We start from the raw sequence: 144,179 nt of genomic DNA, 5'->3' as shown, positions 1-144,179 counted from the left end.
GGAGAACCTCCTGGCACCTGCAGTCAATCATGGCTCAGCCTACTTAAGGCACCTCAGCAATTGCCCTCCTGCCAAATATGCCTGTATACCACCTCATGCGCATCGGACCGTGGGTCAGACCATTAAAACTCATTCATCATCTTGGGGTACCTCACCATAATAGCAGATCCATGACATCCTACAAACACTGCTTTCTACTACAGAGGCCCAGTCTTCAGGGACCAGCCCTACTTCTACCTCACCTGTTCCCAGGAAGGACAGACAGGTGGGCCCCACAGTGTGGCATTTGTGTCAGAATTGTACCTGAACCATCATCCTTAAACCCTATATCACTGGGACTGTCAATTACAGCTCAAAATACTGAGCATCTTCAAAGTACTCTCCAGATGTTTACTATGTTGAATTGAACATCTGTTCAGATCAATAGATTAAATGGTAACAATGTTGTGAGATTTAAATGTTCATGCATGTGCATTGTAAAGTCATGATTGCGTATGTACATTGCGCAATCGTGCATGCACAAAATGGCGCTCCCCGGCTATTTAAGAGTGGACAGTATTACTCGTATTATTCTACTCCTCCTTACGAAGTATTAATATGAAAAGTGCTGTAGATTACAGCACGCAAAAAATGTCATCCTGAACTGGCCACCAATGATCTTGGAATATTCCCCCTTATTGATTGGCCGCTCAGAAAAGGACTCCTGAACAATATTATGGGATACAGATAAGCTCTTATACATTTCTGTTTGTGTGTGCATATTATTTATGTCTATATTAAAGTTGGTGTTTTACTTACTACACTATCTGGTCCTTCATCTTTGTTTGGAGCGATCCAGATTACATGTTTGGAGATTGTTATTGTGTCATACTGGCCTCATGCAGGATTATACAGATAAGCCTCACATACTATTTTATCTGGTACGCACATAAGCTTTGGGATACTTTGCTATTTTAAGGGGCCGAATCAATTCGGCAGCGTTATTGTAGGAATAACGCGGCCTGCGCACTATTACTGTCACTATAGTAAACTATGGTACTGTTAGTACGGTAATTCTAACGCTGAATTTTGCTTGCAGCCCTTGGGGCCTCGAGCAAAAATGTGGGTTAAAATTACCGTACTAACAGTAATACAATTAGCGCTGCGTTATTTCTACACCAACGTGGCCAAACTGAATAGGCCGGTATGTGTCATAGAATATTACACTATCTCTGTTTTTTTCTTTCTCCTTCATCTTTCCTGTGTTCCTATAGTTGGTACCTCATATTGGAGTTGGAGATTCAGCATTGCTGGTGTTGTGGTGACAAGAATTTTGCATATTGGTGTGCCTAGCTCTCTCTTACCCCGGGTACGCAGATCGCCTATTATTATTTATTATTGGTCTTAATTCCAAATAATATCACAGGCGCCCCTTTCTCCACATCTTTTCTTTTCAAATTTTGCGATGACTGGATTTACCACCTGGTTTTTGGAGATAGGCTGCCACCTTGTGAATAAGGGAGTGCGCATTATTCATGGTGTTTATATATCTTTATGATAAAGTATTATTGGGTTGAGCGCCATTGTACTGTTATATATAGAAAAAATGTACTCTCCTATTGCATTTGAAAACCTCCTACTTTCGTGAAGAATGGGAACATGCTTTTTTATGATGTTTAGAGACACATGCATATGTTTGATATGTTGTGCTGAAGAAGGGGGATTTAGAGAGACATTTTTCAAGTCTATATAAAAATACAATTGTTACTTTCCACCTAATTGTGAAATAAGGAAGATTAGAATAAAATGCTTGAAAACTTTGTTAGGAGCGCAACAGTTTATATTTGCAAAACATATTTTGCAGTGCCAAGGAATAATTGATGAAGCCTTTAAGATGGAGAAATATTTAAGTAAGCTTTCCCTGACACTTGAGATGTTTTACTTGATAAATGAAATAATATTGCTGAAATCATGCAAGCAATTAAAGACATGCCTCTCTCTAAACTATAACGAGACGGGTGGACCAAGTGGTGGATGACTTTGACATTGTTAACTGATATAATAGATACTTCGTGTTCATAAGAATGGTATTCCCTAATATGAGTTATAAGAAGGAATTTTTTACTATGATCCCTATGAAAGGAAGAAGCTAGAGGTATAGAAATTTACAGTTTTATTAGGTTTGTTAAGGAAACAAGTCTACCTTGTTGGTAAATGGTGCTGAAACATTGCTACTGATGGGGCCCAAGCCATGGTCTGCAAATGTAACGCCCCCTGCGGGGAAAGACAGGGACAGACGCAACACAAAAGAACTTACCTTGTAAACGATGGTCACCTCCAGTCCGCTTCCGATTTCCCAGCTGCGATCCAATCCCAGCAGATCCGCAGCCGCAGTCACCTCCAATCACGTCCCTCTAAGATAGAGACAGAGATTACGGCCGTGCCTACCAGGTAAGGGCTGTCCGAGACTACGGCAAAGAACAAGGGCACAGTCAGTCCAAGCTCCTCGCCGCCTCCTCGCTTTGTTCTTGCCAAGACGCGGGGGACTACAGGCACTGAAGGCCAAGACTAGTCCGAGGACTAATCCCGCCTCAAGTACCTCACACACCTGCCGGTGAGGGCCTAACCGAAAGGGGGAATCGAGCGTGATACTCACCGGGACACTCCCACTTCCGATCCGGTTCTCCTGCACCTTCCCGACTCCTGCGGATGACAAGAACACACAGCCTCCCTCTACGCTCTCAGTGAGACTAAGATGGCACCCACAAAACTGGACTGGCTACAACAGCGACCCGACCCTAACAACGTTCTAATGGTCGGCAACGCAACTAAGTCAAACACTATGACTAACTAGGTGTGGTGCACTAACGGAACTGCTCACTTACACGCTACGGGGAACACCAGCCGGTGTTCACAGCCTAAACCGGAGGGCGGTTCCTAACCCCCTCACCCAGGTCGTACCAAGAAGCTGCCTTCTTGCTATGGGGTCACCCACGGACCCTAAGGACCGGTTCTTTAAGCCCGGCTGAAGCTCAGTAGAACAGCACACTAACCCGCGGGCCGACTGCCGCACGGAACAGCCGATCGAACTGAACCGCCCGACTGCCTGTACTCGGGTATCTCACACGTGTCCCTACGTCCGGAACCACAGGTCCACCTGCACGGAACCGGCCTTGAGGACCCTTGATCAGAACCACGGCCGCCCCTGGAACTGCCTCAAGGTGTGCTGCACTGCCACCGACTCACTCAGCCACCCCCTCTGGGTACCAGTGTGACCCCGGGGACCTAAGGGACAGGGAAACTACGTGTATTCTCCCCTGACCATGTGTATGCTGGTAACTACACTTGTCCCCACAACACGGGTTAGCACAGGAAACACAGGGAACAAGAGCCTACCTTTAATGGGGGCCTGACGTCTTGCCCCTGGACACAGTTATGTAGCACACCCCAAAATACCGTAATGTAAACTATACTCGCCGCACAGACAGAATAAATACAGTATACAGTACTTTGCACGCTACTTACCAGAGCACACCGCTGTTAGCCAACCAGCAGGTTGCTACAGCACCACAGGAGCCTCCGCTCTACTGTACCTCCTAACCACGTGTGCTCACCTCACACAGGACCGCGCCTACACTCACGAGGCTCCCACGCCTCTACCACACACCACCAGGGCCTTATGCCCTACACACCATGGGTCTCTGCCCAGCTACAAACAGAGCCTTGTGCTCTGCTTAATGGGCCTCAACCCCCTCTCTACCTCAGGGCTCTGAGCCCACTAACTAGGGCCTTGTGCCCTACTACCTAGGGGTCCTAGCCCCTGCCTACCGAGACCTGTGGCCTCCCTAGCTATCTACTAGGGCCTTGTGCCCTTAATAGCCTACGGGCTACTAGCCCCTAACCAGGCCCTCTGGCCTTCCTATGGCCTCTAGGCCCCTAACTACCTAAGGGCCTTGTGCCCTTGTAACTGGGGCTCCCATGCCCCCTGTCTAACTAATAGGGGCTTGTCCCCTTTATCATAGTACTATGGCCTACTGGCCCACTAACTTCGTTGGGGCCTAGTGCCCAGATCCCTGGGCCTTGTGCCCCTAAGATAGTGCCAACGGGCCTTGTGCCCGACTGTGGCCCCGGGCCTAGTGCCCGAATTAACGCTGAGTCACTTACCTGCTCTGCGCAGGAATCTCAGCTTGCCACGCCGTCTTCTTCCGCCTTCTCCGGGTCTTCCAGACCCTCCAACCGGCGGCGCCTCTTCTCCGGTTCGGCGCTGTTGAGAGCTGCTTGGCGGGGGCGCTCTCAGCCCTTACAAGGGCTCCCCGCCGGCGATCACTGCTCCGGCGGCTTGATTGTAGTCTTCTGGCGGCAGGGTAGCTCACGGCCCTTACAAAGGCCCCCTGCCGCCGCTGCCGCTGGTCCTGGTCCTGGACGCCGTGAAGAGACGTCCTTCCTCTTCTCCGCCGACGGACTTCTGGCAAAATGGCGCCACCCGGCGACTTATATAGTCGCCGGTGTGACGTCATCAGCCGGCGCGAGCGCTGATTGGCTCGCGTCGGCGCCAATCTTTTGAATGGCCGGGCGCGAGCCGCGATTGGCTCGCGCATCCGGCCGCTGATTGGCCAGCGGGGAAAGATGAGCCCTGATTGGCTCATCCTTCCCCCGCGCACGGGACCTGCAGGAAGAAAGGCATACTCACCGCCGCTGGATCGATGGACGGGTAAGTTCTTCTCCTCTTCTTTCTTCACCCACTTGCAGGGCTCAGCTACCAGGAGACTCTTCACCCCCTTCACGGGCGCCAGGAACGTCTTCTGTCCCTCCAGGGACACAGCGATGGCGGGTACCTTCGCCCGCTTCTCGGGCACCATCTCCACACAACAACATTAAAACTACCTGCATAATATTGTGTAGTTCCTCCTTGTTACGCCAAAATAGCTCTGACCCGTGGAGGCATGGAATCCAAAAGCAGGGCCATCTTAACAACATGATGGGCCCCCAGGCAAAGCAGTGCACTTGGGCACCTACCTACACAACCACTCACAGGAATTAAAATGTAAATTATAAAAAAAATTAAGTTTATATTTATTGGTACCTGCAACAAAAATCAGTGTTTAAACATTAAAAAACATGCAGTAAAGCTGTGCCTTGATACATAAGTGAATAGATTTTTTTTCCTATTGTGCCCTGCCTATGGGGCCCCTATGTTTGTGGGGCCCCATAGGCAGGGCCATAGGCTTGTGGAAAGACAGCCCTGTACATTACCGAGAAAAATCCCCCAGCACACTGCTATAACCAGCAAAGGAGTTGCTATTTCTGTTTGTACATAAAAATGCAGAAATCTCGCTTGCACGCATTCGCAAATGTATGGAAAGCCACCCGCCCGATCAAGGCACTTCTGCTAATAGGGTGGTCCTAACTCTAAACAATGAGAGTCCCTATTTTTGGGCCATACATGTATGTGTTTTTAAATTGAGGGCTAGCTTACCAGGTGGTACCCCAAAATTTTCCAAATTGCAATATGGCGCCAGCACTCCCCATCAGCTACTGACACCATAGCATGCCTCTCAAACAAACAATACAGAAGTGGAAGTGGAAGTTGCTCAATCAATTTATAGGTTCATAGCAGGTGCTTGAAATGATGGGGTTATCCAGGAAGGAACAAATACAGAGAAAAAAAAAACCAACACACTGCTATAACCAGTAAAAGAGTTGTTATTTCTATTTGTACATAAAAATGCAGAAATCTCAGTTGCACACATTTGCAAATGTATGGAAAGCCACACGCCACTTCATGGCGATGCTGCTAATAGGGTGGTCCTAACTCTAAACAGTGAAAGACCCTATTTTTGGGCCATACATATATGTGTTTTTAAATTGAGCGCTAACTTACCAAGAGGTACCCATCAGACATTACTAAGACATTACCAGCAGATCCTTTAAGTCCTTAAAGATGCATGGTGGGGCATCTATGGCTCAAACTTGTTTTTTGAGCACATCCCACAGATGCTCTATCCAATAAGGAACTGGAGAATTTGGTGGCCAAGTTTACACCTTGAAATCTTTGTCATGTTCCTCAAACCATTCATGAACTATTTTTGCAGTAGGGAAGAGCGCATTATCCTGCTGAAAGAGGCCACTTCCATCAAAGAACAATGTTGCCATGAAGGGGTATCCTCGGTCTTCAATGTTTAGGTAGCTGGTGCGTGTCAAACTAAAGTCCACATAATCGCCAGGATCCAAGGTTTCCCAGCAGAACATTGCCCAGAGTATCACACTACCTCTGCCGGCTTGCCTTCTTCCCATAGTACATTCTGATGCCATCTGGTTGTCCACATGATGTAAAAGAAAACGTAATTCATCAGACCAAGCCACCACTTCTGTGGATTTGGACCAGGCAGGCTAGCCTCAACTCCCCATGCTCATCAATGAGCCTTGTTTTTCCAGCAGAACATTGACCTTGTCGCCGGTCCACCGGTTGTCTTTCCATGGACCACTTTTGGTAGGTACTAACCACTGCATACCGGGAGCACCTCACAAGACCTTCAGTTTTGGAGATGCTCTGGCCCAGTTGTTTAGACATCAAAATTTGACCCTTGTCAAAGTCGCTAAGATGCTTGCTCATTTTTCCTCCTTTAAACACTTAAACTTTGAGAACTGACTGTTCACTTCCCGTTCCATTGTATCAAAATAATCAATGTTATTTACTTCAATTATAAGTGGTTTTAATGTTGTGGCTGTTCGGTGTGCATCAGAATGAACCGGGTGCTGAAGATGTTATGGACATTAATACCATGATAGTTAACTGAACTAGAGGAAAATAAGGCAGAGTATGAAGACCTGGGGGTAAATTGATTATGCTGTACTTTCTGCAACTCCCGGATATTCGCAACTTTGACAGCTAAAGTTAAAATAGCACTGTTTGTAAGGACAAAACATGCTCTTAAAGACATTGCCAATTAGAATTTGTCCTCAAAGTCACTGAATATCATTGAGTAGCAGAAAGTGCAGCATAATACATTTACCCCCTGCTGTTGTACAATGATGTCAGGTGCCTGACTTGGGGGCAGTTGATTAAATAAAGTAGACAAATAAATAAAGTAGACAATCTTAGGCAAGAACTAGAGAGGCAATTTCAGGATACTGAATCAATCTTAGTTTTCCTGTCTGCAACTATCTCTTTTATGTTCAATATGAATGCGTCAGATTTAGAGAAAGATTTTTTGAAGCTGCAATATGAAATTCCCCTAAAAATAAGAGATTCTGATAAAAAAAATCCGTAATCTTTCCATGACACACAATTCTCAGGTTTGAGATCAATAGCTCTTCGTTCTACATCATTTTTTGGATCAATCTTCCTTTGCAAAGCAACCTTCTCCCATTTATATATAATTAAATGATGATACAGAAACCATCTGATCAATGAACATTTCAAATACTGCCTTCACTTGTAATTAAGTAATCACAAGATATACAGTGTCATATATTAACTTTACAATAGGAAGGTGAGTGAAAAACAACTTTTAAATATGGTAAATTGATTTATGTTATTTTACATTTCATTGCATAGTTGACCTAATAAAAATGACATTATGTAGTATAGTAAATCACAGAATTTTCATGCTTTAGAATGGATCACTGAGTCCAAAAGTCTGGCCATCCTTGGTCTAGAGGAAGAGGCAATGCTGAGACAATAGGAACTAGTGGGACTCAAAGTGGTGATTGGGACAGTAGTTGGTATAACACTAAAAGGAATTTGTGTCAGTTTGGGTGAGCTATGCAATCATGAAGAAGTCAGTTTTGATCGCTTAAAAGATTGAGGCTGAGGGATAGTCTGAACTAGCCAGGTTGGAAGGGCCATAAGTGTGAAGCAGCACAAGATAAGTCTGGGAGGGGGAAGTGAGACTTGGTTATCAGAGAGATGGAAAGTCACAGGTCAAATCTTAGATGGCGAGAGAGAGAATATATCACGATGGGGACAGAGTTAAGGGGGAAGTGTTGGTGAGGACTTTGAAGATGAAGGTGAGTAGCTAGAATTAGATTTTGGAGATAATGTAGTTTCAGTGTACTGATTTAAAGAGTGATGTAGAGGATGTGGAGCAACAAAAGAGGAAGATGGGAGATAATGAGAGAATGTATAAGGATTATTGTCATGTCCAGAGAGAGAAAGGGACATATTGTGGCAATGATTCAAAGAAGGAGACAACTTGACAGCACAAGGGAATGGATATGTAGAGTAAAGTGGAGCTTTAAGTAAAGCATGACACCATGGCAGTGAGCATGGGGAACTGGATAGAGAATATTTGGTCCACTGTGATGGAGACTAGAGGGTTGGTAATGACATTGATAGAATGATTTGCTCCATTGTAAACATGATGAGCATTGGGACATCAAAGTGGAGATGATGGAAAGATAGAGTAGAGGTAGATGTGTGTTGTCTGTATAGAGGTTTAGTGGATGCCAAAAGAGCATATTAGTTCACTTAGAGAAGAGGTATAAAGAGAGAACAGAGCCTTGGGGGACCCGAAAAGTGTGAGGTGCTGGATCTGACGACAGACCATTTATTGATGGTTGATGTTGATTTTGCCCTTGATGCATGTGGTGAAGTCATAAGTGGCAATGGGGGAAAAATGAGGGCATTGGGGACTGACACAAAAGAAAGTTGAAGGTGAATGTGTTTAATGAATTTGGTAGATATTAAAGACTTAAAGTAGATTTACTTGTTGATGGAAGGCACTATAGCAAGAAAACAGGATAAATTTGTAATGAACGAAGTCAGTTTTGGAGCGAGTTTTTCTTCACTGCTGCTCAGCAGTTAGGAAGCACTTATGCAAATGGTGGGTCTGTTTGGAGTGCCAGGGTTGAGGTTTGGATCGTCAGAGACCATGTGTGGTAGCTGGAGCTCCCTTGTCTAGGGCTATGGTGAGTGTAGTGGGCATGAGAGAGTAGTAAAAGGAGAGAAGAGTGTTAAAAGTGAAACTAAGAATAAGATCAGGTCAATTGTGTTTAGATATCATTGCTTATGAACGATTCGAGTGCAAGAGGGGTGTGGGAGGCAAGGTGAGGCAGAGAAAAAGGAGAATATGGTTGAAGAAGCTGGATATCATGCAGAGATGGGAGAATATGAGATCCGGGAAGGCTCAATCACGATGGGTGGGAGATGATGTCTACTGGGAGAGACCAACAGAGGAAATAAGTATGAGGAGTTTAGAGGTGGCAGTGCCAGTACAAATGTTGATGAAGACATTTAAATCCACTAGAATGGAAATAGGTATAGGAAGTAAGATAGCCTGATGGCAACATTATCAAGGGAATGTGATGCTGGGCCTGGGCTGCTGTGGCATGGTGGAGATATGCCACATGTGAGGAAGAGGTTAAGTTCTCATGGATTCGAATAACTCAGCCCTTTCCTCAGATAACTGGACAGCATGATTTCCATTATAAGGCAGGCAGCCTGAAATTGCTCAGTCAGGAGGAAAGAGTGTTCCTGTCTTGAAGCTCTGTGAAACTTCTGCCAGGCCAAGTGATGCAGAGGATGTGGAGCAACAAAAGAGGAAGACTCATTTCATCACCTAAGGTTTTGTTTGCTGTGCTCCTTCTTATTTGCACCTGTTTGCTGTGTTATACTGATTACTATGCACATGCTAAAGTATATGATCTACTTTCAAAGCTGAATAAAAAAGTCACAAGCTTGCCCTCTTTGTACAGTGCTGTCAGGTAAATCTCTGCACAGTATACATAGACCTCGCGTTTGTTCTTTCATTCAGTGTCGCGTGTTCCTCCATAGAGGAACAAAGTGGGTTTGTTCCTTATGGTTTTTTTTGTTGCCAAGCCTGTTCCTGTGAAATTTGGACATTTGTAATATCATTTATTTTGGGGTTTAATTTTTTTGACAGCAACAGGACCTTGGCTTACACATCTACAAATGGTCTGCACAGCAAGCGCATGCTCTTTCTAATTATCCTTATGTGGCCCGTCAGCCAATTTTACAATATATACAGTATATTCATTTTAAATGGCAAAGGATATACAGTATATTGGATATGATGCCCCCTATTTTTTTAAAGAGACAACACATACTTTACTGAGAAGCATCTAACTGCTTTATCAGAAGCCTGTCAAGAGATTGAATTACTTTGGACTTATTCAGATAAGCTTTTTAATTTACTAAAAGCTTTGCTGCACTGGTGGCCATAACACCCACTAAAGAACACAATCTTTTTTGGCCTCTATACAATACAGATTCCATGCCTTGTTGACTACTGTGTAACGCAGCCCCCACTTAGATGGTAATAAAGACCCAAGCAACTGGTAGTTATTTTGCAATTCAGACCCAGTCTGGTTGTTTGGGTTCTGCTCTCTGCTTTCACCTGCAAGGGAAGTGTTGGTCAGCTGTTATAATCAACAGAGAGCTCTCAGCACTTCAATTGTTAAATAGCACCAGGCAGCTACTGGTACATAGTCTTATAGTGACTGCTAAAGTCCATAATACAAGCAACCGCAAGCGACATTCACCCATTACAGTACCTAGAGTATGAAACCCTGGGTATGTTGCTCAAATTTATGATTTAAGTTCTAATTTGCTAATTAGTTTGTAAATATCTGAAATTCGGCTGAATTTACAAATCGATTCGCCCATCTCTAGCCTGGTGATGTGATTGTCATAACAGCTTCCACTACATTTGAGCAGAGAGCGGCTGCATCAGGCAAGAGAGTAGATGAAAGGTACATATCTCTGCTCTACCACTGTGTATTTCTTCTTTACTGGCATTTCTCTAGCGGTGGTAGGAGAAATTTTACTTTCATCTTAAGAAATTAAGGAGATCAGCAATCAAAGCACATTATTCTGGGAAATGGGATCAATTTTGTGTGACTCTCAGACAACCAGCGACTTGACAGGCTTGCAGTGTTCATGTAACATTGCAGTACTTAATTATTCAGTTATAATCCACTTACATTCAATACTGTAGTATAAGATATACAGACGTGTACTTTTTGTGAATTTACTAACTAACATCAATGCTAACTGTGGCAGCAATTCTTCCAAATCTATATGACGCAAAGAACAGACTATCATGAAAGGATACAAAGGATTTCTTGCTGAGCCATGACATGGAGAATTGCCAGCTGTGCAGCTAAAGCCAAACCATTATCACCAAGGGAAAAGAAAGAATGAGGATGAGGTTAAAGTTTCACTTTACTTTTTGTAAATAATCACTTCCTATAATGTGTTTCACTCTTCCGCTCTTGTTTTCTTCTATACCACTATACTCCATGCTCTTTCATGACCTCATGTGTGTATTTCTCTCATAATCGTATGCATCATTCCTAAATCCTAATAAAGATATCCAAAAATGTAAGTAAATGAGCTGCCCACTATTTGACATATTTCCATGTGACTGCTCTATTATTGCTACTTTATAGCCCAATGTACAGAATATTTGCAGTAATGTAACTAATATTTACACCAGCATGTATTTAGTGGATAACTTTCTCTGCTAAGAATGTAAAAAACATCAACAAAAAAAAACATAAGTGCATTAATATTGGATGGAAACATAGCAAATATGTCATGTAAATGTATAATGTATAAATTTGTAAATCCAGCAAGTCTCACATATTTCCTGTACAAGAAATGGAGTGTTGGGAGAGGAGTTTTGAGAGAAAAAAATGAATCACAGCAACATATAATATAGAGTTATTTATAGAGTTATCCTGTGAATGTCATATAAATAGGGCAGGTATGTTCTCTTAAATGGAGTGAGGAGGTGGGCTTTATGCAGTTAATGTGCTAGACTAATCTACATAGGTCCATTGGAGAGGAACATCATGCATTGTCTCTTCTCTCCTCTAAACTTCCAGTTGTATGGTCAGTGTCATTAGACAATGAAATGCGGATGGGTATACTTTCTTCTCTTTAGTAAAATCCATGATTAAGGGAGAGGTCCACCCTGCTACCCCTTGATTGTCTTCTGTCCCATGATAACTGTATCCATTGTACAATGGTCAGTTCCTAAACGAGGGATCACTTAATTTTCAAACAAATAACAGACATTCAAGTGAAGCTTATATCATTGTATCCTTTATTTTTGTTATAAATCTACCTGTCTCTCTCTCTCTCAGTCTCCGTCTTGAGGGATTTCTGCATATCAGATGTAATTATTATCATCTGTTTTTATCTTCTAGGCTTTATAAGTCCATATTTATTGAAATGAGCATAAAGAATTAATACAAGTGCATTATAATCAAGGTCAGTACATATATCAGCATGGACTTGTATTCTACAGTCCAACGAGATAGTATCGCGTGTGAAGACATTAGATGCCTGGCTCAGCAGTAAAGCGTCCATGGTACCTATTTTAAACTGTTGGAAACTATGCATGCACTGCACTTCCTTTTTCTCCTTTATTCTATTTTGTTTACCTTACAAAACACATGACTCTTCATCCTACAACATACCCCTCATAACACAGTTTCCCTTTGAGACAAATTATCTCCATTTGTTGCAATACACTCTAGGGGTCCAACAATTTATTCCTCCTGAAGGAAAATTATCCTCTTTGCTGCAATAAGCTTCAATGGCCACAGTTCATATGCAGGTCTCAGGTCCAATTATCCTCCATTTATAATACCACCTTTTGCTGTATAACGTTTGAGACTGTTTAAGTCCTCTCCCTATAGCTACAATAAATTTTTCTTGTAAATGTGTATTATTTCTTATAAATGCAAAGGAAAACAACTTGTGGCTCTCCATGTACAGTGAAACAAATGCTCTGCTGGTACTTGTAGTTCCAAACAGCGGAACAGCGATAGGATACCCAATTCACTATCCATTATATTTGGACCACTACTGTATTACCCTCTCCACTAGCTATTGTGCCAGTCGTACTGTGTAAAGTGTACATGTCATATCAACGTCAAAACTCCTACCACTTAAGAACCACACCATTCATACAATTACTCCTAAAATACTATTTAGTTTAGTCTCATTTACTGTGTAAATTTATCATAGTGAAACAACATGGCTGTTTTATTACTTGTCAGTTTTGTGTGTGTGAAGTTTTCTATAACATTGCATAGCAATGAACTTTAATGCCACAATATTAAAAGTGTAATCTAACAATGCAAAAGAAAAATCACATTCTCACTGCCAAGCAAAGCTAGGTACATTAGTATGTCTTCTCCATACACTGCAAGGTACTCCCTCACTCAGCTTAGCTTACATCTGTCTTTAATCTTCACTCTAATTCCACTTGTATCAGCTGTGCTCTCTTCCAATTAGAAAGTAAGCTCTCTCATAAGCAGGGCCCTACCTCCCTTTAGTTTTCATATCTGAATTTATTTTGACTAGCTTGTATGTCCCTGTTCTATGCATGTCCTGTTTTCCCCAATGTCCGCCACTGAGGAACATTGTGGCACCTTACAAATCAAAGATAATAATAATAATAATAATAATATTAATGTATTTGAGCTTTTGCACATCAACATGATTGCATTGTGAAAATTAATTAATATTTTATATTCTAACAATGTATATACATTATATTATATAATTATATGTATTACAAAATTATACTTAACCCCTTCATATACAGCGTATTTTTACCACTTCATGACCAGACCAATGTTTATGGTTTGGTGATCTGTCAATTTCATCAGGATGAACATTTTTGCTTGTTAGTCCTATATAGTAATGCCCACCTCTGAATCCTCTTAAGTTCTCCAATGTCCTACATAAAAGATAGGATAGGGACCAATACTGATCCCTGTGTTGCTCCAGTAATACCTTTAGCCCTATCTCAATATTCTCTGTTTATAACTGTTTTAGGTCATCTATCTTTCAACTAATTCTCATACTTTTCCCCTAGGCCTAGTATTCCCATATTATCTACCAGAATGCTATGTGGAACAGTATAGAACCCTGGCCCTGATCCTATATTTATCAAATTGCTCTCTGCAATATACAATATTGCAAAATAACATCCCTCAGAATGCCTTCAAATAACTTACCCACCAACAAAAGCAGTCATAACATTTAATGCTGTACATATGCTATTGCTACACAATCAATTTCCTGTAATTTTTCACCTTTGTGATATTTAAAAGTTTTCTCTTTATTTTCTACAATTACATTTTCATGTTTATCATTTGGTGGACCAATTATCAAATTTATTTTTATTTTTGGTGTATGTGAAAGATGTATTTGGGATGAAAAGGATCAACAAACTAAATGAAGTTCATACAACTTAGTAAATTAGACACTATATCACACTATACTCATCCACACTAATTAACAGTTTTACAGAACAAATGATGAATCTAGAAGCTGTGGTCGAAGTGGAAATTTAGAAGTGTTGGCTTGTAAAATATAATGGGAATGTAAGTGAATGGAAATTCATAGTTTTACTATAAAAGCAGTAGAAGAAGTGATGTATACCACTGTATTCCAGTCCTCTTTAACTACTGTCTAGAAGGCTTAAATAGGAAGAATAAAATGGAAGGACTCCCCCTTCCCTAAGGATATAGCAGCCACATGCCAAAGCACTAGCTATTCCCACACCCATTTAATAGTTAATAATCAAAGAGATATAGTAAAATTTTAACATGGTACACAACTGATCCCAGCATGCCATGGGCGCCTTAAAGAGTTTGGGTATGCTGGCACTTGTAGTACTTGTGTTAGCATTCCCTGGCATCTATGGCCCTCTGGGGCCTGTAATGCACCTTGGGAAAATGGCAAAAGATAACGACAGACACTATGATAAAAAAAAAATGATTATAAATTAATGCCCCCACACACACAACCATCTTTATCCATTTTGTTTTTCACCTTACTCCTGGGTTACAGGGGATCCTCTCTTTGGGATCCACCAGGCAGTCTAGGGGTTAATAAAAAAAACAACCTCATATGATGACGAGGGACATGTTATTGAGCCACACCAAGAATGGCCTATGCAATGCATTGCATTCATATTTATAGAATGGGAATGTGCCATGTCCTGACCCCAGGTCATGGGAAATTCCCTGTCACTTGTTTTGGGTGTGCATATCTGTCTGTTTCCCCTGATACATCTGTCCACAAATGTTCTTCCAGACACATATATTCTTACAGACATATTTTCCCAGGCAGATGTGTCACTAGAGCAGTGATGGGCCACCCTCTAATCTTCAAAAGGGGTGGACACTCTTAATCTCAGTGATAAGTTAAAACAATACATTTAATGAAGAAAGATACACCTATCTGTAATAACATCAGAGGCATTTTAATAAAACATAAACAAGTGTTAAAAGCGATTAAGAACAAATCTGACATCAAAGCAGGAAGGAGCTTCTGGCCCAAGTGAAGGCCCATAGGGCCTCCTGTTGCTCATCACTGCCCTAGAGACATATTATTTCAGTCACATCTGTCCTTACAGACATATTAACTCAGACATATATGTCCATACAGACAGATTCATCCAGACACATCTCTCTGACCACACACATCTGTCTTTACAAACACATTTGTCCATATCCACACACATCCATCATAGTAATCTATCTGTACAATTCTTTTGTGCTCTAAGATTTTGAGGCAAGAAATGGAACATGGCAATCAGCCTCAGATTTGTTCATAAAAATAAGATAAATGTACATAATGAAGACAGTGAGGTAGAGAATAGCAGACCAATCTTATCAATGTTTGTCTTTTAATACAGCTGAGAGTTTGTTTTACCTAGTGTGAATCAGTGCAAAGGAATGGAATAAAACACTGCATTGATTTAATGTCAAATTGAAAAGGGAGCTAATAGCCTAGTATGAGCTAACCATGGCCAGGGCTTTAACTATGGCTGTGTGAGTAGGGAACCACCCAGGGTGCAAAGCTGAAGGGGAGCAAGCAAAGGGGTGTCCCTTTTTGTCCTAGGCACTACAATTTCTGATGGAAGCCTTCACTTGGATTCAAGCTACCCTTTTCAACTCATCATGAGTAATGGACGGAGGAAATGGGAGACTTTCCTTCAAGTACTCCATTGCAATCCTCCACTTTTTTAGGGACACATCCTATACAGTCGTTTGGTAATGTATTATCACAGGACATTTTCCTTTGCATAGACTCCACATAGGTACTGTAAAAAAACTTGAAAATATAACTAACTAAAAAATGCTAGAATTGAACAGCATAAAACACTTCTACTAGGGGCTTACTTAGGGTTGTCCTTTGGCTTTATGGGGATAGGCTCCTGATCCATTATGTGCAGTCAATTCTTCTCTGCAGTTAGAATTATTGATTGTAGACTTGCGTCTACAGCTCCAAACTAGGTGAAGCATGTAGTTGGATAGTTGGATTGTGAGCAATGTCGGAACCAGGCAAGTTAACTGTCCCGACTTTGCCGCTTTAAATTTTAATTCAGTAAGGTCGCACTGACTTCAGACAGTGGTATCGGAGAGCTGGACAGTCGGAAGGAAGTCCTGTCATTCTTCTGCCTCCATCGGATATCTGCAGAGTCGTTTTGGAGGTAAGTCTGTCAATATTCATGTAGTTTTTTCATGAAATCGTTCTTTTCCTGCAGGTCTTCTCGCTGTCGGATTTTCCATTATTGTGCAGCCGGACCCAACCCGTAAGAAAGCACCTTCAAAGATGGTTACCTATGAAGCCATAGGAAGGAGCATTATCACAGGAAGTCTAAACAAGCTGCAAAAGACTGAATATTTGTTATGCGCTATAGAGAAACACTATGAACAGGATTAATTTGCTGTGACTTCCACGGGTCCAAGAAAACAAGCAGAGCATTTGTTCCATAGCAGACAGAAAAATGTCTTTGTGAAGGGATCGGGATGACACACATACAGAATCACTGATTAAAGAGATCTACTGTGATTTATAGTTAATAGCAGGATACTGTTCATGCAAATCACTGAGAATGCATGATCAAATGCAACATATATCAGGAAGAATACATAAAAACAGTTGTTTGAGTGTTGCGTAGAAGAAATTAGAGTGTGCACTTATGAACATCTTCTTGCTTTTTTACTTTGCTTTATTGTCAGTATACACTTTCTACCTCCACACACTTTCTTGTGACCATACTGCTATATAGACAGAGACCAACTCCTTAGGTACCGGTCAATTACTAGCATCAGTCACACTGTAGCAAAAAAAGACAGGTTTAATAGTTTATACTCCTCCCACAGCACTAACATGAACAGATGACACTCCCACCTTGCCTTTAAAAAGGAGTTCTCTGCAGGTGTTCTGTTTAATTACTCTCACTGCAGACACAACCTGTCAGATTGCTGTTAGTGATCCTCTAAACCTCTACAAAATATGTAAATTAAATGACAGAATTTACTATTATTTTGTCACACACCGGTATCTCTTTAACCTAGGTGCACTACTCTACAAATGTGTAACTCTGTTTGCAGCCTTGCTCTGCTGACATTCAGCTAACTACCTAATTCCTCTCTTAAAGGCCTGTGGAAAAACACTCTTTGTCACAACATATTATGCAGCACTTTAGAGAAAATGTACATAATTTATGTATACAAAAACAAAGACAAGAAGACTTCATTGCATTTGAAAATGTTCTTGATTCTTGTTTTAAAGATGCATCTGGATCTTCCAAGTTTAAAGGTGCATGTCAAAATTCTGGTCTAGCTAGTCATCAGACAAATGAAAAATTACAATTTAGACTTGCTAAACTGTGTCTGAATTGGTATAGTTGGCTGTCCCCTGATAATAGCAAAGCAGTTAGATGTACGGTGGCTAAGTGGTTAGCACTTCTGCCTTACACCACTGGGGTCATGAGTTCAATTCCCGACCATGGCCTTATCTGTGTGGAGTTTGTATGTTCTCCCCAAGTTTGCGTGGGTTTCCTCCGGGTGCTCCGGTTTCCTCCCACACTCCAAAAACATACTAGTAGGTTAATTGACTGATATGAAATTGACCCTAGTCTCTCTCTCCCTCTGTGTGTGTGTGTGTGTGTGTGTGTGTGTGTGTGTGTATGTTAGGGAATTTAGACTGTAAGCTCCAATGGGGCAGGGATTGATGTGAATGAGTTTTCTGTACAGCGCTGCAGAATTAGTGGCGCTATATAAATAAATGGTGATGACGATGATGCCGAGATTAGATTAAGAGATCAAACACACAACAGGATGCTCTTGCTTTTACCACACATTATACTTGACAATGTCTCAGACTTCTTCAGTTCAGTACACACAATTCTATCAACAACATCAAGAAAGTGGTATCTAAGCAGATGTAGAGGCAAAATAGAAGGGTATGTATGAAATCGGGTGGGTGGAAAGAAGTGAAATCTTGATTTATTTTCTTGACCGAATAAAAAAAAAAGTTCAGGTACTCAAGTATATATCTATGTAATTCAAAATTAAGACTTTGCTTAGTAACATACAAAATGTTTCCAGTGGCATTGCACACCCAACTGTATGTATTTGTATTGAGTCTAGTGCTTAGCTGGTTGTTAACTGAAACTGCTACCCTTGTCACCAGCCTCCTGCCATTTTTGAATAATTAGTATGCAAATTAAAGAATTGAAGAATTTTCCACCACATTTTTTAAATCTTCTGTGGTTTTGCCAGTTAGATGTTACAAAAGATCAACTCTGAATAGAAGAAATGGAAAAGTACTATAGAAGATCAATTTACATACCTTTTTAAGATCCAGTGATATGTTATTTGCAAACCAGAGTTTCTGTTGAAACTTTGTCATCTTGTGAACTCGCTTGCTGCCAAGAAATGTCATGCATTTGTAAGTAAAGGCAGGATATTTGGTGAGCTGATAAGTGCTAACCCTGGGATTGAATCTGCACTGCCAGAAAAGGTTCAGTTCTGAAAATAAAAGTGAGTCCATGGCAAATTCAGTGTCCGTAGATGAAGTTCTGCAGAATTGTGATCAGGACATTTATTCATTGTTAGTGAAGATTTCTTCTAACATTCGTGATCAGTATCAAATCAGACAAAAAAGGCTTTAGTTAATTATGTTCTTTAAAAACATGGTTGAGAAATCAAATGGGTCAGGAAAGGTTGACCAGTTTAGCACATACCCTCTCTGCCACTGACTTTACCTCCTTTTTCTCCTCTAAAATTGAGGCTATCAGACTGGACATCTCCTCCTCGTCTCACACTCCAGCCACTGTCATCGTTCCATCTTCCTCCAATAACTAACTCTGGTGCTTCTTCCGCCCCACATTGGGTGATGAGGTCCACTCTCTCATTCTTTCTTCTCTCCCATCTACCTGCCAACTGGATCTCATCTCTTCTCACCTCCTTTGCTCCCTCTCCCCCCACTGTCTGATCCCACCTTGCACACCTCTTGAATCTGTCACTCTCCACTGGCATTGTCTCCTCCTCCTTCAAACACATCCTTATCTCCCCCATTATTAACAAACCCAACCTTGACCCCACCTCTCTCGCTAACGACCACCACATATCACATCTCCCCTTTGCCTCCAAGTTACTTGAGTGGATTGTCTGCAACTGCCTCTCCAAGTCACATCTCTGCTAACTCCCTCTTTGACCTCCTCCAAATGGATTCCGCTCCCTCCACTCCACTGATATTGCCCTTGCCAAAGTTACTAATGACCTCCTCTCGTTCAAATCCAGGGGTGACTTCTCCCTGCTCATTCTCTTGGACCTCTCTGCGGCCTTTGACACCATGGACCACCCCCTCCTTCTGCAGACCCTTCTTTCTTTCAGCCTCTGTGGCACTGTCCTCACTTGGTTCACCTCTTACCTTGCCAACTGCTTATTCTCTGTTTCTACTCCTGACTCATCCTCACCCCCCTCCACCCTACACGTTGGAGTCCCTCATGGCTCTGTTCTCAGCCCTTTTCTTTTCTCACTACCTACCTGGGAGATCTCATCGCTTCCTTTAGTCTCCAGTACCACCTCTCCACAGATGACATTCAACTCTACATCTCTTCTCCTGACCTTCCCCTCCTCCTTTCTCGTGTTTCCGATTGTCTTTCTGCCATCTTCTCCTGGATGTCTAAATGTTTTCTAAAAATCAACATTGCTAAAACGAAACTCATTGTTTTCCCTCCTTCTAAATCTTCACCCCACCATGATTTATCCATCACTGTTAATAACACCACCATCTCTGGTGTTCCCCAACTCCGCTAGGTGGGTGTCACCCTTGAATCCCCCCTCTCTGCTGCCCACCAAATTCAATCTCTTGCCCAATCCTGTTGCTTCCAACTATGGAATATTGCCCGCATCCGGCCCTTCCTCTCTCAAGATGCCACCAAACCTATCATCCACGCTGTCATCATTTCCCATCTCAATTACTGTAACCTTTTCCTCACCAGCCTCCCCCTCCCGTCTCACCCCCATTTGCTCTATTCTTGCGGCTGCAAGACTTATCTTTCTTTCAAGCCACTATTACTCTACCTTCCCTCTCTGCCTTGCCTTACACTGGCTTCCTTTCCCTTACAGAATCCTCTTTAAACTTCTCACTATCACTTACAAGATCCTCTCCTATTCTACTGCCACTTATATCTCTAACCCCCACTCCATCCACACTTCCGCTCATTCCCTGCGTTCCTCCCCACTGATCACCTCATCCCACACCAGAATTCAAGACTTTTCTCGTGCTTCCTCCCTCCACTGTAACGAGCTCCCTCCATCTATCTGTCCCCAATCTTAGCACCTTCAAACGGGCTCTCAAAGCCCATCTGTCTCTCAAGGCCTACAAGCTATCTACATAACCTTCTCCTTCCTTGTTCTCCTCACCTCCCACTACCCTGTCTCCTCTTGCGATTAATCCCCTCTACTGACTCTTTTCATGCCTGCTGTCTGTTTCCCCTCCCATTAGTATGGAAGCTTTTATGAGCAGGGCCCTCTTCCCTTCTGTCTCAATACCATTGCATCTTCTCCTACAACACTGTACTTGCTATGCTGGAGATATTGAAGGCTTAGTTTTACTCTGTACTGTTATACTCTGGTATACTTTATGTACTGTATGTTTGTATTTTGTATGACGCTGCACCATATAGATAATAATATAAATAATAATAATAATAATAATAATAATAGTTATCGGGAAATTGCACTAGAACGGGGCAAGATGATTGATTGCTTTGCGAAAAATGCAATTCGATTGGATTTTGTGTTCTAAATAGTTTCAAGTTGCATTTTGTAATGTGTGTGTCTTCTGTATTGATATTGTTCTCATTATTGGTAATGTGTTCCTATTCTTGTTATTTAATACTGAATACTTTTTTTATTTATTTTGCTATTTATTGTTCTTACTGTTAAACTTTCAATTTTAGTTCATTATGAGAACTATTTGCTGCTCTCACTATTGTGATTACTATATACATTAAGACATTAAATATATGTTCAGTTTTATTTTATTATAACCCATAACAAACTTGCATAATTTATTTGCCTTGTGACATGTATCTTAAAATGCATTAAGTTGTGTGATACATAAAATTAGTTATTTTCAAAATTTATGTTGATAGAATAAATAAACTTTGCTAGGAACACCCTCCCCTCAGCTTGTGCAAACGTCTGCTACTTCGCAAATGCCTACTACTTGCTTTCATACCCAGTAGTCTTCTCCTAGCACTCTGATTGGTAGATGGTGCTGGCCTTTCCCCAATTATTGTGGTGGGAGGTCTCCACACACTCACTGGATATTGGTTAAAATCATGTAGTAATCAGAGAGCAGAAAGCTGTCAAACTCCTTCTTGATGTATCGAGAGACAGAGCAGGAACTCAGAAGGGGAACATAATTAATTTGTGATGCCACCAGAGATATGGGGCTTGCATTTTATTACTAATAGAGAATAGGGTGAGGGCTGCATTATACAGCCAACACAGGTTTGGGTTCTGTAAAGTTACCATGTGTCTGTTGTGTATTGTACAGTCATTAGAGATTTTGGGTGTTCTGTATTGTAAAACCACCAGATACTTGGGGGATTTGCATTTTGTAGTGGCCTCCAGAACAGGGTTGGCATTGAATAGCATATTGGCAGAACCTTTGGTGTTTGTAAGGTGTCAGTAGTGTTGGATAGGGATGTCAGTCCACACACGTTTATACTTACACTGGTTCGCGCATGTGCAGTAGCGTCATGCGGACGGCTGCTAGATTGCCCCACTTCCTGTCTCACTAGACCACTGGAGATACAGGAGACGGAGCGCATGTGCTCCTTACCAGCATAGTAGTCATCATTATTATTATTATTATTATTATTAATTTTTATTTATAGGGCGCCACTAGGTGTCCGTAGCGCCGTACAGGGACAAACGAAATTACAATATGAGGTGAGACAGCACAGTACAGTAAACAATAAGCACAGTAACTCAGTGAGCTCAAAGCACAGCTAGGGGGGCGGGGGAGGGGAGAGGGGAAGATCCTCCTAAGACAGAGTCCAAGAGGGAGGGCCCAGGTGACAGGGAGACCCCCAGAGGGGACAAGGGGAAGAGGGTTCTCAAGGAGGAGGGCGAGGTAGCTGGAGAGCAGAGTTAAAAGTGGTGAAGACAGGAGGAGAGAAGACCCTGCTCAAAGGAGCGTACAATCTAAGGGTTGGGGTAGACAGACAGAGAGACATGGGGAGAGAGGGAGGAATGGAGGATAAGGGAAGGGGAAAGAGGCAGCAGAAAAGGTAGGAAGTTAAGTGGGAGTGGGAGACTGGAAGGCTTTAAGAAAAAGGTGGGTTTTTAAAGTCCGTTTGAAACTGGACAGATTAGGGGAGGTTCTGATGGAGGGAGGGAGCTTGTTCCAGTGGAGGGGGGCAGCGCGGGTGAAGTCTTGGATACGCTCATGGGACGAGGTGATCAGGGGGGAAGAGAGGCGACGGTCATTGGCAGAACGGAGAGGGCGGGATGGAGCATTAATAGAGAGGAGGGTGGAAATGTAGGGTGCAGTGGCATTGGCGAGGGGCTTGTATGTAAGAGTAAGGAGCTTGAACAGGATTCTGTAGGGGAATGGGAGCCAGTGAAGGGATAGGTAGAGGGGGGAGATGGAAGAGGAGCGGCGAGAAAGGAAGATAAGCCTAGCGGCTGCGGTAAGTACAGATCGAAGGGGAGTGAGATGAGAGAGGGGGAGGCCAGTAAGGAAGAGGTTGCAGTAGTCCAAGCGGGAGATGATCAGAGAGTGAATAAGACATTTGGTTGCATCTTGGGAGAGGAAAGGCCGGATGCGAGCGATGTTCCGCAGCTGGAAGCAGCAGGATTTAGCAAGAGAGAGAATGTGGGGACCAAAGGAGAGAGAGGAGTCGAGGATGACACCGAGGCAGCGAAGTTGGGGGACAGGGGAGATAGAGGTGTTGTTGACAGTGATAGAGAGGTCAGAAGGGGGCGAGGCATGAGGGGGAGGAAAGACTATGAGTTCAGTTTTGGCGAGGTTAAGTTTGAGGAATCGAGAGGACATCCAGGAGGTGATGGCAGACGGACACCCTAGAGAGGAGGGAGGGAGAGAGATCAGAAGAGGAGATGTAAGGTTGAGTGTCGTCAGCGTAGAGGTGGTAGTTGAGCTGATGAGTTCACCCAGGGAAGAGGTGTATAGAGAGAAGAGTAAGGGTCCCAAAACAGAGCCCTGAGGGACCCCGACTGGAAGGGTGGACGGGGGGGAGAGAGACCCAGAGGCGGAGACGGAGAAGGATCGGTCAGCAAGGTAAGACGTGAACCAGGACAGGACTGGGCCGGAGAGGCCAAAGGACTGGAGGGTGTGGAGGAGGAGTGGGTGGTCAACGGTGTCGAAGGCTGCTGAGAGATCAAGGAGGATGAGAAGGAAGAAATGGCCCCTGGCTTTAGCGGAGAGGAGATCATTGGTGACTTTAGCCAGGGCAGTTTCAGTGGAGTGAAGGGGATGGAAACCAGACTGTAGAGAATCAAGGAGGGAGTATTCAGAAAGGTAGGAGGAGAGACGGCTGCAGACGAGCCTCTCGAGAATTTTAGAGGCAAAGGGAAGAAGAGATATGGGGCGATAGTTAGAGGGAGAAGTGGGGTCAAGATTAGGTTTCTTAAGGATGGGGGATACGAGAGCATGTTTGAAGGAGGAGGGGAAGATGCCAGTGGAGAGGGAAAGATTAAAGAGGTGAGCGAGGTGGGAGCAGGTGGTGGGGGAAATGGAGCGAAGAAGGTAGGAGGGGATGGGATCCAGGGGACAGGTAGAGGGGGGGGAGGATGAGATGAGAGAGTGGACTTCCTCGCCCGTGGTGGGGCGGAAGGAATGGAGGGGAAGGTGGCTAGAGGGGGGGATGGAAGACATTAGTATGCATTGTGCTTTGACTCGTTGTCACACATTGGTCTCTGTATTTTATGGAGATCACTAGAATGTCCTCAGTATTTTGTAGAGATCCCTAGAATGCTCTTTGCAATGTATAGAGGTCACTATCATTAAGATATTCTGCATTATATATCGGCAACTGGGTGTTCTCCTCTTCTTCTTCCAGCACACCCCAGCACTTGCCTGTTGTACTTGGTAGATGGTAAAAAAATGGTATAGAAAAATAACAAAAAAATAATAATTATCAAATATATTTTTAATTTACACCTTTCCTAGGGTAAGGACTGCATGTGATCATTTGTCATACTACAATATGCTGCATCTTTTTATATTTATGTTTGCTTTGTATTTTTAGTACCGTATGTGTAACAAAAAAAATAATTATTATATAATTTTGGAATCCATACATGTTTATGATAATTTGTATGGTTTTAATCATTATATGAATTAGTTTGGTCAAAAAATGGCAAAAGAACATCCACGATTTACCGTACTTTTACAATGCATGCTTTACTATGAAAGAGCTACCATAAAGAGATATCTCTGATTATCTATTGATATGTCACATATGAACAGGTAAAAGGAAAAAAATACAATTCAGTTCAAAGCTTCCCACAACATATTTGAATTGTGCTTTATATTTTGGCTTAATGCATATACTATGAACTTGGATAACAACACAAACATTAAAATAACAATATAAGACGATACACAAGTTCTAAAAGAGCAATTTTCTAAGATAGAAGAAAATAGAGCAAATTGAGATTGTCATCTGCACAACAGTAATGACTACATGCAGTGGAATAAAAACAACCTTTATGTATCAGTTTGAACCAAGACAGGAATTGGTGCAGAAAGCAATTATTCAAACTCACAAAATGATCTCCATTGAGCCCCATAATGTATGAACTGGATAAACACTTGTCTAAAATAAGCGAGAGCAGTGAGGCATCTAATGAAAAGAAATATAGTCAATGATGTGAACTTTTGTGGAAAAAAAAGTAAAATAATAGGAGTCTATAACCCACTGTGCACTGTACATGGTAAGTGGTCACGATGAGAAGGAAGTGCAGAGTCTGTGGAGAGATTACATTGCTCATGAGAATTAATGGATCAGGAAGTACATTGCCATTCATTTTCTGTTAGATCATTCAGACGTTGTATATGGGCAATCTCAGGATGTGGTAAAAATTGATATATTCCTGTGGAAATGCAAGGTGGTTGAATTGGAGCAAAGTTTTAGCTCTAATTTATTGAGAAAGGAATAAGACTTTAACCAGTTAGACAGAATGAAGGAGAGAGGGGCAGATCTTAAAAGCTGTACTGCATTGGGCTCTATATTTGACTCCAGTATGAGCACACCATGGAGTTTATCTAATAATATAGTGCAATGTGCACAGATGTGCTATAACCCATAACAGCCAATGTTCTTACAGTTGTCATATTTCTAGAACAAGTTAGTTTGCTAAGTGAACAGGAAAATGAACACATGCTTATCACAGAAACATAACTGAATGACTGAGATCATCTTCGTCACCAGAATCATCAAGGATAATCCTAAATATTGATTCTGAAAAGTCTACAAGTATCGAGATATACTATTTAGCAGGAACAGCTTTTGCTTTTGTCACTCCATATATCAGTGACAAGAGCCCTTGTTATAGAGGTCCCTTTATCCATAACCGATCTTGGAAGTTCCTGAGAAATTGTTTGGATCCTAAACAGTGACTATTTCCAAAATAACTTATTTGGATATTACCTTGGTTTGCATATGTTTTTATATTTGTGAATCCATACAACTGAAAACTTTAAGGGGCATATTCAATTCCGATCCCGATCCGCGGGATCGCGCCGAAACGGCAGCGAACCTAATCCGCGGTACCGCAATAACGTGGATTTTCGTTCGCAGCCCATAGGGTATTGCGCATTTTCCGCGGTAACGCGCGTTATCGCGGAACGGATCGGAATTGAATATGCCCCTAAGTATGAAATTCTGCTCCAGTTGGATTAGATCTGGCCCAACATGGCGCATCATGGGAAGCCAAACAAACATTCTGATCCGATTAAATAGGAAATGTGGTTATTAATATCAGACCCTGAAGTAAGTCTGTCTAATTTGGCTGCCCTCATGTTTGGCCACAGTTTAGTAATATGCAGATGTATCTGAAAGCTACAGCTCTGGCAGATCTAGATAGTAATAAAAAAGGTAGCACTTTCTTATATATATTGCTATTCAGAGCATCTTACACTTAATTTTAATGCAGACTCTCCATGTTCAGATGGCCAATCGTTTGCAGTCCTATGTCAGTCACTCCCAATTCTCAATGTAATATCATATGGCCAACATTAGAGGTTTAAACAGAGTAGCACGAAAAGCAATGCATGATACTCAGTTTAAGGGGTCTATTTATGACCCATCAAATTAATTAGAAATTATATAACATGCCTATTTATTAACATGGTTTAACTGGGACAGCAGCTCCAATAAGAGCCTGTTCCCGTGAACACTTCATAGTAAAATAGTTGCAATTGCTATCACATTACTTATAGGTTCTAATGTCCTGTGCAGAATGTGCGATGGGGAGGAGTATGAAGCCTGCCGGGGTGGGATGAGAAGATTCCTTCTCCTGAGATGCTCTTCCCATAGGATAGAACGGCTAATGTCATCAACCGATGGTGTTAGCTGTCAGGGTCAAGATCCCAATTTCGTCTCTTGATAAATAGTGCATAATCCATAAACTTGATTTGCAAATGATGAGGCTGCGCAGCAGATATTAGAGATATTTGCTGCGATCCTATAATAATTAATGGCCTTGTCACTAAATAATGTGGTAATCCTGCAGTTTCAGGGGCTTTTAACATCTTCATAGGTTGATGAAAAGGGCCCCTATTCCCGATAACATTTGTAATGCACTGAAGGGTGGCCAGGTGACTTCTAAAGATGAAGAGTATATATCAACAGTAAGTGCTACTTACACTACTAAGGTCTACTTTGCACATTTAACACAGAGAGAAGACCTATTGCTAGAGACAGTGTGGGATCCACACGACCGGCGGATCATGGGTGCAGGTAAATGAACTTTTCCTATTTAAATTATCTCACTTAATTTAACGTGAAATTAAGTTTTGTGTGTAAGCCATTATATGGATGTACCTGAGTGATGTGGAAACTCCTCTGGGACATAGTAGGTGTACTGTTGTGTTGAGTTTTTAAACATCTACTCCAGTGCCAGGGAAAAAACTTTGACTACAGTTTAAACTCCCTATATCAGGCTTTTACTTTCCTTTCAGTGAGAGGGTCCTTGAAGTCCTCTTTGTTATGGACGGTGGGCGCAAATGCAATCCACCGTGCTCCCGCTGTTATTCTCGTGGTTGCCCGGTTACCAAGTCAAGAAACACTGCAGGGGGTGGACAAGACATGGAGGAAGATGAGAGATAGCAGACAGCAAATGAGAAAGAGAGAAAAAGAGGAGAGCAAAAGAGATTAGAAAAACAAAATTAGGAGAACTAAAGCACAAACCTGTTGCTGGACTGTGTTCCTCTCTCCTACCTGTTATTGCACAACATGGTGGTTTCTTGACTGGATCCTGGAATATTGGGGCCTGTTTTTAAAAATATATATGAACATGAAATATAGAAAGCTGAGCAATAAGTGAACACAGAGAATACAGTGAGTACACAGAGCATCCTAGTGACTACTACACAATACAGAGTGCAACCAATAAAAGGGACCACCCGTGCGACTGCTACACAATACAGAGGGCAACCTTGTGACCACTACTCAAAGATCCAGAGCAAAAAGGTTAACAACAAAAAAATGTACATTTAGAGCAAGGAAGTTCAAGTACTTTTATCCACTATTTGCCTTAAAACAGATCCAGATAAAATTGCAGCAATTGATCACCAGAAAACAATCGTTCATTTTGTATAGAAAGCCTCTGACTCTCAAATGGGATCTCAGCAGAATGAGGCATTGGAGGATTTTTTTGTTTGTTTGCTTGTTTGTGTTTAACTGGACCGTTTGAAAAACAAAGTGGCCTCTATTGCACTTGTTAAACTAAAAGCAATATATTTTAGGCATTGTATTCCAAAGGTGTATCAGACAATCATCCTCAGTATTCTTGTCCAATGGACAGATTGAGAAAAACTTTAAGATCACTTCAGAGCCATACTGGAACACAGAAATACAAGTGATCATACTCTATTTGAAAGTTTATATCATACTTTCCTCCCCCCCCTTCCCTTCTATGCTCCCAACTATACATATTAAGAACTTTTAGTCTTTCTGGGTAAGTTTTGTGCTGTAGGTTATGCACCATTTTAGTTGTCCTCCTTTGTATAGTCTCTAATGTATTTATATACTTCTGGAGATATTGCCTCCAGAACTGAACACAGTATTCTAGATGAGGCCGTACCAATGACCTATACAGTGGAACTTTTACGTCTTTCTGCTACTGATTCCTCTCCCTATGCAACCAAGCATCCGACTTGCCTTTCTCATTGCTTTGTTACAGTGCTTTCCTGCCTTTAAGTAATCTGAAATAGTGACTCCTAGTTCCCTTTCCTCCTCAGTAGTTTCCATTATAGTGCCATTAATACTATATTTAGCCTTAGGGTTTTTGAGACTCAAGTGCATGATTTTGCATTTTTAAACTATAGTTGCCACACTCTTGATCATTCATCTAGTCTACCTAGATCATTAATCACTTGTTTTACCCCTCCTGGTGTCTACCTTGTTGCATATCTCTGTGTCATCTGCAAAAAGGCATATTTTCCCTTCAATACCATTTGCAATGTCATCAATAAAGTTATTAAAAAGCACTGGTTCAAGTATGGATCTCTGTGGTACTACACTGGTAACCTTTTCCTCTTGTGAATGCACTATATTTATTACAACTTGCTGTTTTCTATTCTGCAACCAAGACCTTATCCATTCAAACATCTTAGAATCCAATCCCAAGCTTTCAAGTTTATTTAACATTCTGTGATGTGGGACAGTGTCTAATGCCTTACTAAAGTCTAGATAAGTTACATCTACGCCCCCCCCTTGATCTATTACTTCAGTCACCCATTGAAAAATGTCAATAAGATTTGTTTGACATGATCTCCCCCCAGTAAATCCATGCTGTTTCGGATCCTAGTAAAGAACTATGTGAAGAGGATAAACAGCATAAATCTTATAATTACTGCCATAATTTATCCCATAATGAAAGGATAGCCCTAAAAGAACTCTGCAGTGATCCTACTATAATTATTAAAGCAGCTGACAAAGGCAGAGGTGTGGTAGTTCAATATGTGGAGGATTTATCTGAAAGAAGCCCACTGCCAACTGTCTGATTCATTATTTTACAAAACACTAACGACAGATCCCACTGGGTCATTCCAGTTGGACCTCTCAAAACTGCTAAATAAAGCCTTTGATGATACTAACATTACCAAAGAGATTAGGGACTTTTTGTAACTTTCACATCATATCATCCTTACCTATTATCATCTCCCAAAAATACATAAGTCTTTAGAAAATCGGCCAGGTCGCCCCATCATCTCTGGGGTTGAATCTTTAACATCTAACCTTTTGGCTTATGTGGATTCCTATTTACAACCTCTGGCCACCTCATTACGCTCTCATTTACGGGACACTACCCATTTTATGAGTCTCATTGGTCAACTGAAATGGGACCCCAGTTTTAACTTTATCAAATGCATAGCTCAATCGCTCTAAACGAATATCCCTCACGACCTTGGCCTTAAAGCGGTTGCTTATTTTCTAGACCATCAAAGTACAATATCTTTTGCACATTAACAATTCATTCTGTAATCCATATTATTCATACTATCCCATAATTATTTTGTATTTGACAAACGTTTTTACTTACAAATCCATGGCACAGCAATGGAGATCAGGTTCACCCCGAACTTCGCCAATCTCTACATGGGCTTTTTTGAAGATGAGTACATTTGGAGCGGCGAGCTTGCTGCGAACCTGGTCCTCTATATGAGATACATAGATAACCTCTTTTTTGCATGGAAGTGGGGATTCATCAACAGTTTCTGATCTCATTACTCATTTAAATAGAAAGTGAGGGCAGTTTCAGTTGAGTGAAGGGGACGGAAGCGAGATTGGAGAGGGTCAAGAAGAGAGTGGGAAGAGAAAAAGTTATTCAGACAATTGAAGACAAGTCGTTCGGGAATTTTAGAAGCAAAGGGAAGCAGAGATATGGGCGATAGTTTGAAAGAGAAGATGGGTCAAGGTAAGGTTTCTTGAGAATACGAGAGATGGAGGCCGAGGGGAAGATACCAGTGGAGAGAGAGACAGGTTAAAGAGGTGAGCAAGGTGACAACAGGCATTGGAAGAGAGGGAGGGTAGGAACTTGGAGGGGACAGGATCGAGAGAACAGGTTGTAGAAGAAGAGTAGGAGAGAAAAGAGGATCTCAGGCACAGTAACAGGTGGGTAGGAGCCAAGGGTGGCAGAGTGAGTGATAGAGAGGACAGGTGGGGAGAGGCAAGTCTAATTTTGTCTTTGAAGTAGGTGGCAAAGTCAAGAAGGGTGATGGACGAGGGGGAGAGGAGGTGGGGGAGGATACAGTAGAGAATTAATGGTAGCAAATAGGCGTCAGGGTTTATTGGACAGGGAGGAGATGAGTGATGTGAAATAGGTTTGTTTGGCAAGAGAGAGGGCAGCATAGTAGGAGAAGAGGAATGAATATATAGTGGGCGAAGTCAGCAATGGAACGGGATTTCCTCCATTGCCATTCAGAGGAGCGGGAACATTTTTGGAGGAGACAAGTAAGAGAGGAGTGCCAAGGTTGGGGTTTAGATTGGTGGGGATAAAAGGGGGAGGCAGGGGCTGCAATATCAAGGGCAACAGAGAGTGTTGTGTTGTAAAGAGAGACAACAGTGTTTGGACGTGATAGGAAGGAATGGGGGCAAGTAAGGGGTCTAGGGAGGACGCAAAAATAATGGGGTCAATGCTGTTGATGGGACGCCGCACGTAAGTGACTTAGGTTGTTTTAAATGTGGTGCTACTAAATGTACTACCTGTAAAATTTTGATTGTATAAACTCATTTGAATCTTTATCCACTAAAGAGAGGTTTTTTATAAAATCATATATCAGTTGCAACATGGATTATATGATATATATATATATATATATATATATATGCTCTATTGCCATTGTGGATACCAATATATTGGTCGAACCACTTGCTAATTAAAAATACGATACTTAGAACATAGACGCAATATAAGGATGCAAAAAGCAGATCATAGTGTCTCTCTGCATTTTAGTGATTTCCATAATGGTAACCCAATGGGACTTACTTTGAGAGGAGGTGATAGATTCAGACGCCTGTGTCTAAGAGAAACATATTGGATTCATTGTCTAAACACACTAAGACCAGAGGGTCTAAATGAATGCATAGATATAGATTTTAGTTAACTTTTTTGGTTTCTCATCCCACATATTTATATTTAGTTTTGATATGTTAATATTATTATTGTTAATATTATTATTATTTTTGATTCGTTTTTCCATCGATTTAATTTATTCATAAATCATCATCACCATTTATTTATATAGCGCCACTAATTCCGCAGCACTGTACAGAGAACTCATTCACATCAGTCCCTGCCCCATTGGAGCTTACAGTCTAAAATTCCTAACACACGCTCAGACAGAGAGAGACTAGGGCCAATTTGATAGCAGGCAATTAACCTACTAGTATGTTTTTGGAGTGTGGGAGGAAACCGGAGCAAACCCACGCAAACACAGGGAGAACATACAAATTACACACAGATAAGGCCAAGGTTGGGAATTGAACTCATGACCCCAGTGCTGTGAGGCAGAAATGCTAATCACTTAGCCAACCATGCTGTCATAAACTGGGAATGTTGTACATATAGTGAAGTGATTCATATGTTTAACTAAAAATCATTTAATACTTGCAAATGAGGACCTGGACTACCCGTGATTGGTATTGGTCATTGGTATGCTGGAATGATACCTTACCGTCCGAGCCATACAACAAACAGATCTCAATAGTGAATTTCTTATATTTATAGCTGTTTCAGCTACATATCATTGAAATAGATTATTGCCATATTATATGTGAAATATTTGTCTTTGGATTCTGCAGTCTGCTTCTGAATTACTTCCTCTTCAGTACCGCAAATTCTGGGATGTATTCTCTAAAAAAGTGGCTGACACTCTGCCTTCACATCAGGATTTTGATTGTGCCATCAAATTAATTCCAGGTGCTAAATTACCAAAAGGAAGACTGTTTTCACTCTCTGGTCCTGAAACCAAGGCCATGCAAGAGTAAGTTGAAGAAAATTTATTAGGTTTATTAGGCCTTCAAAATCTCTGGTGGGAGCTGCTTCTTTGTCTCCAAGAAGAATGGTGGACTACGTCCTTGTATTGATTTCAGAGGTCTTAACAAAATTACTATTAAAAACAACTACCCACTTCCTCTCATCTCGGTCCTGTTTGATCCCCTTAGAGGTGCTACCATCTTCTCCAAAATTGACCTTCGCGGGGCATACAATCTCATCCGCATCAGAGAAGTAGATGAGTGGAAAACGGCTTTCAATACCCATTCCGGCCACTACGAGTATTTGGTTTTGCCGTTCGGTATTTGTAACGCACCAGCTGTCTTTCAAGATCTATTTAATGAAGTTCTCCGGAAGTTCCTTGATCAGTTTGTGGTTGTGTTCTTGGATGACATATTAATATATTCCCACTGTCTGTCTAAGGACCAGCTCCATGTTCAGCAAGTTCTCCATAAATTAGGGAACCATAATCTTTTTGCCAAGCTTGAAAAATGCGAGTTTGAAGTTCGGAGTGTATCATTCCTAGGATATATAATATCCTCTACCGGTTTCTCTATGGACACAAGTAAAGTTCAAGCTATTCTGGATTGGGTGCAGCCCGTTAATCTGAAAGCTGTACAAAGGTTTCTGGGTTTCACCAATTACTACCGAATATTTATTCAAGGTTTTTCCGATTTGGTGGCTCCCATTGTTGCCTTTACCCGAAAGGGGGCAGATCCTGGTAATTGGTCCTCAGAAGCTATCAATTCTTTTGAGGTTCTAAAAAAAGCATTTATCTCTGCCCTTGTCTTGAGACATCCCAATCCTGAGCTGTCTTTCTTTCTGGAGGTTGATGCCTCTGACATTGGTGCGGGCGCTGTTCTCTCTCAAAAAGATCCTGGTAATCACTGACTGTTTCCTTGCGCCTTTTTCTCCCGCAAGTTCTCTGCTGCAGAAACCAACTATGATGTTGGTAATTGGGAGCTCTTAGCCATCAAATGGGCTTTTGAAGAATGGCGTCACTGGCTGGAAGGAGCCATCCATGTCATCACTGACCATAAGAACCTCCAATACATTGAATCTGCAAAACGGCTGAATCCTAGGCAAGCCCGTTGGTGATTGTTCTTTACCCACTTCTGTTTTATTATCAGTTATAGACCAGAAGCTTTCACTCTCATCATGCACCCTTTCCGAAACCGCTGCCAATAATACCACCTTCAATTATTCACGCAGGTTTAGCCCAGGACTTGGGAATAACCCTTTGCAGATTTCAAAAACTGGCTCTCTCTGAGACACTTGCAAACCGCTTAGTTGTGCCAGTTCATCTTTGAAAGGGTGTCCTCATTGTAACCCACAAAAGTAAGACTGCTGACATCCCAGTATCTTTAAGACCATGGGAAGACTCTCTCGTTCTGTTTGGTGGCCCTCCATGTCTTCAGACGTTCGAGACTTTGTTATGTCCTGTGAAATTTGTGCCAAAAACAAAATTTCTAGGAACCGCCCTTCGGGTCAGCTTGTGCCATTATCTGTTCTTACAAGACCTTGGACACATTTCTCTATGGATTTTATTGTGGAACTTCCATTTTCAGCAGGCCACAATACTATTTGTATTGGTTGGTAGTGGTTGACTGCTTCAGTAAAATGTCCCACTTCATACCGTTAACCAGACTTCCTAGTGCACAGAGTTTAGCGTCACTTTTTGTCCAGCACATTTTTCGGCTCCATGGCCTACCTTAGACATTGTCTCTGATCGCGGCTCTCAATTTATTTCCCAGTTCTGGAAGTCTTTTTGTGCACTCCTTGGAACAAACATCAGCCTCTCTTCAGCATACCATTCACAATCCAATGGACAAACTGAAAGGGTTAATCAATCCCTGGAGCAATTTCTACGCTTGTACACTTCTGAATTGCACAACAACTGGTCAGCCCTGTTACCATGGGCAGAGTCCGCATACAACTCCTGCCATTCCTACACGTGTATCTCTCCGTTCTATTGCAATCTTGGTTACCATCCTAGATCTAACTCATTGGCTTCTCTTAACCCTTCTGGTCGCCCCATGGCTCATAGTCTTAAGAATATCTGGAAGTAAGTTCACTCTGCCTTAAAGCGAGCCTCGTTTCAGTCCAAAAAAATTGGGGATGAACAACGGAGAAGCTGCTCTTTCAAAGTGTGTCAGAAGGTCTGGCTCTCCACCCGTAATATCAGGCTCAGACAACCCTGTTAAAAACTCGGACATAGATTCATTAGCCCCTTTTCCATCATCAAGCAAGTTCATTCTGTGGCCTCGCTCTCTGAAAATTCCCAACACTTTTCATTGCTCTTTGCTCAAGCCTGTCATTTTTTCTACTAAATTTAAATGTTTTCAGTTTTGGAGGCCGCACTCAGTTAATGTGGAAAGACATCAGGAATTTGTGATAGAAAAAATACTTGAATCAAAGAGAGTCCAGGGGCAGATTTACTTTTTGGTCCTGTGGAAAGGCTGTGGTTTGGAAGAGCGTGCCTGGTTCCCCCGGAAGCGTCTTTATGCTGATAGACTTATTAAAGAGTTCTTCAAACAATTCCCCAGGAAGTCAGGGTGTCGGGGTTTCCTAACCCCTCCTCAAGGGGGTGTACTGTTACGAGCCGCGCGGCGGTGTCCATAGCCGCCGCGGCTCGCCCTCCTCTGTGCCGGGAGTCCCGGCCATCTCCTTTACGACCGGGATGTCACTTCCGGTTTCCAGCCCGACCGTTGCTAAGGCAAAGGCCTGACGCCTATGTTCAGAACACCGCGTCCCGGCAATATAGGGCAGCCGGGCACGTGTGCTTTAATTAGTTAGGCCTGAGGGCTAATTCGGGTTTATTAGTTTATTTAATTAGCATCTGGGGGGCCTAATCATGTGATCCTCCTCCTTGGTCCTGATTGGCTACATTTATTATTTTAAGTGGGGGGGCTTAGCCTCCCTGCCGGTTATAACGTTTCCAGTCTTGTGCTATGCTGACCTGCTGTTGGATTCCTGTTTACCTGATCCACTGTTGTGACCCTTGACTGTGACCTTGCACCTTGCCTGATTGCCTGTTGCCCTGACCTTTTGGCTTGTATTCTGGACTTCACTGTTTCACCTGTGACCCTGACCTCTGCTTGGATATCGATTTACCTGTTTGCTTCGGACCCCTGACCTCGGCCTGCCACCGACTACCCGCTCCAGTCTGGGCTAGCGCCCCCGGTTCCATCTACGCTAAGGCCATCTTTGATGAGCTTTAACTACTCTGAGCTTAAGACCTGGGGGCATCTGAGTACCTGTGAGCACATTAAGCTCTATAGGAAAGGAGGCTGCTAAAGGTGAAGATCTCTACCTTAATTGTTCTAAAAGCTCATCTTGGTGGTTGTGGGCCCTAACATTTATAAAACAGATTGTAGGGGAACTGTTATTATCAAATGTTTTAAATAAAAAATCCTTATATATATAATATGTATCCTTGGTCAACAACAGAAATCCTTCTTTTGTGTGTTTGTTTGTCTTTCTCCTCCCTAATAGATATTAGAAGGAGAAAAAGGGGATGTGTTGATAAGTTGTGATGATAAGAAGATGCTAAAATCTGTGATTTTTGGATAAATGACAAGACTCAACCTTACCTCACCAGATTGACTTCATAATGTCACAACAAAGATATAGCTTAATTAGGAGTTGTTTAAGTCTGTGTTTCACTATCCAGAGGTTAGCCTGGTGTGAGAAGCAAAATAAGGCACAAGTTATTGTTTTATCTCTGCATAGTGGAATGGGATTGAAAACATTTGTCTCTTCTCCTATAGTCAAAGATTATGATAAATTGTAAAAATGTATCTGTATTGTCAGAACAGATGTAAATATAGTATTACATATATAACTTTTGAAATAGCAATAGTCAACAAAATGGACACGGACACATTCTACACAATCCATATTTGCATTAGAAATGATGGAGTCGACATCTGACTGCACTTTTGTCACTTGTGATATTGACATGCGCAGAATTTCTCGTCATTTATGTAGGGTGTGGGATTTGTGAGAATCTATGTGTATAGTACAGTGGATTTTCTAGTATAGTGGTATATACATAAAGAAAATTATTAATTATCTAGATCTGATAAGGAAAATGTTTTGCTGTATAATAGATCTTAAGAAAATGTTGTTACAAGTAGGTTGTCATATTTTACAATGCTCTCTTATAATTTAGTTTAGAAGGTTATCATTATGATAGATTATTTCTGGATTTATACTGGTCATTATATAATATAGTAGTGGAGATATATATATTGTGAACAGTTGTAAATCAGTGGAAGGGATAGAAGATTGTTTAGAAGGGTTAAAATTAGTTTGTTGCTTTATTACCTTAAGAAACGTTTATTGATTTTATTGTTTTAAGAAAGATAACATGCATCTTAGTTTAATGAAGAACAAAGAAATTATGATGAATTATTGATTATATAATAGGTGCTGCTGCTAGAATTGAACAAATGAATGACTGAGCTAAGCTTGGTGTAGCTTGGTGTAGCCAGAGGGTATCTTTAGGTTTTTGCAAAGCATCAGAATCATCTTCAGACCTTTTTTGTAACCTTTCATTTGTTTTGAAACATTTTTGGGGGGGAAACAACCACCTGTAATGACATCTGAACTGTAACAATGAAGTGACTTTCAAATATTTGATCAGCATAACTCAAAAAACTGAAAGGACAACAAAAGAGTTTAAAGATTCTATCCAGACTTGTTAAACACTGACTGTTACAAGTATACTTTTATTGCGTTCTGGTCGTGTAATAAAGCAATGGGAAGGATATTACCAGGTGTTGAAGACCACTACCACATTACTGAAGGTTGTGAAAAAAGACACTTGGATCCATTCTACCATTTGTAAGAAGAACACCAAGCAGAAGAGGGAGAAATGCTTCCACAGCTTGAGAATGTGTTACAGGAAGTGAAAGATTGATTTAGTTTAGGCATGTTTACTTTAGAAAAGAGGCGAGATATGATTTCTATGTACAAATACATTAAGGGTCAATACAGAGAACTTTCATGGGAACTTTTCACCCCAAGGACTATACACAGGACACGCGGTCACCCCCTAAGGTTAGAGGAGAGGAAATTTCACAACCAGCAAAGGAAGGGGTTCTTTACAGTAAGGGCAGTCAAGATATGGAATTCATTGCCAGGGAAGGTTGTGATGGCAGATTCATTAGATATGTTTAAGACAGGGTTAGACAAATTTTTAGCGGAAAAGTATATCCAGGGATACGACCGTTAATTAGAATGAAGGATAGTAGTGGATATAGGGTAAAAATAGAACTGCAATATTGTGTCTGGGGGAATTTTCAAAATTGGCGGTTGCTTACTCTGGATCAATTTCAAATATAAGTGCAGGATTGCAGGAGATCAGTCCATCAAGTTGAACTTGATGGACTGGGGTCTTTTTTAAACCTCATCAACTATGATTGGTGCAAGAGAGGCGAATCAGCAAAGAAGAATGAGCCATTCCTGGTGGCCACCACGTGTTTGTTTTATCCTCATGATTTCCAGCATTATCTATTCTTAACTACAGAAGGGGTTTTGAAAAGTGATACAAAAAAAATGTAAAAGTTTAAAAACGTAACAGGTGCACAATGTGCAAGTCCAGCACATTTCTTTGTTCAATCCATAAATTTTGAAGAAATTTACTAGTTTAGATATTCGGTTTGGGATAATATATTGTACATGTCTCACTAATTGAACAGATGAACAAGATAAAAAATTGATCGAAGAGAAAATAAATGTCTGCATCGGTTAGACTTTTATTATTGGTTCTAACTGATCTGTACGTGGTATATGTATAGTTATATGTAATAGAATGTTTAATAGTAAGTAAAATCTACTTATCTATCTGTCTGTCTGTCTGTCTGTCTGTCTATCTATCTATCTATCTATCTATCTATCTATCTATCTGTCTGTCTGTCTGTCTGTCTGTCTGTCTGTCTGTCTGTCTATCTATCTATCTGTCTGTCTGTCTGTCTGTCTATCCATCCATCCATCCATCCATCTATCTAAGGCTAAGATTGCTCCTCACCTTTATAAATATAAACACAAAACACACAAACAAATGTTGTGCACTTGACTATTCCTACTGACTAGATTTTTCTCATTTCTTGGGCTTATTTTGTTTGGTTTATTTCGTTTTTCTATGTGTCAGTTACCATTTAAAACAACCTTTTCTATTCCAAATTGACTCAATCTTTTATCCATTCGTTTTATCTCCACTTAGTGTTAAATTAATAGGAATATACTAATTAATTTAAGCAACAAAATGTAACTGCAATGTCACCTAAAAGGCAAACGTCTGCTGCGGTAGTAACTGCACAGCAAAAAGCAGCAAAAAGATGAGGGGCGGAGCGGGATAAAGCCCGACGACAAACTATGACTGATGACCAATAAGAACGCAAAACGTGATCGTCATCGCCATGTAAATCTGAATTGCCTGTCACAGAGAAAACAATCAAAGAGCGAACAGGACAGAGGTAATATCACGTCAATGCTTATAAAGTCAGCTAAACAATGAAACAAAATTTAAACCTGCTTAGTGCACAGGCCTGTGCCAGAGTATTAGGCTCCAAACCTTTACTCTAGCGTTCCAGTACTTCTTACAACTAATCCCTGTGAATACTGACCTAGACTGTTCCTGACCTCTCTTCTGTCTTTCATTTGGTACTGTTTATGCTCCTGTTTGTTGCTGGCCCAGCTTGTTCTGACACTCCTTCCATTTGCTGGTTTGGAGACCTGAAGTCCGTTTGTGTACCAATTATGGCTACATTGACCAGTCTTTTGTTACAGTTTGATGCCAGCTCGACATGCCTGGAGGCAGTGCAGAGGGCCGCGACCATGCCAGGAGGCGGTGCAGAGGGCCGCGACCAGTGAACTTACCTGCAGCAAAGCCCAAACCTCCTTGCGAGGCTCCCTGGCGAAAACCGGGGGGTTTGTTAGATTCCGCACTTCTTTACTGACAGCGTTAATCCAGGTTGGTGAAAGTGAATCTACGTTATCTGATAGATTCGTGACTTGATGCAAATGGACATACTTCTCACACGAAAACAGGACCATTGTATTTTTAATCTGTTATACTAGATTGGTAATACTTCATAAACATGTTTCATAAATAAAATAATATACTGTACCATAAAAAAATGTATATGTACTAGTAAGATTTTAATGATATTATATCTGTTTACATTTCAGGTTATTGTGATAACCATCTCAGTGGGTGCTACAAAACTATAGCTGTGGGCAATGACTTATGTGACGTTCTCCCAGTTTGGGTCTTCTCACTGTCCCAATCAAAATGTAATATTTGTCAGCTCATCAGCTCTATTTGCCTTCCTAAAGTCTCACACATTCCCTGTATGGCAAAATAGCAGGCATTGTAAAGAAACCAATCAGCAAGCATCAACAAATACAATATTTTTGCAAAAATGTCTATGGATGCTGTTTATGAATCGCGATGTGAGCTGTGACCATCAGCTGACTGTCCTCTGACTATTCTTCACATCTGTGCACACTGAGGATGTCATTTACAAGGTTGAAGTGCAGCATGAGATCAGTTTTCCACAATGGTGCATGGGCTTGCAGAGCAAGATGGTACATTTGCAAGTGAGAAGTAGTTTGGGCAAAACAAGGGCAGGAATTGGCTATACCTACTATTGCAGAAAAATCAAAACACATTTTAGGGGCATTGAAGTGATGTGGCCATTTACACTCAGCAAAAGGGCTTGCTGTTTACACCAGTTAAATGCTGGTAAGGTGTTGCCCTGTAATAAAGGCAACCCCTATAGTATATGACTCCCATGATTAATGCAAGCTATAAATGCAGCTAAGTAAGCAGTATTTTAGGAGAAATACAAAAGCAATGTTCTAAAGAGGAAGGAGGCTGGACCTTAGCACACTGCATCTCTTTCCTTCTCTCCGTACATCTAGGTGCACTTCTAGTTTATGGAGGTGTCATTTGAGAGCAGGGGTTAGGTTTGTACAGGGATTACCAGTGGTCGAAGTGGACATTTAGAAGACGCAATATGGGAAATGTAAGTTAAATTTTAGGCCCCTGGAAGCTTCAGGTAATTTGATGGTGAATTAATTTTAGATGCTTTTTAACACTATATACAGTAACACACAAAGACATAATAAATAATATAAGGCTATCCCATCTGCTCCCACTTGCTCTCTCCCTTTCACCTTTTCCCTTGTCCCTCCAACTATTCCTGATGTCTCCCTGTGTCCCTTCATCTCTCCCATGTCCTTACATATCTCTCACATATCTCCCTCGTTACTCTTACTGCTGGCCCTGACTCAGGATGACATGGAAGTGCTATTACTTGTTGGCAGTCACAGTTATATCAAATACCGCAACTCCTTCCAATATACAACTTAAACTGAATAAAACTATAAGGCAGGAATACATTTGACCCATGTAGGGGGCAGAGGCAAGTGGTCTTTCTTTACCTTTAAATTTGAACAGTTTCTCGTAGAGTCAAAATAGAACACTGACAGCGACCAGGAGCATTCACATCGCTAAGGGTTTCACTGTGCAATGCTTAATGCTTCCTGGTAAGGAAGTTTGAATGTGTAAACCTTATTGTCCTGATTACCGCTGCTGAGTGTAAAGTCATTGGGGATATGAAGGAAGAGATACTAAGACAGCTTTGTGCACGGATGTCACTTTGGATGCAAGAAGAAGCCAGTACGAACCCTCATTGTCTGGCCAAAACAAAAGCAGTGGTGAGAAGTGGTGGTATGGTATACCACCGTATACCGGCCCCCTTTTGACCACTGGGGTGGACAATATAGGAATACCTGTTCAAAAGCAAAACATTTTGTACTGCACATGGAGTAAGCTTCATAAATGATGCATACTCTAACTACTGATGTTTAGCCAATATCTGAAAGATCTTCAAAGACGCTAACATAAGAAACCAGAAATAAACATGGATTATATTAAAAATGTTGCAGGTTTTGTAATATGTAACAAACATATGTAAAAATAAAATTACTTAATGTGCTCATTTTCCTTTGAACATTGATAACAAATCATAATTTATTTCCCTATTGTGGGAAACACACTATTTACCAAACATTTTAATGCTTTAATTGATTTTCTTGAACAAATGTAATCATGTTCAAAGCAAACATCTGTCTGTTTTGGTGTTTGAGTAATAGAGATTTTCTTTTCAGCAAGCTCGTTAAGTAGGGAATGTTTCTCTAAATTTAGAGCAGGCTGTACCTCCACTCAGTAAAGGATGAGCAGCAGATCTATGGCAAGTGACAGATGTTGTCTGCACAACTCATATTGAACATACAAGTCTAGATAAAAATATAAGCTTACTGTACAGATATATTTTTATAGAAAATATATATTTTCTGACTATAGAAATTGTAAATTTGAACTTGTAAATGATCCATGTACAGTGTCAAAATGGAATAAAACCTAAAATTATAATGTACTTTCAACATGCCAATATTTTTAAAAGTCACTCACCCTTTTGCAAATATTAAACCATGTCAGTTGTAGAGAATTATCTAAGTTAAATGTTGCTTACCTTCCTCTTATATAATGTCACAGTAAGATTGAATCTCTAACCAGAGTGGAAGTGCGGGTAAAGCAATTTATGGGCATGCTCAGAACACACCTCTCTGTGATCTTTGATGGAGTGCTCTGACCAATCAAATCATGGCCTTTCTTTAAAGGTGGCCCAGTGACCCAGCCCAAGATAGCCCCCTACCGGACCGGCCCCTCAAACTGCTAAGCCTTTCAAGTCCTGCAAAATTGGAACTGTCACGAGAAAAACAAGTCTAGTTCATGGTATACATTATTCAGTATAAAAAACTACAATGTGAGTGTTATTTACTATTGCACCTGATCTGACTGATCTGCAGATGTGTTCAGTAAAAAAAATTGCTTTACATATACAGTGAAAGAAAGTATCATCACTTTGCTGAGAGGTTCTTTACTTATGTAAAACACAGTGTGTTTGATTCATTAAGGAAAGGAAAGCAAAAAAAAAAAAAGTAACTTTGCACCTTGGCAAAACCATATTGCATTAGAAGGAGACAGATTTATAGTTGGGGTAAGGCATGTCCTAGATCAACTTTAAATTTCAGTGTAAACATAAAGCTATCAAGTATTTGTGGGCTACATGAAAAAACAACCAGTATTTAACTTATGTGCAAAATAATAAACTAATATGCACTCTTTGCGTTGCAACATGGTTTTGTCCAGGAGAAAACGTACTCATTTTTTTACTTACTTTCCTTAATAAATCAGGCCCAGTATTTTATAAATGTGGTGCAGACACAGTACATATGGCACAAAAGTCTTTGCACTGGTTTTCATAAATGGCCTCCTAAATGTGAGGCAGTTGTGCAATACAGCCCAGTGAAGACACAGGAGGAGGAATTACAACCAGGACTGTGTAAAAAGTACTACCTACAATATAAGGGACACAGACATGGTGGCTCACACAACATGGGTTGGGTCACGGGGCTACCGGCAATTTCTTCCTTTAAAATGTTGCTACCAGGCTGCTGAGCCGAGTCTCGCTCCTGGGGCTAAAATTTGCCAGCCAGCCCCTGATGGTAAGTAATGGTGGTACAACATTCCTTGGATCACAATACCATTACCCTGCATAGACATATTAATTTCATCAAAACTAAACAAAACAACATTTCTGTTCTACTTTAAGCCAAGAAACCATTACAAACACAATAAATTAAGATTAATATGAAGCACAGATGCAAGCCTTTGAAAGTGATAAATTGCTAATATATGTTGATTAATTTTCCCTACAATTTCAACGTTTTAGCTAATATGATGATATTCGTAAAAGTGGAAGGACAACAAAATTGCATTTGTATAAAAATCTAAAAACAAGTCCTCAACATGAAAATGTACATTGGGGCAGTCAGGACCACTGTACATGAGATGCCTTGGTGGGCGCAGTAACTTATACCCAAACTATACTGTTTTCAGATGTGAATCACCAAATCTTATACAAATGCTTTATTTTTACTGTGGGCCTAGGGGAATTATCTAACCAGCCCTCTAATCTGCTTCCAATGCCCAATATAACATTACTAGTCTTGCTACAAAAGTAATATATCTTTTTTCTACTTTTAGGAAATATGCCCTCAACCCTACAATTCTTATAACTGGCCAGTATTTATTCTTCAGAGAATAAATATAACAGAGGTGCCCAATTGTGAATTAGGTAAACTGAATACAGCAAATGCATGTACCAAAATAAGAACCTGACAATAACCGATCAAGATGCAGGTTGTTGATAGTCTGCTAGCTATTGTCATCTGTGTGTGTGTGTACTCTGACACAATTGCTGTCTATCGTTTTTACAGGGTCACTACGATATACTCCATTGTATCCATTTGTTTATTGCGCGCTACACACTGTTTAAACAGTGCCAACACATCCGTGTACCTACCTGCACACTACGTGCTGATCAAACTTTGCCAACACACCCATGTACCTCATAACACTCTACGTGCTGTTCAAACAATGCCAATATATTTTATTGCCCGCTATGTGCTGTACAAACAGTGGCAACACATCCATGTACCTTATTATACGCTACGTGCTGGGCAAAAAGTGCCAGCACATCCATGTCTTTTATTGTACCTTGCGCATTGTTCAGTTCCAACATCTCCATGTTCAATTCAAAAAGTTTTTAATATTGTATTTCAACTTATTTTCATGGTCCATACATTACTTACAGTTACAATTCTCATATTTACATAGACTACAGTGACCATATTTGAAAAATCATTAGGCTTTTTGGAACGTAACTAATTCTTATTTGCTTTTATGTTATTTTTCAGACAGCTGTGATCTAATAAATCTTTTAAAGTTTTCGTTTTTTTGAAGATCAAACAGGGTCTCACTGGAATTTCAATGCTGAAATAAAGACTGCATAACAAGATATTCCAGTGTTTACTGACAATGTCTTATGTCTGTTTCACATGAGAGTTAAGTTTCCTAAGAAAAGAGACATTTTCTGAGGAATGTTTAATTACATTATATTTAAATAAAGATTCTTTTTTTAGTTGTTGTGTGTGTATAAAGGTTTTTTTTTATTTGAGATTAAGGGTATTTGCTTTCTCTGAATATTTTTCTATGTTTTGAAATTTGTTGATTGAAATCTCTTGACTACGATTGCTTCTAGTAAAATGCGACAAAGGGCATTTTATTCTTGTATTAGAAAATGTAGGTACCTGTTGGAGTCTATTGATTTCATGTAGTTTTTGGTAACAATCCCATTGGGTTGGTTAGAATTGCCTTTCTGGAGTATCAGCTGTAAAGATTAATTTTTTTCTTGGAGGCAAACTTCAGGTTAAAATTATTGATATGAATAAAAACTATAGAACCTTCCAAATATTTAGTACTGCCTGGCCTTATTTTTAGAGTGTCTTCAGTGTATTTTTTGGAGAATTTGGTGCATGATGAAAAAAGTTTTTTATTTAAAATGCATTGAGTCTCCCACACTCTCATATACAGAATAGCGTAGCTAGGGGCAAATACAGTCCCTGTGGCTGTTCCTCATGTTTCAGGGTAAAATGTAAAATAATTATGCATGAGAATAAATGTATTAGAGCATATATAAGATCAGCATTGGTTTTAATGATCTCTACTCTGATCTCTCATCATTCTTTTTTTGAAGCTTGAATACATTTGTAGTGTACAATCAAAGTGTATAGAGATTAACTCCTTTGCCACTAAGGCATTTCTCACCCCTGTGCTAAGCTTATTTTGGCAATTTTTGGGCTGGTCACATTCCAACATCAATATCAGTAATATGGTTATGCAGTACCCACACAGATTATAGCTTGGTTTTTTTTCAGAAGGTTTTGAATTTTCAGGACTTTCCATTAGTTTGCTCATAAAAACAGAGGCAACAGCGCTAAAAAACAGTCCAGGGTCAATAGTACAAAAAAAGTCAAAAACCAAGGCAGAAATAAAATACCTATATTTATTGTACATACATATAATTATAATATGGATCCAATATAAAAAAACAGGGAGATAATACTCCTAGATATCATATAAAAAGGACTCCTAATTCAGAGTAGAACCAGTCATATAAGCAAGTACAGCAACATGAAACACTAGTCTTGATAACGAAATCAAGGGCTGCCATGGGGTCTTTCGAGGAAAGGGAAATATCAGTTAACATAATTTGCTCTTTTCCTCTTCAGTTCTACCATAACTCTGGGATGTACCAAAACGATACTGTAGTCACACACGAAAAACTAAACTAGCCATTTATGCTGCAGATCAATAATTTATTTAGTGGTTGAACTGAGAATGTGTCCCCCAAACTCAGAATCCAAGGTAGATAAGATATCTAGCAGGTAATGAATAGCAAAAGTATGAATAGTGGACCATCCAGCTACTTTTCAAAGCTCCACTGAGGAAGCCTGAGCCTTGCTTGCCCATAAAGTTGCCATTGCTTGCGTTGAGTGGTCACTCCAGTGAATGCTCTTTCTTTCATTTATCTTCATCCTCTGGCTTTGTGAACAAACAGATGTCATTACAACCTCCAGAATAATGTGGAACATGAACACTGTTTTAGGTAGAAATTGTGGATTGGCTCTAAGCACCACTTTATCCTTATAGACATTGAGAAAATGATGCTTACACCTAAGTTTCTGCAAGTCTGTGAGCAGATGTATTTGCTACCAGGAAAATCATCTTCCGTGTCATCCATCTCAAATAAACTGTTTTTGCAGTGACTCCCAAGGGTCAGAGATCACATGTTAATAATTAAATTAAGGTCCCAAAGATCTGATGTAGGGATAAATCTTCACTGCTTGGAGGAAGCAAATAATCAAATCTCCTGAGGCTAACTTGGTATCGAAGAATACACTCAATGTGGACACTTGTACATTAAATGTAGACAAAGCAAGACCTTTGCTGAAATCATCCTGTAGGAAGTCAAGGATCTGTGGAATGGTTACTGCTGGACTGAATTTGGCTACCATGGACAACGAGACCAAAATGAAAGAATTGCGTTCACTTCTGCCCTTTCCTTTCAGATATTTTTTTCTTTTTTTTTAAGCCTGTGTAGGTTGAGTGAAAACAAAGAGAAGACATACCCCAGGTGAAATGCCCATTGAACCATCTGTCATCTATTTCTGACTCTGAAAACCTGTGTCAAGAGAAGAACATGGAACACTTGCATTTCTGTTTGTTGCCATGATGTCCATTTGAGGAAGCCTAAATCGGCTTATCAACAGCTGAAATATCTCCTGATAAATTTCAAAGCAAAAAGACCAAAATAGAGAGCTAAACTTAAAACCAAATAATAGCACTTTAATAAAATCATTTGTTAGATCTAAACATAAAATAAAAATAAAAAAGCAAATATGTGTTGGTGGAAAATATCGACTTGTATCACGATGTTACATATCAACACAGTCCTCTGATGAAACTGCTGGAATGGAGCCGAGAAACGTGTCAGGCTATTAATAAATCTGTTTGGTGGGAATTGATGTCACTAAAACCCCTGGATTATTCTACTTAACAGCAGCTTCAGGTGTTTCAAGTCACCCGCTATCTGACAAACTAAGGGACAGATGTTTAATACACCTCACCTCACAATGTCAGGACCCCGTAGGTTAAGTGTTTAAACACTTAACCCAACATTGCTGCTTTAAATGAACATTCATACAGGTCGTGATGACATCACATTGTAGTGCCGGTGAGCTGTCCCGTCGGAATAAGTTGCGGTCAGCATCCTGGTCCCATCGGTGATCTGCAGCGTCGGTTTTCAGGTAAGTCTGTTTATATTTAAATCAAATTTTCCTGTATTCGGATTTTATTTGTAGGGCTCCTCAGTATCGGATTTGTGGTAATCATTTTAACAATTACCATCATCCTGAAGGTCTGTGGATGGGATAAATTCCTCTTTTCCAATGGCCGTGAGGATATAATTCACTGGTTCCATGTGGAAATGTCTTGTACAAATAGACTTGTTTTGTCTCCTCAAATCCAGAATTGTTCAAATAGCCCCTGATGACTTTCTGACAATGAAGAGTCTGAAATAGAAGCCTGTACCTTCTTGACCTGCAGGAACAAGAAAAATTCCATGAGCCTTATTAACAATTGCAGACTGTTTTGCAAGGATACCAATTCTACTCTGTTTGACAGAGCTCTAGGTTGAACAAAGTAGTTCCCTTTCGGAAAGTAATGAAAGTATATTTTTACAAATTTTTGATAATGTGCAACACACATTGATCTATTCTTGAGTGGGCCCATATCTCTGCATGCTGTGCAATCCTGCACCCTACAGGTGTAATGGGGGTTGATTCCTCACAATAGTCATTGTGGAGTCTTCTGACTGTTTGAATGAAGTATGCATATTTTGTCAGCCATATTGTATGTCTGACTTAAAACATCTCACATCTCTGAAGCGCTGACGAGTCAAGGAAGAATACTTAGGATTTCTATCTTGTGGCAAGCCGTTAGATTTACCCCCAGAGGACTTCTGCATAGCAATGCCCACTTTGCTTTCCACATAGCAGGGATGTTCAAATGGGAGATTGTTTAGACTTTTTTTGACTGAGCACCCGAAGCCCAAGGGCGCAACCAGTAGGCTTTCCTAGTCACCGCTGCCATTGTTCTTGCTGAAAAAACAACTGTATCTAAAGACACTTCACACCAAAAACTCTATGCCTTACTGCAAAACTTTACTGCTTTTCAACTTGTATCTGCCTGTGGCTAAATGGTTAGCCTCACAACACAACACAACACTGGGGTCATGAGTTCAATTCCCGACCATGCCCTTATCTGTGTAGAGTTTGTATGTTCTCCCCATGTTTGCGTGGGTTTCCTCCTACACTCCAAAAACATACTGGTAGGTTAATTGGCTGCTATCAAAATTGACCCTTGTCTCTCTCTGTATGTGTGTGTGTGTTAGGGCATTTAGATTGTAAGCTCCATTGGGGCAGGGACTGATGTGAGTGAGTTCACTGTACAGCGCTGTGGAATCAGTGGTGCTATATAAATAAATGGTGATGATGATGATGATGATGTTACCTTTTACTTGGACATCTGTATAAAGTGTCTGTCCCCATAACCTAAGTGCTCTTGCCACTGAAGTCATAGAGATTTCAAAGTGGTTCTATATAAAATTTGATGTTTTATAAATAACTTTCCATCTTTCTATGAATGGGATCTCTGAGGGAAGCTCCATCTTCTATAGAAATAGTATTTTTGAATGATATTAGCCACATGTGCATCCACTTTTGGGACCATGTTCCACTTCTGAGCCTCCTCATCCCTAAATGGGCACATACATTTTAACCTCTTCAAATTAGATGACACTTACCCACTTGAGCCAAATCTTAATAATCAGCTCCTCACCACCTAATGTGCAGAGTAAACAGAATTTCCACATTGCCCAAATTAAAGATCTTTAGATGACTCATTAATCTTTCTGGTTTGTTCACTGGAGAAAACATTCAAATCAACTAGGGAATCACATACTGAGTCTGAGACCTTGCTCACTTTAACCCCTGATTGGCACATACATTTCCTCTAGTCACAAAAGACTTCCTTACACTGCTCAGGGAGCTAAGTTTTACTCTTGGGCTCAGAAATGCATGTTATGCAAAAGAGTCCTTCAACTTATCATAGGCTTCACAAAATGTATGCAGCTTATTGTTCATCTTTTGCACAGAATCTACCAGAATACTGAAGAGACGAAATACACTCATTTACTTACCCCTTTGCTGTCTTTCTAAGCTGTCCCTGCGGTCCACAGGCTCTGATGGGATTTCTCTGCAGGCTGCTGCTCAGTCTGTCTCCACTCCAGAAATCCCTCTAAAACCAGAGCATGGGTGCTGCCATCTTGGATTTAGTCACCTGCTTCCTCTCAGCCAGTCAAAATGCTGCTCCAGCTCAGCTGACCGCAGCTTCCAATCAGGGGAGAGCAGTCTGTATAGTACTGGGAGGGCGCAAAAAGACCAAGCGGAATATATATATATATATATATATATATATATATATATATATATGTCATAAATAACTAATATCAATAAGACTGTAAATGTAAAATGTTAGTTACCAAGTAAAAAACAAAAAGTATAGGCAGCAAAAAAATTAACATAGACTCGAACCATAGACACAATGTTTATAGCTCTCTCATGAAAAAAGTAGTGTTGTTCCTAGCAAATGGATTGCAAACACACACAGGAGAAAGAGGACATGAATCTTTTACCCTAGGAATCCCTATTTCAAAAGTCCCAAGTTCAGCTTCTTCTATTTGCCTGCAGCAGCATCCACGCTTGGTGTAGTCGATACTTCGCCACCGCCGTACCGCAGACTTTCCCATGACAGTGTTCCATATCTTTTCCAATCTTTCTCCTCTGATTGGATAAAATACTTTATTAATTAATAAATGGTTAAAACAGTGATATTCAACTTCTTTATAAATAGCAATCTTATTTGATGCATAAAACAAGGTGCGATTAAAATTATAGTTAAAAACAATCAATTAAAGTGCCAGTGCTAAAAAAAAGGGAGTACTTTGTTGGATAGCTGCCTGAATTAGTATAAAACCATAAATGATAAACCTCTCCAACTATTTCAAAGTATACAGTTCTAAAATGATGTGTTGATTTCATACTGTTAAACAGGGGCCAAGATTGAAATCAATGTTAAGTTCATGTTGCATTAAAGTTTTTATCAAATAAATCCATCTGGCTTCTGCCCATGAAATGCTCTCCAGAAAATTCCCACCTCTCCAAAATTTCTCGATCCATTGAATTCCCATAAATTTTAATCCTTTTGGGTCACAGATGTGTACATTCAAATAATGATTTGAGACACTATGGGTCATTCTATATGTTATTAATATGCTCAGCGATCCTAATTCTTAGTTTATGTTTAGTTCTGCCATTATATTGTAGTCCACAGGCACATTCTAACATATATACCACTCCTTCTGTGTTGCAATTGATACCTTCCTCTATCTTAAATTCCCTTCTATTGGAGTTTGATTTCAAATTCTTTATAGGCCTTGTTGTGGACATATTACTATTTTAACAGGCCTTACAGTTTAGACAATAATGGAATTCTGTTGATGTCCCCATATTCTTCTTTCTTTACCTAAATGGACACAATACCTCTTCAAATTAGATGGCACTTATCCACTTGAGCCAAATCTTAATAATCAGCTCCGAAGATTCCGAAGATTGTTTGCTTTTTTGTAAATAATTCTGGGTGTCACTCACCGGACCGTGAGAGCCTCTACGCTGGTGCGTGGCTCCCTAGCCTTCCTGCCGGCACCTATCATGAACCGCGGCCGTCCACCATCCTGATGGTCTGCGCATGCGCAGCCCCCAAGAACTCTTGTGACCTTTGCTTTTATCTAATTGGTTGATCAGGCAACTCTTCCTATTTAAGGCACCTGTGCTCATTACCTCATTGCCTGATCTTGAGTCTCATTCCCTGTGAGTCTCTGAAGGTGTCTCCTGTGTTCTACTTGTGTCTTCAGTTTCCTGCTGATTCCTGTTCTACTCATCGCTGGTCTCCATACCTGCTATTGTCTCCTGTGTACTACTAGTGTCTTCAGTTCCTGTGGATTCCCTGTGCTACTCATCACTGGTTTCCATACCTGCTACAGTCTCCTGTTTCCTGCCTGTGTCCTCAGCTGGACTCTGATTACCGGATCTACTCACCTGTGGTCCCTACACTCGTCTCTGCCGTTCAGCGTCGATGCAGTCCCTGCATCTTCCTGTGGACAGACTGTTCTACTGGATAGCGGTATGCCTATCTGTTATTGACTTTCTACGTTTACTCGGCATATCCGCTAGGACAAGTTTCCACTCTCAGCAGCGGTATCCATACCCGCTATAGACTGTTATTGTTACGCTGCATATCTGTAATTAACCGTACTACTCAGTCGTTATATGCATAATTGTGATTGACTATCCTTTATTGGCCTGCATATCTGTGCTGAGCAAGTCTCTACCAAGCAGCGCCACACATACTGTTATAGACTTTGCTGGATACGCTGCATATCTATTGGGATCAAGTTCCTCTGTGCTCTCAGTGTCTGCATCCTATTATCCTTTGTATGCCTCCACTCATCGACACCTGTACACATCCTCACCTACTAAGCAGTGGTACAACTTGCTGTACGCAGACCACTGACTTCCCCGCTACCTACCTGCACCTGGACAAGTCTTCTCACCATAAGCCATGGTACAACTTGCTGTACGCAGACCACTGACTTTCCTGCTACCTCCCTGCATCTGCTCACGTCCATCCTGATCTCCGTGTTCAAAACTGCCTTTCCACAATATCAGCTAGTCGCTGACTCAAAGACCAAGATTGCTGCAAGTCACTGACTTTCCTATTCTTTATTGGCATTCTCTCTCCATCTGCTGTGATATATGTTCCGCTAGTCACCCTGCTACCAGAGGACCGTTGTGTTAACTTCACCACTCTGGTAAGCCCAGTCATCTGGTGAATTCCTGGGCAAGACTCCTAGTGCCCGTGACAGTAAGATCAGGCCATGACAGACCCAGGATCGGAACCAACAGCTAAAGAGATGCTGCAGTATCTGGTCACCCGAATCGAACAACAAGATGTTCACCAACAACAGTTGTTGCAATATTGTCAGGCTTTAGCCTCCCAAGGAACCCCTGTGCAAAATGTAGCAGCTACCGTTGATCTACCAGTATCTCCATCTCCTTCCCCAGTGCCATCCCAGGTGTCCATCGCTTTCACGCTACACCTGCCTACTCCTTCTAAATATGATGGAGATCCCAAAACTTGTAGGGGCTTTCTTAACCAATGCTCCGTTCATTTTGAACTTCAACCTCATAACTTCTCTACTCATCGTTCCAAAGTGGCCTACCTCATCTCTTTGTTTTCTTGACAGGCTCTCGCATGGGCCTCCCCTCTGTGGAAAAATGACTCTTTATTGCAAGATAGTGCCATGTTTATTTCTACGTTTCGAAGTATTTTTGACAAACCTGGTCGTGTTATCTCTGCAGCTTCCAGTATCCTCCGACTATGCCAAGGATCTCGGACTGTAGCTCAGTATGTCATTCAATTTCGGATACTTGCCTCTGAACTTCAGTGGAACACTGAGGCATTGATCGCCGCCTTCTGGCAGGGGCTTTCCGATAAAATTAAAGACGCACTGACCTCTCAAGAATTACCCTCCTCCTTGGATGATTTGATTTCCCTTTGCCATCGTGTAGACATGAGATTTCGTGAGAGAGATTCCGATAGAATAACTTCCTGCAAAACGCCTCTTCGCTCAGTATCTCAAGTTTGTCATTCTCCACCTCCAGTAGAACCTATGGAGGTAGGTCGCTCTAAACTAACATCAGAGGAGAGAGAACGAAGAGTGAAAAATAGACTCTGTATCTACTGCGCTGACTCTACTCACATGCTGAACTCATGTCCTAGGAAGTCGGGAAATGCCAGGCCCTAACCAGTTCTGGAGAGGTAAGGTTAGGGTCCCTGGAGTCCTCTCCGTGTTCTACGAATGTGAAAGTTTGTGCTGCTGATGTCACCGTTTCCTTTGCTACCAAATCCTTTGTCTCTCAAGCACTTATAGATTCTGGAGCTGCCGGAAATTTTATCTCTAGTGAATCAATGGTCTCTACCAGTGATTTCCTTAAAGGTACCCATTGCTGTTACTGCTATTGATGGATCACGTATAATTAATGGTCTTATTACTCAAAGTACGTCTCCAATGACTCTTCAAATTGGAGCCTTACACTAATAAAAAAATTCTTTACTGATCCTTCCGGTTACTACCAGTCCCATCGTACTAGGCCTTCCATGGCTCTAACTTCATTCCCCTCAGATTGACTAGAACACTCCTCAAGTCACTTCCTGGGGTCCCGAATGTCGTCATCGTTGTCTCTCTCAAGTTGTTCCGCTCAAAATACAGCAATCTTCCATTTCACCGTGTCCACCAGGCCTCCCTCCACAGTATGCTTCCTTTGCGGATATGTTCGATAAAGTTCAGTCAGAACGCCTTCCTCCTCATCGGGCATGGGATTGTCCGATTGACTTACAACCTGGCAAGAGTCCTCTTAGGGGCCGTGTGTATCCACTTTCATTACCTGAGATTCAAGCAACATCTGAGTATATTAAGGAGAACCTCCAGCGAGGATTTATTCGACCTTCTACCTCTCCCGCTGGAGCGGAGTTCTTTTTCGTAAAGAAGAAAGATGGATCATTACGTCCCTGTATAGATTTTCGTGGACTCAATGCCATTACCATCAAAAATCGGTATCCTATTTCGTTAATTACCGAGCTCTTCGATCGCATTAAGGGAGCCCGGATCTTTACCAAGTTGGATCTTCGAGGTGCCTATAATTTAATCCGGATCAAGTCCGGAGACGAATGGAAGACAGCTTTTAACACCAGGGATGGCCATTATGAATATCTAGTTATGCCCTTCAGGTTGTGTTACGCCCCCGCTGTCTTCCAGGGTTTCGTGAATGAGATCTTCCGGGACTTGCTGTATGTCTGTGTCGTCGTCTATCTGAACGACATATTATTTTTTCCCAGGATCTGCCCACTCATCATCAACATGTGGCAGAGGTCCTTTCCAGACTCCGAAGAAATTCTTTATTTTGCAAATTAGAGAAATGTTCATTCGAGTTATCCCAGATTCCATTCCTGGGATATATTGTGTCCGGAGTCGGTCTTAAGATGGATCCAGAAAAGGTGAACGCTGTATTACGTTGGCCCCAGCCAACTACTCTCCGAGCAATCCAACGTTTTTAAGGTTTTGCGAATTATTACAGACGCTTCATTCAAGGTTTTTCGTCCATTGCCTCTCCTATAGTGCCCCTGACCCACAAGGGGGCTAACTTTAAACAATGGTCCTCCGAGGCTCTTCAAGCTTTCCAGTCTCTCAAAGAGTCCTTCTCTTCCGCTCCTGTTCTTCGACAGCCTGATGTGACTCTTCCGTTCTTCCTAGAGGTAGACGCCTCTAATGTTGGCTTAGGGGCCATATTATCCCAAAAATCGGAGCAACAAAAATTCCATCCTTGTGCTTTTTATTCCCAAGGTCTTCTACCCGCGGAGAGGAATTATACCATCAGGGACAAGGAGTTGTTGGCCATAAAAGCAGCATTAGAGGAGTGGAGATATCTACTGGAGGGAGCTCGTCATCCTGTAACCATTTTTACGGATCACAAAAACCTGTCATATCTACAGTCAGCTCAATGTTTGAATCCCCGTCAAACAAGATGGTCTCTTTTCTTTTCCCGTTTTGAACTTATTATAACCTTCAAACCGGCTTCCAAAAATAAAAAAGCAGACGCCCTGTCTTGGGCATTCGTGACGTCCTCAGACGTTGAAGATGGTCCTAACCATTCTATATTAGACCCCAAGTGTGTGTCTTTGGCCACTTCGTCCACCAAGGTGCTACCATTTGGGAGAACCCTCGTGCCTCCATCTCTTAGGAGGAAAATTCTGTCTTGGTTTCATTATTCACGTTTTTCTGGACATTCGGGTGAACGCAAGACCTTAGAAATCCTTTCTCGAAGCTACTGGTGGCCCTCTATGAGGAAAGACGTCAAAGACTTTGTGGCCGCTTGTGAGCTGTGTTCCCAGTTTAAAACTCCCCACAGAACACCAGCGGGATTACTGCAACCACTACCCATTCCTTCCAAACCTTGAACCCATATTAGTATGGACTTTGTCACCGATCTTCCTCCAAGTAAAAAGTGTAATGCCATCTGGGTAGCGGTGGATCGATTTTCGAAAATGGCACATTTCGTTCCTTTGACCGGTTTACCTTCTTCATCTACTCTGGCTGATCATTTCATCAAAGAGATTTTCCGAATTCATGGATGTCCTTCTGAGATTGTTTCGGATAGGGGAGTGCAATTCGTTTCCAGATTCTGGCGAGCCCTTTGTAAGACCTTGGGTATTCGATTATCACTCTCATCTTCCTACCATCCTCAATCAAACGGACAGACCGAGAGAGTCAATCAAGATCTTGAAACTTTCATTAGGATGTTCTCTTCAGCCAACCAAGACAAATGGGTAGATTTACTCCCATGGGCTGAATTCGCCCATAACAACATGTATCACGAGTCTTTCCCGGAATTTCCTACCCTCCCTCACACCCAAGTTCCTGCTGTGGAGACTGTTTGTCAGACCTTCAAATATATCTGGTCTCAGGTTAAGACCTGTTTAAAGAAGACATCTGCCAGATACAAGTCCTTTGCGGATAAAAAGAGGCGGGCTTTTCCACCACTTAAGATTGGAGATCGTGTATGGCTTTCTACCTAAAATATTCGCTTGAAGGTTCCATCTATGAAGTTCGCTCCTCGTTTCATTGGTCCATATAGGATCACTCAAGTGATAAATCCAGTCTGCTTCAAACTTCTACTACCTAAGAACCTTTGTATCTCCAACGCCTTCCATGTGTCATTACTCAAGCCTCTTATCATCAACCGTTTCTCTATTCCTCCTTCAGCACCTCGGCCAGTTCAAGTTCATCAAGAGGAGGAGTTTGAGATCACTCATATATTAGATGCAAAAATTTTTGCGAGGAGTTCTTCGTTTCCTTGTACATTGGAAGGGCTTTGGTCCAGAGGAGCGTTCATGGATCCGAGCAGATGATCTCAACGCCCCAGCTCTTCTAAAAAAATTCTATACCAAGAATCCGGGCAAACCCGGCTCCATGTGTTCTTTGCCCACCTTTAAAAGGGGGGGTACTGTCACTCACCGGACCGTGAGTGCCTCTACGCTGGTGCGTGGCTCCCTTGCCTTCCTGCCAGCACCTATCTTGAACCGCGGCCGTCTGCCATCCTGATGGTCTGCGTATGCGCAGCCCCCAAGAACTCTTGTGACCTTTGCTTTTATCTAATTGGTTGATCAGGCAACTCTTCCTATTTAAGGCACCTGTGCTCATTACCTCATTGCCTGATCTTGAGTCTCATTCCCTGTGAGTCTCTGAAGGTGTCTCCTGTGTTCTACTAGTGTCTTCAGTTTCCTGCTGATTCCTGTTCTACTCATCGCTGGTCTCCATACCTGCTATTGTCTCCTGTGTACTACTAGTGTCTTCAGTTCCTGTGGATTCCCTGTGCTACTCATCGCTGGTTTCCATACCTGCTACAGTCTCCTGTTTCCTGCCTGTGTCCTCAGCTGGACTCTGATTACTGGATCTACTCACCTGTGGTCCCTACACTCGTCTCTGCCGTTCAGTGTCGCTGCAGTCCCTGCATCTTCCTGTGGACAGACTGTTCTACTGAATAGCGGTATGCCTATCTGTTATTGACTTTCTACGTTTACTCGGCATATCCGCTAGGACAAGTTTCCACTCTCAGCAGCGGTATCCATACCCGCTATAGACTGTTATTGTTACACTGCATATCTGTTTGGAATTAACCGTACTACTCAGTCGTTATATGCATAATTATGATTGACTATCCTTTATTGGCCTGCATATCTGTGCTGAGCAAGTCTCTACCAAGCAGCGCCACACATACTGTTATAGACTTTGCTGGATACGCTGCATATCTATTGGGATCAAGTTCCTCTGTGCTCTCAGTGTCTGCATCCTATTATCCTTTGTATGCCTCCACTCATCGACACCTGTACACATCCTCACCTATTAAGCAGTGGTACAACTTGCTGTACGCAGACCACTGACTTCCCCACTACCTACCTGCACCTGGACAAGTCTTATCACCATAAGCAGTGGTACAACTTGCTGTACGCAGACCACTGACTTCCCTGCTACCTACCTGCACCTGGACCAGTCTTCTCACCATAAGCAGTGGTAAAACTTGCTGTACGCAGACCACTGACTTCCCTGCTACCTCCCTGCATCTGCTCACGTCCATCCTGATCTCCGTGTTCAAAACTGCCTTTCCACAATATCAGCTAGTCGCTGACTCAAAGACCAAGATCCCTGCAAGTCAATGACTTTCCTATTCTTTATTGGCATTCTCTCTCCATCTGCTGTGATATATGTTCCGCTAGTCACCCTGCTACCAGAGGACTGTTGTGTTAACTTCACCACTCTGGTAAGCCCAGTCATCTGGTGAATTCCTGGGCAAGACTCCTAGTGCCCGTGACACTGGGTCTCTTTGGGAGAAATTGATTTAGTTCCTCATCTACATTCAGAACATATATATACATATATATATATATATATATATATATATATATATATATATATTGTAAGCTCCAAAAAATTTACTTGGATCGGACTTGTTTTGGCTGTAAATTCAAGATTAACTGAATCGTCATTGATATTATTTAGGAATTTCTGGAGTTCCTCCTTCCCAAATAAAGAACACATTGTCTATGTAATGCCTCCAACATCTCAATTTGTTTTTGAAGGAGTTTTTCCTGCTCAGACATTCTGTTCCATCCAGTTCAGTATTACGGTTCCAGTCTGGTCTCCTTTGCTAAATCGGACCACCGTCTTGCTATTTTTCACTACTTGCCAGTCACCACTGCCATTCATATTCTCCAGTTTCCGGAACTCACAGCAACCACTATCTGTAACGGTCCTTTCTCTTTCATGCAAAGGAACCTAATAAAGCCACCCACCTTTTTGCACATAGTCACCAGTTCTGCTCCAGAGACACAACCAAGCCTGAATACAGACAGATACTCATGACAGGGGTTTACCTACTGTGGGTACCCTTCAGCTGTTTGGGGTCTGGTTCCATTCCGTTGCCCAGAGTGGCAGACTCATTCAGTATAAATGCAAAATGTTTTCCAGAGCCAGGGATGCTCAGAACAGCTGCATGCCTGCTATCAGACCTATGAAATTGTGCGCAAACATGCATAAGCCACTGAGGTCCGGGAAATTGTGCCAAATTAAAATTTCCTACTCCAGGGGATAAATGTATTAGAGGCCGATTCTAGCAAATTGACGATATTCGGCGACTTTGCCAGCAAAATTTAAAACAGCAATAAGTTTAAAGACAAAACTTGCCTTTAAATAAATTGTCGTTTTAAATTTGGCCCAGCAAAATTGGCAAATATTGGCAAATTGCTAGATTCAGCAGTTAATACATTTACCCCCAGATCTGCTTCTGGAGGTAGCAGACAAGTGTCCCAGTGCAGTCCTCATCTTACAGCACAGACTGGTGCATATAGAAGGTAAGTCCATACACTACAGAAAAATGAAAACTACTTGTCTCTATTCTAGAGACAGGGAAAGACATACGGGATCGGAGACGCTACCTTAAATACCACCTGGGGCTGTTTTCTAACCTGTCTCTAACTTAACCGGAGAGGGAATTTAGCCAGAGTTATGGCTGTCATTGAGGAATGTAAAGCTATACCTTACTTTCCTACTTTCTTGCATTAAACTGTACACTTCTCAGGACAAATACAGTTTTCAGACATTTCCAGGAAAAAAAAAGCTCAGAAACGGTGCTCGGTTTTGAACTTTCAGTTAGATAGAAATATACAAAGCAATATTCAAGTGAATTGAGGACACGCACAGAGGTAAAACATTCATTGTCTCTATCCAAATGATATTAAATAGGTCAGAACACATTTTAGATACACCTATAAACATGAAAATCATACCTAAATAATTAATGGACATAGGTGACACTTATCTTATATTGTAAACCCTGTGGGCCTAATGCTGACTAGAAGCATACTGGACGCAATTTATGCTAAAAATAAATGGATATAAAAATAACGTATTTTCATCTCTAGAAGCATCTGGCTCTGCATTAGTGGTAAATGCACCAGATTTTCTCCAAGTGTATAAATATTTATATCCATATGCTGAGCTCAAAAGATGTGTTAGGCGCTCTACCAGTATCATATGCACCATGTTTATAGCAGGTGCACTTCAGACATACTTAGACCTAAATCCACCCTGAACGTGCAGGTGCATGTATCGTAAAGTACGGTCATTTGTGACTGTATTGTGCAGTGAATGCCGTATTTCTGAATTAATACAGGTCACAATTAATAAAGGATCCCTTATAACATATTCTCCATGAATATTACATTAACACTGCCACATCCCTATTAGGAACTGTGTGGCTTTATTTGGAACATTATCATAACTACCTTACTTACTATCTTATTATGTACTGTATGTATTGATTGGCTATGTATTGCCCATTTACAATGTTATGGGACTACCCAATTTGTAAGCAATAAATAAGCAATAAATAATAACTTTTGCACCTTCGCTATTAACACCTTATTAGGTGCAGGTATGCCATGTAGGGTCATGCCTTTGTGTTGAAGGAGGGATTTCATCATCATCAGCATCTGTATATGACAAAATATTAGTGTTGCAATAATCATTAATTTTCACTAATTAAACATTTCCTAATTACACAGTACATACATCATTTTTTTGTGTGGGGTTGTTTTTTCTTAGATTGTCTTCTATTTTTGGGGGGACTATATCATTTTGTATCATGAAATTGTCAATTATAGGCTTATGTAGTAAAACAACAACTATACATAGCTCTACTTTATAGGATAGGAGGTATCAAGTCTGTTCTCACGCCCAGAATATGTGAAAAACTCCATAAATCACTGTTGGACAGACACTATGCAAACATTTACATTTCTCCAAGATTTGCTTTTGTAAGTAAATACAGGTTGTTTTATTTTTTAGGCAAACAGGTGAAAACATAAGATAAAAAGTTCAATCAATACAAACACCTACACATTCGTTGAAGATGTATGTATGCTAACCTGGTTTTCAAATTGGATATAAGGCTACATTTATTTCCCTTTATCCAGGTTTACCCTCTATGGTCCAGCCACCTGCGTGACAATTGCCTCCTGTGCTGGTCCTTCTACCTCCAAACCCACCTCTTTTTCACCTCCTCCACCACTCCCTCCTTCGACACCTTACCCCTCCTTCTCTGGCACCTCCTCCTCCAAGGCCTGGTTTACCTGGGCGGCTTGCTGTCTTTGTCGTGACACTCGGAATCAGACAAGGAAAATAGGTTTTTTTTGTTTTTTAATCAATAATGACAACAGACTTGCTAACATTTGAAGAATTACTTCAGGGACATTATGCAAATCAATTCTTGATACGGCGTATTTGGACGCCTAAGGGGGCATGTCCCACTCCACCAAAGGGGTGTGGCAACAATGTAAAATTACTTACTTGTAATATAAGCCTTGTGCAGACTGTTCTTCCTGTTCCCTGATAAATGCACATACTGACTAGTTTGAAAAGGATCTTCATGCCCCTCGCCTCCAGGCTGAATTCAGGAAGAGTTTGTCTGCCAGCCACCGCTCGTCAAAAGGGAGGTGGGGGGGAGTACTGTCAGGCACCGTCTCCGCACTTCGCTTCCTGCTCGGGGACAGCCGGATGTCTCTTCCGACCGGGAGAGTCTCATTGCTTAGCAACGAGATGCAGCTTCTCCGGCCGACTTCTCTTCTGGGGCGCATGCGCTTGATGGTCCCCTCGCGTCTCCATTGCTAGGCAGTGGAGAACGCTCCGGAACAGCTGTTGGTGGTAAGTGACGTCACTGACTGCTGGGGGATATCCAATCAGTCTCTGCCTGCCACTATTTAAACTTGCTCTGGCACCATTAGGTCGATTGGGCCAACCTCTGATAATAATAATACAACATTGCAACATTAACTCAACCAAGTCCGTTTGAGATAGAGATGACATCACTATGGTTAAAAATGTTCACAACAATTACACAGTTTATGGAAAAGAGTTTACTACCACATTAATCTAGCACAGAAAAAATATAAGTTTCATGCAGACCAGCCTTTTATTATCTTGGCCAGACCTTCTATTTCTATTGTTGAACTTCAATTATCAATGCGTAAAGTTCATCCAGTTATTCATATCTCACAAGTTAAACCTGCAATATCCTTTCCGTCCCGAATGCCTGTTCATAAAGGTTCTTGGACACAATGAAAATATACTAGAGAAAATGTTAAACTCTCACATTTTTCATGATCAAATCAAACGAAAAGGTTATAGCTTGGAAGAACGTTCATGGAACCAGTATAAAATGTACATGCTTCCAAATTAGTGCAAACTTTTTTCCTACAACATCTCACCAAGCCAGACTTGCCCTCCTCTATTGGTCTTCAGTCTTCGCTCGGCTGGCTGGGGCCTTTGATGGAAGTGATATGTCAGCATTCTGGGTTCGGGCAACCAGTCCCATCGGTTCTGCACATGTGCAGACTTCCAGACACAGTCTCTGAACTTTTGTTGATTTCTTCTTTTTTAAAACATCATCAATGTCTTTCCTACATATAGTAGGCCGCATTTGCATTCCAAGATATACACCATATTTTTGGTACTATATGTGATAAATTGATTGATCTTATAAGTAGTCCCATTGTGGGTAAACTCTTGAATTTTTGAAAGTTCTACAGCCTGTGCAATTTCCACATCTAAGAAATCCTTTAGTTTTAATATACTCGTTCTCGGGATTTTCTTTTTTTCTCTTCACTAATTTATCTCTTAAAGCCCGTCTGTATCTGAATGATGGTTTAGTGGTTAATAATTGGTTTAATGTTGGGTCTTTGTGTAAAAGATCCCAATGTTTAATGATGTTTTTTCTCATTTTTTTATGGTGATGATTATATTGATATATAAATGCATATTCAGAATTTTTCTTTTCATCATCTTTTATAGATCTTTTCTCTTTTGGGACCAGTAAATTCGATCTGTCCACTTTTAATACTTTACGTTTAGCACATTCAAGTTCTTCTTCAGTAAAACTTTTTCACCAAAAGACACATTTCATCTCATACAATAGTATAGTTTTATTTGTACATGAATAAATTTGCATAGCTTGAGGCAAACCTGGTGCCCATTGCTGTTCCTGTCCCTTGAAGATAATACCTATTTTTTAAAACAAAAGTAGCTATTGTCTAATATAAATTGAATACCTTCTTTTAGAAAGTTCTTCAATTTATTTGAATAATCCATTTGTTTAAAAAAAACCTCTATTGCTGCTATACCCTTTTTGTGTTGTATAATGGTATACAGTGTGGTGACATCTGCTGTGATTAGAGTGAAACTTTCCTGCCATGTTATATTAGCTAATTTATTCAGAATGCCACAAGTGTCTTTAAGGTATGCTGGAGTTTTCAATACCAAAGGTTGTAGATAGAAAACAATGAACGATGATAAGGTTGTTCTAATTCTATCTATACCCGAAATAATTGGTCTTCCTGGCAGGTCCGAAATACTTATATGTATTTTTGTTAAAATGTAGATAGGTGGTGTAACAGGTTGATCTCCATGTAAATTTCATCTTTAGCTAGAATATTTTTTCCTTCATATTTTTTTAAAAAAACTAATTTTTTTAGGGTGGGATCTTGCTTCAATTTCATATATGTAATAGTACCACTTAATTGTCTCTTTATTTCACAAATGTATTTCTCCCGATCTAAAATCACCCCTCCACCACCATTATCTCCAGGTTCTATAGTAATTGTGTTATTTTTCTAAAATATTTTTAATATTATCTGATACAAGTTTATTGAAACTTTCCAAGTATGGTCCTTTTACACGAGTAGGATAAAATGATGACTCTGTTTTAAACTTGTTTTGATCATCTCCACAGTCCACCTTTCCTTCCCTTGTGTCTACAGTTGAATCCCTTTTGTTCTTTTAAATAAAATATATTTTATTTTAACGTAAGTTTACGTATATATTTTTGAATGTCTATGTATATCTTAAATGGGTCAGGAGTATCAGATGGAGAAAATTTCAATCCTTTCAAGAGGAGAGATGTTTAGCTTTCAGTGAGTGATTGGGAGCTAAGATTATAAATTTTATCAGTTTCAATTGGAGAAGCCGGTTTAACACTTACGGTTTCGGTTTAATGTGATAAAGCTATCTAAGTCATAAAAAATAAGGTGTTTTTCACATCCTGTTGTTTAATTACCTCAGAATGTACGTGTAAGCATTGAGATATTTCAGCCGAACCTCAAGACATGAACGGGTTACCATGGCAACCAGGGAATTTTTTACACAAAAATTTCCAAAAAAAGTTATGCAATTCTTGGAATAAGGCGTACATTATCTATTGCAAGAAGATGATTTCTATGTATATGTTGAATAACGGTAAAGGAATATATTTTGTGGCAGCAAACAGACTGGTAAAGAATGTTACACTTTGACCTATGTAATTGTAGTTGGCTCACAGTAGTATATAAAAAAGACCTTTCCTTAATAAAGACCCAATGAAAGGGGTCAAAACCCGTCGGATGATAAAGGGTATCTTTCCTCAATTCTACGAAGAAACATCTCTACCAATAACGGAATATTGAGTGGGTGAACATTGCAGTAGCCTTGGGGACATTTCTTATATTTACATCACGAACGCTTCATTCTATATCTGATAGGGAATTCCTACAATCGTTGTTTAAACTAACTGTTTTTATGAATTTCTATGAAAAGTAAGCAGCAGTTTATATTAAAGGATATATTTTTAAATAAGACATTATTGCACTAGATTTTCTCAGTTATGTGTTTTCAATTTCACACTATCGAATATTGAGTACACCTGGGAAGAAATATAAGGGAGCATAAGAAATAATTGAAAAGAGATATCAACAAGAATTTGACCCAACGCTTGGCTGAAAGATTAGCGTTAGTAAGTGCAATTATAATTGGTGACCTCACATTGGGTAGAGAAGGATACCAGGTATCACATGAAAAAGCACTTATATGGATGGACACAAAATAAAGCTGATATGAATAAATGCGTCTAGTATGTTCCCATTAGGGAACACCAACTGGGAAAATGAATACACCAATATTAGAGTTGGAAATTAATGTTTGGTAAAACAATATCATGCTATGTTTAGTTTTTATGTTTTTCAATATATGTTACAAACACCTGAAAGTTTGAACAAATAACACTATTCAGAGCATTGGAGGAAGAAAACGCACATTTTCCATTTTAAGTATTTTTCCATTTTAATTTTACACATTCTGTAAGAGCAATACCAAAAGTGCTTGAAACTCTACTTCTACTTTCAGTATATTACATAGTTCTAGAATTTATGTGTGATTCTTATTCAGTGGGAAGCAGTGTTTGGTAAGAGCGATGTCTACTGCCTATTACATCACATTTTCTGGTTTACAATAAATATAGAAGTTGAAGTGGCTCATCTAGAGTTGGACACATGTCTGCCTTTTAAGCATAAGATATGCATTTCTGTAATGTGCATGCACACCAAAGATGTGCATACTTACGTTTATATAGAGTTTTTTGGATATGGTTGACATGTGCCACCTTTTACCTGGAAAAGGCAAGCAAGTGTAGGCCTAGAATAGTTAGGGCTTGTTCACATAAATGCAACTCTATTAGATGTGGGCGCATATGCATATACACATACCTCTTGTGGGTGCTGGAGCAAATATATGCAATAATGATGCAGCACTATTTAGATGATTCATTAGAGTCTTGGCTATATTCTATGAAGTGGTGGCTTTTCTTAATTGACATTTCTAATAAGTCTACTGCAGAAAAGAAGATTACCATTGGATTTTTAAAGGGGAAAACAAAAGATGTTTGTTAATTAAACTTAATTTTTTTTATTTGCATTTAATTGGTATTTGTGTTTGTATTTAATAAAATTTTATATGGAAATGTGACTTATATTAATAACTGTGAAGACACTTCACTCTCTTATGCATATGACACTGTACAAAATAGTATAGTGACTTTAGTATTTACTACTACAACTGTCAAGCTACATCTCTCTGCTTTCTCTGAGCTATCATGGGGCATAACTATACACTTGTTAGATCTCTTGAGATGCATCTTTCAGACCATATGCTCAATAATAGTTTTTTTTATGTCCGTCTATTCCTACGTACGTGAAAAGCAAATGCTACGAACTCTAAATGAGCCCCAAGATATACAAACTGCAGTATGTGCCAAACAGATTATATAAACACTTATAAATTATATGAATCAGCCATAGATTAGTTAGTACAGTGATAGAAAACCCGATATACTTCAGGGGCCGCATGAGTCGTCCCTCTAACCTTCAGAATGATCGCACATCACCCTTAATATCAGTGGCAAGGTAAAACAATACATCTAAATAAATAAAGCAAGACTGATCTGTAATAACATATCATAAGGCATTTTATTCTAAGATAAACAATTGTTACAAGCTAGCACAAACAAATCTCACATCAAAGCACAAAGCTGTCGGTGAAGGCCCAAAGGGCCGCATTACTGGATTAATACATTGAATAAGTCCCTATTTAGACTATTATATTTATGAGACTTCACAAAATTGATCATAGCAGTGTAACTTACACTGTCAAATATCCACTTAAATATTTATTGTATCTAGCATTGCACTGTGTTGATTACTCCAGTTGACAGATCCCACCTCTCTGCTATTGGCTACAGCTCAGGCACAATCACATAACAACAGGTAGAAGGAACAGCTAGGCATGCTTGAAAATCAAACCTCCCAACAGTATAGAAAACATAATAGGGACACAAAATAAGCCCCTCTCCTGATACATATAAACTATGCATACATCTTGTAAAATGTAGTTTTTGTTTTATTAATTAAACCTAAAGTCACAGGTAAGGTGAAAAATCCCCTTACTCAGGATGCCCCTCACCAGCTCCTTGGAGTTACTTCATGCAGTTAGCTTCTTGGTTCATGTTACAGTCCCAGACGGAAAGCAGGACTGTGTGATGCTGTGGAGGTGGAGAGTGAGCAGGAGGACCAATCAGAATCCACAATCATGAAGATTGTGGCTTCTAATTGGGCCTCCTGCTCCCTCTTCCCACTCTGCAGCCATTTTAAAGTAGCAAACTTGTTTTGTGTTACAACGTCAGATGGAAAGTGGGACTGTGTAACGCTGCAGAGGCAGAATTTGTGCAGGGGGACCAATCAGAAATAATAGAGATTGTGGCTCCTATTTGTAAGGATACTTACCTGCCCACGATCCAGCACTGTCAGCCGCACTTCCGGGTTCTCGGCGAGAGGATCACTTGACTCCCCGCCTGAGGCATCATGTGACCTCGCGGCGGGGAATTCAAATAAAAGGGAGGATCTGATGTGCATCTGTGTCAGATCAACAGATTAGTCCTCCTGACTGTGCAAGTGTGTTCTTGTGTCCCGCTCCTGGCTGTCTGACCTGTGTACCGAACTCAGCTTGTGATCTGACCACTCTCCTGCTCAGCCCTGTGTACCGAACTCGGCTTGTGACCTGACTACTCTCCTGCTCAGTCCTGTGTACCGTCTGCCATCTGACCTGTGTACCGAACCGGCTTGTATCCTGAATCCTCTCGTGGACTTATTCCCTGCAAGGCTAGCTGTATCCTGTAGTTCTGCACTGCACCCCTCAAGGTACTATCTGATTACTATTCACATTGTGTTGTCATATTCACCTATCCCTCTCACGTCTAGGGGCCAAACCAAGGGCCGCGACCTGCAGTCCCTTTGCAGCCAAACCCATCCCACCTCGCAGTGGTTCTTGGTGAAGACCAGGGGGCTGTTAGACTCCACGCCTTGCTAAGCCTGTGTAAATCTAGACTGAGTGAACCTCCGAGTGTAACAGTTTGATTTGACCCACCTTAGATATGGATAAATCTGGCAAACCCTCAGCACGAGATCTTTTGGTGCAATTGGTAGGTCAGGTAAAGGAGCAAGAGAAAAACCAGGCACAACTTCTTCAGTTCCTGAGAGGACTTTCTACCTGCATGGATACTCTGCAAAGTACTTTGGCTACCCATGTCAATCCCCCTCCTCTGAACCCTCCGGTTCAAGGGGCTGTTGCTCCCTCTGTTAATTCCCTGGCTGGTCTCTCCCAGCTGCGGATTTCCAATATCCCCAAGTTTGACGGTGATCCCAAGGCATGGAGGGGTTTTATTAATCAATATGCTATTCAATTTGAACTTCAGCCTGGAAATTTCAGCACTGACAGAACTAAAGTGACATATATTATTTCCCTCCTGTCTGGCCAGGCCCTGGCATGGGCCTCTCCCCTTTGGGAGCGCAATGACCCCCTTCTTCAAGTATACAATACATTCCTAGAATCCTTCAAGAGAGTCTTTGACGAGCCTGGTAGAGTCTCCAGCGCAGCATCTAGTCTTCTCTGTTTACGCCCAGGCTCACTACCATTGGGACAGTATGCCATTCGCTTTCGTACTCTAGCCTCTGAGCTACGGCAGAACGAGGAGGCATTTACTGACACCCAGGCGCGGGCTGGGAGAGGGAAGCCCGGGGGGCACACAGGCGGCCACATCACATGACAGGGGATGCGGCCGCGGAAGAAAGTGTTGAATTTTGCATCCGGGGGGCGGCCGGCCGGCCTACCCTCCCGGCCCGAGTAGCTGCCTCCCTGCCCCCTGGGCCAGCCTGCCCCTGCTGACACTTTTTGGCAAGGACTTTCAGAGAGAATTAAAGATGAGTTGGCTGTTAGGGAGCTTCCCTCTTCCATTGATGCCCTAATTTCCCTTTGGAACCAGATAGATATTCACTTCCAGGAGAGAAATCAGGAGAGAGAACTTTCCTGTCGCGTACCCACTCGGTTGGCACCTAGATTTCAGTTTCCTGTCACTCCTGTTGAGGAACCAATGCAATTAGGGCGAGCACATCTCACTGCAGAGGAAAGAGAGAGACAGTTCAAAAATAATCTTTGACTTTTTTTTGGAGAGCCAGAACATCTTCTGTGAAAATGCCCAATATGGCTGGGAAACGGGAAGGTCTAACTGGCTCTGGCAAGGTTAGGTTAGGCATCTCATGGACTTCTCCTGGTGACTCTAATTTCTCTATTGAAGTATCCCTTTGCTATTCTAATCACCAACTTTCCTTATTAGCTCTTATGCTCTTATCGACTCTGGAGCAGCAGGGAATTTTATTTCTGCAGCAGCTGCTGCCCAGCGATCTGTGCCCACCATAGCCCTTGCTCATCCCATCGCCATTACCGCAATTGATGGCAGTAGAATTGAGAGTTTATTAGGAAATCCTCTTCTCCAGCAAGAGCTGGGTCTTTCTTTGTCAAAAAAAAAAGATGGAGGCTTGCGTCCATGTATCGGCTATTACTATTAAAAATAGATATACTCTACCGTTAATCTCAGAGCTTTTTGACATGTTTATAGGACCATAAGTCTTTTCCAAACTGGATTTGTGGGGCACCTACAACTTGATCCGGATCAAAGAAGGGGATGAATGGAAAACAGCATTTAATACTCATGATGGTCATTTTAAATATTTAGTGATGCCCTTCGGGTTATGTAACGCCCTTGCTGATTTCCAACATTGAGATTTTCCAGGACATGATGTACCGTTTTCTTATCCTTTACATCGACGATATTCTCATTTACTCTTCAGACCTAAAGTTTCAGCACTATCTCGTCTTGGGCAATATCAATTATTTTGCAAACTTCCGAAATGTGGTTTTGAAAAGGAAAGCCTCCTCTTTCTAGGGTTTATTATATCTGGCTCTGGTCTTCATGTGGACCCTGCAAAACTCCAAGCTATCCTGGTTTGGCCTCAACCTGTCAGTCTTAAAACTATTCAACGATTCTTGGGATTTGCTAATTTCTACAGGCAATTCATTTAATGGTTCTCTTCCCTGCTGACACCTATCACTGCCGTAACTAGACGCTCTGCTAAATCTAAAACTTGGCCACCAGAAGCTATTAGAGCCTTCACTCTTCTTAAGGAGGCCTTTACCACAGCTCCAATGTTACAACAACCCGATTCCTCTCATCCCTTCCAGCTTGAGGTAGTTGCCTCCTCTGTCGGAGTTGGAACGATTCTTTCCCAGTGGTCCTCTGTGGGGAAAATCCTACCATGCGGATTATTCTCTCGAATGTTGACTCCTGCAGAGAAGAACTATTGGGGACCACAAACTACTTGCCATCAAATTAGCATTGGAGGAATGGAGAAACCTTCTGGATGGGGCTTCATTCCCTATAGTCATCTATACTGACAATAAGAATTTATTGTATTTACAGTCTGCTACATGTTTGAACTCTCGACATGCCAGGTGGTCTTTATTCTTTTCACGATTTAATATCTGTATAACCTTCAAACCCGGTTCTAAGAACAAGAAGGCTGATGCGCTCTCTCGTTCTTTCGACTCTGCTGACCTGGGGAACCAAACAAGCTAAAACCTATCCCGGATCCCAAATGTATTTTGGCCACTTCTCCCACTAACTTAGCGGTTCCTAGAGGGAAGACGTTTATACCAGCACACCTCTGTGGAGAACTTCTCAAACGGGCTCACGCTTCTTACTTTGCCTGTCACGCTGGAGTCAAAAAGACCAAACGCTTAATCACACTAAGTTACTGGTGGCCATCTCTATTCTCTAATATTTATCAATTTGTCTCTACCTGCAATATCTGCACACAAAATAAAATTCCCAGACAACACCCTTATGGTTATCTTCATCCTTTGGCAGTTCAAGAACGTCCCTGGAGTCACCTTTCTATGGACTTCATCACGGATCTCCCATTAACCAAATGGTACTCGGTAGTCTTGGTGGTTACTGACCGTCTCTCTCGAGTGGTCCACTTTATTCCTTTGAAAGACTTACCCTCCGCTTCCGTTCTGGCTCAACTCTTTATAAGAGAGATCTTCTGTTTACATGGATGTCCAGATGAGATTGTTTCTGATTGAGGTACTCAGTTTGTAGAGAGATTCTGGAGGGCCTTTTGTCATCTTTGCGGAATTAAATTAAAGTTTTCCTCCGCTTATCATCCTCAAACTAACGGTCTCACAGAGAAAACCAATCAGGAGCTTGAGAAATTCCTCAAATGCTACATTTCTCCTACTCATGACAACTGAATTGACCTATTGCCGTGGGCTGAGTTAGCTCACAATAATCTATCCCATGAGTCCACCTCTGCGTCTTCCTTTCACATCCTACAAGGATTTAATCCTAAACTTCCTTTGTTCTCTGATCTCTCTCCCTCCAGAGTTCCGGCAGTTGATTCCCTTCTACAGGATTTTTCCTCCCGCTGGTCTTTCGCTAAATCAAAATTAACCCAAGCCTCCCTTTCCAGTTAAAAAGTTTTGACAGGAAGAGACGTCCTACCCCCTCTCTCAGTCCTGGAGATAGGGTCTGGTTGTCTACTCATAACCTCCGGCTCCAAGTCCCTTCCAGGAAGTTTTCTCCACGGTTTATAGGCCCCTTCAGAATCCTGGAAATCATTAATCCCATAGCCTTCAGATTATAACTTCCCTCCACTCTGAAGATTCCTAATGTTTTCCATATATCTCTGCTCAAACTGGTAGTCATTAATAAATTTTCTGTTTACAACAAAAATCTCCCTGCCACTTCTGTACAAGATCAAGAATTTGAGGTCAGAGAGATTATCAATTCTCGTATTTCTTGAGGAACTCTTCAATTTCTGGTCGATTGGAAGGGCTACGACCCGAAGGAACACTATAAGGGTTCTTATCTGCCCGCGATCCAGCGATGTCAGTCGCACTTCCGGGTTCACGGCGAGAAGATTACGTGACTCCCCTCCGGAAGCATCACGTGACCTCGCGGTGGTATCGTTAACGATTTTACCAACGACTGAAAGTTCCAATCACCATCCCAATTCATGTGAACACACTACACAGGTTTTATATGATTTACTTTCAGATCTGTGCTCTTCATCTGTCATAACCATCAGCAGAAAAGACCGTGACTCTTTAGGGCCGATTCAATCCTGCCACGAATAACGCGGTGTTAGCAGTATTACTGTTAATATGGTAAAACTGTGCATATTTACCCTTAATACGGTAATTTCAACTCTGGAATTTTACTCTCGACTCCCTAAGCCGTGAGAAGAAATCCAGGTTAAAATTACTATATTAATGGTAATACTGTTAACGCTGCGTTATTTGCGGCAGAATTGAATCGGCCCTTTTAACTCTATAGAGATCAGTCTACACTGCTGGTCGTGAGTGCATACACACGTCTGAATTTGCCTGACATCATTCCTGTTAGGGCTGACAGAAAATATCATAAACTTGTAGAACAGGAGGAGAGGTCTTCACCTATAGCAGCCGCCTTTCCCGTAGAGCTGTATGCACTCACAGGTACTCAGATGACCCCAGGTCTTAACTCAGACTAGTACAAATTTATAATATTACAGCAGCGCAGGCGAGGGCCTGATAGTAGACGGTAGCGGAATCCATAAACAGGCCGAGATCAGAGGGGCAACAGCAGGCAGCAGAGTGATGTCCAGGCAAGGGTCAGAGCCGGCAGAAAGCAACGTATCTGGAAAACAGGCAGAAGTCAGGGTCACAGGCAGTCCAACAAAGTCCAGAAGCAAGCCAGGGGTTATACACAAAGAATCAATCCAAAATAGCACAGGACTAGGAGAAAGGAGCAGGTCAGCAACCAGAAGCAGAGAGTTATAACCGGCAGTGAGGCTCAGTCCTCACTGCCTTAAATAGTGATGTGGCCTAATGAACCTGCAGAGTGCATAGCTGAACCCATTCCCCAATCAGCCATAAGGCTGCGCTCACACACACCTGTACGCCCGCCCAGCTGTTAGACAGCTGGCCGGGTGCGGCGGCAGGGAAAACTAAGCGTCCCGGTTGTTGCCTAGGCAAATGGGAAGAAGCAGGAGGAAGTGATGTCCCGGTTGTCATGGTGATGGCCGGGATGCCACAGGCAGAAAGAAGCCAGCCACGGCAGCCAGTTGTGGAGCCGCGGCTCGTGACAGTTCCATCATTTAAGGAGATTTTTAGTCCGGTTATGAAATCAAATTTAATGTTACGCTGTGCTTTGGTATGATAAAACATGATCGTGGGAGTGTACATAATACTACAATAACAGACCTAATGGTCGTTTATTGTGTGGTTGGCATGATAATCAGGTTAAAAATCTGTAGTGTGTACCCAGTTTAAAGCCCTTGTGCTTTGGCTTGATACCCTCTTGTGAACTTTGTATGTTCACATAGGCTTCATTCGAGTCCTCAAGTTTTCTCCCAGGGACTGATGTGCAAGAGTAAAGTTCTTGGATAGTACAGCTCTGTGGAATTTGTTGTCACTAAACAAATGAATGATAATAAAATAAATATTATTTATTTAAATGTATTTATAAATTAGCAACATATACCATAGTGGTGTACATAAGGGAATTTACAATCAATTATATGAAATGCTTCCATAAACATAAAGAGGTATTAGGTGAGCACAGTGGCTTAGTGGTTAGCACTTCTGCTAAGGTTCTGCTCTAGTGGCTGGCTGTGTCCAGATGGGTATTTTTCCATTTATTTTTTAGAGCAAATGCATTTAGGGTTTATTTCATGTTAACAACCCACTCGGCCTCAAAAAACTGTTCATAGGTGTTTATAAACATTTTTTTTAGAAACCCATTTATGTCTACCTGTATTCTGAAACTTGGGGTCAGTCCACAAAGCAGATTTTGAACCACGATCACACACGTGAGCACTTGAAAGGATTGCAGAATACGCTTACATGTAGTCACACATCTTAATTCAGGTCTTTACTTATGCAATTGTGCATACAAACTGTTCAAGCTAAATAAAAAAACATTGCATCCCATTTGGATACAAAGTAATATAGGTCAGTAGAGAAAAATATCTGCAGAGAACACATTTCAAATGTAAACAAAAATTATTACAATGTTAGTTTATTTCTTAATTTAATTCATAACACATTCTATACACAGTAAAAGTGATTGTGTACAGCACAAACTGTTAGTGTTTATTAGTATTGCATATCTCTGGGGGTTTGAAATACCGTTTATGTTATGTACAATAAGGAATTCATTTAACCTGTAAAAGTAACACTTATCATGTAGCTGCAGTTTAGATTGTTTATGTAAAGTGTGCTACTTATTAGGTTCTACATAGTCACAAAACGGTGTTTCCCTCCTTTCCCCTCCCTTTTTTTGCTCTGTTTTGGCAGGAGATCAAAGTGCTCCCCCCTGTGGCAGCAGTGACCCAGAAATGAGTTTGATTCACTGAGTCCTTCCTCCATAACAAGTAAATAACGTCAGTCATAGAGTGCATGTGTGTGTGAGGAGACACAATCTGCTCCCCCCTAGCACAAGAAGCCGCTGGGCTGGACCTTGTGAGCAGATCACCCATCTGAGAGCGGTGTGGGGGGACACGGATCATAACTCCAGAGAAGGTAGCCAGGATTACCCGGGCAGGTACAGTCACCCATGTTTCTCCTCTCTGTAGGGAACGGTCGGCTGTGTGTGGGGGAGTGTTCTCATGTTTGCAGGCTTGTTGCATGTCTCGATTCATACTAGAAGCTGTTCTTTTGCTTTTTAAACAGGAGTTGGGGGGAGCCCGAGTGATCTGAGCGCTGCCAAGGTCGCTGCCTAGTGGAAAAATAATCTAGTACGTCATTAATATGGCGCCAAAAGATTTGGTTCTTGATAATGCAACAGCCACTCGCTTTTCTCACTATCCCATCACCGAGTGAGAGATGTTAGTGGGTAGAAGGATGACTCGGGGGGGGACGGGTGCATAGTATGTTGTGTTGGGAGGGGTGCTGCAGAGTTGTACATGTGCTGACATGTAGCACCCTTTGAAAGCCGTGAGATATTGAGCATGATGGTCAATATTATATTATGAAGGAGGCTGAAGTTTATTGCTATATGTGACCTTTTGGCCTATTGATTATAAAGTGATTCGATCTTGTGTAACAGTTTGTACTCCTCAGTTTAGAGGGGGGGAGAGGTCATGGAATGATTAGTAGGTTTGTTCTTGGCTATGGTCCCACTTTTTTGGTCCCTGCCTTTCCTCACCGAAAGGCGGTCCCTTGGGAGGGTGAATGACGGTTGTTTGTGTTTTCCTGTTGGGGTGCGGGGTATACACGTGCTATTTGCCGTCCTGCGACGGATGGAACGTTACGGTTTTGTGAACGTTCTTATTTAGAACGTTACCCCGGATTGGAACACTGTGTTCGTGGGAGGGGGGGTTGCGAGCGCCACATGAGACAAGGAGGGGCGTGGCGGGGCAGGTGCATGGGCTGCAACTCGTGTCAATGGTGCCAGGGCAATGCTTTTCGCATTCAAATCTTCCTGCAGATGGGGAACGCTGAAGGGTTAACGACTCACTCTAGGATGGGGCTCCGTGTAGCGGATTGCACACGCCGCTTAGAAAGCAAATAAACCAATCAGCTTCTCGTATCATCTCGTAGTTTTGAATTGCGTGGTGCACGGTCATTGGGAAAACCTTCCAGTGTTTATTTAGCTGTCGCCTTGTTTGCGATTGGTGCTGGGGACCAGTGTTAATGCAACACGTGGCTACTGAAAGTTCACACCCGTGCACTTACAGGGAGAGTCGTGTGTTGCGTTGACTATAACGGTTCTTTATTATGGAGAACACAAGAGAGGTGAGATGTGTTGCAAGTTCCCTGGCACCGATTGCTTCCAAACAGCTGTGGCCTAGACACGAGTATTGCTCAATTGTTCTTTGTTTTTGTTTTGTTTGTTCTTATTTTAATTAGGACTTGAGGCTAATTGAGGTGATCTCCCAAGACTGCACGGTGTAATAAATAAAGGTTACATTGTCATTAAGAGTTATCACTAATCATGTCTTAATGTTGGTTGATGTAAAATAAAACGTAAGTCGGGTCCTCCTTCTGCTGTAAATGTAATTGCACCTTTGGACTGTGCAAACCAATTATATAAGTCAGACGAATAATCCTGGACCACCGTGTTTGACATTATTGTGCAGAGTCAGGAGAGATGTGGTTTCCAGAACTGTCTACATAAGTGGGCGGGGAGGAAAACTTAAATACTCAGCCTTTCTAGCATTCCCTGCAGCACACTTGTAAGATGTCATGAACAACTGCTCATTCACTCCTCCCTTCATCCATAAGGAGGAAACACCTGGTGTGATCAGCTGTGGAGAAACCTCCCATTGATTTCTGCATCAGAGAACTGGTCTCTCTCAGCTGATTCCATGTAAACATAGTAACAGTGCTGGGTGGACAACATTGTCAGTGCACAATCACGTTCTACTTTAGAGTACAAGAAGTAACCAATGAAAGCGATCTTAAATGCTTGCTTGACATTTGTCCTGATGAACTTCCTGTACACATCTCTAGTTGAAGGTCCAACATGTGATCTGGACTGTAAAATTAGCTCACAATGTTTGTTTCATTTTTAGTCTATGTAATGTAGCATAATTTCCAGGACTGCTGTAAATCTGATTTTCCTTTATGGTATATTTTGAATTGTTTGGCGACATTAAATTGCACCTTGATTGTTTTGCAGCTTTTATGTTTATGGATAATTCAAACTGTAAAACCCAACATAATTAAATGCTAACATTTTGACAATGTCATGGTGAGCTGTTTTGTTTTTGTTAATGTTCAGAACAGTTTTTTATGTTGTGTAAAACTGAATGCTGCAACTTGCTGGGGATGTGCGTTTGTGTCATATATATATATATATTATTGTATTACACTTAATCTTTTTGTGAATGGAAGTTTAACATCTCTACAGGGTACAAACATCATATTTCTGCACTTGATAATGCACAATTACTAATTATTTGCTGAGTTTAACAGTTTGAAAACGGTAAATACGGCATGTGCAAAAGTCTGAGCGCCTTTCCAGTTGATTCATTAATACTTTTTTTATTTTTTTAAAGGCCTCAAAGCTTGATTGACTCGATAGGCCTTAAATGAAACCAGATGAAGACCATTCTAGAGTTGAATAAATGCTCTGACCCTTCTTACCTCTCAGAAAGGTGCATCTACTCTCAACACCCATGGTCTCCTCTAAGTAGCTGACTAAGGACTTGAAACAAATCTAGTTGCCTATTACAAAGAAGGGAAGGCTATAAAAAAAAAAACACATTTCTAAATGCTTCGAGCTTGGAACTTCCAGTATCAGAAACATCATTAACAAATGGAAGCTAAATGGGATTTGTGGAAGCCAAAGGAAGACCCAGAAAAATTTGATACAAGTGCTGGTCATATATGGGAAGCTGAACCCACAAATATCATTGCAAAGGATCTTCAGCAAAGCTTTAGCTGACAGCGGATAGTGACGCTTACACAAAAGTAAGTTGCCAGAAGAATTGTTTTTCCTACGACCTCAACAGAAAAGCCAAATTGGATTAAATTGTACTTTTTAGCCATTAACACAAAAAATACATTTGAAGAAAAGAAGGTGAAACAGTTTGAAGAAAAGGCAGCTTTGCCAGCCGTGAGGCATGTGGGTGGATCTATTATGATATGACATTTTGTGGCAGTTGATGGACAGTAAATATCTGGAAGGAAGAATGGGCTCAAATATAAAAAGAGCAAAGAAACCAATGTCCCACAGTTAGTGAAGTAATTGAAGCTCAAAAGTAGATGACTGTTTCAGCAAGATAATAATCCAAAACCTGCCTCCAAATAAACATGAATGAGGGATTAAGGTTTTGGAATGGTCTCTGTGCTGCCAGACTTGAATATTATTAAGTAAATCTGTGAAGAGATCTTGGGTAATATATTCAGGAAGCTCTAATAATATTTTGAGCTAAAAGAGTTCTCGGGTGATTGGGAGAAATTCTTAAAGAAAAAATAGAAAGACACTTGTTGGCTATAAGAAACATTTGGAAGCGGCAAAAGAATTGTCACTAATTACTGTCACAGTTCCCAAACTTTTGCACTTGCCTTATTTTATTATTTTTTATATCTTTTATTTTGATCTGTTTAATTCATAAAATAAGAATTAAATTGTGCAGAAATATCATGTTTAAGTTTGTACCCTGCAGAGATTCTGTGAATCGTGCAATTTGACCAGAGGTGCTAAAATAAATTTGCATACTGTATGATATCATAGCCTTGGAAGCCTGAAGTTATTTGTGTTCCAGATTGGAGACCTATATATAGCTAGAGATGTTATTACATGTGTATTTATATTTTGTGTGTTATATTTATATAATCGGACTCTGTCAGCATGATTAAACTTCCCATTTATTGTTATTTTTAGAAGATTAGTTATTTACATGTTTTAAATGAAGAAGTTCAGGAACACTTCATTTTGTAGGGGGTTGGAGGTAACGGTGGTAGTCATTTTCGCGAACGATTAAATCCCGACACCAGTTAGAACGACATGTTAATCATAATTTCCAACAACGTATTGAAAAACTGACATACAACTATTCCAATAAAGAAACATACCGGCAGTGACACTTACGCCGCTTCTAAGTGTGACCGTTACATTACTGCTATTAAGGGGTGTCAATACAAGGACCTGCCGGCTGTATGTGTTTTAGGAAGGGCTGTACATTATACAACTGGTAGGTCCTCGCATTGCCCCCTTAATAGCAGTAATGTAACCGTCTCCCTTACAAGTCATGTAAATGTCACTGTCGGAATGTTTCTTTATCGGAATAGTTGTATGTCAGTTTTTCAAAACGTCTGATATCTTCCATGTTGGAAATTACATCAGTTGTGAATAACATGTCGTTCTAACTGGTGTCGGGATTAAGTGTTCATACACTCGTACCCCACCTAGAGGTAAAATTTCCATATTTTTATTGCTTGATAAACTGATCAGTGCTATCACATTTAAATATTAAACCTAATATTAACTACCAATTGTTTAATTTGTAGTGTAAAATATTGAATGCTGTCAAATTACTAAAACAAATGCACTCTTATAATGCTGTCTTAAGAACTGGTTTTGGCTCTGAGTAAGAGCTCCATATAACAGTTATAGGAGATTTTGTTTCTGAGATATTCACTATTGGATTTATCAGAAATGATATTGTGTTTTCTGGTGGTTCTTTTTATTTATTTTTTCTTGTATAGCTGTGAGTTTTCTTGGTATAAATAATGCAAATTGTATAAAAATGCATACAGCAGCAGCAGGTAATGTTCAATGACCATTTCCCAATTAGCACCTTCCATTTCCAGGTCTGACCTGGGGGTAAATGTATCAAGCGGAGAGTTTTTCGGCGAGTTTGAAAAGTGGATATGTTGCCTATAGAAACCAATCAGATTCTAGCTATCATTTTGTAGAATGTACTAAATAAATGATAGCTAGAATCTGATTGGCTTTTCAAACCCGCCGAAAACGTGTCAGCTGGATACATTTACCCCCTGGTGTATAACAAGTAAGCTAACGTGAAAAGCTGTGAACCCTATTCGGTCCCGTCATGTCACTTATGGGGCCCTGGTACAGCAGCTTTTTTGGAGCCCCCTTCTATAGCCTCCAATGGGGGCGTGGCCACACCAGGTTGAGGACTCCTCCCACTATACACAGGCCCTGGTACTTTTTATCTACTCCCCCTTGACCCCCCCCCCCCCCGCCCTTCCTGACTCTGCTTAATAGATATTGTGCTCTGCTGTGACCGATTTATTGCAAATTCCTCTCTTCTCCACTTTCATGAAAATGTGCAGAAAAGAGGCAACCAGCAGTTAATTAACTGCAATAGTGAATCATGCCTGTGATTTTTAAATACAGTTTATAGGAGTTGGTGATTGAAAAGCGCATTAAAAACAGATAGATGAGAACATGCCCTGAATGTCTGAACAGTTGTTTGTTGCCGGTCCCATACATTTTAAATGGAAAAAAATGGAAAGACTAATGTGACCTTGAAGTATTGCGCACTCATTACAATCCAGCACATAAATTTTCTTGAATGCAAAAAAGGTAAAACGCTTTATGAAGTTGTTTTTGTTTTGTTTTTTACTATCGTGGTCTTTTTTTTTTTTTTTCGTGTATCAGGCGTTTGGATTATGGTAAAATAAGGATCGTGTGTTAGAAACTTATTGGAATGTCTCGTAAACTGTGTTTAATCAAAGGAAAAAATTCATTCAGAAGTTGCTGCCCTTTTAATGTTAAAGTCCTCTCCACAATCCTAGTCACTAGTTTGGATTTTGGGTGGTTTATAAGGTGTGTACTGCATTTTAAATAATGAAATACTCCCTGTATTAAAAATCTGATTGTTGTACAGTATTTAACATGATTGGTTGGGAGACTTCAGTTTTAGGTCACTGGGTCATTCTGGGCCCAATAGAGTGGTAAGCAGAAACATGCTTTATGTTCTCCATTTCAGCTAAGTGCCACTATATTCAGCTTGGAATACCCGGCTTCTTTATATATGTGACACTTTTTTATTTTTTTTGGGTGGTTGATTGTGTTTAATACTTGCCATTTTAACGCAGTGGTTGGGTGGTCTAACATTTTTAAAAGTGTTTGTTCTGCTTTACAAAGCAAAAATGTATAGTTAATTGTGGAAGACACTAGAAGATAACGAAGCTCCACACCTTTTTGTAAATTTCCTTCCAACCAGCTATATAGATATAGAGCGCTGCTAAGCACAATTATTGTGAAATTATTTTACGAAGCAATTTCAGGATAGTCCTAAATGTACCTTGGTTGTGTACACAGGACAAATAATTTGCTAAAAAAGTTTTAATAAAGCAGTGAGCTATTTGTGTGTTGCGCCCCCCCCCCCCCACCTTAATATTAAATTTTACAGCAGTGATGCCTTTGAGGAGGGTGGCAGCTCTTCTTTGATCAGTATCCTTAGATGATCTGTGAGACCTAAGGGATTGTATGGAGATAGGATACCAGATGGCTTATGATTCTCACAAACCGTTTCACTCCCTCCTAGTAGTTCATTTGTCTGAAAATTGGTGAAAGCTGAAATAGATGTACTGTATATTCTGAACATGTAATTGTGAGCAGAAAAGCTAAAGACACTGAGGACTCCTTCACACGCTTGCGCTTCTTTTGTGCTTTTCAGATGTCAATAAATGCATGGAAAAAGCATTAAAAAAAGGACCATTATCAGTCAGTGGCTGCGCCGTTTACATTTTAGAACATGGCAGGCCCTAATGGTCATGTTTAATGCACGCTAGCATTACCACGCAAAGCATGAAAGCATAAAACTTATGTGTGAGCAAACCCTAAAATGGTATTGTAAGAAAAAAAGGAAACTACCAAAAACTAAGTAGCCGTTCAGATCATCCGAGCGAGTCACCTGAGATAAAGTTATAAAAACTTCTTTTTACAGATTATTGTAGCAAAATATCATCCTTTTCCTTGTTTTCAAATTATTATTCCAGTTACTTATTTATGTTTGACTGGTAAACCACAAATTGGCATGATATGGAAATCTGCATGATCAACTCCCAGCTGTGCAAATAGCTTCACATTAACTCTTTTATAGATCAAGTACGTGCCATCTGTGAACATCGACTCCTGGACTTACTGAAGGAGTTGTCTTGTTAGTGGTGTTACGTATTGCTAATTTTCCTGCAATTGTAGAAACACTGTATAGATAATTAGAAGGCACTTAACTTATGACCATATTTACCACCTTGCTGGGAGTTCCTTGCATGTACAGGTGATGTCTGGTGCATTTCTAAAGAAGTTCTTCACAATCTGTTGGTCATGAAAAGCTGATTTATTTTTATAACCACCTAAAATACAAATTGAACACCTATTTCAGTAGCCAGGCATAAACGCACATTTTCACAGTGATTTCATTTTGTAGAACCTACTCCAGGGATGTTTTGTTCACACAAGTACAAGGGAGTCTTCAGTTAAGCATGAAGTCAAAATTTGCTCCTGCTTGGTCCAAATGAATGCGATGTAAGCAAACACCTTTGAACCATACATCCCAACTTTCCCGATTTGTGACAGGACATCTCACTTTGTGGGCTGCAAAAGGATTGGGGCTGAAACAAGTGGGTGGGGTTTTTACCGAACCTTGGCATGTTTGGGCAGAATGGTGGCTGGCCTTAATTTGTCCCGATTTTAGGATTCTAAATGTTGGGAGGTTTGATTGAACATTGTGAAGGCGTCTGGATGCATGATCCTGGTGCCTGCATATCTCTAATGTTTAGATCAGTGGTCAGTGAATGGGTAAATTACCCCAAGTGGGGTAAAATGAAATTCCTGGGGGTAGTGCTGCTGATTCACATGCTGTCAGTTGGATTGTAGACCCCTTTAAAAGTGAAATTGCTGTTTTACCAGAAGAGCCTCAAGGGTTGGCAGAGGCACTTCTTGAGCTTCGATGCAATAATGAAGCAGGTATTGCATTTGAAAACAAAGCAGATCTGTCATATTTTTGGATGTCAACAGCTGCAACAACCTACCTTTGCAAACAAGGATTTTCCACTCTAATGAACATAAAGGCGGAGAAATTGATAGGACGCTGAAGACTGTATCCAAATTGCTCTATCAAAACGCCCCAATATTGATGCTCTTGTATAAAAAATGAAACAACATCATTTCTCCAAAACCTGCAGTTTTGAAGTGGAAGCTTTCAAAGAAATTTTGAATAGATTCAATAAAATTTTGAATTCCATTAATTAATATATGATTTCCTTCCTTTCAAATCAAGGGGGTAATGTCGGCGTATCTAAATATATTTGGGGGTAGAAAGTAAAAAATTTCCCTGACCCCTGGTTTAGATGGACAGCAGCAGAAACTGGTTCAACCCCTCCAGTTTTTTAGTGTTTGAGGCTGTCCCACAATTCACATGATTTGCTTTTCTGAATTTGAGAGGCATGCAGACATTGGGATCAATGTATTACATAGATTTTTACCTGTTTATTTTTATAATGACCATATTATAATGTGGATTGTATTGGGTACCTCTCATATCCCCTCTACCTTACACAGATGTTAGGTGAAGATGACATCTGTAGAGATCACAAGGGGATGGTTCTTAAATACTAGTAAAATTGGTAAACTTAAATGCAGCAAGTTCGGTTGTATAGATGCTTAACTGTATTTAGACTGACACTGCACGTGTGTGTGTCTTATCTCGCACACATAATTACTGCCGCAGAGAATCTGCTAAACGTTTATTGTTCTGCTCCCTTAGGACTGAAAATAGCAAAGTTTTGATGTTTAAGTGGAATATAAAATCAGGAGAAATGAATGTAAAACAAATACAGGTAGAAGTAATACAATGTTGGTGTGTAATACCCAGTAAATAAATATATGAACAGATAAGTGATAGGCCCCTGGAACCTGCATATGAAAAGACATAGTGATGGGAGCTGTTGAAAGCACATCTGTCATAACATTTCCTCCCCAGTCTGCATCTGCTCAGTGTTATCGCTTGCTGAGTGCTGATGCTGCTTTTCAGCCTGTGGTTCTGCTCCTAGAGAGCAATCCTTTTCAAGTGTGAAGTGTAGCTGTGTCATCAATCTATTTCAGCTTGTCCTACGTGCACCTTGTAATGCAAGTCCTTTTAATTTAGGTTGGTTAAATAATGTCTTGGCCACGAAGATTGTTTTTAGCCTTTAGGATATCTCACTTGAAGATGTGTACACTGACTTCCTAGCCTGGGGGCAGTGGGGGGGGCTCTCCATTGTTACAATGAACCTGCCTGTATCATTTCATGTGTTATATACTACTGCTAATTTAATATATGCAATCAAGCTCTATAACAGCTTATTTCTGTGATTTGACTGTATGATAAAAAGTATTGTTTGGTCCTATGTCTACTGCTTTGTCTGCTATAGTTTTTTTTTTTTTTTTTTTTTTTTTTTTCATTGAAATCCCCTATTTGCGAATCATTGTTGGGATGTTTTCCTTTTTAAATGTTCTGTTTTATCACCAATACCAATGTAAAATGAAGCCATTAAAATTTTTGGGTTCTTAAAACCTTTTTGCTTTTTTATTTTTTTTTACTTTTGTGAGCAATATTTCAGACCCATGGTGCAATTTTTAGTTAATGTATCCCTTCATCATCATCATCCTCTGTTTATAAAGCGCCAATATATTCCGTAGTGCTTTATAATTGGGGACAAATACAGTAATAAACAAACTGGGTAAAACAGACAAAGAGGTGAGAAGGCCCTGCTCGCAAGCTTACAATCTATGGGACAATGGGAGTTTGATACATAAGGTTAAATCTACATTTTGCATTTCAGTCCAGCAAGACTGCAAAGGTAAAAGTGATTCGTAATCTAAATAATCCCATCACACAACAATGTTGGTCAGGGGGGTAGTTGTCTTGTGTGAAATTGTGTAACTGATGGTAATAGGGTAATGTAGTGAGGTTAAGAGGGTGGTTGAGGAATATTATAAGCTTGTCTGAAGAGGTGGGTTTTCAGAGAACGCTTGAAAGTTTGTAGACCAAAGGAAAGTATTATTGTCTGAGGGAGTGAATTCCATAGAGTGGGTGCCTCCTGAAAAAAGTCCTGTAACCGGGAATGGGAGAATTATCTGGAACTGGAGGGACTGCTTATTACTGTGAGAAATGAGAGTTTATGCCCATGTATTATACAATATTTCTAAATATATAACATGTTTTTGTCTATGCCTTTCACTTTACAAAGCAAGAAAATGTTAATGGTGGGGGATGGTCTGTCATATATGTATGGTTTCCCTTCCACACAAACTGAACTAGTTTTTTTGGGGCGGAGGGGAGATTTAAATGGCTCACAGAGAGAAATAGAAGCTGTCTATTTGCATAACAAGGCAAGTTACTTGAGATTGCTTATGTTTTGTCACCTGTCAGACTAATGTGAGTAATTTTGATTGTTATTTGCTAGTTGTCTGGCTCTCGGGGATTATCATTGAGGTATGTTATTTCCAGTCTTTATCTTAAACTTTTAGATGGTCTAAAAAGTAAGGTGACCGTACTTGTAGGTGAGTGTACACAAAGCACTAAAGTAACTTACTACAGAAAAAAGCAGTTAGTAGAAAAATGGCATATAATGGTCACCATTGAAAACTGTAAGATTTTCTGGAGATCAGACGAGGAATGAGTGTTGGTAGTATAACAAGACTAAGTGGTCTATAAGCTCCACTGGTGTTCGTAATTACATAGGACAGCAACTGAGCAGGCCCAATATGGCTCCCTCACCCTCTGCAAAAATGTGAAGTACTTTGAGCCCTATTGGGAGAACAGCATTAGAATGTTAGCTATGTGGCAGCATCCTGTACCCTATGTCTCGTATCTGTCCAGTCTCTGTCTTCCTTGTTTGTCCTTGTCATATCGGAATTGTTTCTGCATGCCATGCAGTTTGTGCTATATGCCTCCTTGCATTAATTATTCTGCTCTGTAACCATGTACATGTTCTGTCTACTGTTGATATATGTCATATTTGTACTACTATGTTAGGCATTGCAGGAGCTGTGGCGCCATACAAATAAATGATATATAAATAGCGATTACATTTATTTTATTATGTGCTTTGTGAAAGGGCATCTCAGAGGGGATTTGGGTAAAACAAGTGTTTGTGTATACTTTTTATACCTTGATAGTGTACAAGATCTTAACAAATGTGTCAACTCTGATTAGAAACATCTGTTCTTTGAATTAATTCCTTCATTCCTGTTCATATCCCTCTCATCAGCTCACACGCAAGGATCCATTTGACATAATAAAACCACATCAAATATAAATGATATACTAAAATAAGATAAAAACAATGTACATATTTTCATGCTAAAATAAATTGACTTTATCCCAAAAAATATCTTTGACAGTTTCCACTGTGACTAGAAGAAATATATTATCGCCACCAGCGTAATGTTTTCAGTGGGGAAAAACCCAAATTGGCTTCTATAGGGAGGTGGAGATGGCAGAGTGACTAAATAGATTGCAGTAGTTTATAAACTGACCACTGATTTTCGAGTTTAGAAGTAAATTTTATAAAAAGTTTGATAAATTCTAGTAGAAGGTGAGCAGTAATATTGGTGTTTGCTCAGAAAACCCTGTAGTTTCCTTACTGCATGCTCCTAGATTTCTGTCTCCAGTTTGTGTGTACTGTTGGAAGCAATTGTTGCTACACTAAATATTTTTGTGTGACCTTCTCTACCTCTTTACATATAAAAGTAACTTTGTAATTATTTGTAAACAATTGGAGCAAAACATTTGTTATCCTATAAATGTTTTTTTCCTTCACTGGAAGAAAATAATTTTGTCATGGACAGTCCTTTGTTACGTTTTTGCATTTCTAGCTCTCTGTCGTAGATCTAATGTGTGTTTTCACTTTGTTTAGTTAGTAACATTAACAAAATATTTGCCTTTTAGTAATGATCCAATATATGCACATTTGTGTTTATTACAAACTCACAAGATTCCTGGATACAAATGAACAATAATTGTGGACATTTCATGTTGCAGTCTTAGAATTCGGAGTGTCTTAGTACATTGTTGGTTTTTGCTGCTTTGCTTTCATACCTACTTTACATGGAATATTAGATATGCAAATACCCCTTCAGGCAAAACATGCCACTGTAAGTGTTGTTTGATAGGTGTTGGCAACCTGAAAATAAACAACCTGAAACTAAGCACGCTTTTCTTGTAAATATAGAAATACAGGTATATGTATATTTTGTGTGTGTGTGTGTGTATATATATATATAATATATATATATATATATATATATATATATATATATATATATATATATATAATTTATTTATACAAGTTAACCTGTGCATGATACTCATGCATTCTAGTCAAATCAAGCTACTTAAGGTGTTCTTGTCATACATTTGGGCCTAGCCCAGGCCTCCTCAGGGGAAGAGCGTTACTTCCCGACGCAAGCGCCCTTTTTTAATGTGGTTTTGTCCACATGTCACCACCTCATCATTTTTCTCCATCACCTCATCCTTCATCTTCATCGCCATATCCTTCATCAATCTACTTAAGGTGTTAAAAACTCCCCACTGTCACCCCCGGCATTCACCAACCACTCCCAACTGTCACTTCTCCTTCAAGAAATATATAGGTCAGTGTATAACTCTGCCCAGCAGGTGGCGCTGCAGCTTGGTTTTGTTTTTTTCACACACGCCACTAGGCATTTATATAGTAGAGAGATATATATATATATATATATATATATATATATATCTCTTGTACACCATATGATTTAACATTCCTCAACATCTATCAACCTCCCCCTGCCCTTCATGTGCTTGGACATTTTTAAAATAGTCTTCAGCGTCTTTTTACTTGCTGAATCTTCTATACTTTGGTAATGTACGCCGATGAAAGGAGATTGGCCTTAAAGTACATAAGTTGATATAAATCTTGATTTGCAAAAGAATAAATTCCTTCCCCCCCCCCCCCCCCCCCTCATATTGCAAACTGTACAAGTATACAGATAGATTACATGCAGTGTAGGTGGTCAATATGTGGACTGGACCAAAAGCCTATCAAACATTATGGAGGCACTCGCACAATAATGCCACTCATTTCTATTGAATCGACAGGCTTACAAAATGTCCATTTACATTGTGTACAGGCATCAAGTGAACGCTAAATTAAATGTTCTAGTAATTAACTATGAATCTGTTTCTACCTGGTGGGCATAACCACACGAGCATTAGGTTAGGCAAGTTGCCCTGACTCTTCATAACACCAGCACCATAGAAGTCCACGGGGGAATATACTAACAGTCAATGTACATTGACTATAGAAATCAATTGTTTTAATTTTTTTACACTGATGTACACCTTGATTTGCTATTCGCCAAATCTATTATTTGCCTTAAACGCCAGTTTTCCAGATCTCCCTAAAATCGCTGGACATGGCAAAATCACTGCAATCATCAATTTGTAAAAAAAAAAACGTGTAGCACACACTCCTGAAACTCTGCTTATGTGAATAGACCATTGACATGATTAAGAAATGTACTGCCTCCCCAAATCCTGAACCAACTCCAGTGGCGGACAGCCTGGTCTGGCTTCTACTGAAACAGAGAGCAGTCAGTGTGTTCTCCTCCCAGGTACTACCAGCCTTGTGCTGAAAAATGCCGGGGCTTTACCTAATGCTCCGAGCTCTAGGGGCCACGGTAATAAACAAGAGTGGAACCCCTGGAGTGGCAACTATCCCAGTACTTCCAATATGTACCAGGATCTTTAAGGCCGCTGCCCATTATTCCAAAATAGTACGAAAAAAAGACAACCATGACTTTAAAATAAACTTTAATTGTTTAAAAGACTCCTTAAACACTCGTTCACCACTTTATTAAACATTACCATAGTTTATATCCTCATCTTTTCCTTTGTTCTTGATCTGTCATAGTGGGGAGTAGGGGGAGGCAGTGTGCATTTGGTCACTAGTACTGCCCACCACTAAATGATCAAAGCATAGTGTTCCCGGAACTCCCCATCACAAGTGATTTGTCATATTTTCTAATTTTGATTGGTTAGAGGTGAAGTGTTCTGTGAATGCCATGCTTTGATACCATGAATAGAGAATGAATAAATCTAATGTTGTGGGTGGAATAAAACCATTAACAATGCTGTAGCGCTCCGATCACTTCAGTGGAGTTTCCACATGTAGTGCATACACTCAAATCCCTATTGAAATAAATAGGAAACCCTCAGAAATTTTTATAACATCGCTGGTAAATCATGTTTTTTGATTTGATCGGAAAGCTCCATTTAGAGTTAGTGAAGCAAATAAAGAAGAACATTTGTGCCTTCAAAAAAACCGTGTTGCATTGCAGGGGGCGGGAGCAAATTTAAAATGTGCAGACAAATTTTGGAGTGTCCTTGCTCAAATGTAAATTAAGGTGTAAAAATAAAGCTGTCCAGCATTTGAACATGCAAAAAATAGATGCAAAATATATAAATAAATGCACTTGCATGCAACTGGGTTTGTCCAGGTTCAGTTTTGCTCCTTTTTTTCCCTTTGTTCGTAATACTAAATGAGCTTCGATAGAAACTGCTTCTTGGCAGATTAGAGCATTTTGACTATAAATCCACTTTTTGTTTTTTTGGTTGCGATTTTATGGAGATTTTGACTGATTTGAAAACTAGTGGGGGAAAAAAAACAACGCTAAGTAGGTTCCTCTTCCATTCTAACTCACATAGAGGCATTTATTTTTAATCGGGTAATTTTTATTTAAAATGTTTTGCACAAACATATCATTAAGATTTCCTTAGTTAAAAATAACAAAGCAAATGTCATTGCAGACAGAAAATACAGAAATGTGTTAACGAGCAGCTAATTAAGCATCCAGTAGAGGAGCTATGCTATGTGAGCAAAGTAGGCAAAATGCGTTGCTGCAAACGCAACGACTCACATATTGTTCATTAAGTGGACTCCTATAATGTCTGTAGATAACTGTTCTTCATACAGTTATCAAACCATCAGCCATGGTTTTGTTTTCTTCCAGGCATTGACCAAACTGCACCTATTACTGTTAATATGGTCCTGGTCACACAGGTGAGTAAATGACCAAACGAAAAATATGCCAACTGTAAATGAGAGTATAGATTATTTATTAACATTCATTTACATGGCACAAGCATATTCCACAGGACTTTATAATTAGTAAATTTAGGGGTTTGATATACAATGTTTTTAGGTTAATGCTAGTTGTAAAAATACATTTTTGTTAAATACAATTTAATGTATGTCTCTGTACTTCTGCTGACATAACCTCAATAATCCAGTTTTGCATGTCGGTCAACAGTTACCAAGGACAACATTGTGTCTGTAAAATTCAGTGAAGGCTACATTAGTTTTAAAGAAGGTTGCACTATAAATGTATAGAATACTATATAATTCACCACTAATGTTTTGATCATAAGCGTTTTAGTTTGTCCTTGTTCCACTTTATGCAGTGTGGATCAGTGTGATAACTCCTACCTGCTGTCACTGATATGACAACCCCCATATGGAGTGGAAGGAAATTAGCTGCAAGAGTTTTGTGTAATACCTGAATTGTACAATGTTCGATGTATTTCAGAACACACAGGGGCACATTTATCAACACTCGCAAAATATGAAAAATAGTTTTCAATCCTTATCACATTGATAAGAATTGAACTATTTCTCATATTTATTAAAAAAGCAACACAGGAACAGCAGTTCCTAAAAACTGCTGTTCCTGTGAAGTGGAAAACATGCTTACCACTGCCTCTTCGTTCCCGAAGCAGCATGCGGTCAACGGGGCTCCTCTTCTGACTCCAGTGCGCGTGCGCCGAGTGAAACCCTCGGGCATGCGCACAAACATCTCTGCTCTCTCTCGGCAATGCAGAGAGAGAGCGGTGAGTGACAGGGAGGGATCATGCTCTTCAGAGCAGAGCTGACAGCACTGAAACTTTTCATTTATGATAATGTACACCAGCTTGAGCTGGCGTACATGAACATGTTTGAAAAGTTAATTTCATTTATTGTTAAATAGCGTTACTGAGCACTCCCCATACACTGTTATGGGGAGTGCTCAGTAAAATGATAGGAGATGCAAAGCCGCAAATATCTATATATCTGCTGCAATGCTACAATCCTAAATAGCAATTTAGTGTTTAATTTAATTTAGTGTTGTTTTCGGGGATTTTACAGGGGGGAAACCTTTGATAAATAGGCCCCACAGAGTGTATGTAAGACAACTGTAGGAAGTTTTCTTCTTTATTTTACATATATAATGCAATTATTCACAAGAATGGACATATCCTTTTTAAGTGTGGTCACATTTGGTTGAAAGCCAAAAAGGAGGTATAGGTCTAAAAATTATTAGGGTCAAAGGGTCAATATGCATCATCCAAAATCCTCTTGCTTGCTGTGGAGTTGTATGTAAACTATTTATTTAGGAGTCAGTTAAGGGGTAGAGAAACTCAAATTTCTTGCTTATGGAAATCCGTTTAAATAACGAGCACCCGCAGCCTATATCACATGGCAATCCTTGGTACGTAGGTGTGAAAGTGACTCTGCAGTATGGATTCATTGAAACTGTTGAATGTAAATAAAAGTATACTTTACAGCTTCTTTATGGCTGTCATGTAATATCTTATTTTATCTTTGATAAGCCGACATTACGACATCTCCCACTCCAACCCCATTTCTTATATCGCCATATCGTTTCTAAATAAGGGTTATGAAGAAATGCGTATCTCAAAATACCCCGCTCCTTTCCTTCTGAGACTATAGGGGACGACCAGTGTGAGCTTAATGTGAATAGAAGGATTGCCTTCTTAAGCTGGGTACACACTACACAGTTTTCATCCAATAATCAGCTAAATCAGCCGACATACGACCGCTCGTTCAAAAGTCAGGTCAGTGTGTGCAGTGACACGATGGTCGAAAGTCTGCCCATATGGACGATTGTCGCCTCATTTGGTTGGTCCTACCATTAAATATTTTCGTTACAATCTTGTTTCCGTTGTGTAGTGTGTATAAACTTCCGACCGATCCACAACAGTGAGTACGAAATTAGTCACTGCTCACGACAACATGGCTGTAAAAAGTCGCTAGAGGGACGTCCACTCTTCCCTTTATTGTCCTAAACAAGGCTAGTGTGTATGCAGTCCATGGACCGAGCGATTGAAACATCGATCGCATGTAAAATCGCTCGGCATAAAAAGTTGGTGGAAATTTCTGTAGTGTGTACCCAGCTTTATTCTATTCTTCCGCAGACATTTGGGGAAAACAAACAGGACTTTCACATGTCCTAACCTTTGTAAAACACAATTAGGTGGGGGAAACGCGTTAGGGTGCTCGGAAGAATGTATGCAGCTACTGTATTGAGTAAAATATACCAATATGCAGAGTTGGACATATCTCAAGTAACCAGGGCTTCTCCAAATACTGTGCTTATGCCTAATATTTAAATGCTTCTAAGGACCTTATTGAAGTACTCTTTGGGAGATACCACTGCCTAATTTTTAACCACATAAGGGATAGCCATTGAAAGTGCCACTAAATCATAAAATATGAGTTGGTATCAAATGGCATCCTGTAGCATTCACAAATCTACATGTAAAAGTTTCAATACATTGCCAGAACTTGTGATTTACGCTGTCTGCTTTTATTGCCGTGTCAGTACATGCAGTATCGTTGGGCTTATTAGCAGTATGTTCGATGTGCATTGGCATAACTATTTCAACTATTAAAACCAATAATTAGTACATAGTTATTAAACTTTTAATTGTGGCTCTTTTGTTAAAAGCAATGTCTCGCGTTAGCGGACTATTTATCTGTGATAAAGATGACTTTTATTTATTTTCCTTTATCTCGCAGGTTGCCTGTTGTATCCCTGCGCAAGTCATGAAACGTGGACGATTACCCAGCAGCAGTGAAGAGTCTGATGACAATGCCAGTAAGTTCTCTCTCTACACCTCTTACTAGTGAAATCTATTTCACCAGAGGACATGTACAGTATGCATTAAAGAGGTTTATGGGTAACCAAGGTGAGCGAGTCTAAAGCAGAGGAAAATAATTCTCTTTATTGCACGCGTAAGCAATATGATTGTCTGTTAACAATTGTGTATGTAATATGAAAATATATACATGTGTTGTAAATAGTGCTGTTATACAAGGCAGCTTGTTTTTTCGGATAAAATGATACTTTAAGCTACCTGAAAGTATCTTACAGCATTATAGTTGTAACATGTCTCCTATAATGTGTTTGTTATGTTGTACCCCTAAGGTGACGCATATCAGGAATGATATTTGTCTATGGCAGCCCTCAGAGGTCTATATAAAGCATTGGAACTTGCCTGTCACCACCAAGTGCAGAAAGAATGTTTGGACTGCAGTCACCTTTCAGTTTTAGATATGTTTTGAATATTTAATTTTGATGTTTCCTAGTGTAACTAGGAGAATACACTTACTCTACAACAACTTAGATTTCTGCCCCTAGTACCCATCATACCTAGATGTGTTACTAAAAAAAAGCAGCAGTTATTAGCATTTGTGGTACACAGTTGATGGTGATTTATACACATGTAACAACCTTTTGAACTCTGCACCTATCCCAAACCAGACTGATCCAGCCTGGATCCCCTTGGACTTATTTTAATGTGTTCTGTATTTAGACTAGAGTCGTATGGGCTCAGGCTGTTTGCTTTGAATGTACAACACTTTTGGACAACCACTTCGCAAAAGAAAGATACATGCTGGTGCTCCTGGTGGAATTAGTCAGTCCATAGTTCATAAGAGACAGTAGAGCTATGTACAGCTTGCAATGTACTTGTAAAATCTGCATCATTAGTTTACTTTGGGGAGATGGGGTGCGGTGTTTTTTTGAGAAAGGACTGGTAAAGTGAACAATCTCTTTAAATTACACAGGGCTTTTTCTTTTCTTTTTTTTTCCCCCCTCTTTCCCCCTCCTTTTTCTTTACCATGAGATAGTAAACTTTGTTAAACATTTGATGTATTGTTTTGTGTCAAAAGTAAGCATAAGGGGGAGGTGGATAAAAGGCTTTTATTTTTTCAAACAAAAAGAAAGTTGTCAGCGCTTATCCTTTAAACTGCATATCTGTGTGTGTCTAGCAAAATGAAAAGATGAGGTATTGGTTCATATTTTTATCAAAAGACTTAAGCCTGCATCCCAACGTCAAGGGTACCTCCATTATATGCATATTTATTTTTTAAAATCTGTTTATTTTCATCAACAACAAATACAGGGATTATAAATCAAAGACAGCGGGTAACAAATTGGCAATACAATGACTTACGTAATGTAACATATTAGGTATAGTGTTAAAATAATGCAATTAAGTGAGAGCCAAAGTGGTCTAGTCTAAATGCTTGCAATGGAAATATGCTACTGACTGTTGTCTATTTCGCAGTAGCGAGTCCTGGAAAAGATCCCAGGATTGAAACCAAGGGAGATGCAATGTTGTTGGATTTTACTTTTATAAAGGGGAGAAGGGAATCATTGGGGAAGGGGGGGATACAGACAGGAATGGGGGAGAAGGAACAAATTATTGAGAGAAAAGAGGGAGGGAAAGAGTGGTGACAGTAGAAGTGAGAAAACATCCGGAACGGGGTGACCTGCATGTCTGCTGCCCTAGAACAGGGGAGGGGAGAAGAGTTGGAGGACCCCCCCAAGGAGATCTAAAGTTAACAGGAAGGTAGAAGAAGGGTATCGGTTCACTGGGTGCCAGGCATCGATGTTTGGTGGTAGGTGTACTGTTGGTCCCATATATTGTGGAAATTGGACAGTTTGTCCCGGAGAAAGCTTGTGATGTATTCCATTGATACTGTATACCATACCCATGAGACAACCGTCTGGACGCATGGGGGGGGGGGGGCAGGAGGATCTCCAGTCTGTGGCAATCTGCAGTGAAGGCTTTTCTTTAACGACCTATTTGTATATTAAAAAGTGGCTAGATAGGGAGCAATGTTATACATTCCACTGGTGAATGCACCTAAAAATAGGAATTAAAAATATGCCAACTTTTGTTAATGATACGATCAGCAAACAGGTGATGGAATGCTGCAAGCAACGTTCATAGGCCGTCATTCTTATACAAGTGTATGCCAAATCTGTAACTCAAAACAATCAAAAGATCCATATTTTTAGGTGTGTTCACTATGCTATTCAATGCACTATGAACCGAGTGTGCATGAGAAGTGCTGTCTGTGCACAGCATTTTGTTACACAGTGCTTTTGGGGAATTTCATCTGCGGCCACATTGTTCAAATGCATGTGTGATGTTTAAAAAGACAATTAACCAAGAAAAAAAAATAGATATGTTTTTTGTATTTTCTTTATTTGGCTACAGGGCTGATAGCATGTAGAAGGAGCATGTGTAATTACCACTGTGACAATAGTAGATATGTCAGTGTTCTTTTTTTTTTTTTTTTTTTTTTTTTTTTTTTTCTTTTCTAGTTTAAATATTTAACCTTGTCTTAGTATACACACTCAAACAACGTAAGTATGTACAAGCTCTATAATGACATCTGCTATTTGTAGCAACAGGTAGTGACTACTTAGAAACAAGAACAGCATTGAATGTAAGTGACAGAACCTTGTATTTACGGGGATTTTAGCTGTCATACAGATTAACGCCCATTTTCTTTCAAAGAATTAATGGTAAATTAGTGTCTTGTGTATTTGTTCACGAGATGACATGATCGTGTGTAAAGGGAACACGGTTGTTAAGCAAGAAATATGTGCAGTTTAGTTGTACCTGAATTACTGTATAACTATATAAACACACATTGCTTTGCACTTACAGGTATATTAATAGTTTAATTAGGCTTGCTGTGTGGTGGAAAAAGTCATGGTCCATTTTAATATATTTGTTTACAATATTATTAATGCAATTTTCCGATCTTGCACTGTGATATTTAGTTGCCTCTAGTGTAATGCTGATTGTAGTTTTTAACCCAGGAGCGTAACTAGAAATGGCAGAGCTCCGCAGCAAAGGATGTAAGCTGCGCCCACGCGCTGCTATCTGCAATGTATTTCACTCCCAATTTATGTTGTGTGACACCGTAATGTAACAGTGATCAGTCAGGTCAGGAAGATTATAGGCTGTAGATACACATTTTAAATATCCCGTACAAAACCGGCACACCAGCTCTAACTAGGGGGGAAAAAAAAATCTGTATAGCTGGAATTACTTGTATACTGTTTTATTCTGTAATTACAGATGTGTACAGTGCTCTTAGCTTTTATAAAAAAAAAACAAAAGACAAATAAAACACAATAATTGCATTACAATAATTCTACTAAGTATTTATTACAAACCCCAGTATGGGGATTGGCAGGACTGTGACAAATATGAAAAGCCGCATAGAGTATTGTTTAAATAGGATTTTAACCACAGGAAATAAAATTTCAATTTGAGCATTCACTCTAGGTATAATGCACTAACCGACCTATGCATACTTTTATTTATCTGCTGACTGTTGCGAACAAGTTGAACTTTCTCACACTAGGACAAACTTTCTTAGTTTGAGGCACGCTTAGGGTCTCCATAATTTTTTCAAGGCACCCATAAGCCAAAATAATTACCAAGTAGTCACCCTCCTTGCTTACCACCAGCCCTGGCCACGGCACCCCAGGGAGATCTCTCGCGCACCCCAAGGAGCCACGGCACCCAGTTTGGGAATCACTGCACTAGGATCTAGGATCTTTCTAGACAATTTGAGCCAGGGATGCTTATAATGTACAGCCCTCCATAGAATTTATTCTCATCATAAGACTAATATATTTCTGACCTGCGCTTCACCCTCAAAGTGTATAACGTTGTTTGCTTAAACTTAAACCGGTGTTTAATTTTTCTACTGTTGCCTGACTCATTGTTGACTCCCTTCTTCTGTGAACATATGATTCATGTGTACGTGAAGTTGGTGGGAGAGGTCTTCAACAACCCAGGTGTTAGTTTGAGAGAGAACTGCCTGAGCATTAGAGCTGATCTCCTTCACTGAATCAGGGCATAGTCTTCCACCAAAAACATTTTTTGGGATGAAATTGGGCTTCATTTCTGACCATTCAATCTGGCACCATAATGATGTGTGTATGTATATGTACATGGCCAAAAATATTGGCACCCTTGCAGTGTTTAGCTCCATTCCATTTCCTTCAGAAAAATGTTGAAATTAAAAAATATTTTAGTATCCAAATATGTGAAAGTTGTCTCCTTTTTCAGGAGCATATAACAATTCTGTTATCACTGTGTGTTGGTCTCTAAGCTATTCTCTCTCTACACCACCTCTCTCGATGAAATCATTCCATCATTTGGCTTCCAATATGACCTCTATACTGATGACATGCAAATCTATCTTTCTTCCCTTGTCCTCTTTCCTGCATTCCTAACCCAAATAACCAGCTGTCTCTTGACTAACTACCTGGATGTCACAGCACTTCCTCAAACTCAACATTTCCAAATCCGAGCTCATCATCTTTCATCCTGCCAATGTTACTGTCCCTCCCAGTATCTCCCTCTTGGTTGACAACATAAATCTCTCTCCTGTCACCCAAGCCCCGCTGCCTTGAAGTCACTTTTGACTCAGCCCTCAGTTTTACCCCTCATATTCAGTCCCTCACCAAATCCTGCCACTTCCTCCTCCGTAAAATCACGAAAATCTGTCCCTTTCTCTCTCAGGAAAGAACCAAAATCCTGGTCCATTCATTCATCATTTCTCATGACTATTGCAACCTCCTTCTCATTGGCCTTCCTGACTCTTGTTTTTCTGAACTTCAAACCATACAAAATGCTGCTTCTAGGCTCCTCTTCCTCTCCCATCACTCCTCTTCTGCTACTTTTCTGCATAAATCCCTTCATTGGCTCCCAGAATTCAGTTCAAGTTCCTTTCTCTTACTTACAAGCCCTTACCAACAATTCTCCCCCTTACATCTCCGACCTTGTCTTGAGGTACATTCTACCTCTGACCTTCGCCTCAGTTCACCTTTAATTACCTCCTCTCATGCTCGCCTCCAAGACTTCTGCCATGCTACCTCCATTCTTTTGAACTCCCTACCCTGCCTCACTGCACTGTCCCCCAACCTTCAGTCCTTCAAAAGCTCACTCAAAACTCACCTTTTCAAGCTCGCCTATTCTACCACCTCCTGACCATCTCCATTGCATCCTCTTCCATCGCCTGCTATCTCCATTTTCTCCCAACTAGTCCTACTGACTCTCACCACTGCTCTAGTATGTAAGCTCTCACTAGGGTTCTCTTTACCTATTGTCCCATGTCTGTCTGTCTGACTCCCTTGTATGTCCTGTCATGTATATTGCTTCACTCTGTGTGAGTCCCCATAGCATTACTCACATTCATCTGTGTTCTATGTATTTCCTAATTTATTTGTTAATTGCTTCTGTATCCGGCGCTACGGAATCTGTGGTGTCTTATAAATAAATAAATAATAATGGACAGCTAGAATACACACAAACACCTAAAAGGATGGTTTCTAGCCAATTTCCTTATTATAGATATATGCGGTAGTGCCCACAAATATTGACATGCTTTCAGTTTTTTGTTTGTTTTTGGTTTTTTCTTTTCTTTTTCTTTTGTTTTGTTTTTTTAAGAATACACCATTTTGTCCAGACAATTGCTGAAATTAAAAAATATTTTGGTATCCACATGTGTTTATTTGGTTTGCTGTGGAAAGTAACAGAAAAGTTAGTAGATTATTCCACACACAAATCATTAAATGGGCTGGACAAAATTACCTATTTGAAAGTAGTTAGAAATAATTTAGATTTCAAGTAGGTGATTCTACTTCACTTTGGAACTGAACTCGCCTGTGGTGAGTAGCAGGTTGCTACAATCTAAAAATCATTTATTAAACTAGTTTGAATAGACACGATGATTTAATATCATGTTTAGTGCCACTGTGTGTACTGCAGTACACAATCTCAAGTCAACAAATCAGTCTAGAGAGAGACATTAATGTTTCCACCATGTTATTGGGAATTTTAAGGCCTGTTGCACTGTAGTCAACCTCCCTGGAAAGAGAACTTGATTGCAGAGCAGAATTGTTAGAATGGTGGAGAAAGCGCCTCTATCTATTACCAAACAGATTGAAGCTTGGCTTCAGACACAAGGTACAACCGTTTAATCTCGCACAATCTATTGCCAATTCAATGAAAGGGGTTTATATGGTTGGAGTCCCAGGAGGACCCCAATGCTAGGAGAGACGCACAAGAAAGCCCAACTGAAGTTTGCCCAAACACATCTGAACAAGCCAAATTCCTTTTGGGAGCACGTCGTCCTGTGGACAGATGAGAATTTTAGTATTTTGGTAATGCACATCCTCCTTATGTCTACAGAAAGCAAAACGAAGAATCTTCCTTACCATCACACATGGAAGAAGTTAAGTGATGTTTTGGGGTTGCTCATGGCCAGCAATGAGTCCAGATCTAAATCACATAGAACACCTGTGGAGAGATCTGAAAACAGCAGTTTGGAGAAGGCACCTTCATATCTGGGAGAACTGGAGCATTCTGCACAAGAAGAGTGAACCAAATTGCCAGTAGAGGTGCAGGAAGCTCATCCCTGGCTATAGGAAGCAGATGACTGCAGTTAGTTTGAGCAAAGGCTGCGTTAACAAATATAAGTCTGGAGAGTCTATAATTCTATAGATCATGCACACACCATGCCAGTTTAATATTGTAAGCTGTTGTTTGCTTGTGGAGAGCAAGAAAATGTCCTATCTTCATGTACAGTTATCAGTACTCTCAAAGTAGGTCTTCCTGTCCTGCAACATAAAGTATGGTGGGTGCAGGAAAACGCTTCCATCTGGTGTCAGTTTATCAAAATTTTGTCAACTCTGAAATCTTTTAGAAACCTTTAGACACATTGGTGATTAATGTACTCATAAGTAAATTGTATTTTAGGGTTAGTGGTTAATCAAAACATTTTCCAAAGAATAATGATCGAGTACAGAAGTGCAAAATCTATAGGTTGTAACCACAAATCTGTTCCGAGAATCTGCTTTTGGCATCCCTTGATTTTCCTGTATACATACAGTTGTATGCAAATGTTTGAGCACCCATACTCAAAGTACATATTTAAATCTAATTGAAAAGAAGTTGACAACCTCTGCAAGATAAATACTTGAGCTTGACAGGTTTCTGGCAATTTTAATGCACAAATACTATTTTTGTTGAATTGGAGAGATTGGGAAAAATAAATAAATGGGGAACGTGGCATGTGCTAAAGGTGTGTTTTTTTTGTATATTAATGTAGCTAAGAGTAGTTTATATTCTTGCCACTACCCCCCTCCTCCCTCTTCCTTGCATAACTCTTGTAGCCCAGAAATATTCTTAGGTCTTCGTGCTGCCTGGGTAAGATTTCCTCAGACAGCCATTCCAAGACCTTAATATTTTGTCACTGTAAGTACTTCATGGTTGACTTTGAGGTATTTTGGACCATTGACTTGCTGAAATAGGAAACTTCTTTTGGATTAAATTTCATCTCTGTATATTTTTTTGTTTAACTTGTCCATATCACTTTTTTGTTCCAAAAAGTTTCTGGCTTGCTTAAGTATTGTTTGATATACTTCAGACTTTGAGTTTTACGATGAGATCATAGGAAAGGTTTCCTTCTAACAACTCCTCTATGTAGATAATTGTGTAAGCTGTACCGTGGACCACTACTTCACTGATTGCTAATTTTTCTGCAGGTCCTTTGTTTATTTGATATTTGTGTTCGGCTTTGCATATAGGGCCAGTTTAGAAGCACTTATATCAGATTTTTCTTTTATCTTCCAGATCATTCTTTGACTCCTTCAGTTCCCATAATGTCTTTCTTAACAATGTTTCTGACTGTGGACATTCCAAGCTGGAAGCATTTAGGAATCTTTTTATAGCCTTCCCTTACATTGCAACAGCCAATTATCTTTGGTTTGAAGTTCTGTCAGCTGCTTAGAGGACCATATGGGTGTTGAGAGTAGGCACAACACCCTGAGAGGGTCAGAGCATTTATTCAACTATGGAATTTCTTCACCTGGCTTATTTAAGGCCTAATGAGTTAATCAATCAAGTTTTATGGCTTAAAAATAAATTGAAATGTTTTTAATTAAGTGAAAGGGAGCCCAAGCTTTTTGCACTTTCATTGTTTTAATTTGTTAGACACTAGTTGTGCATTACAAGGTGTTGGAATGTTAAGTTTAAGGTTGTATCATGTGTTAATGTTGACCAAGGAGTTCCCATACGTTTGCATACAACTGTGTCATACTTTGTTTATTTTTATTTTGTTTTGGCTGACATTAATGAAAGGGGTGTTCCGTTAGTAAACGGTCAAAGTGTCCAGTCTACCACTATTTCCACAATGGGCATTTTTAGGTGGATCTGTAAAGCGTAAGTGGGTGTATTGAAGCGCATGTATGAAATGAAGGACGTCTGACAACTATACTCGCTAAAGAAGCAATGTGGGTTTGTTTTTTGTGGTAATAAAACTGCCTTATTAAAACCAGGGTCGAAGCTGAAAAAATGTTGAGCATCACTGTTATAGTAAATCTTGTGAATAATGTCCATGCTTGCTGTGTGTCCGTGGCACAGTCCTCTCTCATGTACAGCATTCTTCAAGCTGCCTGATGAAATTTGGTACAAATGAGCAGCTCCAATCTTCCACAAAGAGAACTGCTTACTTTGATGACAACATGACCTTACTTTCTTCTTTTTTTTTTTTTTTTGGGTCATTAGTTGAGAATGTCAGATTAGATCCTTTTTTAGTTCTTATTTGAGATTTGTTTATATTTTTCTTTTATTTATTTTTTGGAAACCTGGGTCACTTTACCAATTTGAATTTACAAATTTATTGTACAAAGTTAGCAAAACTCCTCCGAGTGGGTTATGCTATAAGAAATATTGAAAATGGCTGCTGAAATCTATTTCAATATGTAATTTTTTATTTATGAAAAAAAAAGAAACATTTTACAATATCATTTTACAATATCAAATGATTGAACAAGTTGTCCATGGCATAGAAAATAAATAACCTATCGCAACCAGTTTATTGTAAGATTCTATAGGATAGAGGGTGGAAGAGCATAAGGAGAGTGGAAGGGAGGGAGGGTTCTCACCAGAGCTGCATTGCAATTATGAGTTTATAATGTGTAACCGTACCTGTAACTTGCTTGCTTGTGAAAGTGATTAATGATACCCCATTTACAAGAGAGCACTTATAATATATTATTGGATATTTGTGGACGTTCAAGATATTGTCATAAAATATATATATATATTTTTATTGTTTTTATTTGTGCTTACTGAATCTTTTCCAACCAGTGGAACCAATTGGCTTTGACTTGTATCTTGCTGCAAAGGAAGTAATATCTTCCATTAACATGTAGAATTCGATCTGCGTAAACCAGTCTAAAACGTTTGGGGCATTTAGATTTGATAGAACTGACTGCCTTAGCACCTTTCCTCAGGTGTTTTAATAATGACTTTCTTATATTTCGAGACTGGTGTATGCATAAGACTCTGTAACCAAAATTCTGGAGTAATTAAAGTGATTCATCTGTAATTTCCTCTGAAATGTGCTTAATTTGAAACCAAAACTCTAGAAACTTTGTGCTTTGTCACTAAATGTGAATGGGAGGAACACAGGCTCAATGACATCTCCAGAATTGGTCTGAAAGACCAGGAAACTTTTTATTGCTGATATATCTGTATCAGCACTAACGCATTTTAACCTGTGTTTCTCCCACTATTTGAGCATCCATGTGTGAATGTAAAGATACACCATTGCTCATCTTCTAGAAACTTTCCTAACTCTCTGCTCCATGCCTTAGTCTACTTGGGAAGGGATCCTGAAATTCTGTTTTAAGTCTTTCACAGCCACATGTTATGTATCCCCAGATGGATCTGGTCGCGTCTAATAGATAGCATGTTGGCCCAGTGGTTAGCATTGCTTCCTCACAACACTGGGGATGCGAGTTCAGTTCCAATAAGGCCTCTCCATGTGGGGGATTTTGTATGTTCGCCCCATGTTTGGGAGTAAACTGGACGAATCCAAACGAAGTCCAATAACATATTCGTAGGTTCAGTACCTGCTGACAATGGACCCTAGTGTGTTTATGTGGTAGGAATTTAGACTGTACGCTCCAATGGGCCAGGGCCTGAGGTGAATGATTAAATATTCTCTGTACAGCACTGAGTAAAACGGTGGCTCTATATAAATAACTGATAATGAATGGACTTATTCTTCCAATAACATGACACTACATAGGGCACACCTAAAGTAGTACATGTAGTCCCTGCACAACCAATACCTCAATGCACCTGGTGGGGAGAAGGGAGGTAGACCTCACAGTTGGGGTAATCTCACCTTATTCTCAACTTCTCAAACACATCGCCTTCACCTGTCGTATTCTCTCCTCGTGGTGTAACCTTGAGAAGGTCCACCAGACGTTTTATTTGGGAAAGCCGTTCCCTCCAAGTAACTTGTGACAACTCGCTCACATATTGTCCAGGAAAAGGGAATACACCATTTATCAGGCCTTTAAGTTACGCAGTCTCTTACTACCCTGATAAGTAGTATATATAAGCGGACAGTGAATGTGCTGATATCAGATGATGATTCTATTAAAGAACAATGGTAACAGTAGTGAATTAGTTCACAGAAATAATACGTTGCCTACTATTTCACTTGGGGCTGCCAACAGGAAATTGGGGTGCTGGTACAATAATTTGGGCCTCCCCTCCATAAGAGAGTAGGAAGTGTCCACCGAGCCACATCATGTTTGTGTGTATGTATATAATACATACATTGTAATAAAACATTACATACATCACAACATCCCCCAGCCCACTGTACTTACTATGCTGTGCTTGTCCCTAGACAGTGTGTGATGTCACTGTCCAGGGACTGGGAGCAGCTGTCGGCTACCTCTTAACACCCATCACCCTTTTGTGGATACACGCTACAGTGAAGGCCCAGGACTGCATTTTGTACTTTTATCCTAGAGCTTTTGTTATTGTTAGGTGAGTGGTGTTCTTCTGGCTTTTTGTTTTGTGGTAGTATTTTCCTCTGTGAAACCCAGATAAACATTTCACAGTATTTTATCACTACTTCCGAGTGGCTGAAAAAATGCATTTGTTTAATTGTGTATTGCCCTACAGATTCTTTTATCTTTTTAAGTGTAAACCCCTCCCCCCCACTGCTAAATATACCTGCCTGACACTAGCTTTAAACATAATTCCATTTAACACAGGCTGCTGCAGTGGGATTATGAGCTACACAGCATTTTGTACTGGGTGAAAGGAGTCCTGATAGAGAGGGTCCTAGTGTGACATTTAAGATCTTCAGCGTGGGAGTATGATCTTGCACAGAAAATGATTGGTTCAGCGCTCTGGGCTGGTCATTGGCCCTTTTTAAATTATCACTAAATGATCTTAAATTGACTGAACTTGTTTTTGTATTTTTTTTTTTGTTGCTGTATAAAGGTTGCTCAGTAAAATTGGTCTTTTACATTTATTTGCTCTATATACTACATACAGTAGAACAAGCTAGATATAAAACAATCCCACAGGCTTGGGATGGAGGTTCTGAATCTGTGGCATACCTGTAGTGTTTTCTGCTTGCAGCAAAGATTTATAAGCTCAGTAGAACCTGATTGATAGAGGTGATGTGGTCACTGTGGGTAGAGGCAAGTTGAACTTCTGTGGTACATTACACATTATTCACAGCAATGTAGCTGTCAGCTGCAGTCTTGCAGACTTGTTTACTGCAATATTCCCTCTTCTCTGGATGTTTTGTCTGCTCTTTGTAACAAACTGTCAAGTAAAGTCATTGAAACCAGATGAGTCAGATCATTTTTCTCAAGAGGCCGCTTTAAAAAGTACAGCATGTCATGAGCTCGGTCGGGTACTACCTCTGCTAGACGTACATTATTGTTCTGTGTGTATGGAGGGCTCTCCTATGTGTTTTATGGGGGACTTGCCTACATGACAGAAGAACATGCTAAACAGACTCCATGACAAGTCACGACACAGTAATCACCAATACCATGACTCATGTTGCTAGCTGAGTGTTCCAAAACATTGTTAGGACATGCGTTTTTGTGGCAGTTTTATTGTTGGACATTTCATTTAATGGGAGTAAAGAAGAGGAAGACTTTCCAAATGAGAGTGTGAAATTCTCTCCTCATACTTCATTTAACCATGACATTCAGTTCAGCAGCAGAATCTGACCCAAGTGCAGCCCTACACCAACCACACTACACAGAAGAATGAGGTGACCACTATAGTCCCAGCTCTATTCAAGTTGCAGAAGCTGAATTTACAAATACTGTGCAGCTATAATATATAATCCAAGGACCATATTCATACATTCCATTCTATAATAAAATAAATGGGATGCGTAAAGTCCCAAAGACCCTACAGACTTTGGCCTAGGTTTTGGTTTATTTTTTTGTGTGTTGTCTATTAATATTTATTATTTGCGCTTGTTAATCTTTGGATATCTCTGTGCCTTTTTTACCTCTTGCATTAACAAAGTATGGGTGTGTACTGGGCAGAAAAAATAAAAATGTTACATTTAGGTAGGTTACTAACTGCTAATCTTATCAATAGCAGATACTGGCAATATCAAAAGACCGGTCTCTATCCCTGTTCAGTCGCAGGGGGAAGGGGGGGGGGACTTTCAAATAAAAGAAATTGGAGACCCCTGAATGTTTCACAACCCATTGTAACAAATGTATAATTTGTCCACTGCAGTTTTTAAAAGGATACACCAGTTTAGTTGTTATGGCAAACTGCACCTTTTTTTGCATGTACTTCTGCACCATTTTTTTTTATGCCGTTCTCGTGACAAATTTTACTTTTATTAGTCTCTGTTCTGCTGTTGTTGAATCTTCAAACCCATAAAATAGAATGTTTACTATGCAGAACAGTCATTGGCTGTAGAACTGATCAGTTCATCTAAAAGTGTAAGAATGTATCTTGAGTTTTTCTGTTAGCTCAGTAAGGAAGAAGTGCTAAGAAAAATGCCAGAAATAAAGCAAAGTATTATCCGTATTTCATGGAGCATGTTTACAGCGGTGATTAGTTACACAAAGAATGTCTTGAAAGTGCCCGCAGATGTCTGGAGAACCAGGAATGTTGCTCAGCACTAACATGAATAGTGGTTTACCAGAAGTCATCGGCAAGTTTAAATTCCACTTTGTTAAAGCAGATCTCATAGGAGTTCTGTATGGCTTGTTGAAACGAGAGGTCAGTAAAATATCTTGCCTTAGAAGCCACCATGCCTCAACCAATATAATATTAATATAAAATAGTAGTACTATTTTAATCCCTGTTTTATTAGTCTCTTAAAATAATCTGCAGACTATTCCTACTGCCAGAGTAAGGGCAGCATATCCACTTTCAGATTTGGTGTTGGGTTCGTACAATTATTTATTTGAGCTGTAATCACTTTTTTTTTTATTTATTTATTTTGTTTTAATAAAGTGATTTTTTTACATGGTCCATTTTTATTACTCTCACTGAGTCCAATGGAAGGAGAACGATAGCCTGCAGCTTCTGTATTGTCCTTGTCAGCCCTTACCCAAAGTTGAGCCTAAATGTTCAGTTTATGGCATTATGTTGTGCAAGGTGGCTTGCTGTGCTCCTCTGTAAGCCTCCCATGAAAGGCAGTTTGTAATACTACATTCATAGGAATGCCCCATACTTGTTTTGTTTGTGATACCTGGGGTCTGGAGGAATTTGTATGGGTTCCAGGGGCATCTCCTGAGAGGTAGGAGCCTGCACACATCTTCATCATTCTTTATTTGGCACCACAGAATTTGTCAGGCACTACATAATAAATCTACCAATATGCAGTATGTAGCTTAACCTCATGTATCGCACTCCCATTGACCTATAGATTATAAGCTTGCTAGCAGGGCCCTCTTACCTCTGTCTGTTTTACCCATTGTTGTTTATTACAGTGTTTGTTCCCAATTGTAAAGCACTACGGAATTTGCCTGCTCTGTATGACTAAAAGGTGCTGATGGTAATCATACGACACACATGAAAATAGTATACGTAACAAATTGTGTATCCTACAGACAAATCGGCATAAGACATGACTGGGACAAACGAGTTATAGGTACAGACAATAGGAGCGATGGGAACATTAAGCTTAGCACCGGGAATGTGCGACCATCCTCTGTGGACAGCTGGAAGCGTGGAGGTGTGATACATGTGTCTGCTAGTCATCAATGGTGCAGAGGGCTGAGTGCAGATTATTGTAATGTTCTAGTAACCAGTAACACAGCAGCCACAAATTGTTCACTGTCACACTTCTATCCTTACCTTACACGCTCCTGTGAACTGGCACAAGAGGTGTGCTAGGGAATGTTTGTGAATTACTGGGGATGGGGGGTAAAACAGGGGGTCAGCGCACATTGAAGTGTTGAGGCGTGTATAATTTTGAAGTGGAAAATCTGGCACTTGTTCATAAAACCACATACTTCATTTTAGGTACCAAATAAGGTAAAACTATTATGAATTTATTTCCACATATCCTGCTAATTTGGGTTCATCAGCCGGTTATATAATGGGGAAAATACATATTATGAGTCTATAGGTGCAATAAAATGGGACACATGAAAGTCCTGTAAGTAATGTCACCTTGTCAGTGTTTTATGTCCCAAATTTTTGTCCTATACACGTGGGTAGGGTCTGCTTCCATATATAAACATGCTCATGAGTTTCTAATGTGGATGTTTCTTGAGATCTAAAACTACAAGTATGCAGAACACAACTTTTATGATGATCTGGGCCTCATCCTTTCTTTAACTTGTCCTCCACTCCTGTCTGTTGTTTTTACTTTATAGCTGATAACACAAAGTACATTAATGCAAAAGTCCAACTGGAGGGATATGTAGAATCATGTCTGTATCTCCACTAACACCGGCCACCACACTAGCCACATCTGATTAGTCAAAAGTTATTACCAGGTGAAACCATTGCCTACTTTTGGCAAGTTGTATCCGGGAGGGGGGCGTGTCTAGAGGGCGGGACGTGGTCAAACGCGTCATTTTGGCCCCGTCCCCGCGACAAATATACTGTTTTGTCGCTGGGGGAGGTCCATTCGCGGTGAATCGTGTCATTTTTGTCGCGCAATGGCAGGATGCGGGAGACTTGCCAGCTCTCCCGGGAGTCTGTGAGACTGACCCGAATTTCAGGAGTCTCCTGGACATTCCGGGAGAGTTGGCAAGTATGGGTGAAACTGGCCAGGAATAGAAACATGAATTATACTTATCTGGTCTTATCCACTGTAGAAAATGCATGACTGCCTGCATGCAACGCTGGGGGCTGCTTTTATACTTTAAAGGAATTGTGTTCTTAACAATAGTAAACCGATACTGAAACAACTTTTTGGTTACAACAGTACATGTAATGCCCCCTGAATTGGAGAATCAACAAGTTTTCTCAATTGTAAATCCTTATCGTGGCTCCTATTTTAAAGAAGTACATTTGTTGTTTTGCTTCACAAGTCCACATCCTTTCTGTGCTTTGTACATAGCACATCAGACTTGTATTTCTGCTTATTATCAAAATCAGTTGTAGTCTGGAAAATGCATCTAGGAGATAAAATCCTTTTGTACAGTAGAATTTGGATATTGAATTGCTGCAGTTTTATTTTGATTCATAGAGGTAACAAGCAGCAGGACAGGATGAAGATTAGTGTATTGATGGTACCATTGTAGCATCTTGTAGTGAATTCTCTCAGGCACTGCAGACCATGTTACTAGACACCTGCCGTTTCCTGTAATTGCTGTATTCAGTGGGGTGTTGGTAGCTGTAATTCTCTCTCTAGTTCTCATAAGACTTCAGTTTTTTGGAGAGACCAGGATATACTTGTCTGCAGTGACTACAAAAGAAATGTTTTCCCAAAGCCTATAGCTGATTGACCTTGAGTATATTATAATGACCTGGTTACTTAATCCATAGCGTTTAATTGGCCAAATCAAAGTTAACCGGAATTGTACAGGGGTTGAAGAATAAAATAACCTGAAAAACAAATTTTATACTTTTCAACAACAAGCAATCAGAAAAGCCAGGACAATTCTGATGGGGGGAGTAACTGGCATGAAGCAGGGATGTTCCTACCAGCCGATAATGTTAAGCTGGAAACTTATGCTGTGGCCCCGAGCTTGCATGGCAACACTCTCTCTATTGTGTAATCTAGGTGTTTACAACGACATCCATACTATATAAAGTAAGGAATGGTGGATTACTTCTTTTTATCTTGTCATATTTTGCAATGGATGTTGTAACCGTTTGCATGCATTCCTTAAATCATGCTATAACATGGCATTATATTGTTTTGACAAGGCACCCGATGGTGTCTGTACAGTTGTATGACATGTTATGAAATTAATTTGCAATGAATGATATTAAGTTAATAATCTCCTCCAGGTTCAGACAGCTGTGCTGATGTCCACATTGGTATCACCACCCCACAACTGTTCAGCAGGATCCCATACTGAGTACTGACTTCTCTTGGTCCCCACTGTTACTGTGTATTCATTGCTGCTGACAAATAACAAAACTCCTAGCGCTAAGGGAGCCATATCCCCCTTCTTAGCATTTGATGAGATTTGCATCCTTGACATATTTCGGTAAAATAAGAGTCTGTTATATATGTCAGTATATAGTTCATTGCTGCATTGTCCTGGACCAGTTATGTGTCCCTATCCTCATCATCGCCATTTATTTATATAGCTCCACTGATTCCGCAGCGCTGTACAGAGAACTCACTCACATCAGTCCCTGCCCCATCGGAGCTTACAGTCTAAATTCCCAGACAGACAGACAGACAGACAGACTAGGGTCAATTTTTGATAGCAGCCAATTAACCTACAAGTATATTTTTGGAGTGTGGGAGGAAACTGGAGCACCCGGAGGAAACCCACGCAAACACGGGGAGAACATACAAACTCCACACAGATAAGGCCATGGTCGGAAATTGAACTCATGACCCCAGTGCTGTGAGGCAGAAGTGCTAACCACTTCGCCACCATGCTGCCCTATCCATATGCATTGTGTGCTCACGTTCCTTTCCATTGACCGACCTCCAGATGGTGACAAAGAATAAGATCGTTGTCTAATAATCTTGTATGTCCAATATGTTCCCTATTGTGCCTCCTGTCCGTTTGCCGTCTTTTTAGGATGTAAGCTCTCAGGAGCAGGGCCCTCTTCCCTCCTGCCTCTACCTATTCTTCTGCTTCATCTTCAATATGTAAGCTGTGTTTGGAGCTTTGAAGTCCTGGTATTTTTCGTTTATTGTTCTGTATGTTTTACCCTGTATGGTCCACGGTCTGTAATTTGTATGGCGCTGTGGAATCCTTGTGGCGCCTTAAAAATAAAGGTTAATAATATTTGACCCCATTTAGGGTAAGTAAACTGCGGCTGTTCTACAGTGACATTTCCTATGATGCTCTGCCAGTTAGAGATGTGTTTGACACCACAATGGTCCTGCATAGATTTGACGTGAACCTTCCATCTCACTTGTGCTGTTTGGGGGACCCTGCCCCTTCCACCATCTTTCAGTCTGTGACTTCCTGACACTTCTCCTAGTCAAACGCACCTTAGGAAGTTAACATCTGACCATTGGGTAGGATAAGGTTCAACAATGGCTTGGGTGTATCTGTTTTTTTCTTTTTGAATTATTTCCTACATATCATATTTCTTTTTACAAGATGCTGTATTGAAATCTAATGAATTTTGGGGGGGAAAAAACTGAATACAGTAAAATCTGCTATTGTGAGACTAATTTTCTTGAAATGCAGAAAAAAAGCGAAACAAATGAAATTAGAAGCAAAGCGTTCCCAGAGGTGGCTCCTTGCGCCTTCACTGTTGTAACGTCTTGTTTGTCTCACCAGGTCTGTCTACATCGTGGTCTCAGCATTCAAGGTCTCGACATAGCAGGAGCTCAAGACATGAAGATCAGAAGCCCTCTGAGGTATTGTGGGGTGGTCAGTACATCTGCGTCTTCTATAGCAGAATTATTAGTGTCTCTGCTCACACATGTAATTTGTGGACAGTTGTGTCACATCAGCAACAAGGCACTGCTTTGAAATGTAAAATAAATGACTTTTCTTGCTGAACATTTCAGTTGATTACATTTGCTGGATCATGTATTATAAAATAGTGTAGGAGCAAAAGACTTTAATAAAGGAGACCAAGTGAAAATGTGTTTATTGAAGGTGGCAGATTGCTATGATGTGTGTTCAGTCAGGTGACTCTCACTTTCCATTCCCTGTTCTCATTCGTCAGCACCTGAGCTTCCGGGGGAAGGGGGATGCTCTGGCTTCTGTTTTAAGAGTTGGTTTTAAAGTTAAGTCCCAGTGGATAAATCTTTGCAATCTTTAAAGTTACTCAATTGCTACACATGCAACAATATTGCTAGTGATAATAACAAATGGACCGATATTGCAGTATCTGTGAACCAAATAATGACTGTCTTTTTGGTCGACTGCACCAATAGGACCGGTCATTCAGTCTAAATGGTGAACAGTCTGTTCAATTTAGCCACCAGTTTGTAGGACTACATAGAAAACGTATCCTGATGTGTAGTGCACAGGTCAGACTGCAGGATTGGATAGTGTGTGATGGGCCAGTGTATTGAATCATATGTGTTCAGGTTTTCCCGGGACAGCCTTATTCCCCACCCCCACCCCCGACACTGTAACTGGCAAAGTTTATTTTTCCATTCATATTTCTGATCCAGCCAAAATAATGGTATAAGTGGAAATAGGGTTATATAACCTTATTACTATTACTGTTCTAGCATATGGCCCCTTTGTCTAGCATACCTGGCTTCCACTGCTGAATCAAGTAGCTATGGCAGTGGATTCCAAACTTTCTCAGTTCAATGCACCCTTAGGGGGGTCTCCATAATTTGTTCAAGGCACACCTAAGCCAAAATAATTGACAAGCAGTCCTCCACCTTGCTTACCACCGCCCATGCCGGGGCACCCATCTGAGATCGCCGTGGCGCACAGTTTGGGAATTGCTACGTTATGTCATTCTCCATTTTAGTACGGTCATTACTGAAGACAGTAGATACTGATATTATGTTGTCATATTCATGCCATTTTTTCTAACATCCCCCCCCCACCCCTGCCCCCCCACCGCATGCACAATTAAGAGTAACCAGTTTTTGCTTTAAACATATTAAGAACATGTTAATTATGAATGGGTGCATATTCACTGACTCAGGGGTAAAATTATTCTATTACTGATGTTTTTGTGTATGGTGGTATACGGAGATGTGTATTGCTCTGTGTGCGTTATTATCTCTTTAGTTTTATTTCCGTGGCATTTTCTCCAATTCTATTAGTTTGGTTGATAGGATGAGTCATATTTTGGTTCAATTGAACAAGTACTTGGCGTGGTGTGATAGGCATTTCCAGTTAATGTGTCCACCCTGTTGATCATCGTGGTTCGTTTAGCATAATGGAATGTATTCAAATTGTAATCTCTGTGTTGTCATGCAGGTGTTCCGAACAGACCTGATCACTGCCATGAAGCTACATGACTCCTACCAGCTGAACCCAGAGGACTACTATGTGTTGGCTGATTCGTGGCGGCAGGAGTGGGAGAAGGGGGTACAAGTGCCTGTGAACCCACAGTTTATCCCTGATCCTGTTGCCAGGTAGGAAAATGGCTTTATTGCACCAGGCGCGACAGCAGATTATGTACACAAGAAATCACAAAATGCTTCAGCTTTTTATTTTGCATGGTGAAGCGGAAACTCATAAATCCTGTTGCTCATTGATCCTCTATAAATGTTGACTGTAGGCTGCTGTAATTGCAAGGTCCTCTCTCTTTTTTTTCTGGCCTGTACAACGGAGCTGTAATTGTTGTGTTCTCTGTTGGATAACGTAAAGCCTTTTGAGCTGATACAGTGAGCCCTGCTTTAATACAGCAGGCCAAGGGAATTATACAATTTAATGCATGCAAGAAGAGATAAAGGAACTAGTAAATTTATGTTTAATATTTCATTAGAAATTTATGTGTGTGAGCATAAAAGGCATTACTGGAAATATCTTGAATATACAGCTTGTTGTATATCTTTTTTTTTTTTTTGTTATCCCATAATGGCCGAGGACCTAAATACTTAATGGTACATCTAGGGCAGAAACCTGTAATTACCTTTTTGTAGCTAACCTTTTATTACCAGGGGTGTTCCTCCTAAGGGTGACCATCAAGGCGCATTAGGCCTTGAACATGTGGTGTGTTTGGTTTGAGCTGCATTTATTATTTGGTGAAAGTATCTCAACCAGCACTGCAGACAGGGGTCTTGAATCCTTTGAAGAAAGTGTTCTGGTACAGACAAGCATCAAGATCACTGAAAGGATTATGGACACAAGACAATAGGGCATGCTGCATTTGTGTCTGCATTGAATGATCCTGTGTACAGTCAGCAATTTCTTCATAGGGTTCAACTAATTCTGTTTACATTGCCCGTTAAGCTGCGGTCGGCAAGAGTGAACATTTCACGGGCATAGGTAAAGCGCCATGTGTACGTGCCCGTACGTCGGCTGCTGTTATCTTGATGTGACCTATGGGTCGGGACCTCTATTCTGGTCCCTGAATCTGTATTTGTGGTCACATGTGCAATACATAATATTGCGAATATTCAGCTTTAGCTCACCAATATAATGGATATTTGGTCCCAGCTAAGAAAAGGTTTATCACCACTCCAGTCAGTCCTGACACTGTCATGTGAAGACTGTATAAACCCTTCAGTATTTGCCTCCGAGAGAACTGATGTATTAGATGGTCCCAGGGTTGGGGTTCCTGTCATATTTATTTATTTATTTATTTATTTATTTTGTTTTACATTCCCATTTTGTTTTTAATACTGATTTTAAGAATAACCAACACATAGGTTGTAAGAGTCTGTGGATCATGGGCATGATTCATTAAGGAAAGTAAAGCAAAGAAATGAGTAACTTTGAACCTTGGCTAAAATATGTTGCAATGCAAGGGGTGCAAATGAGTTTATTTTGCACATAAGGAAAATACTGGCTGTTTTATTATGTAGGATGCAAATACTTGATCGCTTTATTTTTACACTGACATTAAAAGTTGACCTAGGACATACTCTACCTTTTTTCTACCTTTTTTTTTTGCTTTACTTTCCTTACTGAATCAGACCCCATTAGTTTACGAACATCCAGAGATCTGCCGAACATTAAATCTGTTGCCTCTCTTTAAATCCGTTTCTTTCTGAACATCTACTTCCAAGGAATGCCGTCCCTGTACATATTTCAATTCAGGGACAATATTTGAATCTGCCTGGACCCCATGTCCTAGTAATGTCGGTGTATTTGCATTGTGCTAAGTGGATAAGATAATCTTTACATAGTAAATTGATGATGTGCTGTTTGGTGGACTTGGACTAATGTTTCATGAGATATGCCTGGGACCGAATAGCTTTCTCTGGCTTGCTAGCAAACTAGTGCAGTGTGTCATGAAATGCTGTGATTGGATGAGGTCATTATGTGCTTATTTATAGCTGGTCCCCTCATTGACTAAAGAGTGAGTTACAAGCTTACCACTGACATGGCTTTTGCACATTAGCCCCCATATGTTGCTTACCAGCTGATCTGTAAGGTGGAAGCCAACCTTGCAGTTCAGCGGTGGATGCACTTTGAGTGACTGCAAACTGTGAAGTGGTGTCTTGAAGCAGTGGTAGGCAGGCATGCGTGGGAAGACAAATCAGTGTGCTCGGTTCAGTATTATTTCACATTGAGATTTGTTTAGAGAGATCCTGTGGAGATGCAGCAGCTGTTTACCTGCATTTAATTACTTATTGTTTTTCCTCTTTCCCTTTAACCATCTGATATAATCAGAAAATGTATAAAAAAATGAATCACTTCTTATAACACAGATTTTAGAGGAACATTTTACAATCTATTACTTTGGGTGACACCTGCAGATTACTGCACAGTCCTCTAGGAAACCCGTCATAAATGCTGTGGGTACAGTATTCAAGGACTAGACAGACATTGCTTTGTGGGCAGTATAGCGCAGGTTAATAAACATCTCTAGTGTCTCACTATTACAATTACTAAGGGCACCATATTCATTTCTTGTATTAATGTATAATGATGTCAGTGTGCTTGGTATTATACAGACTTTTCCCAAATTGTCTCCCTAACCAGTGTTCTGTCCTGCGAAAGCCTGAGCACATGTAGGAAATCTTCTTGAAATAACACTTTCCCTCTGTCCTCTATAGTATATGGGCAACAACTTACTCTATTGTAGTCTTGTATTTTGTTTACCAGACAGCAATTTGCTGCGAATAAACTTACATGGAGGTATTATTATTTTGTATTCTTTCAACCACCAAATTAATATTGTGAATGATCTCATTTGTTTTTTTAACTAAAGGGAAGTTATAGAAATTAAGTTGTTTTTTTGTATTTTTGAATATAAGGCTCCTTGGGCCTGATTCATTAAGGATCTTAACTTAAGAAACTTCTTATTTCAGTCTCCTGGACAAAACCATGTTACAGTGCAAGGGGTGCAAACTAGTTTTCTGTTTTGCACATAAGTTAAATACTGACTGTTTTTTCATGTAGCACACAAATACTTGATACCTTATTTGTACACTGAAATTTAAAGTTGATATTTGTGTGCTACATGAAAAAACAGTCATTATTTAACTTATGTGCAAAACAGAAAATTAGTTTGCACCCCTTGCACTGTAACATGGTTTTGTCGAGGAGACTGAAATAAGACGTTTCTTAAGTTAAGATCCTTAATGAATCGGACCCATTGTCTTTTTTTTTTTTTTTTTTTTTTTTTTTTATTGTTTTGGATTCGCACAACAAGAAGAAAAACATTTAGACTTGCACCGTTTTAACTCTCTTCATATGACTTAAATAACTGAGTTTTTGTGCAAAATTTTCTTATCGCACAAAAAATATCAACTGTTCTTCTATAGGTCATGTTTTAAGCAGAAATTTCAGGTATACTTAACTTTGATGGCATCCTTAAGTTTATAAACTCTTGTCATTCTAATTTCCATCTTCTCTTTATTCCCATAATCCACTCCTGAGCATTAAAGCAGAATGACTGTTTAGACAGACTGATGATCATTTAATTCTCTAGTTGTGCTCCTAGACTAGTCTTCAACTGCTGAGATAAATTGACTTCAACTGCTTTGAGCTTCTATATTTAACCAAGAATCCTAATCCCTTCTATTGTACAATAAATGGACAGGAATGTATAATGCGGTTCATCCGTATATTTGTCTCCTTCTGCAGGGTTGTCGCTGAGAAAGATAAAGTAGTCACATACACCAGACCTCGCAAGTATATCCATTCCTCGGGGTCTGACCCCCCTGAGCTGGGATACGTTGACATCCGAACTTTGGCGGATGGTATGTGTCGCTATGACCTGAATGAGATGGATGTTGTGTGGCTGGAGCTGATTAATGAAGACTTTAAAGAAATGGGTAAGTTATGTCTGCAGTGTGTGGACCATACTTACAATATGCTAATACTGTTTCTGGATTCTACATTCTGGCTTCAGTGACAAATGCAAAACACACACACGTCATCCGGCTTAGTTCTGCTCCACATCCTTCACAATATCCGTGGTTTGGACATAGTCACTGCAATTCTGTGATCTGCTCGTTGTTGTTGTTGGTTTTTGTCTTTATGTGATAGAGCAGAGTGATCTGTACAAATATTTCAAATGTTTTTGCTTTTTTTATTCTTTTTTAGCAATGTTCTATGAACCATGTTCAGTATAACTTGTATTTTACTAGCTGCACATAATCATTTCATTTATAAATAGTGTCAATCTGAATTTTTGTTTAAAACAACTGCAATATGTCTCCTACATACTCTTGGTTCTCGTTACTTAACTGGGTTGCTAATTATTGTAATATGTGTAAGGACTGTTAATTTTATTCAAATTAAACCTATATTGTCTCTGAATTTATAATAATGTTAAACTGTTTGACTTTTAGCATTCCTCGAATAATTCAGTCAATCTCCAGAGCTTTATGTAATTTCTTCTTGGTCTCGAGAATTATATGTCTGGAACAAAAAGATTGGTTGACTAAAACTACTTTAAGCTGTTTTTTTTTACAAAATGTCTGCTCCGCAAATTTTTTTTCTTATTTATGTTTTATTTACATTTTTAAACAGCATGTGGTTTATAATTGCTGACAAACCGAACATAACTGGACTTTGATAGATTGCCCATTTCTTAAAAACATTCCTGATCTCCTGCTTGTCCCATTGTGTCCATTGAGGGAGGTAAAGAACAAGAGAGATGGATATGGAGATAGACCATGACACATAGACACAACCTGGCTTATTGTATGAGGCAAACGACTTATTGTTATAATATGACTAAATAAATTACATTAGGAGTGTGTCTGTTAAGAGCGGTCATGTTATTATGCTGCAAGACACATAATAACATGGACAACAGAGGAAGCTCTCATTTTGTGTTCGTGTGAAGGGTTTATAAGAGGAGTTTTTTTAAGTACTTGGTTATTTCTGAATCTACACAATAAATGATCACATTTACAGTACCACAAGTGAGATAATTTAGTGATATCGTGTGCGCTTTGGAATTCAGCATATAAACTGGCTCACTTTTATGTCTTGGGTTGTAGGCATGCCGCAGCTTGATGAGTACATCATGGAGCGAGCAATGGAGGAGTTTGAACAGAGGTGCTATGACAACATGAACCACGCCATTGAGACGGTGGAAGGCCTAGGCATAGAGTACGACGAGGACGTTGTGTGCGATGTCTGTCAATCCCCTGATGGAGAGGATGGCAACGAAATGGTCTTCTGTGACAAATGTAACATCTGTGTACATCAGGTTAGCACACTGTGTGTACTTTGTGTATAAGGTGAAGCAGCCTATGGTTTGTTTACCTTATTTACTTGTAGTCAGAACCGAGGCAACACGTTTCTAGATAGTTATTACATGAATGAATTCTCACTATAACACTGTGTCCTGAAGGGTCACTGGTTACCAAACACTTATGAACATGTCACTCGCAGAGTCTGATTATTTTTAGCCACTGCTCTGAACTCTTACGTCTGACATACAGTGATCTGCTTCATAGACTTAGAGCTCACAGCCGCACCTTTTATATGTGCATGCTGCAGCCATGCTTGGTCCAGCAGACCAAAACTGTGGGTGGGATCAGACCTACAGTTCCCCAATCTAGTATATATATATATGTATGTATGTATGTATGTGTGTGTGTGTGTGTGTATATATATATATATATATATATATATATATATATATATATATATATATATATATATATATATATATATATATATATATATATATATATATATATAATTAGAGGTCTTTGTGAATGGTTTACCAGGGGGTACTGACATAATTTGCTTATTAAGTGAAAACATTTTTATTTTTTTTCAAAAGTTGATTTTGGAGCTGAAGCAGTGGAGAGCAGAGCCCCATTTCTTGTAAAATTGCTGGTAGTCAATGCGAAATTATGTTTGCATCACTATTACATTGATGAAAGATAGCGGATACGGAATTCTAATATCTGCCTCCAGACAGGTCCAGGATATAGGGTTTAGCATCATTAGGAGTTCAATACAATAATTCAATACATAGTTGCCATAATTTCTACATTTCCAGGGACACTTTGCTGTTGAAGACGTTATGCACAGCACTGTCTGCACATCTTGGAGCACTACAACTCCCAGCATTTCTTGTTTACTGGATGTGACAATAACATATGTTGTTGCTTTTTAAATTCTCCTCTTCAATAAACATGTAAAACCCAGATAGTTATAACAGAGGGTAAGAATTGCATCTAACATGGGTAACGTTTTTTTATTTATGGAGAAGGGTTTTTATTGTCCACTGGGTCAATATTGACGGATGATGGGAGAAATCATTAAAAGCTGGGACTGGATGTTAGGGACATTTGGCAGCCATGGATTGAGGCAAAACTCATTGTTTTAACCTGAAATATTTTGTTGTTACTGCTCAGATATATCTCTAAAGTAATATGTTGATGTTACTGCATAAGGATAATGTAAACGTATATGGTTCTTTTTTTTATACTGGCCACAAAGTTTTGGCCTTATAGTCTACTATACATTATAATACACATGATTTCTTAATAAATAACTGAATCACAAAGCATCATTAAAACAAATATAATTTTACAGGTGTTCTTTATTACACTAGTAACATTAATGCATTTAATATTGTTAAATGGTCTCGTTTAAGGATGAGATTAGACTGTTTGCAATGTTAGTTGCAGGGTGAGGAGCCATCCAGTAAATGCTTCACATATCACACTTTATAGTGAAACTGAAATAGGTTTCACCAGGATTTGTATCATTCTCCCGATTTACTACTATATGGATTAAGCTAAGAAGATTATCTCTGAAATGTTATGACATAATGTTAAGGATCAGCAGACGGCTTAGCTGAAATCTGAATTGAAATATCTTGTAATGTAAATATGCTGGGTACAAAGCGTTCATGCAATAAGTGTTAGGGGCGTAGCTGTACAAATGTTTTAGATGCCTAACCAAAACTGCCTGAATAAAGCTATAGATACGCTCTCTGCTTCACTAATAGCTATATGTCAGACACAACTTTCTTTTTTGATGTTGTGTTTTGTTTTTTTGTTGTGGTGTTTTGTTTTTTTTTTTTTATATAAAGTTTGTGAACGACTTTCACAATCTGGGTGTATACCTCAGCATAACTCTTATGTTTAGGCTGTTAATGAGCTTTCACTATCTCCTAATTGTAGGCTTGTTATGGTATCCTGAAAGTACCAGAAGGAAGTTGGCTGTGCCGAACGTGTGCCTTGGGGGTACAGCCAAAGTGCTTGTTGTGCCCAAAGAAAGGAGGTGCCATGAAGCCCACGCGTAGCGGCACTAAATGGGTCCACGTCAGCTGCGCTCTGTGGATTCCTGAGGTACATTCGGAGCTCTGTAGTTTCTGCATACAGTATTAATACTGACTAACCATGACTCATATTCCCCATACACACTAGTGGTATTTTCTAAGCTGTCTATTTCATTGAGTATTCTCCCTATGACCCATCATCCTCTATTCCCAGCTGGTGTCAAGCTGACTGACTTACACCCCACCCCACTTTTAGAACTCCTCACATCTTGGCTTCCAGCATCAATACCAATCTGGTTGTTCTGTTTAATCCTCCTAGGTGAGCATTGGGAGTCCAGAAAAGATGGAGCCAATCACCAAGCTGTCTCACATACCCAGCAGTCGCTGGGCGCTAGTTTGCAGCATGTGTAATGAGAAGGTTGGGGCTTCTATACAGGTAATATCCACTGTGACATATAAATGAAATAGTACATATTAACGTTATATGGTGTCAAAATATTATAATTAATATAGTCAAACATGGAAGAAGTGTAAAATTACCGAAAAATTATCTGTAGGTAAATCAGTCATTTGGTGTTGCCTGGCAGTTGTGTCCCATTAGTCTTGGGCTACAAAGCAGCATGAATTTTTTTGTGATTTTTGTGTTCAGTAGAAATATAAAATTGTTTAAAAGTTGTATTGACATTTTTTCTCTCAATTGCAATTTATACCCACTTGTTAATTTGCATGAAATTACTGATGTTTAACCGAAAACAAAAGTACTTTATTGTATGTAATGTCAACTTAATATTTAACCTCTTCATATACTAGTGATGTCACACTGCATAGTAACATTTTTTTTTAAATGTCAATTGTTGAAGGGAGAATTGGACTCCTGCGTGATGTGGGATCATAGTTTTCTTATACAGGTGTTGGATTTACTGTTCTCAATACTTGGAAATGTGGTATTTTCAGGATAAGGGGGTAAATGTATCAATCGGCGGTTTGCTGTCCTTTTTTTTAAAACTGCAATTTTATTAAAGGCAAAGTCCATCGGGTTTTGCCTTTTAATAATTTTACGGTTTCTAAAAAAATCTCGGCAAACCACAGAGAATAGGTAGTTTCATGAAGCCACCGATTCTCAGTGGTGTGTGTGTGGTTGGGTTGGGGGGGGGTTTGTTTGTATATATTCGTTTACCCCAAAGTGTTTTCCATAATTTGGAGCATGGCGCCTAAAAAGAGAACCTCATGGTAACTGTGAAGATACCGGGTTTATCTGGCCCAATGCTACCCACTTCACGCTGGCTGGCCACCCACGGGTGCCTTCCTATGCCAGGGAAGTCTACCCAGTACCTTCTAGGATTCGTATGGTCACAAAATGCAGTTATAAAAATACAACAGTATATTTATTGTCATGCAAACAACACTAGAATCTTATGTACACACAGTAAATAAATGCCAGGCAGATTTACCACATCATCTCTCCCCTACCCCAATAGCTTAAGGACTTATAGTCACCTGGCTGTCCAGACTTCACGACCGAAGGATCGCTCTCAGCTGCATATATAGACTCTAGTTAGAGAACGACAACTCAAAAGCTAGATCTTGCAGTCTTCATGAATGAAATCCCAGAATGAACACCCTTCCCCCCTGGAGTCGTTCCTTATATCTCAGGTCTAATTTCCACAGTCTTTCCCCTCCCTGGGCAAACCCCTGGGTTTATTCTTCTTAACCATTGGTCAGTGCTGGAATAGGGGGGGTTGGACAGGGGAATGAAGATGAGCTGTCCTTTCAGAGAACCTCCCCTGTTAGATGGCCTGTCTGGACTAGCCTGGTGAGAACAATAGACACTAATTAGTTTTCCTACTCCAGCACCTGGCAACCTGATCCTACCCACAATCCCCCTGGCTTCACTTTAAAGACAATGAATAACATTACTGCAAGTCATCAATATACAATATACATATTTACATTGAACTACAATGTCCCCTTAACCACATGTAATTGGACAATGCAGTTGTAGTCTGGTGAGCTGGGGAACAAAAGCAAGGGCTATAAAAAGTACTATAATCCACATTATGTGAGAAACGAGACACAGAATGGTTAGCATATCACACTCGTTTCGTCACAGTAACTATCGGAAGAATCATTTGGAAATCATCCTTCATACATACAAATTTTATTCGGAACACTACAGAAATTCAGCAAATCACAACACCAGACTCCAATCTCTTTCAGAATCCTTTAAATATTCCATAAGGAATGCACGCTCTGTAACAAACTTGGCTCCATTCAATACCTCAACCTTCTGTCAGAAGAATGGGTCACACAATCACACTGCCTCACCTGCAGCCCTTTCACATGGTGGGCTCCACTTCACACACATTTGTCCCGTCACTCATTTGATGTACATGAAGTAAATGCGATCTGGATTTTCAATCCATTCTCTGTGTGTTGCTGTGATCTTCTGTCCCCTTGGACCACACCCTCATTACGTATCATCTGACATGCCTACCATCTTCATGGTGACTTCAATATCCCCATTGATAATCCACATTCTACTTGTGCCTCCAAACTACTCTATAACTTCCTTATTCACTCACCCTGTGGACCGACTCTTTTACTCATTGGGATGACTGCTGCGTTGATCTTGTACTGTCTAGATTATGCTCAGTTGTTGATTTTCTTAACACTCGACTTTCTGCAACATCTTCTTTCCCCAATTTCTACAATATTCTTACCTGATATGGCAGTAGCACATCTAAACCCCAAACCCTAGCAACAGCCCTGGATCAAGTGGCGCCAGCTACTCTTCATACTGCGTCTACTCTTTGTACTGCGTTGACTTTGATATCAGCCGTGGCACACTAACTTCAAACACTTTCTCTCAAAGTAGAACTTCATTGGTGTGATTCTCGTACTTTAAAGCATTTCGATAGGAGTGGCAGTATATGTGAAGAAATCATTCAGACAGTGCAGAACAAACATGCTTCCAATCTCTCATGTCTGCTCAGGCTTCTAACAACACACAATTTTATTAAATTTAAAACTCTTCTCAACCCTCCCACATCAAACCGTCCAACTACTATCAGTGCCCAAGATCTTCCATGTCGATGGCAAAGTAATAAGATCAGACCTGAAATTATACTTTTTTTCAACCAAAATCCTGCTGACTTACATCCTGCACGGTCTGGCACCTACTCTTCATTTGATCCCACAAATAAAGAAATATCTACTTATTAGCTTCCTACTCTACTACCTGTCCACTTGATCATATACCTTCACAAATCAGCCAATCCCTTTGTTCTGTAACCTGTGTTTATCCCAACCTAAATTAAAATCTGTACTCCCTCTTTCTACTGGAGTATTTCCGTCATTATTCAAGTACGCAGAGATTACTCTTAAACTGAATAAGATTTCTCACCCAAACTCCTGTGCCCCTCCAAGCTTCTTGAGAGACTTGCCTACATTCACCTCCAGGGACGGAGGTGTCCAGCCAACCACCTTAATGTGGCCGCGGATCCTCCTTCTATCTCTGTGGCTGCAGTCTCTCTGTACACAGGTCACATGGGACGTGTCGCATGTCAGGTGCCGTCCCATGTGTGCAGTGAGAGGAGTCTGCAGCAGGAACAAGGTAAGTGGGGGGCTGCTAAAGTGTGCGTGTGTGAGGGTCTTTAATATATTGTGTGATATGAGGGAAGGAAGAGGGCTGTCTTAATAGTACATAGGTGGGAGGTACGCTGTTAATTTAAAGGTGGAGTTTAGATTGGGGCTAATTATGTAATGGGTGCTGCTATTTGTGGGGTGATGGTGGGGCAATTTAATTTATTGGTGGGGCAATTTTATTTAATACTGGGGCCTATTAAATTAATATGGAATGAAGGGACCTTTAATGCTGGGGTGGTTTGGGGCTATTAATTGAATGTGGGGCTGAGTTTGGGGAGAAGAGCTATTTTTATTAAATGTGAATATTAATTATTTAATACCGGGGATGTTTGTGGGAAATGGTTGTATTAAACGTAAAAGCTATTAATTTATTGCTGGGGCGGTTTGGAGGGAAGGAAATAGGTTTATTTATTAAATGTGTATACTATTTAATGTTGGGGCTGGAGGGATGCTTAATTATTAAATGTGGGTGCTATTGATTAAATGCCTGGGATGGTTGGAGTTTTTCTAAATGTACCCATTTTTTTCCCCACATAGGGCTTCCAGCATTCCAGGATCCAGACAAGTAGCAACTGAGTTAGACACCAGATACCCAAATTACCTTATCCTTTCCAGACCTTTCACCATCTGTGTTGTCCCACATTACTGAGTATCTCTGCCATTTCATCTTGTATGTCCCCTCGCCATCCCACATTTATTCTTTCATTAGAACTTACCTACCTGGCATCTCTATTTTATTTGACAACACAACAATAAACCCTACCCCCCCACATCCAATCTGTATCTAAATCCTGTTACATGCGTCTAAGTGAAATACTTCCAGAATAAGTACACATTGCGTTACACAAGACACTGCAAAAACTTTATTTCGTACACTCTGTCTCCCGCATTGACTATTGCAATATCCTCAATTGGTGTTCCTGACCTAGACTGTTGACTCTACAATCTATTTTGAACACTGAAGGCTGGATTGATCTTCCTTGCAGTCCCTACATTGGTTTCCTGACGTTTTATTTTTATTGGTTGGTATGTGTCTGTGAGTCTCATCCACACTTATTAGCTGCTCCCATTCCCGGTTACAGGACGTTTTGCAGGATTTCACCCACTCTGTGGAATGCCTACCCTTGCACAACAAGACTTTCCTCTAGCCTCCGATCCTTTAAGCATTCTCTGATGACCTACCTCTTCAGGCTAGCTTATCAGACTCGTGAACCACACTCTTAACCTCCTCAGGGTATTCTACCTGGTCACCACAATCTACACAATTCACACAAATCTCACCTTACCTTTTTCTGTATTCAGTCAGCTCTCTGAGCCCATGACAAACATTGCTGTATGACTGGATCATATAGCCACTAAGCACTTTGTAACCTTTCAATCTGGCTGGACCAATATGCAATATGTAGCAATTAACATGTATCCGACCCTTTTTGTCCTATAGATTGTAAGTTTGCGAGCAAGACCCTCTTACCCCTCTCTGTATGTAATACCCCGTCTCGTTATATTACTGTGTTTGTTCCCAAATGTAAAGCGCTACGGAATATGCTGGTGTTTACATAAATCATCATATACCCAGCCATGGTTATTTATAAAGTCACCCAAATGAAGCAATAGTTTTACTGTTTTTGTCTGTTTATTGGTAATTTATGGATAACTGTTTCCAGATAAGAGATCCCATGCCTTTGTTTGGATAAAGGAAGGACTTATGGCATAAATTTATCCAAGCATCGGTGGGATATATTAGTATATTGTCATTGCTACGTTTAGAATGTAATAGAATTGACATGACGTCTGCCCTCCCCAGTACACTGCATCTATATCTAGGGGTGAAGTGAATACATTTGTACATCTGACAGGATTATCTAATGCTTCATAAATTATATATTGGAGCCCCATCTAAATTTGGTGAAGGTCGTATTTAAATATTTTAAATAAGCTTGCAGATAAAACATAGTGTTTGTATTATATAAACATGGTAGGGAAGCACGTTCATTTTTAGAATTCGGACATTTCCTAGAAATGAGATTGGTTTCAATTACAGAACACACAGACAATTCTTTATTTGTAGTGAAATGTGCTTGTATACCGCAGTAATGAGCTGTTTTTTGTTTAGGTTTGTGACGGTGCTTTTAGTGCCCAATATTCTATTTACCTGCACATTTTGCTAGCTTATATACTCAAGTTTGAGAGAGAGCGCTTTCACGATTGACTTTAATGTGTAATTTAAAATTCCTACATTATTTGCTCCCATACACTCTGAAATGCTGTATTTACGATTAGACTCTTCTTTCATATGTGAAAAAACACCAAACTGTTCACAAGTAACTCTAATCTTATTAAATAAAGTGATTATAAAATCTTTGCTACCTAAAAGAATGTCATACACAGGCTTATTTATTCCAGCTATTAACATAATTATTCCCCATTGGCATTATAGAAACAGGAATGAAATGCATTCCTTAGGGGATGTTACTTAATTTTCATATATGTAATTATGGTTTCTTTTTTAAGACTGAATTCCTGGGGGTCCCACGTAGTGAGAGGCAGACGAATGCTGATGTCTGATTAGATTAGTAGCTTTGGAGTAGCCCAAACGTAAATAGACGGCAGAGTGTAACCTGTCTATTAATTCACTTTGGTAAATGAACAGCTAAGATCCTGGTAATTGCTGTCCGTGTATTGCAGCAACCACTTATTTAAATGGCATAGGATAATAAATGAGACCTTTCCAGGGTTTAATTGCTTGCCATCGCCCAGGTGATTGCAGTCATCTGTGCTATGTCGTATCGATTACCTTCATATACCCTTCAGTCTTCAGTTCATTTTCCAATAACATCTTTTTTGTACTTTATGGTGTTGTATTTTCCTGTTTCCTTTGCTCCTTTATGTTTATTTTTTTCATTATTGATTTCCTACTACAGAACAGCATAGCCTGGAATGATGTACAGTCAGTTAATAACTGTCTCTTGTGTGTGTTCTGTTGCATCTGCGTGCTGAATCAACCTGAGCAGGAAAGCCCAGAGGGGAGAAATTTGGCTCCTTTTCAGGAGAGTATAAAACTTCTGTTGTCACTGTGTGTTAGTCTGTGAGGTTAGAAAGCTGCCATTTAGCACAGGCTGGAATACACACAAACACCTAAAAGGAAGGTTTTTAGCCAATTCCCATATTATGGATATACAGTAGTGCCCAGAAATATTGACCCTCTTTACAGTTTGTTCTAATCCTCAATTTTCTGTAAGAAATGCTGCATGAAGTTAAAAAAAAATATTTTTGCATCCACATATGTATTTATTTGATTTGCTGTGGAACTAAAAACATAAAGCAAACAACATTTATCAAGTTATAACTTATTTCACACAGAAATCCTTAAATGTGTCTTACACAATTTTTGGCACCGTTGTAGAAATAGTTAAAAAAAAATAATTAGACTTCAAGCAGGTGATTCTGATTCACTTTGGAACTGAACTCACCTGTGGTGAGTAGCAGGTGCCTGCAATATAAAAAGCACTCATTAAACCAGCTTGAATGGATAAAATGACTCGTTCTTCTGTTTTCGTGTTACTGTGTACGGCAATGAGCGTGGAGAAAAGAAAGCAAGTCAGAGAATTGTCTGTAGAGATCAGACAGAAGACTGTAGCTGAGCATGGACAATCTCATGGCTACAAATCAATCTCCAGAGGTTTTGATGATCCCTCTTCCTAATAACTTTATGTACACTGGAAGTTTTAAGGCCCATGAGACTGTAACCAACCTCTAGAAAGAGAAGTTGGATGGAAGACTGGGGTGCAGGATTGTTTTGTGGAGAAAGCACATCGATCAACTGCCAAACAGATCCCAGCTGACCTTCAGACACAAGGTACAACCGCTTCAACTCTCCCCATCCAGCTCAATGAAAGGAGATTCTATGGTAGGAGGCCCAGGAGCACCCCACTGCTGAGAGATGGAGTATGCCAAAACACATGTGAACAAGGCAAATTCTTTCTTGGAGAACGTCCTGCGGACACATGAGACCAAAAGAAAAGTTTCTAGTAAAGCTCACAATCCTTATGTTTACAGAAAGCAAAATGAAAAGAACTGCCCTACAGTCAGACATGGAGGAGGATCAGTGATATTTTGGGGTTACTGTGCTGCATCTGTCACAAGGTGTCTTGTACGTGTGCGCGGCATTATGAAATCTGGAGAATACAAGGCCATTTTACAGCACAATGTGAAACTATTTCAGAAAGCTGGGTCTCCATTGAAGATTACGAATGTGCTGCCAGCAAAAGTATCAACAAATTTGTCAGTGCCATTTTTTTATTTTTTTTATTTTAAAATTATATATTCAGTATAAAAAAAACAAAGGTTCTGTATGTTAATAGAGAACCGTGGAGACTAAATACTGTCCGTTTCACCTTTTTTGTTTAGAGGAAATTGTAAGTTATTTGAAAAGTGCAACCGTAGCAATATTCTTGGCCACAAATGTGTATAGTAACTAGAGATGGGCGGGTCCGGTTCTCCGAGAACCGAACCCACCCGAACTTTGGGTATCCGAGTACCGAGCTGAGCAGCTCGGTACTCTCCCGCCCGTTCCGAATCCAAATCGAGGCCAAACGTCATCGTGACGTCGTCGGATCTCGGGGCTCGGTTCTCGCGATACTTCAACTTTATAAATACACGCCTCCACAGCAATCCATCGCCATTTGACAGAGGGAGAGAGCAGGGTGTAGTCATGGGCTGATTAGAGCAGGGACAGAGAATACAATATTGTTCTTGCAATTGCTCTAACCAAAATCGCTAGTGCATAGAGGAGGATAGAGGTTTATTATTTTTTCTTAATATTTGGCACTCCTTAGTGCTTTTGGGGTGTCCTCCCTAATTGTGCATTAATATTTCTGGCTGTCAAAAGTCATATCTGTCCGCAGTATCTACCAAATAATTTTTAGCACTCCCCAGTGGTTTGCGCTCAGAATGGATTCAAAGCAGTCCACATATGATCAGAATGAGCAACCAGGTTCTGTCACCAGTCCTGATGTTAGTGTTCCCAGTACGTCATCTGGCCAAGGCGATGTCAAACAGAGTGTTTCCAAATTAGTGCAAAAAACAAAAACACAATTTTTTTTTTTTATACAAGTGGAGGGGGGGCCTAGAGAGACAGAAACCAAACTGGCTTTTTCCATTTCTTTACATATTTAACTATAAGTGTAGGGTGTAGAATACATTCAAAGACGATGGCTGCATTGCCAATATGCATAGATGGAGAGGAAGACCATCTGTTTTGTGTGTAGAATAAATGAAGGCCTACCAACGAAGAATTAAACTGTTTTTTTGGATGATTTATTACCTCAACAATTAGATTACTTGTCTCTAAAACAGTTGGAGCACTAAATTGGGTTAATTTAGGCCCAAAAACATGGATTTTCCCAAAAAATAGCAAACCAAAACCAAAACACGCAATGGCGGTTTTGCAAAACCAAAACCAAAACACGACGGTAATCCAGATCCAAAACCGAATACAAAACCAAAACACGGGGGTCAGTGACCATCTCTAATAGTAACATCTCCACTTTTTCTGTATCCTGTTCAGTATCTGTATCTGAATACACAAATATAGTACACTTTTCCAGATGAAAATGGCCTTATCTATATTACTAATAACAAGGATACCCAAGTTAGAAACTGCACTAAGTAAATCATCCCTACCAGGTAATGTTTTGACAATGACAGATATATCAATGAAATTAATATGGACTGTGTGTGTATTAGAGTTACATATAGCATAGTGCTGTAGTAGTCAGACCTAAGGGCACACTAGCTGTGACCTCTGTTGTGTGTTACAGATAACTTTCATGAAGAGCATGTTTGTTTACTTACTGTGGCGGGAACCTATTACTTTTATTACAAAGAATAGTAGTGATTTTATTTTGTTTTGTTTTTTTTCTCTCTCCCCCTCTTACAAATAATTCTTTATTAGTTATAACCAACACCTGTTTGTCCTCATAGTTTTATTTTGGCTATTGTTACAAGCTCCAGGTGTGTGTGTGTGTGTGTGTGTGTGTGGTGTTTCTATCTCTTCTGTGTATGCTCTACATCTGTTCTACTATTGAGCCAATATACCTGTACTTGTGGTGGCCTCTAAATGCCAATTTCACTCACTGTGGCTCTCCGGGTGTTGTGAAACTGCAAGCCCCAGCATGCCCTGCAAGTAGATTTCCAACCAAAAACTGGCAGGGCATGTTGGGACATGTAGTTTCACAACAACTAGAGCCACAAGTTGTCCAAGTCTGCTCTAAAGTCTTACAGTGACAGGGCTTAGAGTAAATATGCAATACAAATTACTAGCATAAGCAGGGCTTTCATAAGTTTAAAATTGAAAACCAGGACGCCCATTTGACTTCTGACTGGCTGGTTTATATAAAATACACAAAATACTTGCTGCCATGAGACCGATGTTGCAGAAGAATGTTTCACTGAGCAGGTAACACTGCTAGGAAAAAACATCTGTCCGATATTTCTGAACAATTTTTATGCTGACAGGAATATCACCCTAAAAAAACTTTTTTTTTTTTTAGTGCCCTTTATTTTCCTGAGCGATTTTCACTGTCCAAAATGTTTGGCAGTGTTCAAAAGACTGTGTTAATAGTGAAAAGCGGTTATGTAATAGCACGTCGGTCCTTTCCATTTCACTTATTGTGATAGAAACCACAGCGTTTATTCAGTTTTTATTTTCAATGTGTAGGAGAGTAAGTTGAGACCATCTGATTTGACCCAATGGAATCGGCGATAGTCCAAAATAAAATGCACTTCAAGGTCTGTGCCCACTCACTACTCCCAGAGACTCCTTCGCAAATTAGAAGTGTTTATGTGTACACGGATGCAGGAAAAATCTGTATAGTGCTGTGTGAGGAAACGGGTTGCTACTGGATTGAGAACTTTGTATTCATTACCCGTTTCTCACGGTTTAAGGTACTTTTTAATCCTTGGCCCAGTCTAAGTATATACACCAGAGCATCGGTGTATTATGTGTATTATTATTTCATGTTATTAGATACATTTTGCCCATACTATTACCTGCGATATTGTATGTAGTATAAATATAAACAATATTGCCATACTGTGTGAAAATATCAGAACAGCAGCAGTCATTTTGCTTGTGCTAGCTAATGTAATTACCATTTGTCTCAAATGTCTATTGTATGGGGTGCAGCTGAGATGTGGTTTGTAATCAGAACAATTTCTGAGTTAACTAGTTGGCAGCCCATGTTAATTAGCTAGGTCAACAGGTAACCTGAGAGATAATGAGGTTTGAACTTCTAATGACATGCAATGTGCCTCCACGGTAATATATTGGTTGAAATAGCATGGGGAAATGTATCAATATAAATGTAATTGTATCAAAAGGTATCACAGACTTATATTGTGTAATACTGCTGATATAATATGTCAAAAGTCTTATTGTTCCATGTAAGCGTGCAGTGTCCTTCCTTGATGTACTATTGTAACCCCATGTGTAGTGTATCCAGCCAAAACAGCTAATTGAGTCAAGCCATTCTATTATCTAATCAAGGTAACTGGGACAGTATGTCTAGTAGCTAAAGTGTTGACTGGGAGACCCCTTCTGTAAAGGGGAGGTTTGAGACATTTGACCCTACTTCCTGTGGGTACAGAAAATAATATAGGGCGAGGAGAATGCCAGGGGGGGCGATTGTAGTTTGGAGGATCCTGGTGTTGAAGAGATCAGTGAAAAGGACTCTGGGCCAGGCATTGTGGTGCCGCTGGGTGGAACCCTACCAGGACAGGGTTGGTGTGAGCTAGTAACCCAGGCTAGGAGACCCCATAACTGTTTTGCTAATCGGTAGTGGTAATATTGCGGGAGGATAAGACCCTGAAAGAGACAGAGATTATTACTTTGGAGTCCTGACTACAAGAGGCTGCTGGAGGATACATGCTACCATTTACCCTGTAACTTGTGAAGGTCTTGTGGTGTTGTGCTGTCATAATAAAGTCTTATTTTGGATATATCCTGGTCTACCCGAGTGAGTTGAATCCCACAGAGGGTAACTGCCATCCCAGCTAAGGGTGGTATCCTCACATACTGTGCAAAAGTGTAACGGTCACATCAAAGGTCAAACCTAGCACTTTAGAACCACTCCTTTACATTTGTTTTTCAGCTTCTGTGTAACTGTAGGGTACAAAATGTGTCCTAAGAAAAGAATAATGTCAGAGCCTGGAGAGTTTTGCTTCTGCTGTTTTTGCCCTTCGTAAATGAGACCCAGAGATTTTCTCCCTGCTACTGGATTGTATAGTTACAAAATTGATTGTTTGTGCAAATGGACGTCGTAGGGCTGATGCAGAGGGAGTATTACGTCAGTTTGCGTAGCTTATCTTGGGATTCTGGCACCTACTTATGCTTCTGCCTGGGGAGGGAAGGGGTGTTATAACATATGCACAGTAAACCTGCAGACTGAGGCGCCGATGCATATACACGCCTGAGAAAGCTGTATTATTTGTGGGTGGTCAAGGACAGGTGCAAATAGCTGATGGTCACCAGCACATGCCAATCACAAGTGGTTTGTTAGTCTATGAATGCACAGCTGGTTCTAGCTTCAGTGCACCAGCATATATTATGCTTCTGTGAGCGTGTTTAAACAATTTCTTTATTATTTTGTATTTGTTTTAATTTTTTGGACAAGAGACAGAGCTGTTCCTGCTGTGTCAGAAGTTCTTAAATAGCAAATGCATGCTTCTGTATCAAAACATATGGTTAAACTAGGTGAATATGCTACTGGTTCAATTTGTGCCCGGCTCTGCCTCAGGCCCTATAGGTATACATTTACATACTGACACGCATTGACCAATGCACTGATTGGTGCTGACTTTACACATCAGCAGCAGCATTGAAGGCATCACGCATGTACCACTGTCCATTCAGTACGGGGGATATTCTATGGAAGAAGAGGACATAACATGCTTTTTATTATTGTCCTTCTGTGTAAAGCTGTACTGGCTTTGATCTGCTAGATGCAATAACTGCCATGGTTTGAAGACTTGCCCCTGCTATGATATATATTTTTGTAATGTGTGTATGCTCCTCACTTGTGGGCTTGGTGCAGTTCTCTTCGCATTACATTATAGCAGATACTGGGTATTTAAAACGCAGTGAAATTGTGTTCGGGTCATGTCCTGATTTACATGTGTGTTCAGGCCCAAAGTAGACTGGGAAGATAAGTGAGTGTCTTGTTTGGCAGGTAGTCCCAGCTACCAGTGTAACTAGGTGACTTCTCTATAGAGAAGTGGCTGTGAGTCCGTTCCAGAACTGGCATTACTGCATGTAGAGGGCATAGGATGTCTGATTATATTATACCACAGTCACAATGTGCTCATATCATTGTGCACTGTAGAGAAATGAAGTACTATAAAATAACCAGTATCTCAGATTAATTGCCATATAGAAGCTTTGCCAAAGGTTTACATCAGTAACACACTTAAGGTTTTGCAGGTTTGGAATACTATAGGCATAGGTTTACTATAACCCTTTATATTTCATACTGTATATATTACATTACAGTTGGAATAAATAGATCATACAACCAAGCCCAGATTTAGATTTTTTTATTTTTATTTCCACTAGTCTGCCACTTTTTCTCAAAGTATCGAATGGTACTCTATTGTTGTATGTTGTAATATTGTGAGGAAATCTTTTCTGTATAAATTGTCTTAAGCAATATTTTGTTTATATCATCGGTCATGTGCCCGTGGAATATGGATTCTACAGCCAATTCATTTTATCCACATAGGAAAAAATAATGTTTAGTAAGCTCTATAATAATGGAGATCCAGCATAGGAAAATAGAATAGGCTTAAAATTGTTATGCTACAAGCCCAATGTTTCAGGTTTTTGTTATCACAAAAAAGGCAACTACAGTTGCTGTGTAATTTATGTGCAGCTTTGTGTTTTTATATGATCACAAAACTTCAAGGTGACGTCATAATAGTTCTTACAATACCCATATTACATATACATAAACACATTTAGTTGTACAATCTCCTACACAGGCAGACACACAAACATGTATAAACATAGACTCAAATACATCCAAATATGCAGATATATACCGAACACAGGAACAGACATACAGAGTCTTAGTTTCCTTTAGGTCCTCATTTTCGGCAACTGTGTTATTCCGAATAAAATGTTGGTTATTTCCGTACATTGGTAAGTACCACAGTTGTGCCAGAGTCGAGTCGCATTGTGACTTGCTGTGTTCTGAACAAAGTGCACCAGTTGGCTCCAGCATAGCCGCAGTAATGCTGTAATGTAAGGAAGTAATTTACATTCCAATGGGATTACACAAAGTTCAATAAAGTGGGGGGGATTACACATTCGTCTAGATAGTCATAGTCTAAATATACGATGCTGTGCAAAGGTTTATTAGGTGTGGAAACAATGCTGCAAAGTAAGAATGCTTTCAAAATTAGAAGTGTTAATAGTTTATTTTTAGCAATTAACAAAATGCAAAGTGAATGAACAGAAGAGAAATTTAAATCGGATCAATATTTGGTGTGACCACCCTTTGCCTTCAATACAGCTTTAGTTCTTCTAGGTACACTTGCACACAGTTTTTGAAGGAACTCGGCAGGGAGGTTGTTCCAAACATCTTGGAGAACTAACCACAGATCTGTGGATCTAGGCTTGCTCAAATCCTTCTGTCTCTTCATGTAATCCCAGACAGACTCAATGATGTTGAGATCAGGGCTCTGTAGGGGCCATATCATCACTTCCAGGACTCCTTGTTCTCCTTTACGATGACCATAGTTCTTAATGACGTTGGCTGTAAGTTTGGGGTCGTTGTCCTGCTGCAGAATAAAGCCGGAGCCAATCGGACACCTCTCTGATGGTATTACATGATGGATAAGTACCTGCCTGTATTTCTCAGCATTGAGCACACCATTAATCCTGACCATATCCCTAAATTCATTTGCCAAAATGCAGCACCAAACTTGCAAGGAACCTCCACCATGCTTCACTGTTACTCATTATTGTACTGCTCTCCAGCCCTTGGCGAACATACTGCTTTTCTGTTGCAGTTAAATATTTAAAATTTTGACTCCTCAGTCCAGAGAACCTTCTGCCATTTTCTGCACCCCAGTTCCTATGTTTTCGTGCATAGTTGAGTCCTTTGGTTTGTTTCCACGTCGAAGGTGTGGCTTTTTGGGCGCAATTCTTCCATGAAGACCACTTCTGACTTCTCCGAACAGTACATGGGTGTACCTGGGACCCACAGGTTTTTTCCAGGTCTGAGTTGATGGCACTGCTGGACATCTTACGATTTCGAAGGAAAGTAAGCTTGATGTGTCTTTCTTCTGATGCACGAAGTTTCCTTGGCCGACCACTGCGCTTATGGTCCACAACATTGCCTGTTTCTTTGTGCTTCTTTAAAAGAGCTTGAACAGCAAGTCTTGAAACATCAGTCTGCTTTGGAATCTTTGCCTGGGAAAGACCTTGCTGATGCACCATAACTACCATAACTACCTGGTGTCTTGTTAATGTGCTCAGTCTTGCCATGGTGTATGACCTGGGACATGAAAGTCTTCCACAACCTCACCTTTGCAGCAGAGTTTGGCTGTTCCTCACCCAGTTTTAAGCCTCCTACACATCTGTTTCTGTTTCAGTTAATGACTGTTTCAACCTACATAGGTGATAATGATAATCATCACCTGTTTGGTATGATTGGTTAATCATACACCTGACTATAATCCTACAAAATCCCTGACTTTGTGCAAGTGTACCATGAAGAATTGATGCTGTTTTGAAGGCAAAGGGTGGTCACACCAAATATTGATTTGATTTAGATTTCTCTTCTGTTCACTTTGCATTTTGTTAATTGATAAAATAAACTACTAACATTTCTATTTTTGAAAGCATTTTTACTTTGCAGCATTTTTTCCACACCTGCCTAAAACTTTTGCACATTAATCTATATCCATTGCAGTCTTTTGTAAATTGTATTTAATTTAGGACTCTTGTTTGTTTTTAGGTTGATCTAGTGTCGTGTGGTTCAATTAATCTTTCCCATTTGCTTTCAGTGTTCCATTAAAAACTGCCGCACAGCTTTTCATGTGACATGCGCTTTTGACCATGGTCTGGAGATGAAGACCATCCTGACAGAAGAAGATGAAGTGAAATTCAAGTCTTACTGTCCAAAGCACAGTACAAGCAAAAAAACAGACGATGGCCATATTAGTGAGAGTGCCAGTGAATTGTACGGGACAGCTGAGGCTTCCCCCGCTTGTTCGGATCATTTACAAGGCCTAAGTGCCTCTGAGCAGGAGGCCAAGCATGGGAGCCAGCGCAAGCTGAAACTCCAGCAGCTTGAGGACGACTTCTATACATTTGTCAATGTACAGGATGTGAGTCAGGCCCTGCAAATTGCCTGTGATGTCACGGAGTTCATTTACCAGTACTGGAAGCTGAAAAGGAAAGCCAACTTCAACAAACCGCTCATAACTCCCAAGAAGGACGAGGAAGATAACTTGGCCAAGCGGGAACAAGACTTTCTTATACGTCGACTGCAGCTATTCACTCACCTGAGACAGGATCTGGAAAGGGTGAGATATATGTTGTGTTGCATTGGTTCTGGCAGTTTAATGTCAAATGTATATGGAACAATGTTGGACTTATTTGCACATTTCTCCTGATATTATTAGAAGTTGTGCTCTTCAATATGTATATTTAAGTAAGTAAATCTTTCCACCATTGACATGTAAGGCTGCAGTGGCAGCCATTTTGCTTGATGGCTGACCTCAGGTTGGTGTTTCTTCCCTCATTGTTTTAACGTTTTATTTTAATTTTTTAGGAAAAATTTGTTGGGGGAAGAAAAATACAGTAAACTAGCTATTTTTGTCCTGTTATATGGCTCTATGTGGTCTGTACAGTTTGCTATACTTTGCCAAACCTGAAAGGGGGAGGAATCTGGAGTGAAGTCAGGATGTATCCTGTGTGCTTTATGCAAAACTCAGATTTTATTTCTTTTTTGCTCTATTTTAGGTACGCAATCTTACGTACATGGTGACCAGAAGGGAAAAGATGAAGCGCTCTGTTTGTAAAGTCCAGGAGCAAATCTTTAATCTTTACACAAAACTCATGGATCAGGATAGAGACAGTGCTGGTAAGTTACATAATAAAACACAACCCTCCCCAAGGTTTGGAAGCCATATATAATGCCCAAAGGGTTGTGACCTATCAGGACAGGAAGTGACTTCCTAGATGGTGCGCGCCAACTTTCCATTCTAGCAAGACGTCTCCGCAAGCTAGACGTGCACCTAGGTGTCTGCAGGGGCAGAACAATCTGAAGAGGCCCTACGTGCAAAAGTGTAAATGTCATTTTAAAAGTCCAACCTACTACCACTGTATAGCGCCCTTTTCATTACATTAAACTTCAAACTGATCAGAATTTTAAGAGATAGGGTGAGTCTCATTTATGGCTTACATTAATTGAGTGTGTGGGATCATGGGGGCTGCCTTTAGTACATGTGGCACTTTTGTGTGTTTTGAAGATTTTGTTTTACATTTGGCAAAATGTGCCTGGAAGTGACGAGAGTCATTCTAATAGGTATGGGACAAAACACGTTCCCCACAAGTGCAGATCTGGTGCGCAATTCAAAACCTTTTCCACAGTGGAAATGAATGTGCGCCCCCCACATAGCAGGGACACCTTTAAAAATATTCCCTCTCCCCTTTCTCATTTCAGTAATCTTTATCCACAAAATGAAATCTAGTTTTTGCACTGCTCCTCAAAACAAGGCGTGCCAGTGTACCACACTTTGAGGCATTGGGCAGAGTACGGGAGGGTGTTTATCTCAGACGTTACATATTTCTTCTTCTTAGCACACACCACCATCTTGTCTGTAAACTTTGGCCAAAATCTAGGTGCGCCACCAAAATTGGTTTGTTTCCAGTGTCTGCCGTTGTTTTAAATGAATCCAAATAGAGCAGAAGATTGAACAAGGGAAGCGGTTAGGGATGTGAATAATGCTCAATTTTATTAAACCCGCTAAAGTTCCCTCATTGAATTATTGCTCCAAGATTTGGGTAATACTAATAAAACATTTCTATGTATTTAGTTTTCATCATATAGGCCTAAAGATTACAATTTAACCTCAAGTTGCTTTTTATTTTTTCTTAATAATGAATACCAGTTTTTCCTGTGTTGCTGATGTACCCTCCCTCCTTTCTTCTAATCTTAAATGTTGCCTATATGAAAAATAATAAATGCATGGAAAATCTTGTAGTATTCTTTATGTATTTTGAATATGATCATTGTTTAGTTACCAAACACTTTTTAGTTCACCCTTGTAAACCTAATTCTAATTGTTATTAAATAATAGAGCATCTGTTTGCCCAGCCTGCCACTGTTACCATAGTGCTATGAAACCCTTACCACATTCTAAGTTACCGACCATCTGCTAGAAAGAGTTGGGTGAATCATGGGTGTTTCTTTTTGGGTATAGGATGGTTTCTTTTGCAAGATTATTAAATAAAAGGTTAGCGCAGTCTGAGGGAGTAGTTTTTTATTTTGTGGGGGGTTTTTTTTGGGGGGGGGGGGGGGTCTCCCTCTCTGGGTCTCCCTCTCTGGGTCTCCGTCTCTGGGTCTCCCTCTTAGCTTACTCCTACCAGTTTCGGAGGAAAGTCTGAGGGAAGTGAGTTGGGGGAAAATAAACACTTTATGGGTAGTGCCATGCACTCGTATTTCTAGGTATATTTCAACAAATGTACCAAACCGCTTAAAACACATAAAACTGACAAATGAATCACAGGAGGGTTTGGAACGTTCTCTATTACATTAAAGACGAGAATAAGATTAAACCGAATGGTTATTTTTATTTTGTTTATGGTTCATGAATGAGTCTTTTTGTGTTAAGAAAGGCAGTGCAAAATCCTAATATAAGATCTGAAAGATTGTGTAATCTAATAGGCAATAGTAAATCCCCAGATTTAAGTGCCAAGATGCAAAAAACGATTAAATTCAACTGATTTGTTATTTTTAATTATTGTATATCAATATTTGATTTTTTTTTCTTACTAGGTGCATTTTCGGATAGTGTGCTCCTCTTTAATACCCAGCCATCTGACCCGTATGCTCCAAAAATTGAGGATTTGAAGTGGCACTCTGCTTTCTTTCGGAAACAACTGGGCTCGTCTTTGGGACATTCCATGAAAATGTCCCACAAAAAGAGCAGAGACCGAGAGAGATCATCGAACAGTATGAAGCCATTGCACTCTCGCTCCTGTTTCTCCGATAAAAGGAGGGAAGCGGATTCTGTTTTTTCTGTGGAAAAGGCTATTGCCAAGATTTCTCCAGTTCAGCAGAAGAACGGGACCAGCATGACCGAGCACAGGAAGAGACGGGACAGCCGTTCTCAATGTGACATTGTAAAAGCAGAGCTCAAGGAGAAGCCTCACAAGCAGCCACATAAAACTCTGAGGCCTACAGAGCTGACTGATAAGCAGGTTGAAAACAAGAGGACCCCAAGCCAATGTGGTGGTAAAACAACTGCTACAGTTACAAAGAAGCCCAGTAACCGCTTGCCTAGGTTCAGTGGCTCCCTCATCAAAATCCATTGTAACCAGAATTCAGTAAAAGTGCCTACAAGCCCTGTGAAAAACTGGGGGGGATTCCGAATTCCAAAGAAAGGAGAGAGACAACAGCAAAAAGCTGAAACCTGTCAGCAGGACACAAACTGCCAGTACTTAGAATTGGTCTCGCCAAATGATAGGACAAAAGACAAATTAAAGCTGGTCAATGAGAATGATGGGTACATCCCTGATGCAGAAATGAGTGACTCTGAAACAGAATCAACAGAGAAATGTCCACTACAAAGGCTATCGTCGAGCAGCAACATGAGTAGAGGGTACGAGACGGACATTATTAGGAGAAGCATCCTAGCCTCTTGACTGGACAAACCTGTTAAGTCCTCTGCACTATAATTACACAACAGACTGGTTGCATACAAGCATAACACTTGTTTGCAGGAGGCTAGGAGAGGCTTGTTTATAGACATTTGTGAATCGACAGGTCAATAGCCAGCTATTCATTTACTTGTTCCAATGTGTTTACTTGCACTTGAAAATCCAAGACCTTCTTCGCACCCAGAATATTTTCTTCCTTATTTAGCTGAAAACTCATTGTTCATTTATCTGTGTAAGTTGGACCCTGAGCATGTCCAACAGGCAGGTTTACAAGTTGAGGGTAGGCTGCACTGGAAGTGTTTTCATTTGTCCATTGAAAGCACAATGAAGACGTTTTGGAGTGATACATGAAATATGGTTTTTGGATACTCCAACTTCTTCTGGCCCGTTACATTTCCTTGCACTTGATCTATATTTCAGGCATGGTCTTAAGTAACTTTTTGTTTGCCTGTTAAGTTAACACAATGGCAATTCATGTTTGGTACTTGGTGGGGTAGGGACTAGTAATATAATGTATAGAAGAGAAGCTCTGGATCACCACCAGGTGGGTGTGTGATACAATATGCACTTGAAGTTATGTTTGAAGTTTGGGGAACTGGAATAAAAGGGAGCACCCCTTCTTCAAAATAAAGCTCTGCACTGTACACCTATACTAATGAGCTGTTTATACTTTCACCTTCTTAGCCCTCGTGTGTATCTGGATCTCATACTCTACATGTAGTAGGAGACGGCCAGGTCATTAGGGGATGGGTATGTCTTCATTTATTTGTAAGGGATGATCTCTTGGCTTGAGGCATTTATGCCATATCTGTCAGCAGAGGTGCAACCAAAACGTCCGACATCTCTGTATAGGTACATCAGACTGTGGCCTGGTGCATTCTAAGCTGGCATGGCACACAGTGGGTACCATTTTCTGCGAGACCCTAAACCACTAGTGGTAAGTTATTTAGCAGTTACTAACTTCACACCCACTTGAAGTGTGGCTGACATGAGTCAGTGGGTCTCGCACAATGCGAGTTTTACTCTATTAGAGCTTACAGGATGATGATGATGATGCGAATCCAGGTTGAGCTCTAATGCAGTGTACACACAATACTGACAGCAATGCGATTTGTGCATTGGTATACATGTAGCACTACAACTGTATCTGAACCGATACAATGTGCATTCAACTCCCACTTTTCTGTGTATTGAATGAAATAATAGTCCAAAGGTAACGTCGTCAACAGTGATGATTGATGCTGGCTCCTCTAGTAACAAATGGGTATCATCTGATGATCTCTTGTTTCTGATGCACCCATAGTAGCAGCATCTCTGGAATGAAAGCTAAGTATCCATATGGTCTGTCTAATTTAAGCAGGTGACCCAAAAAAGTAGAACATGGCTGCATATTACAACCCCACCTTCCACCCCCCCCAAACAAAAGCAAAACCTAAAAAAAATACCCACACCAACCTGTACAGTTCAGCTCAGAGGAATAACAAGCTTAAAGTTTTGGTTTATTTGCTCTAAAATGGTCCTTAAATGGGCAGCGAGAGAAAAAAACTTGTCTTTTCCTAGTGTCACATTTGTGTTTGGTACTTCTAATATATGGTCCAACAACAGAAAGCATTTAAGTGTTGGGACGTTTTACTATTAAGTGATGTGACTTAGCCATGTATGGTTTTCCAAGCAGACTTTTCTCAGAATATAGTAGATGTGATCCACTGTCCTGGATACATCAGGTGTAATCTCCTGTTGTATTGCTTGTAATCCCCACAAGGGGCACCACTAAGCCCATCCAGGCAAGTAGTGTATCTCCTTACATTTACAAAGGAACATAATAAGAAGGGTAAAATAGGGACAGGCTAGAGATTCATTGATTTAACACTAATTTTGTGGTGCTCTGGTCAATGCTTCATATATCATTGGTGTCTGTGTAGACTGCACACAGAGCAGGATAGGGATTCATAGATCTCTAGGCTATTTCACTGTTTCTTTGTATACCGTATGAAATGCAATTGGTTAAATTGCTCATCTGGAAACCCTGGAACTCTGTTTGATCAGCAGGTCGTAAAATAAGACACTTTTCTAACATCCTCTAATAAATATCCCCTTTTTAATTTATTTTTTTTTCACTTCAAGGGCATAATGCACGCCAATATGTCTTGTTTTTTGGGTAGGTTTCTTCCTGGTTCACTCACCTCTGATAATGATCGCTGACGGATTTTATTTTATATGTGAACACATTCAGTTTTGTAATGCTGCATAGTTGGGGACATTTATAAAATCTGTTGTACAGGTAACTGAACATGAAGTGCTATCCAGCTTTTCTATATGGTTACCTGTATAACAATCTTCAGAAATTGCCCCCAGTATATCACATTTTTGTTTTTTTAGGAGTTTTGATAGGTAGGTGCATTGCTCTAGTAAATAATGATTTAACACTTAAAAATAGATTTCTCAGTTTAGTAGTGACCTCTTTTTTGTCCAAAGCCATTTCATAAACTTGTCGGACTTGCAGCCTGTCTTTACACTGACGTACACCATTAATTTGCACTATGCCTTATCTGTTTATATTCCAATATTTAGCTCTGGACATTTCCAAAGTGTTGAAAAACTGACCGATGATGGCTGAATAGTCTATGAAGTGTAAATAATATAGGAGGCTATATATGAACACTATGCAGTGCTCTTGGTGTGTCTAAGATAAAGCTCTAACGCCCTTGGCTCTGTCGCTAGGTGTCCTCCTTAGTGCTTCCAGCATATGACCGTTTACAATTCACTGGGACACATTTATGAAAAAAATGCATAAAAGAAACTGGTAAAGAATTTAGCCTAAGCACTTGCATTCCACTGCCCCATGTTTATAAAATGTAACTACATTAAACACATGCACAACTTTATAATTGGTCGTGTGTACAATAGGATGGGCATCACAGCCAACGCCTCATTTATCAGTTTAATCCAAGAATCCCCAAAATATTGACACAATTCACACTAAAACAATAAAGAGGTCTGAGTAGAAGCTGCACTCCTCATTTGTGTGAAGCAGATGTTTCTAGCCTTGCAACATGTTCAGTCTCTTAGCAGACTGTATCTTCTGTTACCTGCTGTAGCTTTTTCCTCTTGGCGACACCCGAATATTATGTTTTATAAATGTGTCCCACTGACTTTGTTGCTACCAAGTCCCCGATGACCTCACACAAACTACAGAAGGTCTTCTGGTGCGTTCGTTAATTAAGGTGGCTCTTGTCTTCTTGTATTGTCTTCTATTGAGTGGGTTGGTGGTTGTAGGGGTAAAAACTACACTGCAACAGTTGTATCTGTAAAATTCTGAGGTTCCATGAAGTAATGACCGTGACTTGTTTACTGCTGGCCACCTAATGATCTTACTTTTTAAACTATATGGCTGTTTTGATTTCTAAGCTCGCTATATGCCTGATATTGTTTGTCCATGAATGTTTTTTGTTTTTTTTAATAATAGAAATAATTCAAGGTTTCATTTATTTATTTTTTTAAAGGAAATGTGACCTGTGGAACACATTTCTCCTGTAAGACCTATTTGCAGTCTGTCCTGATTTCAGTAGATTACCGTTGGAAGTACAAATTTATACCCAGAGCCAGCAGGGAGCAACATGTGACGTGCAGAGTTTTAATTGGCTGCTCTGTGACACAGTACTTTTTTTTTATTGGTTGTACTGTGGTTTAATCTACATACAGGAGTTCTAAATCTGGGTTGCATGTAACAATCACAGCACGATCAGTAGTGAGAGACTAATGCATCAGCTTTTCTTGACACAGCACTTTTCACAAATAACACCTCCTAAATTATCCACATACTGTCCACGAGATCTACCTGGTGCACAGCCAAAAGTTGGTTGTTGCAATCATTCTCTCCGTGTGACCAGCCACTCGTAGCAAAACATATGGCGTTCTAGCTGCCAATAACCACTTCTAACACATTTAGTTGTTGGGAGGAATTGCATGCTGGAAAGTTTACTTCAGCTACAGTTAGTGAACCACAGGTCACTGACACTTGCTGTGTTTTTGAAGTATGAAGAATCCTGTTTTAACCTAGTTAGTTACCTTTACCAGCAACTTGCTTCAAATTAGAGTGATGAAGGATCATGGGATTTGCAGCTTAGCCACTAAAACATTGTGGTTTAAAAACTGCTGAATTAAATTATTAAAGGTTATGTAGCAGACTTAATCTTTATAGTATTACAATGTTACAATAGACTGAGCAGGACCGGTCTATAAACCATGTACCACTGTTGCAACCTTCTCTTTTATAAGTCCTGTGTACATGCAGCAGAACTAGGGGTCAGATAATTGTATGTTTAAAGAAGGAGGGGGGTCTCTTTTCAACTAGTTAAACAGTCTGTATTCTACTCGCATTGTTTAATAATACAGATCTGAGATCTCTGTGGGTCTCATGTGGTTGAAACTTGAGAAGTGCTAGCTAAGGTCTTGCTGGTGAGTCCATCTAGCAATTTAGACTCCTCCCAATAACTGGGAAAATCACATTTTTGGAGGTATGCATTTAAACATGATGGTAGTTCTAGGACCAGGATCCCACCAGTTTCATTAGTAGGAGGAGCAGCGTTTTGACACATCCCCTTTCATATTTTAATGTTTTCTGCATTGATAGCAAAAGCCACTACACTATTGGTATCAGCTAAAATACAAAGTTAAAATGTGTTTACTTTGGTATAATGACATGTATTTAATTATGAGAACTTTTATGATTTAAAATGTATGTTGCCATTGGCTTACATGGTTTGAAAAGGTAAACCTGTCATTAAATTACTAAATATACAGATTTGGATCTGTAATTGTATTTTCCCTTTAAAGAGTGATGTTACACTGTCTTGCAACTAATGTATTGATCAGCCTTTGAGAGACTTGTTCACTTGCAACAAAATGTCTACAATATTTCCCCCCCCCCTGCAATTTATAGCAAAAATAGAGAAATATGGCCATTTCTTGTACTCATTAACTCGACTGTTCCTGTTTTCTCTGCTTTTGTCCCACTTTTATTTAAGTATTTATAAGCTAGTTAAAGCCAGCTTTATTTTTTCAGCTCAGATAATACGTAGAATTGTGCCTTTTTGTCTGTATGTCAATAAATGCTGTACATTTTGCTAAACTATTTTGAGTCTTTTGTCGTTTCCAATTCATCATTGTTACATTAGATTCAGTATGTTAAATAACAGAATTAAAATGTATTGTGTTTGTTTTCAATGTCTTATGCCAAGCCATGTCCAATTTATCTAGTTTTTATTTTAAGTAGTGATGGAGCCAACTTGGACCTGGGTATAATGGACTTGCAGGCAGGGCCGGTGCTAGGGTCCGTAGCGCCCTAGGCACAATTTTAAAATCGGCGCCCCCACCCTGCACACTTACAAAATAGTGTGTAAATGTGCGTCTTTTCTTACCTGCTTCTAACTTGCCTCCTCTCTGCTCCGTCTGCTCCCCTCCACTCACTGACACTGTCGGGCTGTGATGATGATGTCACGCCCGACAGTCAGTCGGTGGAGGGGAGGAGACGGAGCAGAGAGGCGGCGGTGGTGGTGAGCAATAGTCCCTCCCCCCCTCCCTGTGGATGTATGTGAAGCTGTGCGGCGGCCGTGAAAGGTATGGTCAGCGGTCGCCGCACAGTTTTAAAGAAATTTTTCATCTGTGGCGCCCTCCAGAGCCCGGCGCCCTAGGCAAGTGCCTAACCTTGCCTAATGGGAGCGCCGAGCCTGCTTGCAGGCAAAGCTATGCAGCAGTATGTGTCAAGTCAGAACTTGCATAATATCATCAGTGAATAACTGGTTAAAGTTTGAGTGTATTTTCAGTACCCTTCTATTCCTGACAGGTAAGATGTAGCAGGCATGAACGGACATTGGGATATGTTGGGGAGCAGGTTTATTTAACAAAGTTTTACCCTGGGTTTCTGTAAAACAAATACCAATAAAACTATTATACGGTTTAAATATTGAATTCCCACTTGCCCTGGCTGTAGTTCTTTTGTATGAAAAAACTAATCTATTTTCTACAAAAATGCCTAACTGGTATAATCAACCACATTTTTATCCATTATCCATCATATACACCATGTGTACCATTTGTAGCTATCCGCACCATTTAGAGGTA

General features: G+C 40.2%; 1 protein-coding gene across 2 annotated transcripts; it reads left to right on the top strand.

Moving 5' to 3' along the window:
• The first annotated feature begins 73,392 nt into the window (after positions 1-73,392).
• JADE1 (jade family PHD finger 1) lies at positions 73,393-143,190 on the top strand. Of its 2 annotated transcripts, XM_075199899.1 has the most exons (11): positions 73,393-73,641; positions 91,404-91,482; positions 109,450-109,529; positions 111,067-111,224; positions 114,850-115,040; positions 116,217-116,428; positions 118,365-118,532; positions 118,782-118,898; positions 134,174-134,695; positions 135,135-135,255; positions 137,173-143,190. In XM_075199899.1, the coding sequence occupies exons 2-11, from the start codon at positions 91,431-91,433 to the stop codon at positions 138,039-138,041; spliced, it is 2,490 nt and encodes an 829-aa protein (XP_075056000.1). In that variant the 5' UTR covers positions 73,393-73,641; positions 91,404-91,430; the 3' UTR covers positions 138,042-143,190. The 2 variants fall into 2 exon arrangements, with proteins under 2 accessions (XP_075056000.1, XP_075056009.1); XM_075199908.1 differs by lacking the exons at positions 73,393-73,641; positions 91,404-91,482 and having other exon boundaries at positions 109,456-109,542.
• Positions 143,191-144,179: the final 989 nt, after the last annotated feature.

This window comes from Mixophyes fleayi, chromosome 1 (genome assembly GCF_038048845.1).
Source record: "Mixophyes fleayi isolate aMixFle1 chromosome 1, aMixFle1.hap1, whole genome shotgun sequence".
NCBI classification, from domain to species: Eukaryota; Metazoa; Chordata; class Amphibia; order Anura; family Limnodynastidae; genus Mixophyes; species Mixophyes fleayi.
This window is presented reverse-complemented; position numbering and strand designations above follow the sequence as displayed.

What these genes read in the sequence shown, in the direction of transcription:
- JADE1 (XM_075199899.1), top strand. Translation starts at nt 91,431, where the DNA reads ATGAAACGTGGACGATTACCCAGCAGCAGTGAAGAGTCTGATGACAAT. An exon ending in AAGATCAGAAGCCCTCTGAG is followed by an intron (nt 109,530 to 111,066) that starts GTATTGTGGGGT and finishes GTTGTCATGCAG; the next exon opens with GTGTTCCGAACAGACCTGAT. An exon ending in GCGCTCTGTGGATTCCTGAG is followed by an intron (nt 118,533 to 118,781) that starts GTACATTCGGAG and finishes TAATCCTCCTAG; the next exon opens with GTGAGCATTGGGAGTCCAGA.